We start from the raw sequence: 116,881 nt of genomic DNA, 5'->3' as shown, positions 1-116,881 counted from the left end.
ATGGTGGTCTGTCACTGTCTTGGATCCAAGGGAGTATTGCCCAAAAGAGAACAATATCTATTTGCAGAGTATGGCTTTGGGGCGCGCAGCGTTAACGTGCATTTGGGGCTGCATCCAGCAGTGAGAAAATCCTACTCCAAGGGCTGAAATCATGCCCATCTGCAGAAATGCTCTTTTGGATCGAAGCCAATGTGCACTTCTAATCCTTCTAAAGGGTTGGATCCTATGCAGGAGTAGTACAAGGCTCTGGTAGAAGCTCTTGCCTTCACTCACCAGTACCTGTAAGCACTATAGTAATAATACTAGCATATTGAGGGATATACATGGACAAAGCTGCACAATGTAGGCAGAGGAGAGAAACAAGTGAAAATGTCCCTCCTACTCCTTGAGCAAGTGTCTGAAAGTTTCTGTGAACTTTAGCAGAGTGTAAGTGGGTGGGCAGAAGGGACTGTGCCTGAGCTTGGCTCTTGTGGCCCTTTCTTGCATGGCCAGTTAAATGCTGATCGCCACTTCGGGGTCAGAAGGTGAATTTCCTCCAGATCAGACTGGCCAGGGATTCTGAGGGGTTTTTTGGAGGGGGGCATCATCTGGACATGGAATTGGGGTTACTGTGAGTGGGCTGTGAATTTCCAGCATTCTGCAGGGGGTTGGAAGAGATGACCCTGCAGGACCCTTCCAACTCTGTTTCTGTGAAAGGTGCTTCAAAAACTGATTTCTTAAACCTGTCAATGGACTCAAGAGCGGGAAAGCAAGGATCCCATCACCCAGGTCAGAATTAAGGATGTTCATCACAACAGAGAATGCTAATACATGTTGCAAAGGCATAGGAAACAAAGAGGGCAAAGATCCCTTTCCATGTTGATTGGACAGGAGCATTTTGGCTATCCATTTTCAGGCTTATTGTTATTTTGCTTTCGAGTCACAGCTGACATGATGATCCCATCTGGTTTTCAGGACAAGAGGTGGTTTGCCATAGCTTTGCTCTGCATCACAACCCTGGGAGGTCTCCCATTCAAATATCTGCCAGCGGTGATCTTGTTTAACTTCTGGGATCTGATCAGATCAGGCTAGCCTGCTCAACATTTCCAGGCTTAAATAATCCCAAATCCTATTTTAGGTTTCATATATGGAATGGCACATGAGCAGGGTCAATCCTCCACAGACTTTTGGCGATCACTGGGTGTTATTCTGTTGGCCCGAATGTTTCCATGTCTCACATTCTGATCAGATCCCATGTTGCTGGCACCTGCAGGCATTCTTGTTGGCCTTCACCAGGGCAAGTTGCAAGGAGTACTCTCTTGGGGGTGGCAGGTTACAGTGGATGAGCGATAGGGTTGTGAGTCTCCTGCATAGTGCAGGGGGTTGGACTAGATGACCCAGGAGGTCCTTTCCAAGTCTATGGGGCTTTTCGCACGCCTTCAAAATCGCACAATGGTTGCCAATTGAAAACGCTATTGATTTGCCGTTATGCACAACGTCGTTGACAATCTGCCACACACCTGAAACCGATCTGCAAAAAGCGCTTCCTTGTAGCGCTTTCAGGGAAATCCCCAAAAGTGGATTCACCCTCCGGAAAGCGATACACTCCTGCAACCAATCTGCAACACTAGCGAAAAAGACCTGTGCGTTAACATTGTTGCGGTTTCTACAAAGTCCCTCCCCCTGGCTCTCTCCTCTGATCTTCCGGCGAAGCGATCGCCATTTTTTTTTTCTCCGAGCGAGCGGGGATAAACGCACCAGCGAGCCTCTTTCTGTTTAGAGGCTTCCCCGGCTTCAGTCCCTCCCCAGAGTCACTAAGCACAAACAACACTTTGGACACAAACAACAGAGAAGCCCGTTTGCTGATGTATTTTCCCTTTATTTTTTACACGAAAATCGGGCCCGTGAGAGGGGGGGGGATTTTTTTTTTTCACTCGGAGGGAGCGTGGCAACGATCAAACGACAGCTCAAACACACCGGGCAGCTGGGCAGCTGGATGGGTCTCTCCGTTGCAACGAATCAACACAGATTCGTTGCAATGGGTGTGTTTTTTTTTTTTTTTTAAACTTTCTTAAAGGGAAAGGGGCTGTTTGGGAGCATGCTAACGGCTGCCCATTGGCTGCTTGACGGCCAGGGGCGGGACGAGCTTGGCAAGAGCGCTTCCTTTCTAGCGATTTTTGCCGAGACCGGAAGCCTGTGGGAAACGCTACAAAACGCAACTGGATTCCACTACAAAGGCAGGTATGCATAACGACGAATTTGACTATTTTAAATGGCGATTTTTCATTCAGCAACCAATTTGCTACAAAGGTCCCGGTGCGGAAAGCCCCTATGATTCTGTGATTCTATGGAACCAAATCCAGCCTGCAGCTTCAGTCCATCTCAAAAGGGTGCTGCTAATTTTGCAGGTTTCTGGGCCCTTTTTCATTGTTGGGCCAGGTCTGACTTTTTAGAACAGGAACTGTGAGGAGATGATAGTAACGTTAAAGAGGGCGGAGTTCCAGTGGGTTTACTGTGGACCAAGAGAGCTCATACAGGTCTTAATCAAGCCTGTTGGTAACTTTGGGGGACATGAGCCATTGCACTGCAGTGCAGCTGCCAGTCAGAGCAGAGTAATCTTTGTAGCAGATAATGATAGATAAGAATATTGCTCTTGATAGACCAGTTTTGACTGGGATAACCAGATTTGATCAGATCTACCTACCTATTTGCGGGCCCACTTGTCTCTTTATGCTCCCCACAGGGCCCTTCACTCTGTAGGCAAATCTGCTGGAGGACCCTGGCAACTGTAGCTGGCAACTCTCCTCAGGCTTGGCCCCAAGGAGTCCTCCCTCCAAGCTTAAGATAGGTCTGGAATTGCCCCTGCCAGCCCCCTTTACTAACAGACCCAACCTTGGAATGCTGTGGTTGCCTAGCAACAGTCACCAAGGGAATCTGTTAAAGCTACAGGTGTTTTTTTAATCATTTTGGGTTGTTTTTTTTTTGTTTGTTTTTTGAAGCCCCCATGCATTTAAAAAAAAGATTTCATATTTTTCTGCAAACCTTGGGCCCTTTTCAGGTTTGTACAAGATCTTACTTGTCCGTTCCCAGCTCTGATCACCAAATTTAAGTCTCCAACGATTTCTCCAGCTTTGCTATCAGTATATCAATGATTTGCCATGGTGTAGCAGTTTGGCAAAGTTGTGCTCATTACTCTGTGTTGGAATTCAAAAGGTGTCTGCAGGCCGATGTACTGTTACAACGCAAGAGCTGTCAAAACAAAATGGATATTGAGCTGAGTAGAGCCCAAGACCACCAATCTGCTGCCTCCTCCGCACGATCACGGCGAAAGATAAGATATGGCAGCTAATTACAATGCAGGCAAGGATTATATGAATCCTGGCAATAGGACACACCTTAAGTAGCACATAGGCTGAAGCCATCCCATTGCCTCTGCCCCTAGAAAACTATCAATACAAAAGTATGTAAGAACCCTTTGCACAGACCCAGTATAGGAAAGACATTTTGCCAACGCTGATCAGAACTCCATATAAAAACACCCGAGAAGATCCTCAGTGCCACTGGGGGATGGAAATGTCTGCCTGCTATGACCAGAATGACAGTTCTCCTGTTCTGTTGCCCTTGCAAAGCATGGTCATTTGGGAGGGAGCTGAGGTATGGACGGGCACAGGTATCACTTGCGGTCATCCTGTTTCCTGAGTGATGGCATTAGTTCATCCTGATAGTGTGCTAGAGCGTTGTGTGGGAATATGGAAGGGACTGTGTGATGTCATGGCATTCTTTCTCAGCATTGCCACTTGCTGACTGGTGCATTTCAGGATCACATTTAGATTTCTGCTGGGAAAGAAGGAGGAGGAGAAGGAAGAAAAGTTGGTTCTTATATGCCGCTTTTCTCTACCCGAAGGAGGCTCAAAGCAGCTTACAGTCGCCTTCCCTTTCCTCTCCCCACAACAGACACCCTGTGAGGTGGGTGAGGCTGAGAGAGCCCTGATATCACTGCTCAGTCAGAACAGCTTTATCAGAGCCGTGGCGAGCCCAAGGTCACCCAGCTGGCTGCATGTGGGGGAGTGCAGAATCGAACCCGGCATGCCAGATTAGAAGTCCACACTCCTAACCACTACACCAAACTGACTAGCTGAGACCTGACTAGCTGCCCCCTGGTGTACTTTGTGTGTTCCTTCTGTAGGTTTGCCATGTTCACCTGCTGTCCTAAGGCTTAATTTATCATACATCTATCATCTTTATACTTTTCCTCCCCTCCTCAGGGGTCTTCTTGCGACAGGTGAGAAGTTTTCAGCCCAGGATGTATGTTTAAATAAAACCAAGTCAGACAGGGTTTTTTCCTCCCCAAAAGCCTACTGTTGAGCTTTAAAAGTTCTGACATTTTAATGCTTAAATAACTCTGGGTTTCTATAACTTCCAACTTACCTTCAGGCTATTCAAGAAACCATTGGATTTCAAAATATGTTAAAGAATAACCTAGTTTAAATATGTGTGAGTAACTAATCAAATGTAGGTCCCTACAGTGTTCCAGAGCAGCCCTGCCCCCAAAGTTCTGCTTCTTTTCCTGTGATCAACACAAGCCCCTTCTCCCAGCCGCAAGATCCTGCAAAGCCAGCATGGTGTAGTGGTTAAGAGCAGCAACCTATAACCCCGAGAACCATATTTGATTCCCACTCCTCCTTAGACTTGTCACAGTGTGTTCTCGCAGAACTGCTCTGTCAGAGCTCTCCCAGCCTTTCCTCCCTGTGGGGAGAGGAAGGGGAGGGCAATCGTAAGCCACTTCAGGTAGTGCAAAGCAGGATATAAAAACTCTTCTTTTTGTAACAACTTTACAGACCTCATCTCCAAACTGCTCTTCTCTGGTGATTATTTGATCAGTTGGCAGTAATAAGATCCCTGGAAAAACAAAGCAAGAGTATTTGCTCAGCTGTTTGTTGCATTTATTCAGGGCTGGCTTTTCTCCTGTTGGTCACCGAAAGTGGCTGACTGGATGCACCTTTTGCTTCAGCTCTGGATGGGAATGATTTCCACCTCTGGATCATGTGCCCATGCTCTAGGAGTGTGTCTGGGGTCCTTTGGAGGGTTCTCATTCCTCTCCTTACCCTGACACTCCAAGGAGTATTTGAGAAAGACAATTAGAAAGTTTTACCACGGAGAGTAAAGGTGCTCTGAAACCCACCCATAACAAATACTTGCCACTCGATCTGTGGCCCTCCAGATGTCCATGGACTACAATTCCCATGAGCCCCTGCCAGCATTTGCTGGCAGGGGCTCATGGGAATTGTAGTCCATGGACATCTGGAGGGCCGCAGATTGACTACCTCTGGATGGAAGATTGGTCAGACTCCCCGTGATGACAGAGAGATCTGATTGAGGTCCTGAGTTCAACTCCATATGCTTCTAATACCTAAAACTTCCCTAAATAGAGAAGCATCCATTTTCTTAGTAACTTGACTGAGAACAGAATTTTGGAAAATTATAACTCACAGTTCGCAGGTATTTTTTATGATACCAATCTGAGAAGTAAGGGTTCATTGTTTGAGGTCTCTTAGACCTCTTCTGATGTCTTTGCCACTGAGGAACATATTTTGAAAATGGTTTTGACCAGATGGTGCTTTGGTGAAGACTACAAAAAAAGTTAGAAAAAAGAAAGACAAGAATCATCTTTTTTCACTTACTAGTTATATTTATTGTACATTATTCACCCCGTGTTCAGGATTCTGTGTGATTTTGAGAGGTAAGATTAGGCAGAATTCCCCCAGGTCAGTACACAAAGGTTTGCATTAACAAACAATTTAGGTTTATTAACAAAAACGGAAATAATGGGATTGTAGCCAAGAGAATAAAACGTTGCTTCTAACCTTGAAGACTTGTTCTGTTCTCAAGGCCAGATGCAATTGTTTATATTAACAAGGGAACTTTTGTAACCTTTTCCCGGTAACTTAGCATAATGGCAAGGGGTGGTCCTGTGGGATGTGCAAGGGGGTGGAGACCCCAGGGTATTGGTTTGACCCCAAAGCATCATCTTTCCCAGCCTTCAATGGAATATTATAAAGTCTCTTGCAATCCTTTGTTCTGTACACAGGCTCTTTTGCAGGTTCAGGGGTTTCCCCTCCAGGTCTTGAATGGGCATCAGAAGTACAGGAATTGTAGGAAGGGGGTACACGCACTAACCAAGGCTAAAACAGTGTCCTGATTTGAAAAGGTCCCTGGAGCCTAATCTGGAAAAAGGGAACATGGTGCATATATCCACCAAACAGCTCAAGAACAGGCACCCTATCAGGAAGCTGAGTTAAAAATCTTGGGGATATCACAACTCAGGTGTATTTACCTCCCACCTATAAGAAAATCCACCCTGGTTCCACTGCAGCCTCCTTAAGAAAGTGCTCCCCCCCCCCACCAACAAGTGACATCCCTCAGCCAGTAAACTAATACCCATCTTGGTCAACGAGGATGCCCATGCTGCGATGTCAGAGGTACTGGACTCCCAAATGCTGAAAATGAGTACGTGGATGCCATGGGTGTGCAAGCCCCAGTGTTGGTGGGAAAATTTCATGTGACTTACCCAGAAACCAAGGTCGCAGCCACCCTCGAGAAGACAGGTAAGGAGGGGAATTTGTTTTAAGGGTGGGTGAGTGTCATGCCATCCTTCTCTTGATGAACTCAAGTCCCAAGAGCCATAGGGCTTATTTCTGGCTTTCCTGTTTTTTTCCTTCTTGTCATCCCTCACTAGGATTTTGGCCCGCATGTAGCCTGGTCCCAGGAAATGAAGAGTGTTCTTAGTGATGTTATCTCAGTTGTGTCATTCTATGACTCTATTGAATAGTTCTGGCCATGCTTTGGCCACTAGGGGTAAAAAGTGTAACTGTTGCTTTGTTCTGACTGTTCTTTGAAGATAAAAGCCCATCTGCTGTGGGAAGAGCAAATGGTGAGAAACTGAAGCACTGAAGGGGACAGGGGGTATCTATATGTATCCTAGGACTGGACATGCCAGTCATTTGTAGCAATAGATTTTCTAGCATGAAGCTTGGGGATAATAAAACTCTGAACTCTTTACTAGGAAGAATGTCTCAGTTTTTTTTGTCTCCTGACTCATGGCAATATTTACCAAAGATCAGGGACAAATGGTGATCTCAGTTTTTGCTCATGTTCCCCTCCCCGGTTTGGCATGACCCTCAGCCTTCAAGGGGCTTTTATTGTGAGCAATTATTCGTGGACCCTTTTAAAATGATCAATTTGCAAAGAGCTCTAAGATGGACCAGGATTTGGGGGCAAGGAGGTGCATTGTTCTGAAGCACCAGCCAACTAGTATTCTGAATAGCAGCTGAAACCTGGCCCTGAGCAACCTCTAGGTAGAGAATTCTGTCTTCACCCTCACCTGTTCAAATAGCTCTTGTCTGTGCACATTCTTGCTGAGCATGCCAGGCTTGCTCTCAGCCTCTTGTATTTCAAAAGGCTTTGGTAGGAATAAAATAATGCTATCCTTAACTACTTCTAGAAGGACCAGACACAAAACAGGATGTGCTTTGTCCTCACAGTGAGTTCATGGTGGTCCTTTGGCTTTTCAGCACTGGTTTTCCCTGTTACCAGCAGGAAACTGGATATACAAAGTGCTGATAGGCAGGCTATTGTGCCTGTCCTGAAATCACTTCCCTCCCCAATGCAGTTTCAAGTAAGAAAAAGGCTGGGCTTGTTTTTTTTTTGTTCTTTTCTTTTTTCTTTCCCCTTTCTTTTTTCAATCTTCCTTCCTTCCTTCCTTCCTTCCTTCCTTCCTTCCTTCCTTCCTTCCTTCCTTCCTTCCTTCTTCAATCCCAGTTACCGTGTAAGGCCCATGTTTGTTTGTTTGGAATGGAAAACATTCCTGTTTCATGGCTGAGCTTGGAAACAGGTACATTTGTCCTATGGGATGAAAGAATTCATTCCAGCGCTTGTAAAGGGAAAGTCTGTAAGCATCTTCTAATTCCTGGACCTTTTAGCTGTGTCTAGAATGAATGCAGGAAAATGCCTATTTTTAAAATCATTATCTAGGATAACCACCGATTCAAAGTATTGTCCCTATCTGGAGAGCATCAAGTTCACTGGTGCACTTAACTAATCCTGGGGGAGGGAGGGCAGGCTCCAGAGATCACAATGTGCTTTTTAGGAATTCTGCGGCCAAAGCTTCTCCTTCCGCCTCCTTCTCTGGGTCTTTTGGCCCACCTCCTCCCCTCGGTGGTGGCAGCAAACAGGGCTTTCTAATTTCTCTCAACAGAGCATGAGGGGAAGGGTGGGAGAAAGGGGACCAGTATATTATTATACCTTTTGACAGAGAAACTCTTAACTTGAATAGGTGTTTCATTTCACCATAAGTGTCTTCAATAGGTGAAAAGAACACAAACATCCCTATGAAAATTAGACTAAATATTAATATCTAATAGCAGTTGAATCATAGAAGCCCGTTAAAAGATCAAAGACGACCCACTAAGAACTCATTACTGCGGATAGAAACTGTTGAAACAAGAGGGAAAGGTGAACTTTCGGGGGCAGCTTGATGTAGTGGTTAAGAGTGGCAAATTCTAACTTGGCGAACTGGTTTTGATTCCCTACTCCTGCACATGGAGCCAGCTGGGTGATCTTGGGCTAGTCACAGTCCTGGTAGTACTGTTCTCACAGAGCAGGCCTGTCAGAGCTGTCTCAGTCCCACCTACCTCACAGGGCATCTGTTGTGGGGAGAGGAAGGGAAGGCTGCTTTGAGACTCCTTTGGGCAGTGCAAAGTGTGGGGAGTAAACTGAGTCCTCCTTTTTCAGATTAACATAAAGTCTACTTTGCACTTGGTTTTAAAATGGCAAGTGTGAATGGCTCTTACAATGATTTGTTTAGAGGGGTAATTCTGCAAGCCAGCAGCTTTGCTTACGCAGCGAGCTTTGTTTATAATTTCTAGATGAATCCTTGTATCCTGCCCCCAGCCTTCTTCCCCAATACCTCAGAGGTGTAGCCACAAGAAACAATGGCTTGCATGGGATAATGAAGGAAGCTCAAACACAAGAAAGGACATGCAGACTCAGTCGCTGCACTCTCGATTGACAAGGGTTCCCAGCAGGCCGGGAGATACATGACCTTGTCCTTACTGCGAGGGGAACAGGCAGCTGAAGTGTTTCATAGCATGCAGGGAAATCACATCACCAGGTAAATAATAGCCCATGAACCCTTTGAAGAAGGACATGTCACTTTTCTCCAGGCCTGTTGACAACCCTATGCTATGCTATGCTCCAATCATGATGGCACTTTGCTTGTTTTAAATTAGGTGAGACACCAAAGTCCATAGTAGAGCATAAGCTTCACGTTCGTCTTGGCTTGGGCCGCTGTGACTCTCCAGCTAAACAAGGAACAAGCAAGACTTGCAAAAATATCCAGGAGAATTCCTGCAGCACTGGGCCAGTTCTATACCTGGTGGATTCCTACCTGACAGCCGTTGCTGCCCCATTCTTAGAAGAAAGGCTGGCTCCAAGGCTGGTGCTGGTGGAACCCTCCGGGCAAGTTCGGTTTCAAAACATATTCTGCCTTTCCCAAGTTTTTTCAAAGCAGCTAACAGTCAGCCTGCCTGGTTTGTCTCTGCCCTTTGCCTAAACCCCAAGCCTCAAACTGACCAGTGGCCAATTGGCAGTCTTTTGAGCTGCACCTCACTATTGCTGCACCTTTAACAAGCAGCTTCCCATGTGCCATTGTCTTCAGGCCTCAAAAACGTCCCCTGGCTGATTGGAGTGAGCAATTCAAACTGCTGGCTGGCCCTTTTTCTGGTGAGCTTGCAGCTCCTGACTGTCTCTGGGCTGCCCTCCCCCTTGTGTCTCTGTGTGAGAGGAAAGGCCTGAGGGCAAAACTCACCCCAGTGCAAAATGGCTGGAGTAGAAGTTCCCCTTTAAAATTTCTCCGTAGCACAGATTTGGGGGCAACACTGAGATGGCTGGGCATCATTAGAGGGAGGGGAGAAAGAGGTGGCTTGTAGCACCCAGTAGAAGTATGCAGTATCTCTTTACTGGATGTATTTTCCTGATTTGACCATGTCTTCTCCTGATTTTCTGCATTGTTTTTTCTGCATTCTTCTTATTCTTCTGTATTTAAACAAGGTCTGCCTGGGCTCATATTTGGATGGGAGACCTCCAAGGAATACCAGGCTCATGATGCAGAGGCAGGCAATGGAAAACCACCTCTGAGCACCTCTTGCCTTGAAAGCCCTACAGCAGGGGTGGCCCAGCTGTGGTTCTCAAAACGTCCATGGACTACAATTGCCATGAGCCCCTGCCCGCATGGCCATGGCAGAAGCTCCTGGTAATGTTAGACTATTAATATCTGTAGAGCCACAGTTTGGTCACCTGAAGTCATCTACAGCTTGAAGGCACTTTTCACCATCTCTCTGTGCAATCCACGTGGAGTCTCAGTGAGAAAGGGAGCCTATAGTAAATAAAGAAGGGAACAAACCTGCCCATTTCTGTCCCCCCACCTTAACAGCAATGCCAGGTGCTCATGGACAGAACTGGGGCTGCCTGGCTGTTCAAGGCATATCTTGAGCTGTGCCAGTGACCAGAATCTTCAATTGAAAGCAAAAGAGGGAATTTCACTTCTTCTCAGCCAAAATCCTTCAGCACAAACTTATTAAGAACTAGTTGGTCAGACAGCCTGTCTTGATTCCTACTGTCAAAGGTCACAGTAAAAAGAAAAAGGAAATCTGAACAGAGAAAAATAAAAGCAGAGAAATTCTCTCCTGTCCATCCACAGTCTGGTATAGTGAGGGCCCTGATCCGGATAGTCAAATGTCCACCTGATGAAAGCAGTCACCTAAAATATAATCCAAATACGATCATCATAGAACAAACCAAACCCTGATAACACCCATAGACTGAATCTCATGAGCTTATTATGTCTGGGGTGAGTCGTGAACTGATTTAATAACTACTCAAGCCAGGTTGGCATAACTGGCACAATTAGGGGGAGGGGGTGAGGAGCATTTGAGTTCATGGTGTTTCCATAACGATAAATCTGTTGCATCTTGAAAGGACAGGACACTTGGATTTGTTTTTTTTTTAATCTGTATTAGTAAATGAGCAACCAGATATTTAGTAGGAATGGTTGCAATTCACTTGTTCCTTTTAAAACAACCCATAAATTATTGCTTCATTCCCAAACTAAGCCATAGGCACTTGCAAGAGCAAAAGTACACATCCTTCCTCTGTTACCTTGTTCCTTCCCTCCTCGATTATAACCCCTGCTGTCAAAATTGAAGTAAGTTCCTTGGGCAAGGACTTGTTCCTCCCTCTTTTGGCTTATGATCATTGCCAAGTTTGTTCAGAGGTCTTCTACCCATGAGAATAGTAGGCGGACTTATAGAATCATAGAATCACAGAATCATAGAGTTGGAAGGGGCCATACAGGCCATCTAGTACAACCCCCTGCTCAATGCAGGATCAGCCCTAAGCATCCTAAAGCATCCAAGAAAAGTGTGTATCCAACCTTTGCTTGAAGACTGCCAGTGAGGGGGAGCTCGCCACCTCCTTAGGCAGCCTATTCCAGATTGCGAGTGTCACTCTGTGCTCAATGTGTTCAGTTGTGTTTTGTTTCCAGTACAATATTGATATATACACACCAAACAGTCACACAGAAATTCCCAGAGGATTTTGAGATAAAGAATCCTTTATGAAACCTGCAAACATGAAAGTTCATAGAAAGAACGGCTTTTAGCATTCTTGAATATAGATGAATCTTTTCTTCTGCTGCCTACAAATGTTACCTCTGCTACTTGTAAGTGCAGGTGTCCTGTCCCCCCCCACCACCCATTTGCTGAAAGTTCTTTTATAACCTTCTGTGAGCACAATAATAATAGTCCTAGCATCAGAATTTCAAACAGGTTTTGCTCCTTAAAAAATCTAAATGTGTTTCCAAATACTCTTGGGAGGGGGGGTTCTCTGTCTTTCTCCCCCAATCATAGTTATTGTGGGTGGAAGAGGTGGAATTATTGAAAGCAACCCCTATTAACAGAAGAATGCAACCAAGCCTTAGGCTGAATCATGCCCAAGTATTTACAAGGGGGAATATTCTCAAATTTCAGGTTCTTTTATATGTTTTGCATAAATAAAGTCACATTGCCCCACTAAAAATATTTCAAAAATATTCCACCAAGGGAAAAGAATCACTAAATATCAAACACAATAAAACCACCTCTGAAATTTTTTCTGCTACTGTCAACAAACCTCAAATTATTTTTAACCATTGATTCAACAGATGATTTTCATATTATATAATAACATTTTTAATGGAATGTAACCTCTTCCCTATGAACAAAATCTGTAGCAATCTCTGGCCTGCTAAGACATGGAAGGTTGCAATCTGAAAACAGAGGGGATTTTAGGGTTGCCAACCGCCAGTGGTAGAGAGCGAGCGTAGTGTAGTGGTTAAGAGCAGGGGATTCCAATCTAGCGAGCAGGGTTTGATTCCCCACTCCTCTTTCACATGCAGCCAGCTGGGAGACCTTGGGCTCAGCACAGCACTCATACAGCTGTTCTGACTAGGCAGGAATATCAGGGCTCTCTCAGCCCTCACCTACCTCACAGGGTGTCTGTTGTAGGAAGAGGAAAGGGAAGGCAAATGTAAGCCGCTTTGAGACTCCTTCGGGTAGAGAAAAACAGCATATAAAACCAACTCTTCTTCTTCTAGCTGAAGAACTCCTGGGTTTATGACTGATCTCCAGGGATGGGTTTGCCAGGATAACATGGCCACTTGGGAAGGTGGATTCTATGCCAATTGAAATCTCTCCCCTCTCCAAACTCCACCATCCTGAGACTCCCCCCCCCTCAAAAAAAAAATTCCAGGTCTTTCCCAACCTGGAACTGGCAGCCCTAGCCTGGGGTCTTCACACGCACCAACGTCAATGTGCCTTTCTAAAACCTATGCTCCTGGGGTCTTTGTCAGTCTTCCTTGTGAAGCAGGTTTGCTGTATGTGTGACAGCAAAGCAATGGACGGGGAAACAGGTGATTCTTCCCCACAGTCCCTGCGCAGCCCCAATTGCAGGTTTTTGTGCTTGTGCAGAAGTGGACTCAGAACAAAGCCAAATCATCGGCTCCAAAATCCCTTCTGCAAAGGGAAGAATTTAGACCCGAGGGGAGGGGAAGAAACGGGAGGAGGCAAATGGCTTCTAACTATGCTCACAGCAGCAGCAGCACCGCAAATGTTCCTGTGGCCTTGTTCTGGAAGCCGTAGCTTTTCAGAAACTTTCATAAGCTTGTTATGACTGCCTCCCTGAAAGAAACAATAACTTCTTTACGTTACCCTTTTCCCTTCATCTTGCCATGTTCACTGTTATAATAGCTAAATAGAGACTCTCTCTCCCCCTCCCCCCAGAGCTCATTTAAGCACAGAGCTGATAATTATCTTGAAAAATCCACCTTGCGCAAGAGGAAATCTTGCGTGGGCTGAAGGGTAGGTCAGGTTGGTGGAGTTTAGAACATTGAAAGTTTTTTTTTAAAAAGGAGAAAAACACACCAGCCATGTTCCTGTCCTTAAAACAAGCTCCTGTTGTTTAAAGGGAAGATCTTAGGTTGCAACCATGACTGTGGTTGGCAGGAAGGTAAGCCTAGGGTGGGACAGGGCCTTGTGTGCCCTTGGATCTCCAGGTTACAGAGGCCAGCTCTCGTGGAGAAAATGGCAGAACTGGAGGGCAGATTCTATGGTATCACATCCCCACCGGCCTCCCTTGCCTCCCCACACTCTGCCCTCCCTCGAAACAACCACCAAATCCTCAGGAAATTTTCCAAGCCAGAGTTGGCTGGCAACCCTTTCAGAATTGATGGGGCTGCACAGTGAGGAGAGCACTGACCCACTGGAGGGCTTGCTCCAAGTCAACTGCACCATGGGTGGTGTCTAGCATCAACTCTTGAACCTTGGACCTTAATGGATGGACAGATTATTGCCAGTTTATAAGATTGATCTATTACAATTATTATTTGTTTATTGTATGGCACATGTGCAGCATGGCCAGGAGATCTTCGGATCATCTGGCGACCACGCAAGGGGCGTTCAGAGGTGATTTGCCATTGTCTGACTCCGTATCATGGCCATTGGTGTTCCTTGGAGGAACTGCATCCAAATCCTTAGAGGTCTTGAAGTTAACATGGTCATCCAAATATAAGCCTTGGTTGGTCTTGCTGAGCTTCCAAGATCTAATAGGATAGGGCCTGCGTAGGCTATCCAGGTCATGGCATCTGTTACAATAACATACTAGAGTCAGCTTTCCTTTTCAAGTCTTCAGCTATTTTCCTTGTAGAATAATAAGGAGAAAGGGGCAAGATGCATATTCCTGTAACTTCTTATAATACTGTGATGAAAAGGGACTTACTGCTTTGTCGATGAAAGCTAGAAACTAACAAAAGACTTATAATGTTACTAGCAGAAAAGCCCATTGTACAAAAAATACAACAGGTTCTAGGTCCTGTGTCACCCCCCCCCCCCCCGCTCCACTGAGGCCTGGCAAGGCTGTGGCGGGATTGATTGGGGCAGGAGACAGCTTTGACGGGGGCTCCCAGCCTCCTTCCCTCCTGACCCAGCTCCGACAAGCTCTGTCAGAGATTCCCAGCCTCCTTCCCCCCACCTGGGCAGCTCTGCTGAGGCCACGGTGGGGCTGCTCAAGGTGGGGCTGCTCAGGGTGCGGTGAGCTCTGGCAAGGGCTCCCTGCCTCCTTCCTCCCCGCCTGGCAGCTCCACTGAGGACTGGCAAAGGCACAGCGGGGCTACACGGGCTGGTGGCCACCTTACCTGACTGCCAACTCTTTGTGCAGCAGGAAGGCAGAGGGGGAGACAGTTGGGGACAGGGCGTCCCCTGCCTGATTGGTGCTCTGGGGCAAGTGACTCCCCAGCAGCCCAATTAGGTACGCAATGAGTCCCAACTCCTCCCACCAGCCCAGTCAAGTTTTATTTATGTTACAGATAGCAAATGAGTGATTCCATTTTTAACAGTCCTTTGGTGGAGGGGAGATATGCTGGCCATGAAAGAATGAGTCAAGGAAAATGTGTTCACAATAACAAAAGAGCTGCCCAGAGACTTATCTCTATATGGAAGCAGCCCAACCTCTGCTCTGAGATCATTCTCTTGGGTAGCTGCTGTCAAGAGTGAACAAGATGAAGTGAAATCTTGACAGGTTAGGAGTGGAGCTGATCAGGAAAGCTGAGTTTTTGGAAGGTATTGTTTGGCTCACTTTACTGAGCATAGGGGTTATATTGGGCCCACCTCTGTTATCAGAAAAACAGGCAAATTCAGATGTGAAATGTGTTGTCATCTGTCTTTATCTGGCAGAGAAACTGGCTCCCCACCTAGCCTCATCTGACCTGGCCATGTTGATCCAGACCATGTTAACTTCAAGAAATGACTACTTTAATGTTCTCCATATGGGGTAACCCTTAAAGAAAGTTCAAGTGATGTAAAATGCATCAATTTACTTACTGTCAAGTGATATGCATGACATGTGTCACCTTTGCTTGGTGGATGAAAGCTTACTTCATATTCTATCTTGTAAGAAGAAGAAGAGTTATATGCCACTTTTCTCTACCTGAAGGAGGCTCAAAGCGGCTTACAGTCGCCTTCCCTTTCCTCTCCCCACAACAGACACCCTGTGAGGCTGAGAGTGCTCTGATATTACTGCTCAGTCAGAACAGTTTTATCAGGGCTGTGGGGAGCCTAAGGTCACCCAGCTGGCTGCATGTGGGGGAGCGCAGAATCGAACACGGCATGCCAGATTAGAAGTCCGCACTCCTAACCACTACACCAAACTGGCTCTGAGGTTGGTGACCACTCACTATAGAACATTTTCAGGGATGGCCTCCACTTGGCTTTTCCTTGCTGCCATTTCGGACACTGCTTAAAGAAGAGCTGTTTAGGTGGATGTTCTTATGAATGCTGTTCTTGCCAATGGATTTAGTTGTACTGGAGATATATTCCAGAGTTATTGTGTTGACTGTAGTTTCATTGAGTTTTCAAGTTAATGCTATAATCCATTTTGAGCCCTGTTGGGAGAAAGGTGGATTAGAAATGCCATAATATTATGAAACTAGGAAAAGAGCCCATTGTAAACGAAATACAATGGGCGCTAGAATGTGGGGGCAGAGGGAGGGACAGGGCAGCGAGCGGGAAGGAAGCGCACCTTATAGAGGAGGTGGCAGGGCGTCGCCAAGGGTGACCAATCGGCACCCTTCCTCATCCCGGACACAGCCCGCCTTCCAAGGGCTTACTGTTTTATTTAGTCCGCGGCACCCGCAGCGCCATGGGCTTGTGTTAAGATAATCAACCTCAGATGAGAAAAAATGATCCAGCCATTTGAAACATCTAAGCAAAAGGACCTGAATCATATAATAGAATAATTGAGTCAGAAGAGTCCATACAGGTCATCTACTACTCCAACTACCTGCTCAATGCAAGATCAGCCTAACGCCTTCAAGAAAAATATCTGTCCAGCCGCTGCTTGAAGACTGCCAGTGACAGGAAGCTCCCCACCTCCTTAGGCAGTCAATTCCATTGCTGAACTTCTCCGATTGTGAAAAAATATTTTCCTGATGTCTGGTCGATATCATTCTATACATAGTTTAAACCCATTTTAGTGGGTGCTGTCCTGTGTTGCCAACAGGAACCACTCCCTGCCCTCCTTTAAGCGACAACCTTTCACATACTTGAGACAGCAATCATGTCCCCTCTCAACCTCCTCTTCTCCAGGCTGAGTATTCCCAAGGCAACTTGGATTGTCTTCCAGCTCCCCTGATTTCAGATCTGACCTTTACTTGCTTCCCAGTTGCTGATCCCACATGTCTTTTGTCAGAAATACTAAGTTCAAATCCAGTAGCACCTTACAAGACCAACACATTTCCCCAGGGTAGAAGCTTTCATGAGTCGAAGCTTTCAGAAAAGCTGATATCCAGGAACGTTTGGCTGGGCTCTATGGTGCTACTGGGTTCAGATTTTGTTTTGCTGCTTCCTACCTGAAACTTACCCCCTTCAAGGATCGCTGCCTTGTTGTGGCAAGGGGGCTTGCGTAGTTCAGTGAAGCTATGAGCTATACCGTGCAGGGCCACCCAAGATGGACAGGTCATAGCTGAGAGCTCTGACAAAAGGTGATCCACTGGAGAAGGAAATGGCAAACCACTCCAGTATCTTTGCCATGAAAACTCTATGGACAGTTCCAATAGGCATAACGATATGACGCCGGAAGATGAGCCCCTCAGGTCGGAAGGTGTCCAATATGCTACTGGGGATGAGCAGACGGCTAGTACGAGTAGCACCAGAATGAATGAAGCGACTGGGCCAAAGCCGAAAGGACGCTCAGTTGTGGAAGTAACTGGTGGCGAAAAGACAGTCCAATGCTGTAAAGATTTTTATTCCATAGGAACCTGGAACGTCAGATCCATGAATCAAGGTAAGCTGGACGTGGTCAAACAAGAAATGACAAGACTGAACATCGACATTTTAGGAATCAGTGAACTAAAATGGACAGGAATGGGTGAATTCAATTCAGATGACCATCAGGTATACTACTGTGGCCAAGAATCTCACAGAAGAAATGGAGTAGCCTTCATAATCAATAAGAGAGTAGGAAAAGCAGTCTTGGGATACAATCCCCAAAATGACAGAATGATCTCAGTTCGAATCCAAGGCAAACCTTTCAACATCACAGTGATCCAGGTCTATGCCCCAACCACTGCTGCTGAAGAGGATGAAGTTGATCAGTTCTATGAAGCCCTACAACATCTTCTAGAAGCAACGCCAAAAAATGATGTGCTTATCATCATGGGGGATTGGAATGCTAAAGTAGGAAGCCAAAAGATAACCGGGATAACAGGCAAGTTTGGCCTTGGAGTACAAAATGAAGCAGGGCATAGGCTGGTAGAATTTTGTCAAGAGAATACAATGGTCATAGCAAACACTCTTTTCCAACAGCCCAAGAGACGACTCTACACATGGACATCACCAGACGGTCAACACAGAAATCAGATTGACTATGTGCTCTGCAGCCAAAGATGGAAAAGTTCTATCCAGTCAATAAAAACAAGACCAGGAGCTGATTGTGGTTCAGATCATGAGCTTCTTGTTGCAAAATTTAGGCTTAAATTGAAGAAAGTAGGGAAAAGCACTAGGCCACTCAGGTATGAACTAAATCATATCCCTGACAAATACACAGTAGAGGTGACAAATAGATTTAAGGAATTAGATCTGATAGACAGAGTGCCTGAAGAACTATGGACGGAGGTTCGCAACATTGTACAAGAGATAGCAACTAAAACCATCCCAAAGAAAAAGAAATGCAAGAAATCAAAATGGCTGTCTGAGGAAGCGTTACAAATAGCTAAGGAGAGAAGGGAAGTGAAAGGCAAAGGAGAAAGAGAAAGATACACCCAATTGAATGCAGAATTCCAGAGAAAAGCTAGAAGAGATAAGAATGCCTTCTTAAATGAACAGTGCAAACAAATAGAAGAAAACAATAGAATGGGGAGGACCAGAGATCTTTTCAAGAAAATTGGAGATATGAAGAGAACGTTTCATGCAAAGTTGGGTATGATAAGGGACCAAAATGGTAGGGACCTCACAGAAGCAGAAGAGATTAAACAAAGGTGGCAAAATTATACAGAACAACTATACAAGAGCGAGCTTAACATCCCTGATGACCACAGTGGGGTAGTTACTGACCTGGAGCCAGACATCCTGGAATGTGAAGTCAAATGGGCCTTAGGAAGTCTGAGCAACAATAAAGCTAGTGGTGGTGACAGCATACCAGTTGAACTATTCAAAATCTTAAAGACCGATGCAGTAAAAGTGCTACACTCAATATGCCAGCAAATTTGGAAAACTCAACAATGGCCACAGGATTGGAAAAGGTCAGTTTACATTCCAATCCCAAAGAAGGGCAATGCCAAAGAATGTTCAAACTACCACACCATTGCACTAATTTCTCATGCTAGCAAAGTTATGCTCAAAATCCTACAAGCTAGGCTCCAGCAATATGTGGACCGAGAACTTCCAGAAGTACAGGCAGGATTTTGAAGAGGCAGAGGAACTAGAGATCAAATTGCCAACATACGCTGGATCATGGAGAAAGCTAGGGAGTACCAGAAGAACGTCTACTTCTGCTTCATTGACTATGCTAAAGCCTTTGATTGTGTCGAGCACAACAAATTATGGCAAGTTCTTAAAGAGATGGGAATACCAGAGCATCTTATTTGTCTCTTGAGAAATTTATATGCAGGTCAAGAAGCAACAGTGAGAACTGAACATGGAATCTCTGACTGGTTCAAAATTGATAAAGGAGTTCGGCAAGGCTGTATACTGTCGCCTTGCCTATTTAACTTGGATGCAGAGCATATCATGAGAAATGCGGGATTAGAGGAGTCACAAATTGGGATCAAGATTGCAGGGAGAAATATCAACAACCTCAGATATGCAGATGATACCACTCTAATGGTAGAAAGTGAAGAGGAACTAAAGAGCCTGTTGATGCGGGTGAAGGAGGAGAGTGCAAAAGTTGGCTTGAAACTCAACATCAAGAAAACAAAGATCATGGCATCCGGCCCTCTCAATTCCTGGCAAATAGATGGGGAAGAAATGGAGATAGTGACAGATTTTATTTTCCTGGGCTCCAAGATCACTGCAGATGGGGACTGCAGCAAAGAAATTAAAAGACGCTTGCTCCTGGGGAGGAAAGCTATGGCAAATCTAGACAGCATCCTAAAAAGCAGAGACATCACCCTGCCAACAAAAGTGCGTTGTCAAGGCTATGGTCTTCCCAGTTGCAATGTATGGCTGTGAAAGTTGGACCATAAAGAAGGCCGAGCGTCAAAGAATTGAGGCTTTTGAACTCTGGTGCTGGAGAAGACTCTTGCGAGTCCCTTGGACTGCAAGGCGAACAAACCGGTCAGTCCTGGAGGAGATCAGCCCTGACTGCTCCTTAGAAGGCCAGATCCTGAAGATGAAACTCAAATACTTTGGCCACCTCATGAGAAGGAAGGACTCCCTGGAGAAGAGCCTAATGCTGGGAGCGATCGAGGGCAAAAGAAGAAGGGGACGACAGAGAATAAGGTGGCTGGATGGAGTCACTGAAGCAGTCGGTGCAAACTTAAATGGACTCCAGGGAATGGTAGAGGACAGGAAGGCCTGGAGGATCATTGTCCATGGGGTCGCGATGGGTCGGACACGACTTCGCACATAACAACAACAACAACAACAACCTGAAACTTTGTCAGAAGTCTGTCAGGTATAGAATCATAGCATCATAGAGTTGGAAGGGGCCCATACAGGCCATCTAGTCCAACCCCCTGCTCAATGCAGGATCAGCCCAAAGCATCCTAAAGCATCCAAGAAAAGTGTATATCCAACCTTTGCTTGAAGACTGCCAGTGAGGGGGAGCTCACCTCCTCCTTAGGCAGCCTATTACATTGCCAAACTACTCTGTGAAAATCTTTTTCCTGATATCTAGCCTATATCGTTGTACTTGAAGTTTAAACCCATTACTGCGTGTCCTCTCCTCTGCTGCCAACTGGAACAGCATCCTGCCCTCCTCCAAGTGACAACCTTTCAAATACTTAAAGAGGGCTATCCTAAGAGCTAGAAACATAGGTCTTTTAAAACATGAAAATCAAGGTCTTCTGGCTTCTGAGTGGAACCTGCTGAATGCACAAATATTTTAGGGACACAGGATGTTGCCTGCTTCTGCCCTAGATTATCTCAAATGTATTCCAGCTCCTTTCTTTGGTGCCATTTCTACCTTCCTAGAACATATGTTCACAGCCCATCCCACACATGCTGTGTTCAAGACAAAGGCTTCGCTTAATAGGTCGGGTGTTCACCCACACAGGAATTGGAGATGGTGCTGGAAATGAAGGCGCATAGCAAGGGAACACCCCCGACCCTGTCACTCTGTCATAGTTCGCCAAAGGGTAGGCGCAAACCTGCCTTTACAAGTATCACTTCACAAGATTCCTTAGATTGTTTTAATGCTGAGTGTGGGACCACTCAGGTCAGCTAAGATCTCGCAATCTGAAGCATTCTCCTGGGGACAATGGATTTGGTCTGAAGCAACTTTATTTGTTAGCCAGGCTAAACTGTTGATTACCTCCAAAGATGTACGATTTCCCAGTTCCGCATGAGACTGAATTTGGTATCCATTGGAGAATTCATTCTCCAAACAATATTGGTTTTCAATTATTTAAAAATGGCAACGTTTCTAGTCATGACTGAGAAAACTGTGAATTGGCAATGCCTAATAAAATCTCAGAAGGAGGGTGGCTCAATAATATTTCCAGTGGCTGGAAAGGGTGAAGATGAGCTTCAGTACCTTGATTTTCTTCCTTGCCCTTCTTCCTTGAACAGCTGAGTAACTAATATCAATAAAGTAGCTATATCCCACTCTGTTTTATTTTGTATTTTACACTGGTTGCAGAACCTGGCTTTTCTTAGTGCACAATTTGGGTCCCCTAAGGGCCTAAGTGAAGACTTTTGATTCCCCTCCTCAAGCATAAACAGCCCCAATTAATAATGCACACTCCATGATAGACCATTCCTTTACAATCAACGACCCAATGCCAGCAACAATCAAAGTGTACATATCGTTCTGTTGCAACTTGCAAGGGACAATTTGATCAGATGGGGGAGTTTAAGTTCTTCGATCTTGCACAAATAATTCCAAAACAAAAGCAAACAGAATGATCTTTTCCTTCCTTCCTTCCTCCTTCCTTCCTCCCTCCATCTCTCTTTGGGTAGCCAATGGCGTACACTCCAAAATGTCCTGCAGTGTCTCAGGGGCTCCTGGAATGCACTGTCCGTATCTGGGAGGACGGGCCCTGTCAGCTACAGTGTGAGAGCACAGAGCCAGAGGCTGCTTCTAGCATGACCATAGCCCTTTGACTTATGCTGCCTCCAGCAGGGACTTTGTCTGCCTCTACAGCTGAGACAGCTAAGAAGGCCAAATATTCTTGAGGCCGGGAGACCAGTGATTGGGTGTCTTGTGGAGGTTCTGCAAAGTAACAGGCAAAGGACCCTGAACTGGGGGGAAATGAAAGTCCGGTGGTACAAAAATGTGGACTTTTGTTTGATTTGGCTGCAACAGACTAACATGGGTACCATTTGCAACCCTTAATTTGCAGGGGGGGAGGTAAGGCTATCCCTTGTACCCTTTTCCCAACTGCAGCTATTCTTCACCCTCTGGGGGGCAGAGGGAGAGGGAGAGAAGCATATTAGGGGTACTTTATTAGCCCTCTCACCAATTTTTATGTTCTATTTTAGAAAAATTCTACTTTGCTTTTTCATATAAGAAAAATAGTGACAGAATGGAAGAATAAAACAATAATTAAATGGCAATCAACCCACAGCAAAAGCAACCTGTTTAAAATTCCAGGCACAAACCTTTTCACCATGCTTTTTCGATTCTAGAAAATGGGTAGAAACCATGGGCTTTACTTACAGGGATACAGATGCCACAGACCTGAAGCTGCCTTGTCCTAAAAAAGTGTGTGTGTGTGTGTGTGTTGGGGCAGTTGTCCCTTAGATCAGGGGTAGTCAACCTGTGGTCCTCCAGATGTCCATGAACTACAATCCCCATGAGCCCCTGCCAGTGTTTGCTGGCAGGGACTCATGGGAATTTGTAGTCCATGAACATCTGGAGGACCACAGATTGACTACCCCTGCCTTAGATCTTTCAAACTTTGATCCATCAACCTCAAGAGAATGGAAAATACACATGTAGCACTTTTGCACTGGCACACTGTGGGCTGTATGGGTAAACTGGGTGGGTCTCCATGCTGGGACTGTGGTTCCCTCCCTGTTTTGGGTGGGGAAGCACCCCTTTGAAGGAGTAAGTCCTTCAACTTCCGAGTGTGACCCAGCCCAGCTGCGGCTACGTCAGATGCTCAAGTCACAGATGTTTCTCAGGTGTTTCAGACAACTTTGGATGGGTTTGCTCACTGTCCCCTTTACTGGAAAACTGTGATACGGCTCACACTGATCCATGCCCTGGGCTCTCTCCATAAGCCCACTGGTGTACATATAGCAAATGTTCAGATTAAGAGGAATGGTGCAAAGGGAGCAAAATTTCCAGTCCATGCAACTAAGTGAGCTTCTTAAGGACAGAAATCCATGTGCTCCTATGTCATGTCTTTACCAGATTATTAATTCTGGAGTAAAAACTGTTGTGCACCCTCACTTCTTGGGAAGCTTCCCTTGTGAAGCCAAAATGCCATTTCACTCACATCTCAAATAATAAACCTCTGCACAGTTCACCTTTGAAGAATACTTTTTAAAACAGGGGTAGTCAACCTGTGGTCCTCCAGATGTTCATGAACGCTGGCAGGGGCTCATGGGAATTGTCGACTACCCCTGTTTTAAAAGGCTGTGCTAAATCCTAACTTTTCAAAGATTAATGTTAAAAGCACCAAGAATGAGTTTCAATGCTTTTTTAAAAAGAACAAATTCAATATCTAGCAGTACCGGTATTGGGTAGTATGGAAAACAAATTATAAATTCAAATTGTCATAAGTAAACTGAGCTAGGACAATTTGCTTCTCTCCCACCCAGATCATTCATTTCTAATCCCTCGCCAGGTTTGAGAGCTGTTAAGTAGATTTTCTGAGAAAGAACTCTTGGCTTCCGTCCTGAACCATTCTGGAGGGAGCGGATTGTGCTTCTCTTGTGGGACCTGTTGCTCAGATACCACCATGAAGGCTGGGTCCCTCTCTTTGTCATGCAGGAGCAGAAGCAGGTGAGGCAGTGGAGTGACACAGCTGTAGCCAGAGATGAAGAGAATATCAATGCTGCAATGTTTTGACAATGAGGTTGTTTGCATCGCTAGAGCTAGTTCACGTTTCGTGATTTGGCCTATACTTATTGCACAATCAACAATGGCAACAAAACCTGAGCAGTTCGTTTTTCACTTAAAAGCAAAGAAAATCAAGTTTCTAGCCCTCACTGTGGTTGAAAATTCTTTAACATGGCCTGAACTGTACCTTGCAATCCTGCAAGACAGGCTGCTTGCAAGTAAAACAGAGCTAGTTTGGTGTAGTGGTTAGGAGTGCGGACTTCTAATCTGGCATGCCAGGTTCGATTCCGCACTCCCCCACATGCAACCAGCTGGGTGACCTTGGGCCCACCACGGCACTGATAAAACTGTTCTGACCAAGCAGTGATAGGGTGTCTGTTGTGAGGAGAGGAAACGGAAGGAAGTAATATCAGGGCTCTCTCAGCCTCACCCACCCCACAGGGTGTCTGTTGTGGGGAGAGGGAAGGGAAGGCGACTGTAAGCCGCTTTGAGCCTCCTACGGGTAGAGAAAAGTGGCATATAAGAACCAACTCTTCTCCTCCTTCTCCTTCTCCTTCTCCTCCTTCTCCTTCTCCTTCTTCTTCTATCATATTTCCAATAGACACTTATAGTGAAAGTTGGACGATGAAAAAATCAGACAAGAGAAGAATCGATTCATTTGAACTCTGGTGTTGGGGAAGGCTTCTGTGGGTTCCATGAACAGCAAAAGTCACAAGCAAGGAAATACTACAGCGCATGAAGCCTAATATATCTTTGGGAGGCAAAATCCGGCTCACTTACTTGGGCCATATCATGCAATCCAACTCAATGGAGAAAGCAATCGTGCCAGGATTGGTCAGTGGAAAAAGGAAACCAGGCTGACAAAGGTCGCAGTGGTTGGACACGATCGGGTTGGACACTGGCCAGAACACTGTACGGCTGAGGGAGGCGGTACAGGATTGGGAATTGTGGCAACACCTGTGCCTTGGGATCGCCAAGATTTGGACATGACTGAATGGATGACAACAACAATTTCCCCTGGTCAGAAGGGGAGAGGAGGGAAGGGTGTTCTGCTTGCTCGTTTTGGTTTCCTGGCTACCGACCCTAAGATGGTGGTCAGATCATGTATAGTTCTGGGGATCTGCATCATTTGTGCATTCCTCGTCTTGGTTTCAATGCCACTGACATAAACCTTGTATCCTCAAAAATGTTCAAGTCCTGCCAAGTGCATGGCATTTGGAGAGCTACACGTTATATTCATTAAGCAAATTAAGAGTCTCCCCATTCAAGCTTCCCCTCTTGCAAAACTCACAACCTTTTGGTAAGGGAGCGGGATGCTGCATCCCCAGCGGACTCTGAAATAAAACCCTGTTAGTCGACTATCCTAGGGCTCCTGTCTATATCTCCGACGTTTGCAAACAAGACTGATCTGACCTCTGCAACTACTGGCAAGAATGGCTGTTCACGTATGCAAAGTGCTCTAAGGACTTGGGAGAACAGCGAGGTAAATAAGTATCCCTGTAAATAAGTATCCCTATATACGTCTGTTTGGAGTGCCAAGCCCCAATCTTTAAAAAATAAAATAGGCAATTACACTCCTTAGGAAATGCTTAGTTGGCAAGCCCCCATGACAACAGAAAGCATATAAAAGCGCACCTGCTCTGCACAGGCGGTGTGCTTGTTTGTAGCAGGGTGGCAAGCATCGGGATCGAGGGCCTTCTCGTCTGCACTGTATCAACAGGGGCACAATGAGACAAAGATCTTTCCTGGCATGCCCACTTTGGCCTTGGTTGGCACTGCAGCTCCCAAATGCTTCTGCCAAAGTGCTTTATTCAGGCTCATTTAAATACAGGTGTCGCCTTCGAAAAGGTTTGCTCCCCCAGCAAACGGAGGAGGTATAAGGATATAACCAGTGCCTCCGCTGAGACAAGGGGTTTTCACGCAGAGTGAAATCAACCTCCCTAACAGTGCAAAATCACAGGGGATTGTCCTGTCACAAGTTCCCCCTCCCTCAGGCAGTCCAGAACTCCAGAACCGTCCTTGCTGGGTAGAGGAGGAAGCCTTGGAAATTCCTGGGGTCTCTTGCATGGGCTGTTGGGTTGAAGAGCAGCTGGGCAGATGTTTCTGGGCTGCAGAAGAACACAGGCCAGCTGTGCTTGTTCAGAAGGAACATCCCTACCCAGAACCTTTGAATCAGGGGTGGTCAAACTGTGGCTCTCCTGATGTCCATGGACTACAATGACCATGAGCCCCTGCCAGCATGGTAATCGTAGTCCATGGACAACTGCCTCTGTGCCTCTGGTCAATCTTAACACGCTTTGGGGGGCATAGAGGAGGAGGCAATCCCAGAGATAAAGGTGTCTCCGAGGGCTTTAAAAGGAAAAGCCAAGACCTTGCACCTGTGACACATGCACCCTCCACCGGGTCCTCCAAAGCGTTTCCTGGCAGGGGCGCATGGGAATTGTAGTCCATGGACATCTGGAGGGCCACAGGTTGACTACCCCTGCTCCAGAGGACCTCAGAGGCTGCCTTCTGGCCCAGTTGGAGCAGCTTCATGGGCCGCCCTGCGACTCTTGCCTTCTGTCCAAAGCACTTTCGCCTCAGTGTGGTCACTGGAGACGGAGGGCCCGGTCTTTGGGGCCTTCCCCGGCCGCCTTCAAACTCTCCCCCGACTTTCTTCCCAGCGGCTTCCCGCCGGGGACTGCTGGGCCTGACTGCCCTAGAGCGTGGTCGCCGGGCGCCCTTTCGGGGGTCTGGGCCGCGGATCCCCCTCGGGCTGCTTCCCCAGCGCTGGCGGAGGGCGGGGCCCGTGGCCCGGGCGCCTGAGGCAGCCGGCGGCTCCTTTAAGGGAGCGCGGCCGCCGGGTGTGTCGCCGGGAGTCACTATGGCAACTTCCAAGTTGGCGCTGCGGAGCGGCGCTCGGCGGGGCGGCCAGAGGCGCCGGCTGGGCTCCCGGGCGGCCGCTGCTGGAGGCGAGGGCGAAGGCGCCGCCGACCGCCCGGGCACTATGCCCCGGGCGCCGCGGGCTGGCTGGCGATCGCGACGGCTGGCGGCTGCTGGCGGGACTGGCCGTCGGAGCCGGAGCGAGGCGCGCTTGGCGGGCGCGACGGTGGCGCTGCGGCGGGGGGCGGCCGGTTGCCGACGGGCGGGCGAGGAGGAGGCCGGGCGGGGGCCAGGCGGGAGCCCCCCCGGCTCGTCGGATGGCGGCCGGCTCTGAAGCCGGGGCGGCAGCGGGCGGCTTCTGCGCGGGGCTCGCTTCCCTCCGCTCCCGTCCCGCCGCGTCCAGGGCGCAGCCGCTCACGTCGGACTTGGCGCCCGAGGAACAGACGGCCGCCCGCCTCGGGAGCGGAGCCTCGTGCTGACCGGGTCGCGCCCGCCTTGCGCCGCCTGGCCTCCGCCGGCCTGCCGTCTGGGCGGCAGCAGCAGCAGCAGCAGGGCAGACGTGGCACGCTGCCCTCCTCCTCCTCCTCCTCGTCGTCGTCCCCCGACAGTCGTCCTGCCTTGGCCCTTGAGGAGACCCACCCCTCCCGCGGCTCCTCCGACTCGGGGCGCAGGGCTGAGGGCGCCTCTCCCCTCTCCGGGACTTCTGGGACTCCGTTTCTGCGCCCCTCGGACGATGGCGAAGTCCTGGAGCACGTCCTAAAATGCCGGTGATGAGGGGCCTCCTGGCTCCCCAAAACACCTTCCTGGATACCATAGCAACCCGCTTCGATGGCACGCGTGAGTCGGACGCCCAGGCCTCCCGCGGGCACCTGGGGGGACAGATGGGGGGGTCTGTCTGTCTGTCTGGCTGACTGGGAGCCCCCTCCAACCAGCCTCTGGGGCCAAGACATCCTCCCCCCCCACCTCTTCCCAGGGATCTGGTGTCACCCTCCGGGAAGGGGCTTCAGCTCCACCCAGCTCTGCTGGCTGCAGGGATGCTTGGGAGGTGCGAGGGTCCCTGAGTCTGGACAGGGAATAACAGGCCAAGGCACCTACAGGTCGATGTGGGAAGGGCACCTGAGCATGCCCTGGGCACATGCTGGGACCTGTGGCCTTCCCCCCCTGGCCTTTTCCCCATCCACCCAAATGCTAAGGAAAGAGGAAAGTTCTTTCTGGTATTTTACCAGGAGGGGTTGGCCTGAAAGAGCACTTGTGCTAGAGTCAGCTGAAGAGGGACATGCCCAGCCTGTGGCTTTCTCCCTCACTGGAGACCCATGTTGGACAAAAGTGGGACCTGCCTAAATTGTGGCTTCCCTGTCACTCTGAAAGCTATGCCAGAATCTTCCTCCAAAGCGGGAGGGGGAGAACCTTCTAGTGGGAAAGTTTCGGGTCTAGGTCATAATTGAAGCGGCCCAACTTTGAAGAAGCACATCATATATCATATATATCATTTTACATCCTGTTCTTTACATTTCAAATGTGACGGTGACAAAAAGGGTTTGCGTATGCGTGTTGCACATGTCCACGCCTCAGAGAGGGACTTGCAGCTCTGTGTCAAATGCACAAACATGCATTCAGTGTGTGCTGCCTGGGTTGTGTAAAGTGGACCTGAAAGACTTTGTGTGTGCTCCTCAGATGTTCCTGTGGGGCAATGTCAGGTTTGTGAAGACAAGAACCAAGCAAGCTATGCTTCCCTTTTGAGCTGAAGCAGCTGGCAAACCAGGGTGTGAAATCTATCTAAATGTGGCTTTTCATGCAATCCCTGGATGTAAGACTTGCTGGATATCTCTGGGCTTTCTTCTGAGTAAATATGCATACATCAGATTTCACTTGACTCTAGTCTCCTCAGATAAGGGGTAGAGCTTTTTCTGTAAGGAATGAAATGAACTGAGCCTTTGCAACGCTTAGGCTGAAGGATTTTGTTGTCTGTTAATGTTCAGAGGCTGAAATTGTGCTCCTTCTATTGTTTATGGGGACGGACAGGGCTACTTGCAGGGCAGGGTATTCCCAAAGAAGCCAGAGTTCCTAAAATTGTTAACTGTATCATTGAGGTGTCCTGTGGTCCTCCAGATATTCATGGACTACAATTCCCATGGACTACAATTCATGGACTACAACTGCCAGCAAATGCCAGTTTGGTGTAGTAGTTAGGAGTGCGGATTTCTAATCTGGCATGCCAGGTTCGATTGTACGCTCCCCCACATGCAGCCAGCTGGGTGACCTTGGGCTCGCCACGGCACTGATAAAGTTGTTCTGACCGAGCAGTGATATCAGGGCTCTCTCAGCCTCACCCACCTCACAGGGTGTCTGTTGTGGGGAGAGGAATGGGAAGGCGACTGTAAGCCGCTTTGAGCCTCCTTCGGGTACGGAAAAGCGGCATATAAGAACCAACTCTTCTTCTTCTTCTACCCCTGTCCTGGATTATCTGTAGGTGGCTTGAGATCTTTTCGACAGGAAGAAGTGTCTAGATATGCTATAAGGGCCTGGGATAAAAGGCTGATTTGTGAAAATTTGGGTGCGGGGAAGGGAAACATTCCCTAATCCCTACCCCTAAGCTGAGTTGGTTTAGTTTTGCTTCTGCCACTCAAGTTTGCATCAGCCTATAATGATAAGCTGTATTCACCAGTTTATCCAGGAGCTGCAATTTTTGTGGGTACGATTGTGTGTAAATGCAACACTTCATGTTGCAAAATTTGTCCATGGAGCAGCATGCAACTTGTGTGCAATGTGCTGTGATGGCACACGTGTCGCTCTTCCTGCAAAGGTGTGTGCTAGGAAGTTGTGTTTAGCCATGGTCTCCTGATGCACGAGGCTATCCAAGATGTCTCTATGGCAGTCAGCTATACGTGAGCACTATACGTGGCCATCTGCACCCAGATTACATATTGTTTCCCACATGGAAGTGCCTTCTGTCGCTGCATAGGAATTTTGGAAGGTGTGAAGTGCACCCCCCCCCCTTCCCTTCCAAAAAGGACCCAGCTGTCAGAGTAGGCAGCAAACACATTATTGATTTGTTTGGGGTTTGTCAAGGTATTGCTGCCAGCCTCAGTTCCATTTGGGTTGGTAGAAGAAAGGGGTGTGGGGGGGGAGGGGTCTTGGATTGGTGAACCCCCTCCCCCGTCAAAATCACAGGTCATGGTATTCCTCCTCATTGTGTTTAAAGTAGCTTTTTTTTCCTGGGAGGAGCAACTAGATCCCCATCAGCTATGAAACATGCTGGGTGACTTGGAACTAGTCTCTCTGTATCCCTCAGCCTTGCCTCCCCTACAGGGTTGTTGTTGGGTGACATCAGGGAAGGGAGAACCATGTACATAAGGATGGCAGCTGGTCAGGGAACAAATGTCTGGGCTCTTGAAGAAAGGGGTCTTGTGTGGGAATGGGATGCTAAAGCATTTTTGTGGCACGGAGGTAAATCACATCCCCTGCTTGGTACTTGCTGCTGGTTTGAAAGCTGACAACCCTTCCTGTATTCCCTGAACTCTTTAGAGAAAAGATGGGATCAGATGTGATGCACAGAGAGGTAGTTCCACTTCCTTGTCCTGACTAAGGTTGCCAACCGCCAGGAGAAATCTCTCTGATCTCTTTAGTAACCAGTGAAAATTAGAAACTGAAGCTTTTCATGGCATGGAGGTAAAAATAACATTGCTTGGTAAAGAACAACCCCCTATTAAGCCTCTATTCAAGAGTCAGGATAATTCTGTCCAGGCTTTCTGGGAAACCTGCATATTGTAGAAGGACTGGTAATGTTTTCTGTAAGTTTATCATAATTAGCGAGCAATACAGGAGGCAGTTCCCAGGGTGTTTTGCACTCAAGGGAAAGAACCTCGGAGCCTAGCTGCAAGAGTCATCCAGTGAATTGTCAGCTGGTGGGACCTGGCATGAAAGGGCGGCAGCAACAAGGTGGGCCACTTGTCGGTTAAATTTTAATAGTAACACCCTTGCTCCAGTGCCCCTCATCTCTTAGAACAGTGGTTCCCAACCTTTTCGACATGGTGACCTGTAAGTCCAAATTTAATTGATATGGTGACACATCTAGGGCTGTCCCATGTTTTTTCGTTTTTGTGTGTGTACCCTAGGCCAGGGGTAGTCAACCTGTGGTCCTCCAGATGTCCATGGACTACAATTCCCATGAGCCCCTGCCAGCAAATGCTGGCAGGGGCTCATGGGAATTGTAGTCCATGGACATCTGGAGGACCACAGGTTGACTACCCCTGCCCTAGGCAACCTATGACCAACCTTTTGGGTATGGTGACCCCCAAGTCCAAATTTAATTGATTTGGCAACCCACCCCGGGCTGGCCCAGGTTTTTTGGTGCCCTAGGCAACCTTTGACCCTGGCACTCATCTAGTTCAGAATTCCATCTTCTACAGTGGCTAACCACAGGTGTTTTTGAGCGACCAAGAAACATGGCACAAAGGCTGCAGCTGCCCCCACTATGAACCCCAAGCGAGTGGCATTCCAGCATGTACAGCTTTTCAGATGGGAAGTTATGTCCCAGCTGTTGACCTGGCTCTTCTTGGCCATTATTGCCACTCATCCCCTCTAAGATTTTCACTGCCTCCAGTGACCACAAGTATCAATACGTATATGCAGTAAAAAAAACACCAAGTAACTTATGACAGGGAAGAAACTGTTTCCCAGGCCAGCTATTCAAGAAAGCCATGGGAAGGGGGGGGGGCAGCCATTGGGTGGGAGGTCTGGTCCGCTACCCACTTTGGTGTCTCAACCCACTGGAAACACTGTCCTAGAGGAGGTTTGAACTCTCTCTCTCTCTCTCTCTCTCTCTCTCTCTCTGGTAAGGAGGGGAATGCAAGATCACGTTAGGGGATAACCAGACTAAACCATCAAGTGATCTGCAAAACTGTTGGCAGAACCGTATAGCTGCTGACAGAGTTCAGCATTTTGAGAAAGATGGAGGCAGACCCAAAGGGTTGCCAACCTCCAGGTGGGGACTAAAGATCTCCTGGGATCACAACTCCTCTCCAGGAGACAGAGTTCAGTTCACCTGGAGGAAATTCTCTGTCTGTCTGTCTGTCTGTCTGTCTGTCTGTCATATTTGTATACCGCCCTCCCCTAAGGCTCAGGCTGCTTTGGAAGGTGGACTCTGAGGCATTATGCCCCATTGAAGCACCTTTCCTCCCAAAATCTCCAGGTATGTCCCAAACGAGAGTTGGCCATCCTGCCCATCTACCTCGCAATGATTTTGAGGATGAGAAAAGTTCACGTGGCAGGGACTAGACCAAGCAAAAGGATTCTAGAGTAAACCAGAAGTCACCTTAGTCTGTTAGAACAACATTCACAGTGACGGTAAAACAATTCCTCTGTTAGGACCAACCAAACTTCACCATGCAGTATGTCATTTTGTAAGACTGCCCAGAACTGGTCTTGAAAACGTTGCATTTGCAGAAAGAGTTCTGTGTAACCCGAAGGTTGTCATGCCACGTTGTGAATTCGTGTCGGTACCAATGAAGGCATTATTTTACTGTCCCGAAAGAATCACAACACACCTCCAGAAGGCTTCTGTGTTTTTTCCTTTCCTCCCACTTTTCAACCACCCACACTGTATTGTGCTTCCAGTCCCAGAGAGCCTCTCTTTCTGTCAAGGGAGCTGCCACGACGCTGCAAAAGCCCCTTAGGCGATTCCTGCCATGCTGCCTGCTCTCTAGGGGATCCATTGTCTTACCTGCCTCCCACACCACATCCAAACAAAACAGGCAGATAATTAGCAGGTTGGTTAATCAAGAGTCAGGCCCAGCCTAGCTAGGACGCCTGGTAAAGCTCTGACTTCAGGAGCTGGTTGGGATGCCATCAAGGGCAGAAGAGGAGGGCGATCTGACCCGCAGGACAGAATCTGTTGGGAAGGTCTTCTGCCCAGCCCCTACTGAAATTAAGAGGAAAGATGGGAGATCTTCGGGCAGATCTGGCTTAAGGATTTGCGGAGACTTGGCAGAGCGTAACTGGCACTGTTATTTGTCCTGTGCAAGGAACTGTGGGGACCCCCTTCCGAGGGACAGCTGGGACTTCGGAAGAAACTGACAGCTTCACTTAGTGGAAAACATTTACTAACTAGAGGCAAAGCCCGTTGTATCCAAGAATACAATGGGCGCTAGAGCTTGGCAGTGGGAAGAGGAAGGGGAGGAGTGGTCCAGTCTGTAAGGGCATGGGGTTGAATGTGTGTGTTGTGTGGGAGGCTGTGGTGGCATGGTGGCAAATGAGGGCATAGGTGTGGAGATATGGGTGTCAAAAACCTGTGGTGTGGATTGTTCGTTGAGTGTGGGAGAGGACTGACTTTTGGGAATTTTGGCATAGTGGTTACAGATGAGCTTTCCAGAGCCATGTCTTCAGACATGTGAAGGGAAAATCAGACTGGAGACTCTTCTTAGGGGGTGATTACATGGCAATCAATTCCTCCCAGTTCTGTGTTCAACGTCATTTCCCTTCTTGTATGAATTAGGCCACAGACACCGAAATGTCCCCCTGCCACATGGGGTAGTCACAGTACACAGGTGTCCACCCTGTTCCTTCTGTCTCCATTTTTTTACAGTTGATAAAATGTTCAGACCAGGAATAGCCAACCTCCAGGTGGGGCATAGAGATCTCCTAGAATTCCTGCCTCATCCCCAGACTATAAAGATCAGGTCCCCAGTAAAAAATGGCTGCTTTGGAGGGGTGACTGTGTAGTATTGTATCCCACTGAGGTTTAGGGATGCCAGCCTCCAAGTGGGATCTGAGAATTCCCTGGAAGTACAGCTCATCTCCAAGCAGGCTGAAGGGAAAGCTCTCTCCCCTCATATGCATCCCTTCAAAAGGAATGCACGTGGCCCCAGACACCCCTTGGTTGCTTGGCTGGTGATGTCTGTCCTTCTGAAGTCACTTCAGTTCCCATGTGTCTCCAGCCATTTACTTGTTTACTATTTACAGTTTCAGGCTTTATTTAGATCTTCCTGCATTTTCCAGACTAGCGGGACCGATGCTGGTCTGTCTGTTTGTCTGTGCCCCAAAATACAAACAGTTGCTGATAAGGGCTGGCCAAAGCCTATAGCCCAGGAGAGACACATCTGCACCACTCCACCCCAACCTCAAAACCTTTACCATTGTCTCTAGATCGCTGCTCATCTCTAGATTGTATATATATGTTTTTTAATGCAGAAGTCCGCTAGCCAGATTATAATTATAATGATCAGCTCTGCAGGCAAAAATGGCTACTTTGAAGGCCGGACTGAGGCATTGTATGACTTGAAGTCCCACCTCCAAACCTCCAGGAATATTTCCAACCCAAGGGTAGCCAACCTCCACATGGGGCCTGGAGAGCTCCTGGAATTACAGCTCACCTGCAGAATATAAAGATCAGCTTCCTGGGCAGAAAGGGCTGCTTTGGAGTTTGGACAGGGTTGTTGTGGAGAAGAAACATTTAAGGCCTCCCTCGCAGGTTGTTGTGGAATTGAAACACTTGAGATCTACTGCAGAGGCCTATCACTTTCAACCACTTCCCTCACTTTGCCTCAGACCACTGACGGAGTGGCAGGTGGCTGGTGAGTGCCCCCCCCCCTTCAGGCCTGCTGTGAAGGAGCCTCTAACAGCCCCTGACTGAGGCAGAGGAGTCCGTGGGCATGGGTGTGCTTGCCTTCTGAGAGGGTGGGGAAGCTTACCCTTTCTGCCAAATAGCTGGCTGACAGAAAAGCCCCTTCTCACTTACAATACTGCAATGGCCGGCCTCACTGCTGGAGGGAAGAAACAGCTAAGCAACTCTCTGCAGATTTGAGGCGTATCACACAGGTTTGTTCCTTGCCAGATTGCCCCTGGCTGGGCGGGGCTGGGGGGCGGGGGGAGGCTGTGTTGTCTCCTTATTGGTCCAAAGTCCGGCAGCAGGGCCAGTGCAATCTTTGGACGCCTTCCGATTGGTCCAAAGATAGGACTGGCCCCGCCCATTCTCTGCCCACCTAGGCCTTAGCTTTTTGTATTATACAGCGAAGCTGTTCCAGATATCATTCTGAACTTAAACTTCCTAACCGTAAAAAACTTCCTTACCGCAAAACAATCATTTGAGTCATTTAAAGCCCCTAACCGTACAGCACCGCAGGGCCCCTGGGACCATAGGGTCTGTAGCACGCTCTACGTGTGCCTCTTGGATAAACTGCTTCTGTCTTCAGGTCTTTGCGCAGGGTTGTTCTGATGTTAGGGAAGAAAAGCTCTGGCTTCACTAGAAGATCCCAATAAAGTATTTGGAAAAGTTAACGGAAAACGAAACTATGCTGTCTAAAATCCACACACCCTAGGAAGCTTCTTCCCCACCTTCATTTCAGTCTTCTAGCTCTGTAGAAGCTGCTGTTTCTTATTCCCTTGGAGGGGGTTTCCATGGCACAGCGGCAGCCTCTGCAGACTTCCTTCCCCTGGGATGCTCTCGACTCTCCTTCCTACTCTACTGAGGACTCAGGTGTCTGTCCCTGATGCCTCTCTGGAAGGTGTATAGCTCTGGTCCATACTGCCTGGTAGCTGCTTTCTGTACCCTCCCCCCAACTAAACAGGAAGATGCAGAGAGCGCTCTAGAAAGAGGGAGAAAACCAGGGGAGAAATGGGGAAGGAGTTAGAAATGGAGGGAAGGAGAGACTGTTTTGTATACAAAATACCTTAGGTTCAGCTAAGGACATTTATGCATTTATTCCCCAAGGTAACTAACGAATTAATTAATTAATTTGTTTGTTTGTTTATAGCTCTCTTTTTTGTCCAGGGGGAGCCAAAGTGGTTTATCTCCTCCGTTTTATAACAACTCTGACGGGTAGGTTAGGCAAAACTGTGATAAAGTCACCCAATAAGCTTCTGTGGCAGAGAGATTGTATCTCTCAGGTCCTAATCTGACATTCTAACACAGCCCTTCTCTACACTTGAGAAACCCCAGAAACATCTTTCAAGATTTGAGAAATCCTAGAGGTGATGTGATCCTGCAGAATGTGGTTGGGAAGTGCAGCTGTGTACATTCCCACCTGGGGCCCCTCCCCTTCCCTTCCCACCCCCTCCGGGCCCATCACTGGCTACTTTGGGAGGGGCAGGCCAGTTGACTTGATCGTATATGTTCCTAAATGTGTAACAGATTGAAAAATATACACAAAATTAATTAACTCCCACCCATTCAGAAAACCCTTCCAGGGCCGTCAAGAAACCCCAGGGTTTCACGAAACCTTGGTTGAGAAAGCCTGCTCTAACTGCTAGGCTCACAATGGTATCTTTAGGTGCATAGAATTAAGCAGCATCCCGGTGCTGAAAGCCACACAATTGCCTGTGTTTTGTCTGCTGCTGACCTGAAAGTTGCCATTATACAACAAATGAGAATAAAAGAGAAAAGTGGGGTGTAAGTATCCACCTGAACCAATAGAAGCAACAGCAGGAAGAGTGTAGGGCAGAGGGTGCCTCTGAGCACATGGTCTTCAGCAGCCTTCCTGCACATACAGAGAGGGAGGGAGGGAGGAAGGAGCACAAGGTTACAGGCGTTGACACCAGATTGCTGAGCAGGTTTGCCTGTGGGCTGCAGCATGCCATTTGGTGCCTTCCCCCACCCTCCACTCCCACCCTTTCTCTTTGCTTTGCAAAAGCAACCTGGCAACACAAATCTCTCCAGAGGATCTGCTCAGAATTCATGTTCCCCTTCAATGAGTAGCACCCCACCCCTCATCCCAGTCCTTCCATGGCCTTCTGGGATCGCCAGGGTTCATTCACTCTCGCAAATGAGGGGCATCTCTAGGAAGGGTGCCACTGTAGAGAAGACCCTGCTGCACCCATTATTCTCCTCGCCTGCAGTGTCCATTTGGCAGCCTAACCATAAGGGATGCCAACAGGCCTGTGGTGGGAGGAAAGTCCTGTCTCTTTAACAGAGGCTTAATATAGGCAGCTGTAGCTTTTCATGTCATGGAGGTAAATTACATCACCTGATAAATAAATCCATCTTAAAAGGCTCATACAGGAACTGGTGGTCATGCAGATATTAAGGCCGTCAGCACCGAACATAGCCACAAATAATGGGGACTACAGGATATTTTCCCTAGATGGTGGTGATGCAGAATAGGGTTTGGCCTTGGTCAAATAATTATATAATTGGGGGTGGGGAGTGTTAGTTTTGTGTGGCCTCCGGCCCTAAGAAAGCTTGCCTCTGACTCAAAAACACTTGCCTGGGCATCCTTTTATAGCAGACACAGAAGAAATGAGGGAACAGGACAAACAACAGAGGCTAGGAAATGCCCACACAGGCCTCTGGCACGGGGAATGGGTTTCTTCCAGAGTCAGCTCCTTGCTCCAATTGAGCCATGTTGATATACCACTTCAGCCAGGCACATGGTTTCACAGGTTCAAATGCTCACTCTGCCGTGGAAGCTTTCTGGGTAACCTTGGGGGCCTGTCCCAAGCTCTCAGCCTACCTCACAGGGTTGTTGTGCAGAGAAATCAGAAAACAGCATAAGCAGCCTATGGGAAAGAAGGGTACAGGGTGTCAATGAAGAAGGCATATAAATAAATAAAAAATAGTCTAGAATTTCAGGTAAACTAGTGGTCAGTAATAAGCACTTGTTTGGTCACCTGTGGCAAATGGGAATAATCTCCTAGATGTCCCAGAGCTAAATCCATTGAATATTAGACCAGAACGTACTTGTGGTCTGACCCAGCAGGGTTTCCTTATGGATTTCCAAGGAAGTCAGATTAGACACTGTCCTTGATAGTTTTAGACTGATGGAATTATCAGCAATGATTAACTATGAAACTAAACTGAGCTTTCATGTTCAGTGGCAATGTACCTGTAAGAACCAGTTTATGGGAGGTTTAAGAAAAGTGAGTCTTCTTGCCTTTATGCCCTGGATATAACCCTCTGGAGGCATATTTGGGGCAGTTGCTGGAACAGGAGGCTGAATGAGAAGTACCACCTTACCCCACCATCTGTTTTTTCCCCCAAATGTATTTTGTACAGTTCTCCCCAGCGGGGTCCCAAATCAGCTGTTTGACATCACCATTCCCCCCTGCATCCCCCACCAACAATGCTGTGAGTTAGTTTAGGATGAAAGTGTATGACTGGCCACGGTCACCCAGCTAGCTGCCATGGAAGGGTGAGAGTTCGAGTCTGGGCCTCTCAGAGCCCCATTGGACACTCTAGCCCCCAGACTACACCAGCTCTCTGATCCAGCCGGCAGCTTATATTCTTCTGTCTTGCCGACTTTGTTCCACTGTGCTTCTCTTTCTTCCAAGCTTCTGTTTTCCTGATTGTTACTGAAGAGCAGACGTAGAGCCATGTGAATCTGCAGGTGTGACATTTCCCCAAAACATGAAGATGCAGAGCAGGAGAAAACCAAGTTGCACCTGTTGGATATGTGCCCTGCAGGGTTGCTGTTAAAGACACCAAACCCGTTTCGGGGGGGGGGGGAAGAAGGAGGAGGCGGCAACAGAACTTGCATCCTTCTGCCGAGTTAAATATCCAAGCTCTAAAAATAGCCCGCTCATTCTGTCTCTCCCCCCACAAATAATTTGAAGCAGGAGCAGTTCCTAAAATAATAAAAATAACATTCTGACTCTTATTGCGTCGAAGTATCTGAACACACCTCTGTAACATGTACAATATTTAAATCACTTTGGGCATTTTCACAGACAAGGCCTTGAGGGGAAGACGTTTGCAGAATGTCTCTAGGCTTGGGAGGGGGCGGTGGGGGAACGACGCCTGCATCAATCTAAAAATAAACGATCCCTCGGTGTAGTACTTAGTAATATCGCTGCCGTTGGGCTGCTGTGTAATTTGAGCAATAACGGAGCCAATCCGGGGCCATCTCTCTCCTGCACCCCTTCCTGTTATTTTGGGTGCAATTAGAACTGCAGCACGGTGTCACGCACACGCTGATCTGAACTCTGACGTTCTCTGCCCACTCTGAACAGGGTGGCTTGCGTTTAGAGGTCTTCCTTGCCTTTTCCTGTATTTCTTTCTAAAGAGGAGTCAACTTGAAGGAGAAGGGCTCTCGCCAACCCCGTACCTGTTGATATATTTTTAAATCTTAGGAAGATCAGAGATGGGCGAGATTCATGAACCTAAGACAGGCTTTGGTGTGCCCCTCCCCCAATCAATCCTGGAAGGGTTATTTGCAAGATGCTGAGGGATGACCCCCCCTCCCCATTAGCTGGTGTTTCAAACCTGTTTCCATTTCCAGGGGAGCTGGAATCAGTTCTATGCTTTCTTCCTGGTCACTGGATAAATTAGTCAGACTTTTGCAATGTTGATTCTTAGGACGTTGCCCTCTAGGATTAAACTGGTGCTACAGTATAAATAGGGGCCTCTTGTGGCGCAGAGTGGTAAGGCAGCAGGCATGCAGTCTGAAGCTCTGCCCATGAGGCTGGGAGTTCGATCCCAGCAGCCGGCTCAAGGTTGACTCAGCCTTCCATCCTTCCAAGGTCGGTAAAATGAGTACCCAGCTTGCTGGGGGGTAAACGGTAATGACTGGGGAAGGCACTGGCAAACCACCCCGTATTGAGTCTGCCATGAAAACGCTAGAGGGCGTCACCCCAAGGGTCAGACATGACTCGGTGCTTGCACAGGGTATACCTTTACCTTTACCTTTACCTTTACCTTTACCTTTACCTTTACCTTTACCTTTACCTTTACAGTATATTACCTTTACAGTATAAATGGGGACTGTGCTTTCATGTGTGAACAGTGCTTTATATCAAGGTAGACCCTTGGTCTGTCTACTCTGCCTGGCAGTGACTTTCCAGGATCTCTAGCAGAGGTATTTGCACCATTTACTACCTGAGCTTTCTGAGGATGCCTGAGGATGCCTGGGCTAGACCCTGTGACTTTCTGCCTGTAAAACAGACTCTCTGCCACGGAACCACAGGCCCTCCCTAACATGCACATATAGAAGTGTAGCCACCAGGGGACTGTCACAGTTGCCACTTCTTTCCACTACAATATTCTAGAATTAGGTGCAGTTCACCACTCAAGAGTCAGGGAAGGGACTGATTTCCTCTAATCTCGGAAGCTAAGCAGAGTCGGTGGTCGGAAGGAGACCTTCAAGGAAGAGTCTGCAGAGGAAAGCAGTGGCAAACTGCTTCTGCGTAATTAGTTGCCTTAAGTCACTGCTAACTTATGACAGCTATGGAGCTGTCATAAATTAGCAGTGACTTTGTAGCACTTTACATACTCATACCTCTCAGGAGTGTTTCTGCTCTGCTGGATCTCATCAATGGTCCATCTCCAATGTGCAGTCTCTCACAGTGGTTAAACAGTTGCCTTGGAGGGCCAACAAATGAAGACCTTCATCTGATACTGCTTTCCAGCATCCTAGAGGTTTGCTGCCTCCGTATATGGAGGTTCTCCTTACTCCACATGGCTGGACCTCTCCATGAATCTAACTCACTTTTAAAGTGCGTTCATTTTAAGAATATGGCACTGGGTTGCCATGAAGAACTGTTGTGCTTCAAAGCGCACCATTCGTACCACTGCTGGCACCAATAGACCCATGGCAAATGACTGTAGATGAGCATAGGAGAATGACACTGCAAGATCGACAGGTCCAACCAGCTCAATTGATCCACAAGAAACATAATAATATAGGATGCCAAAGGTACACTCTTAGAAATACATCTAAAATGCACCGGCACAGAGGACTAGCTTCCTTAAATGTGTCTGCATTGCTGGATAGGTATGAATGTCCTCCAATTATCCTCCGTTCCCTTCTGCTCATCCAGTGGGCCTGTACGGGAATAGCTTTTTAATCGCCATCATTGTGACTTAGTCATTGTTTTAATGGGGTTTTAATGGGGAATTTTAATGGTTAATATATTGTATTTGTATTAAAACATTGTGAACCGCCGCGAGCCGGTTTCCGAGAGCAGCGGTCATACAAATCAAATAAATAATAATAATAATAATAATGTTTATGCACATTCTGAAGGGCCCAAGTAGACATGATGCTGGAAAATTACATTGCAGAAGAGGGCAACCAACATTATTAAGGCAGGCTTTCTCAACCAGGGTTTTGTGAAACCCTGGGGTTTCTTGATGGCCCTGGAAAGGTTTCCCAAATGAAGAAGAAGAAGAAGAAGAGTTGGTTCTTATATGCCGCTTTTCTCTACCCGAAGGAGGCTCAAAGCGGCTTACAGTCGCCTTCCCATTCCTCTCCCCACAACAGACACCCTGTGGGGTGGGTGAGGCTGAGAGAGCCCTGATATCACTGCCCGGTCAGAACAGTTTTATCAGTGCCGGGGTGAGCCCAAGGTCACCCAGCTGGTTGCATGTGGGGGAGCACAGAATCGAACCTGGCATGCCAGATTAGAAGTCCGCACTCCTAACCACTACACCAAACTGGATGGGAGCTAGTTAATTTTTAATATATTTTTTAAATTTCTTAAACATTTTTCGGGTGATATGACCATCTATGGTCTTGTTGAACCACCCCAGGACCAATGATGAGCCTGGAAGGGAGGGGCCCCTGTGGGTGTGTACACAGCTGTGCTTCCCAGCCATATTCTGCATGAATGCGTCACTTCTGGGGTTTCCTGAAGCCTGAAGAACGTTTCAGGGGTTTCTCGATGGAAAAAAAGTTGAGAAAGGCTGGATTAAGGGGTTGGAGCACCTTTCCAATGAAGATGTCTGTTGTGGGGAGATGAAGGGAAGGTGATTGCAAGCTGCTTTGAGACTCCTTTAGTGAAAAGTGGGGTATAAAAGCCAAGTCTTTTTCTTCTGAGGGTTTAATTTAGCTTCTTGAGAAATTTGGAGCCATTTGTTCAGTACGTATCTGCTTTGTAGGGCGTGCTTTGTTTGCCAAAGAACGTCTCTATGGCTATCCAAGTGATGCGGATCATAGCGTGGCAAACCCCAACTCTTTGGTTTCTTTGCAATTTATGATCGCAGGACTGTAGGGTGACGGCTTGCGTCAGTTGTGGACCGGAAAGTTTTCTTCTGGATGCAGCTGAGTGTCAGTGCCTACGCCTACTGATTTGGCTGCCACCATTGAGAAGTGGCTCTGAGGTTTAGGGCAGTGTGTGGAAATGAGCAATGCGACAGGAAAATACTTGGGGTAATGAGCACTCCTCTCTTTGGTTTGCAGTGCGATCTGGGAAATCCATTGATTCCTCACCTGGTCTGCTTGTTAGCCAAGAACTCCTCTGCTTTGAGCAGCAAAAGAAGAAGAAAAAAATCACTGGCATCAGAAAGAGGGAAAAGTTGGCCATAATTGGTGATGCTCAAAACTTGGTAGTGAAAGACTGCTGCTGCGTGTTATTGATCCATGTATCATTGTTCGAGGAGAATTTCTGGAAGAACTGCAAGCTCTCCCAAATGGCTTGCAATTTATTTTGTTTTGGAAATGATCACTTCCAGAGAGGTTTTGCTCCAGTTTGTCACTCAAACTAGATTGGGTATTTTTGGAGCATCCAAGGAAGGATGTATATCTGTGGCAGCTTTTGCCCAGGGCACTTGGCTGCCAACCTGGTCTGGAGCCTGTCTACATCTGGGAGTATCTTCCTGCTTCTTCTGATCTGTCACAGCGGTATTGCTGTGTGTCCAGCCTCTGATAAAAGTAATGACTGCGTGGGCAGAGTGCCACAGTTTCACAGCAAGTCACTCTGTGTTCTGGAATGTATTGCTAACAGGGAGACGCTTGGCCATTTCTTTGCTGGAGTTCTGGCCCCTATGTGAAAAGGGATGCTAGGATGACCATTACTCCGTTCCAATGGGGCTTTTCTTGTACTATTTCATGTGGCAGTTTTTACAATCACCCTCTAAAGCAGGTCAGTATTCCTACTTGGTATGAGTGCCTGGCTCACCCAAGGCCATCTAGTGAGTTTTGGACAGATTCAGACTAATTCCTTTCTGATCAATCTGTTAGCCGGCTTAGAGAAGCAGACAAATCTGAAAGCTGTTTAGGTTTCTCACCGGTGCTCAGGGAGATGAGAGTTACATCCAGTACATCCTTCCTTTCCTATTCCCTTTCTGTGATTTCCTCTCCTTTGCTGCCATCTTCCCCAAACATGGCTTGAGACATTCTTTTGGGGGAGAGTGCAGACCAAGTGTGTTTGTGTGTTGTGTAGATGGGAAGGTGCCCATTTTTTTCCATGTGGGCACTCAATGAAGTTAATCAGCAGTAGGCTTAGAACTTCCAGAAGTACAGGCAGGATTTCGAAGAGGCAGAGGAACTAGAGATCAAATTGCCAACATACGCTGGATCATGGAGAAAGCTAGGGAGTACCAGAAGAATGTCTACTTCTGCTTCATCGACTATGCTAAAGCCTTTGATTGTGTGGAGCACAACAAATTGTGGCAAGTTCTTAAAGAGATGGGAATACCAGAGCATCTTATTTGTCTCTTGAGAAATTTATATGCAGGTCAAGAAGCAACAGTGAGAACTGAACATGGAATCACTGACTGGTTCAAAATTGAGAAAGGAGTTCGGCAAGGCTGTATACTGTCGCCTTGCCTATTTAACTTGTATGCAGAGCACATCATGAGAAATACGGGATTAGAGGAGTCACAAATTGGGATCAAGATTGCAGGAAGAAATATCAACAACCTCAGATATGCAGATGACACCACTCTAATGGCAGAAAGTGAAGAGGAACTAAAGAGCCTGTTGATGCGGGTGAAGGAGGAGAGTGCAAAAGTTGGCTTGAAACTCAACATCAAGAAAACAAAGATCATGGCATCCGGCCCTCTCAATTCCTGGCAAATAGATGGGGAAGAAATGGAGATAGTGACAGATTTTATTTTCCTGGGCTCCAAGATCACTGCAGATGGGGACTGCAGCAAAGAAATTAAAAGACGCTTGCTCCTGGGGAGGAAAGCTATGGCAAATCTAGACAGCATCCTAAAAAGCAGAGACATCACCCTGTCAACAAAAGTGCGTTTAGTCAAGGCTATGGTATTCCCAGTTGCAATGTATGGCTGCGAAAGTTGGACCATAAGGAAGGCCGAGCGTCAAAGAATTGAGGCTTTTGAACTCTGGTGCTGGAGAAGACTCTTGCGAGTCCCTTGGACTGCAAGGCGAACAAACCGGTCAGTCCTAGAGGAGATCAACCCTGACTGCTCTTTAGAAGGCCAGATCCTGAAGATGAAACTCAAATACTTTGGCCACCTCATGAGAAGGAAGGACTCCCTGGAGAAGAGCCTAATGCTGGGAGCGATCGAGGGCAAAAGAAGAAGGGGACGACAGAGAATGAGGTGGCTGGATGGAGTCACTGAAGCAGTCGGTGCAACCTTAAATGGACTCCGGGGAATGGTAGAGGACAGGAAGGCCTGGAGGATCATTGTCCATAGGGTCGCGATGGGTCGGACACGACTTCGCACATAACAACAACAATAACAACGCTTAGAACTGATAAAAGGAAGTACTTTTTCACCCACAGAGTAATGAGCACGTGTAATCAGAGTAATCAGGCCATTCGCCTGATCCAACATGGCTTCTTGTATGGTCCTGCCCACCCTGGTGCCATTTCTCTTCCTTCAGCCCCCACCCACCACACTGACCATTCCTCACACCAGTACTGAAAGATTCTTCTCCTTAGGCTTTTTAAAACACACACAGTAACTGTTGTATCAGTATATTGTCATAGTGATATAGCACTTGCTGGTGTTTGTCTTTTTAAAAGCATGGGAAAACCCTCTCCTGGTGTTGGAGGGGTGGGGGGAGGAGACTGAGTCAAGAAATGTGTGGGGAAAACCTCAATTGGCATGACAGATGCCTCTGCATTTGCAGCAGCAATGAGAGAGAGAGAGAGAGAGAGAGAGAGAGAGAGAGAGAGTGCATTTGATGCCAGGGGGAAGTGCCCAAACTATAGGCCACCTCTCCAGAGACTTTTCAAGCAAGTATTATGCCACTGTTTACATGTGAACAAATCCACAGGTCCATCATAAGTCTGAAAGAGAGGTGTTAACAAAAATTGCTCGTTCTCATTCTAGGTTGCCCTCTGGCCTTTGGATAGTGTTCCTTTCTGTGACATCACAGCAGCTTGGCCAAAGGCAGCCAGTGAGGTTCTTTCAAAACCCACTGACATCAGAGTCGTTCAGCTGCTTGCTGGCTGATAACAAGCCCAGTGGGCACACTTGCAATGGTTGGTTTATTTATTCCTTGGGCAGCAGTTGGATAAAAGTGTACATCTGTGTTCATCATTTATGCCTTGTATCATTTATGTTTGGAACTTAGATTCCAGTTGAACATCCAATTTATGTCTGCAGCAGGGCTAGATAGCTCTGTTCTGCTTGTTTTTTTATAACTACTGACATGGTTGTCTTTAATTGCTATGGATATTATAATTTTAGTGACCATTAGCCATTTTGAAAACCATTTAGTCAAAAGGCAACCTATATGTAGAAAAATATTACTACACCACAGACCTTATACTAAGCCTTTACTCTTGAAAAAAGGTAAAGGTATCCCCTTTCCAAGCACCGGGTCATGTCTGACCCTTGGGGTGACGTCCTCTAGCGTTTTCATGGCAGACTCAATATGGGGTGGTTTGCCAGTGCCTACCCCAGTCATTACTGTTTACCCCCCAGCAGCAAGCTGGGTACTCATTTTACCGACCTCGGAAGGATGGAAGGCTGAGTCAACCTTGAGCCGGCTGCTGGGATTGAACTCCCAGCCTCATGGGCAGAGCTTTCAGGCTGCACGTCTGCTGCCTTGCTACTCTGCGCCACAAGAGGCTCATAACCCTTTACTCTTGGGAAGGCCCTAATGAAACTACTAAGGGAGTGTGTTTGGTATTATGTGGTATCTACATAAAAGCATGTTGTAGTTTTCATTTTTACTGACAAAAGAATTATATGAATCACATTTATTAACTTACTCATTGTCTCCCTGATGGGCTTACACCATAGTTCTTTTTGACTGTGTTTTGTTTGCTGCTGATCACAAAATTGCCATCCTTCAGCAAATGAGTGCAGAAAGGAGAGTCCACTGTGAAATTTCTGAATTGGAAAGTATCAGGAAACAGCTTCTGGTCTGAATCGAGACAAAAAATTTCTCACTCACTGCATATATTGCTAAAATATTCCTGTTAGGAATGATCAGTGTGCTGCTGCTTCTTCTATTGCAAAGAATTGTCCCAGATAATACTTTTTTGCAAATCCTTGCCTCTCGACCCCACTGTTGACATTTTTAGCCCCTACAGCTTGGTATGTATCTGCCATCTGAAGACACAGTTCATATAGCAGATGAAGTGCGCTCTAGTCTGTCACATTTCTTGCCACAATAAAACTCTGTATCCTTCAGTGTTTGTTGAAGAAGACGACAGGCATCCCTCTGAAGTGTGTCTGTTAACACTAAATACTTTGACATGTTTTGTATCCTCCTTCACTTGCCTGTAGTACTGAATATGTGAAGATAAATATACAGATGTATTAGCTCCCGTTTTAGGCAGGGCACTGTTGCGGATATCAGAAACTGAAAGACCTCTCAGTTAATGCAATCGAGGTCACCTTCACCGCTGCTAACAGGGCACCAAATTTTTCTTTTAAATGTTGTTTCAAAGAACTGGAATCTGTATGAAAGAATGAATGCCTGGCACAGTGCAGCTAGAAGCCTTGGCAAAGACTGCGTTATCTGCGTCAACCCTCGGCTTCCGGCAAGGTACAGCCGTGCTCAATAGAACAAATGTATTCAGCACATTGGACAGCTCAATTCCAGCGCTGCTGAGCCCCAGAACTTGTGCAAAATAGCTGCAGTATTAGAATTTCTAAGCAAAGAGCAGCATAAAGGATTTCCCCCTGCCAGTCTTTTGCACATTTAAAGCAAGAGTTACATTGCCTTTCCAAAGATGCTGATAATTTCAGAGCACCGTTTAAGATGTTGTGTTTCATACAATAAAGGGTTGAAGAGTTCAAGTTGGGTTACACTCAAGTAGAGTGTTAATGGGTAGATGAAATCAGTTAAAGTTTTAGTTAGTCGACTGGCAAAGTCAGTTTTAGTTTTAATTGTTACATTTTAATTGTTGTAGTTAAGAGTTTGGAGCGCTGTTGTTTTTGAAACCTTTTTTGATGTATTTTATTGTAAGCGTTTCTTCTAATGATGAGCTTTCATATATGAAAGGCAAGTTCTCTCTCTGGTACTTTTTTACCCCCATCCTTCCTCCCAGGACCCTAGGACCATTCTTTCTTTTTATCCACATCACAACCCTGCGAGGTAGGCTAGGCTGACAATGAGTGAGTGGCCCAAGGGCACCCAGAGAGCTTCATGGCATGGTGAGAATTTGAACCCAGATTTCCCAGGGCCTAGTATAATAACCTTTATCCACACTGGTTTAAAGTTACTGCTTTCTTCCTTTTAAATATAAAAAAGCCCTGACATTGAGGAGTCACTAACAAAAGATATTTGCATAAAAAGCTAATTGGTTGATACCTTTGGGATCATTCGGATGGCTCTTGTCACAGGGTTTAAGGCCATGAACATTGCCAGTCTGCATGATCCAGGTGTGATACCACCTGTTGGTTTCCCATCATGCCTTCTGGCCTGCTTTGTTCACTGGGCTGCCTCCTTTAAGATCGCTTCCCGCTCTCTTGATTTGTGCAATGCAGGATGGAGCCAAGAGAGACGGCTGGGAAGGGATGGTGCAAATAACCTCTGCGCTTTCAGGACAATCAAAATTTTAGCCTGGGATAGCAAGAGATTTTGGAGGGTTGAAATCTTAGTCTGACTTCAAATATGCAATTTGCACATGGCTGTGATTTAGTCAAAACAGGTCAATCTCGACCAGATTTCTCAAGATGCCAGACAATTAAAGGTCTTCAAAAAAAGGTATTTCTCCTCCAGCTGTAAACACATAGACAATTTAAACATATGTACTAACTAGCAGAAAAGCCTGTTGTAAAAAAAATACAAAGGGTTCTAGGCTCCCCCGCCCCTGGTAGCTCCGCTAAGGCCTGGTGAGGCTGTGACGGGTCTGTTCGGGCAGGAGCTAGCCCTGGTGGGGGCTCCCAGCCTCCTTCCTGGCAAGGCTCTGGTGGTGCTGCTTGGGGCAGGGGCTACTTTACCTGACTGCTGCCTCTTCGTGTGGCAGTAAGGCAGAGGGGAAGGCAGTCGGGGACGGAGTGTCCCCTGCCTGATTGGTGCTCCAGGGTTAGTGACTTTCAAGTGGACCAATCAGGTACATGATGAGTCCCAACTCCTCCCATCATCCCAGTCGGGCTTTATTTATGTTACAGGTAATTTAAAAAAATCCTCAGTACATCAGGACTACACTGGATTGTTGCCTGTGAAAAAAATGGGGACAGAAAAGAGGGCTCAGTTTGTGTGCTGTTTACTACCTGTTTCTTCACTCAGCAGTTTTGTTGTTATTTCTGTCTGAGGGGATCTCAATGAATTAGGCCTCATTTAGGCAATATAATGCTGTCATGACACATCACGGAGCCAATCCCATTTGACTTCGTGATGACACTGCAGTGCTAAAGGACAACGTTTCCCTCCTCATTTGGAACGGACCAACATCTTAATTCTTTTTCACGGCTGCTCTCCCAATATCCAACAAGATGTTAGGGTGTATTTTTCAAAGATGAACTTGCGCACAAAATTCACTTCTAACTCAGCCCTAAGATTTGTTTTTCATATAAATATTTATATCCAGCTTTTTCCCCAAAAGGACTCAAAGGAGCACCCAGCAATAAAAATAGATACAATATAAAACCAAGCTGCCAACCACAAACAACAGCAAGCTCTCTTTGACTGTTCCTGTACTCAGGAGTATCTCAGGGATTGAGCATCAGCTTGGCACGCAGAAGGTCTCGGGTTCAGTCCCTGGCATCTCCAGTTAGATGGATCAGGTAGTAAGGGAGCCAGAGCTGAGACCCTGCTGCCATTCTGAGTAGACAGTACCGGCTTTGATGGACCACTGGTCTGGATCTGGTAGCTTAATGTGTTCATGTTTGTCTGTGAGTTGCAGGATAAGAGCCAAAGGGCCTTCCTGAAACAGGAAGGGAAAAGCCAATGCTCAGGAAGATGATACAGCTGACCCAAACGTTGTTCTCTGCCTTCACCTACCTGTAGGATCTTCTTCTCCTATCCTTCCTTGGCCTATATGGCTCCCCCTTTCTATCCTCACAGCAACAGTAGGTTAGGCTGAGGGCTAACATTTTTCCATGGGATCAGGATCCTGTTGGGTTGCCAGGTCTCCTCTGGTCATGAGTGGGGGCTGGAGGGGGGGTAAATTTGCCAGACCCAGCTTGGGAAATGCTTGGAGATCCAGGGATGGAGCTTGGGGAGCACAGGGACTTCAATGGGGCACTGTGTCATAGAGTTCCCCCCTCCAAAGCATTATTTTCTCCAGGGGAATTGATCTCTGTAGTCTGGAGATGAATGTAGTCCTGGAAGATCCTCAGGTCCTGCCTGGAGATTGGCAACCCTAAGACCATGATGCGAGAAGAAGGGGCTTCAGCTTTCCCTTCCCCTGCAGTTTCTCCACCATGCAGTGCTTCCGGGGAGTCACTATTTGCCATGTTGAGGAAACTCAAAATGTACTGATAACTGCATGTAAGTTTCCCCGTTATGGCAAACGGCAGCTCCCTGGAGATGTTTCAGGTTTAGGAAAATGGTTTAGGAAAGCTGAGGAAGACTGAAGACCTTGCTTCCTGCACATTGTGGTCCTGATCCAAGTTGGGTCCTCACATGCCTGGGTTCAGAACTGAGTTCTGAACATGAAACCCGGTGGGTGCAAAGGTGTTGTATAGTTGTTATTTATATCATTTATACCCACCTTTCCCCCCAGTGGGGACCCAAAGTGCCTTAGGTCTCTCCTCTCCTCTCCTCTCCTCTCCCCTCTCCTCTCCTCTCCTCTCCTCTCCTCTCCTCTCCTCTCCTCTCCTCTCCTCTCCTCTCCTCTCCTCTCCTCTCCTCTCCTCTCCTCTCCTCTCCTCTCCTCTCCTCTCGTCTCTTCTATTTTGTCCTCACCACACCCCTGTGAGGTAGGTTAGGCTGAGAATTTGTGGGTGGTCCCAGGCTTAGATAGGCCCTCTCTCCACCTGCCCCTGGTGGTTTTGAACACTGGAAAAATTGAGACTGAGCTCACAACACACACTGGCTTTCAAAAATAGGCTTCCCTGTGAAATAATTCCAGTTGTACTGATAAGCTACAGTCAATATCTGCCTTAATCAATAATTTTCCAAGCACTGCATTGTTTGATTATTTTGCAGGGTGGCATGGCTTCCGTATTCTTGAACTATCGCTTGTTTTGTGATATTTAATCTGACTCGCTTGTGGAGGCATCGTGTTTCCATAGAGCACCAAGAATACCATTGAGGTTAATGAAAAAGTCACAGTTTTACTTTTCACCTCTTAAAATGGACATTTGGGGAGGGGCGCACTAATTCAAACAATGCTACAAATGCTCAAGATAGTCCTTGATTTACCTACAAAGGCACATAGGTTGTATGAATTAATAACATTCGGGTGCAACTTGTCAATGGATCTGTGGGATATATTTTCATCTGTAAACCGCTCCACGGGAGCGTAAGAATAATGCCAATCAGGAGCTGCGTAGTGCGTGGCTTCCAATTGGCCCCTTGGTCCATCCCCGACTTGGAGGTGAAGGGGCCAGGGGAAGAGGCTTCGCCTCCGGGAAAGGAGCAGGGCCGCTGTTTCTTTGACGCGGCGTGCCTGCTCCTTTCGCGGCCCCGAAGCCAGGACCTCGGGGGGGGGGGGGGGAGGCTTTGGTGCGGCGAGAGGAGCAGGGCTTGCTTCTTTCACCACGCCAAAGATGGGCTCCCAGGGGGGCAGCGTAGCGGAGGGGGCCGCCAGGAGGCCTGCAAGGCCGCCGGGGCCAGCAGTGCCCATGCTAGCACCCATTGTATTCCAATATAAAATGGGCGTTAAATCTAGTTTTTATATAATTTGAAACTCATAACACAAATAATCATTTCTTTAAAACTCCTCAGGCCTGTTCTGAACATCCCAATTATCTTACCAGTTTATACAATAGATATGAGGAGCAATCCTACTTAGGTAAACAAAGTGACATCTGTATTGGATCTTAATAGCCAGCCCTCAGAATTGACCAAAATTGGGCATAGAAGTACTGATCTCGGAGTGTCAGCAGTAATGTATTTGCATGAGCACATGCGAACATGCAAGCACACTCTTACTCCGCCCCATAGAAGAGATGCACAGCTCCAACCCCAAACTCCTTACATCCCTCTCCTTGCTGCCAGCAAAGGCAGTGTCTCTTTCCCTCCCTCCCTGCTGAACTCCGTGCTCGGGCTGGTGCATTCACCTCCTGCACACCCACGCCCCAGCCCACCAAGAGCAACTCATTGCCTGAGCTGCACTTTTCAGACAGACTACTTTTCCTGAGTAGGCGAAGGGACACGGCACTAAGCGGGAGCACACGGCGTCCTGTGGTATAAATAGCTCCAGCCGAGCGTTTGTAACAATCGCGGTGCCACCTGGGCTAGGAATAAGTCGCCTGTGTTTGCGAGGGAGAATCAGAGTCAGCTCTTCCTTACCTTTTTGGCACATGAACATCCCTGGCAGTATATGTGTGATACACAAGGTGTGCTTTATATTTTGTTCCTCCGTAGAGGGAAAACTCTGTCCTTGTAAGAAACAAAATGAAACACTGTGCAACACTGTGCAACCTGTATTACTGTGCAACCTGTCTATAAAATAAAACTGAAGGCTGGATTAATGTGTATTATGATAGAGGGTCTCATCCAGGTTAGAACTAGTGATCTGTATTGCAGGGCATGCACCAATATGGACAGTGGGTTTACTTTTAGCAAATTTCTCATAATTCAGAATATTGCAATTGTTCTGTATGTCAGATTAAACGCCTCACTTGTTTTTCCGGATCCAGCCTTTGACTAGCTGACAAGGGTGTAGCCCGGGACAGATTGGGATTTTAGCCAGCAGAGACAAGTGGCTCTGTGGAGCTTGCTTGATTTTCTGGGGCCACTAAACACAGTTTGTTCCTGGCCATTAATGACCCTCCAAGTTAGTGGCCCTCTAGGGATTACCCCTAATTAAAGGTATAGTCAGCCCTGGGCAGAAGATTTGTGAAGACAGATGCAATAAAAACATTTAAAAAATGAATCAGAATCAGAAGACCTTTATTGGCATATAAAAAAAAGATGACGGAGGAAGAAAAAAAATACACTATAAAGAATTAATTGTTCCACAGTTCCAGGATCTCATAGCCAACTGTACACATTTGGCAACCGAATCAATAACTTGAGTTTTTGTTTCCCAATAGGAAAATGATCTTAGGCTCATTGTCAAGTCCTTGTTGTTTAGAGGAAAATAAATACATTTCTGTAAAAGGTACAGCTGCAAACTCGCTGTACAGATTTCTTTTCATGTGGACTTAATCTTCCCGTATCCAGAAAACAAACCTGCCATTCCCTCAGCCTGTCTACACACTCATGTTTTAAAGAGTGGGGCATCCCCCCCTCCCCTTTAGTCAGGGTGTGCCCATCAGGCCACATTTGAGGTGTGAAGAACCCAGACAGGTTTAACAAGAAACGGTTTACTAAATAACAAAGGAAGTACATAGAAAAGAGAAAAGTTATAAAAACGAGGCGGAATTGATACGGGGCAAAAGTGACACCGGAAGAAGGCAGCCACAAATCAACAAAGCTCCCCGATGCAACTGACTTCTTTAGTCCCAGCTCTGTTTCTTTAAAACTTTTATTAGTTACCTCCCTCCTTTGTGGCACTCAAGGGAGCTTACAATATAAATAATAAAGCATAATTAAAACAACAATTATAAATCCCATAAAAGTCACAATTTACTCTGTTTTAATATCTGAACCAAGCACAGTAATTTGAAGAATCGTCTCCCGCTGAAAACAACCGCACTGCTGCTCAGCTGCTGGAAGGGAGCAGCCCTCCTCCTTCTCTGGGTGGGACCTTATAGGGTGGCTGGCAGAGCTCTTCCAGCTTCACAAGGATTGGTTTCTGTCTTCCCCCAGCCCGGTCCTTAGGGTTTCCAGCCTCCCCATGGGGCCTGGAGATCTCCCAGAATTATAATTGATCTCCAGGCCACAGAGATCAGACCCATTCGATAAAATGGCTGCTTTGGAGAGTGGGCTATGGAATTATACCCTGCTGAGACCCTCCTTTCCACAAACATTACCCTTCCTAGGCGCCAACCCCCAAATCTCCAGTTGTTTCCCAATCCAGAGTTGGTAAGCCTCTGCAGTCCCATAGCTTGGAAGGTACCTGAGAAATGTTGGCCTATTAGCATTTGCAAAAGTTAGACCAGGCCTTGGGCCTTAGTGGAAGAGAAGTTTCCTTGAGGCCTACAGGCTGCTGAACTCTCTAACCCAGGGATACCCAACCATGGACCCCTGGGGGTCCCTGTGAGCTCTGGAGGGGACCCTTGGCCTTTCCCCACCTACCTTAGTGGACTTGGCCCCAAGATACCCACCATAGGGCTCGGAGGGTAGGCCGTAGGTGTAAAAACCAAAGGGGGAGGGGAGAATTGGTTGTGAGATAAGAGATCCTCATAAAACTGTACCTGTTCTAGGGCAGTGGTTCTCAGCCTTCCTAATGCCGCGGCCCTTTAATACAGTTCCTCATGTTGTGGTGACCCCCCCAACCATAAAAGTGTTCTTTCACAGAAATTAAAGCGAAACTGACCAATGGTGTGAAGATCCATGGTTCATGATTGTATATAAATTGGGTTTTTTCCAGGGTTCCTCAGTTCAGGTCTGCCGCTTGTCCCACCATGCCGATCTCGCTTTTTTCTGCTGCTCCAGACAGACGAATGCTCTATCTTGATCTATCCCGCAAGGCTGTTGTGTAGATGGCGCCCCCCCAACCAAGCTGCTTGGCCTGCCATGACCCCTGTGAAAGGGTCGTTCGACCTTCAAAGGGGTCCTGACCCCCAAGCTGAGAACCACTGCCATAAGGTATATCTCATAAAGGTAAAGGTCATGTCTGACCCTTGGGGTGACGCCCTCTAGCGTTTTCATGGCATAATACGGGGTGGTTTGCCAGTGCCTTCCCCAGCCATTACCATTTATCCGCCAGCAAGCTGGGTACTAATTTTACCAACCTCGGAAGGATGGAAGGTGGAGTCAACCTTGAGCCGGCTGCTGGGATTGAACTCTCAGCCTCATGGGCAGACAGCTTCAGACTGCATTTCTGCTGCCTTACCACCCTACGCCACAAGAGGCTCTTAAGGTATATCTCATAGATATAAGCATATGAGTTTTTAAAATAAATATTTTCAATTCAGCTTCATTTTTTCCCCATATTACAATTGGCTTACAGTCTGGGTTGAGGGGATCCCCTGCCTCTCTGGGCCCTGCTAAAGTGTACCCTATCTAATGTGTGGGTCTTTTAAAATCAGTCCTCCAAAAAGTCCATGGCTTTATTTTGGAGTTTTAGAGTGGCAGCTGTGGAACTGATTTCTGGAGGCCAACCAGAGAGGAGTTTGTTTTTGTAAGGTGGCTTTTCAATATTCCACCATGCTGTCCTGAAGAATCTAAGGGTACTTAAATTTTCAGAAGTCAGATTTTCTTCCACAGATTTTTTTCTCCCTCTGCATCCCACTTGGTTTCCCACAGCTATGTTCCTAGGGTTTGGAAGACCCTCAAGAACAGACTAGGGGGCAAAATGGGGGTCTGCAGTGGGTAGGGATATCAGCCTCCAGGTGGGACCTAGAGATTCTCTGGAATTACAGCGTTGATTGCAGAGGTCAGTTCCCTTGGAGAAAATTGATGCTTTGGGGGGTGGACACTGTGACATTGTACCCCCCCCTCCCTGTCCTCCCTAGGTTCCATCCCCAAATCTTCAGGAGTTTCACAACCTGGAACCTGGCAACCTCAGCAGTGGGAATCAGAAGTCCCAAGTTTTCAAAAAGTGTGGTCAGATACAGGCCTGCACAAGATGAAATTGTTTAAGAGGGCATTTCAGGGCATTTAAAATGACCGTGTCTATAGTTCAAGGATTTTGTGTTGTTCTTTATGGGTCAGAACTACAATTTTAGCATGTGCTGTAAGACGCTTCAGGTCTTTTGTGAAACAAAAAAGCAGGGTAGGGATTTTTTAAAAACCCCGTGGGAAGAGGATAAAAGTGGGAATGGTGTGCCATGGAAAAGGAGAAGGGCAGCACTGGGCAGGACTTCTGCCCATCGATTTCCTTGCTGGCACCAGGAAAGCTTGACATGCAATTGCTCAAGCTGAACGCAGCCCTGCAAGTGGCCCACCAGGAGCCTGCTAATTTCCACTTTTGCTGTCCGCCTGAGGACCAGGCAAGTAAATAGACTGGCGAGCAGCACCTGGTGTAGCCACAACACAGGGCGTTCAGCCAGGTGAGTTACAAGATGTGCAGGCCGATTGCAGACTCACTCAACCTTTTGCTTCCCCTTTCCAAACAGAGCCAAATGACTCCAGGAGAATCGTTGAGCATCGGCTGCTCTATAAATACCTAGCTCACCCCACATTACTAATAGTGAGTAACAACAGCAGGAAAATTACAGAGCAGGTCTCAGCGTTTTCGGCACCAGCTCAAGCAGATCTAACGTATGCACGCAGCGCCTGAAAGCTGCTGTCACCCTGGGTGTAATTAGAGGGTAGCAAGAAGCTGGGGAGTGCAGTTAAAACAGCCCGGAGAATGCGGGGGCTTCTGCCTGCCACCCCCCAGCATCTTAATTGCCTTTTAATTTCCAAGAGCTTGCTCCTGGCTTCCAGTGATGTACAACAGCACAGTGGGGAGAAGGGCACTCCAGCCCATGTTAGTGGGATGCTGACACCCAGCAAAGCCAGAGAGAGGCCTCTGGGGTGGCTTCTTGGAGAGGGGGGGGGGATCGCTCCTTGCGATCAGCAGGCTTGCCTGCCAGGGAAAGGGAAGGGAGAAAGGGCTTGGAAAGAAGATCTGTGGGATTTGCGGTCTACTTCTCCAAGTTAGATCAGCAGGATTGGAACCCGCAAGCCCAATCTTGCTGCAGCTTGGTGACAAAGAGACTTTCCCCTTAATGAGGGAATCGTCCATCCTGGTGATACTTTTTCAGTTTTTTGAAAAATGCAAAGTTAATTGTCATTTTTAAATATATAACAAGCAACGCTTAGGCTGGTTTTACACTGGCTGGATAATGTATTCTCGATGCACTTTAGCAATCGTTTGCAAGTAGAGTTTTTTTTGTTGCAAACCTGCAGTGAAAGTGCATTACAGCGCCCCTCCCCTTCCTATCCACCTCCCTACCATCCGAAGACTGATATGACACCAGTGACAGAATCCCTCTGACCTACGTGGCCAGAACTGGAGCCCTTTATTGGGGTTTTCAGCTCAAACTTTATATTGCTGAGTTGTAAATATTTTTATATCTACTTGGGATATGCTTTGTTGTTGCCAGGCACCCTGGGCCTGTTGACAGGGAGGGATGGCCAATAAATCTAAATTCACCAGCAAACAAAACTTTCCCTCCTAAATTCAACTGATAAGGAGAGGGGAAAGTGAGTGGACAGAAACACAATAAGTAAGCTGACAAATATGTGCTGTTTTGTTAAATGAACATATTTGATACAGGTTACCCAAATTCCTCTGTTCTTAGCATAGGATTTTGGTTCTTTTTGAGAAGATTGACGGCAGGAAGGCTTAGGGGGAAAGACAATTGTTCCCAGGAGCACAGTGTCTGTGGGTCAAGGACGAGTGGATTTGTTGGATCACAGGAGATCCTAGTTGAAAACTCTAAACATTGCACCTCATTGGCTGTTGTGCCGCTCACACAGAGTCACCCCTACACCAAGACCTTTGAGAGCTCATTCCAAGAATCATAGGTAGAATGGATTTTGAATTAGCTCACATTATTTAAATTGCTAATCTGGCGCCACTATGACTCCCCAAATATCAAACTATACGGGGGGTGGGGGGTAGGGAGAGAAGACCGAAGCTGAGTAATGAATGACTGAAATGTATTAGTCAATGTAAAATACTAATCTTCATAACTCTGGTTGCAAATTTCCAGGACCGAAAGTATTAGGGCATCAGGTGTGCCAGGTTCCCTGGACAGGGAAGAGCCAGGTTGGGAGTCCAGAGAGTGCTTGAAATCTGTGCAAGATGTCCGGCCATCCTTTTACTGAACCATCTCTGCGGCAGCCTAACAAATGCCCAGAACACTTCTGTGATTTGCAAAATTGTAGAACTTGCAGGGTCTAGCCTCAAACGACTGGCAGAAAAGGGCTATATTTGGTCTCCCGTGCTCTTTTGCTCTGTCCAATTGTGAAAAGGTGTGCTTAACTTTGAGTGGGCTGTATGAAATAGGTACCCGCTCAAATAATGGGCAATCTTCTCTAAAAATTACCCCCTGGTGTAGCTGCCATTCAACACCTCCAAACAGTGTTGAAATAATCAAGTCTTCAAAGCATCTTTATAGCTCAAGTGCGGCAATGAAGCTCCTTAGCCTCAGTAGGAACACAGCACAGGTGAGGTGATGCGCTCTGTTGAATTGGCTTGCCTGTGGAATGCTGAATGCAGGCTTTTGAGTTATTCCAAATGCCCGCTACATGATCACCTGTCAAAACTGAAGGAAAGAATGGGTACTTTTGGCATTTTTTAGAACTAGGGGCTAAGCACTAGATTGGAGGTGGTGGAGGAAGAATTCTGCGGATAGTCTCTCCCCTACCCACCCCCAGAACCTGGAAAGGCTGCAGGCTAGAGGCCCCCAGGAAAGGAACTCACCAGCAGGGGCAGCTCTCACGCAGCAGGGATCTGCAGCCTCTGAGCCTCAGAGTGAAGTGGAGGGAGGAGGGGGTGGTCGGGGGGGGTGGAATGGAAGGCGATTGGCTGGCTGCTGGACAGACAGGCAAGCCAGTAGGAGGAAGAAGCACTCAGGGGCAGGACAGCCGCCCTGAGTGGGTGCTAAGCGCTGAGTGGCACTTAAGCCATGGGACAGTTTGGTGCAGTGGTTAGGAGGAGTAGTTAGGAGTGCAGACTTGTAATCCGGCAAGCCAGGTTCGATTCTGCGCTCCTCCACATGCAGCCACTTGGGCTCGCCACGGCACTGATAAAACTGAGAATGAGGTGGCTGGATGGAGTCACTGAAGCAGTAGGTGCAAAATTAAATGGACTCCGGGGGAATGGTAGAGGACAGGAAGGCCTGGAGGATCATTGTCCATGGGGTCACGATGGGTCAGACCCCCATCTGAATAAACCTGTACAGCAGGGATCTGTTTTTTTTTTAACCAAGTCTCTTTTTGTTTCATTTTGTTTCATTGGCTGCCTCTGAAGTCAGATGTGGTTTTATGTCATGTTTTATTCACAACCTTATTTTGCCATTGAGAGGTTTGTGCCTCAGATTGTACTGCAGGGAATTATTTGCTGTCATAATGAATGGGACTCCCTAATGGTCTGTGATTTGTGCAGATTGGAGTAAAATCTCCATGCAGATTCAGCCCTGGGTGTAAACTGCACGGAACTTTTATTCCAATCCCAGGTCAATTCAGTCCCTGCCGTCTACACCAGGGGACCACAGGTTGACTACCCCTCGTCTACACAGAATGCAATTTCCATTTTGATTTTGGGCGATTTAAATTTTCGTTCTGCAACAAGAAGGATTAATCCTTTATTGTGCGATAGAGTTCTTTTAAACCTCAATATTTTAAGAATCGAATTGAGAAAGCAGGCTGTTTTGAATCTGGGCTTTGTTCTGTGGTAGAGAACCCCTGATTGGCCAAAGCTGCTCATGTGACAAGCTTGCCTTAAAGGAGAAGCCCCTAATTTCTCTCAACTTCTGTCGGTCTTGGATTTTTTTCTCCCTCCTCTTCCTTCTTCAATCCTCTCCCCCCTTCCTCCAAGAAAAGAAAGAGGTTCCCTGCTTGGCTCCTCTTCCCCCCTCTTCAAGAAAAGAAAGAAAGAAGCTTGGCTCCCCTCCCCTTCTGAACTACCCTAACCATGTGCAGAACACTTTTCTGTTTCAATGGGGAGGTGAGGAAGAGGAATACCCAAGTTCAAATCGATCTGAATTTAACAGGATTGACAATGGAATAAAGAAAGTAAGTGCAGACTCTGCCCTAGTTAAGGTCCTGCAGGACCATAATCTCCTTTGGCACACTGTTCCACCAGGCTGGTGCCAGGGCCGGAAAAGCCCTGGCTCTGGTCAATGCTAATTTACTTCCTTTGGGCTGGGGATCCTGGGAAGATGCTGATTTTATGATCACTTTGGTTTCTGAAGTGTACACAGTCTCTATGTTAATCTCTGTCATTAAGCATTCCAGCTCCCCCACTTTGCTTCAGATACTTGTAGGTGGTGATATTTTGTAGGAATGGATTGAGCTTGAATTGATATTCTTGTGCTAAAATAACTGCCAAGGAATTGCACTCTTTGTAAAACTTTCCTGAATCCATTTGAAGGAAATTCCTCTTTGGATATATGAAGGAGAAGAGTTGGTTCTCGTATGCCACTTTTTTTCTACCTGAAGGAGTCTCAGAGCAGCTTACAATCACCTTCCCTTCCCTCTCCCCACAACAGACACCCTGTGAGGTGGGTGAGGCTGAGAGGGCCCTGATATTACTGCTCGGTCAGAATAGCTTTATCAGTGCTGTGGTGAGCCCAAGGTCACCCAGCTGGCTGCATCTGGAAGAGGAGCAGGGAATCAAACCTGTCTCGCCAGATTAGAAGTCCTCTCTCCTGACCACTACACCATGTTGGCTCTTCTATGCCAGTTTGACTGTCATGGCTGTTACTTGCCCTGTTATAAAACAATTCTGGGAGGGAAATGTAAATATGAAGTGAAATCATAGCCAGCAGAGTGGAATGTTCATCTTATTTAATCTTATTGACTAAGTTGAGCACATGAGATAAGAAATATGGTCACTCCTGAAGAACTTTGGTGGTGGTGGTGGTTGCCAGATTCTTTGTTGAAGCAATTAGAAACAGATGCCAACACCATCTATAGCAATCTGGATGAGGAAATGCTGGTTAACTAAGGTGATGGAGAAAATTGCAGTATAGGAAGTATAAGAGAACTACAGTTCCCAGAATTCTGCAGTGTGGATATTATCTTCTGTACCACAACTGTTATTAAGGTCCTATTAAAATCCATACCCATAAGTGATTAAAATGTGGAATCCGCTGCCATGGGTAATGACCATAGGAATAAACAGCTTTAAAAGGGCATTAGATTCATGGAGGATAAACCTTTCAATTGCTGTTAAGTCATGGTGACTGAGGAGAGCCTCCACATTCAGAGGCACTAATCCTGTGAATCCCAGAGCAAGGAGCAACATGAGGGGAAGACTGCAGCCTCTATGCCCTTTTGTTGGCCATCCAGAGGAAGTGTATGACCACTGTATGAGATAGGAAGTTGTACTAGATGGACCATTGGTCCAATCCAGCATGGTTCTTTTTATGTTCTTCTGTTTTTATTCCAGACTTCCAGCTCCACAAGTGAATTACTGGAAACTGCTTAGTTGCACTTTGTCACTTCTAGTAAGACAGCTTTAACTGTCCCCTCCCTTGTGGCTCCTTGCCTTGGCATGCACACGCTGCCTCTCGGGAGGTTTCAGGTCTTGCCTTCTCCACAAGCTCTGGAGGAACAAGCCTTCCCTGCACCTTTGTGGCGTCACATCACAGGAGGAGCCCCAGCTTTTAAAATATTGTCCATCGAAAAATATATCCTATAATAGTGGAAAAGAGGGAAAGCAGGCAAGAGAAGTAGTTTGGGGCAAGACATGTTAGAGAAGGGCTGTTTTGGCAGAAAACCTTTGCTCAGGAGAGAGTCCACTGGGAAGACAGCACGACACATTACACATCTTCCTGGCTTGGCCAAATTCCATGGTGAGCTAAGCAGAGTTAGGTCAGTGGGGAATCCGGTCTTCTTCTCCTGTTGAGCCTGTACCTCTGACTGCTGTATTTTTCTCTCCAGTGAGAAATTCGCATTGTCAGTCAATACCTGCAGGTTTGGCCTGAAATAGGTTCCCAGCCTGTCCCAGGACACCTTCGGAAGAACGGGCCAGCATCTGACAGCTTGTGTTGTGATTCGCTCTAACAAACTTTGATTAGGGAACCTCTGAACTCCTATTTTACGAGCCCTGTATCCATCTGCACATTCTGGAGATTTCAGGATCCTTTAATGGCAGAAGGAGAGATATCAGTCTCCCTGTTCTCTCCTCTCACTGCATGCCTTCACTTACTATATTTATATATTTATATTTCGATTTATCCCCGCCACTCTGGCACATTGGGGTTTACAGTAAAATGATAGACTACAGTGTAACATAATGAAATGCAATATAACCCCTCAAGAACAACAATAATAACCAAGATGGCGGTAACATAGTCTAAAAACTCACCCCCTCCCCAATCCATCCCCAGTAGCCACCATCGTCCTCGGGAGAGAGACTATATAGGGAGTCACCTGATCTTCCTGGCCTGCCCTCAACCAAATGCCTGGTGGAAGAGCTCCATCTTATAGGCCCTGTGGAACCATGGCAACTTAGTCAGGGCCCTCAGCTCTTCCAGGGCTCATTCCACCAGGTCGGGGCCAGGATTGAAAAGGCCTTCACACTGGTCGAGGCAAGTGCATCTTCCCAGGGGCCAGGAACCACCAGCAGATTCATACCCACAAAGCGAAGAGCTCTACAGGGGGCATAAGGAGACAAGCAGTCCTCCAGATCGGCAGGGCCCAGGCCGCGGATGGCCTTAAATATGGTTTCATGCTGGCTCCCAGGAACAGAATTTTTAGGGAGCTCAGTGGGCTGCAGGGAGGGAGGCACTGGAGGAAATGGGCACTTCCTCTTTTGAAAATGAAGCACCCACAATGAGTCTTTGGAACTGCACGGCTGGATAAGTTTTAGACCCAGGGGGGGGGGAAACCGCATTCTGCCAGGCATGTTGTTTTTCCCTCTGCTCTAGAGCTGCTAAATGTTTCCTTGTTTAATAGGTTTTCCTCTTTTGTAACCAATGACTTTAATTACAAGTAAAATTAACTTTCCCCCCCTTGTTATGGATTTGTCATCCTGCACCCACATAAAAGTCTTAACTTGGAAAAAGAGACTAAGAGGGATGATGTGTTTCCAAAAGGGCTAAACTGGTATATCGATACCAGCCTCTGATGCTGGCAAGTCGTAAAAGGTTCTTATTTCTGTTGTTGTTGTTTTTTTGGGGGGGGGAGTGCACATATTTGTGTGGAATGAGGCTGGAGAAAGGACTGTCTCCCTAAAGGCTTATGAATGGGCCAGCTGGGTCAGTTCTACACAACCAGTGGTAGGAGGTGTCTGCAGGCCCTGTTTTGCTGCAAAATGGACACGGGGTCAGGTATTTCCCTGCGTTTGCAAGTTTAGTGGCCAGCAGAAAAGCCCATCATTAAGTAGGGCTGCCAAATTCCAGGTGGCGCCTGGAGTTCTCCTGGTAGTACGGCTCTTCTCCAGACGAGAGAGATCAGTTCTCTTGGAGGAAATGGCTGCTGTGGAAAATGGACTCTACAGTTACCAGCTCTGGGGTGGGAAATACCTGGAGACTTTGGGGGTGGAGCTGGGAGTGGACAAGATTTGGGGCAAGGAGGGGCCTCAGTGGAGTCTTATGCTATGGAGTCTCCAAAGCAGCCATTTTCTCCAGGGGAAATTATCTCTGTCGCCTGGAGATGAGCTGTAAAACCAAGGGATCCCCAGGTCTCACCTGGGGATTGGCATCCCTAGTGAACTCTGTGGCATTATCCTGCACTGAGTTCCTTCCCCTGGCCATTCTCCACCCTCAAAATCTCCAGGTATTTCTCAACCCAGAATTGGCAGCCTTATGAGCAATCTGTACAGTAGAAACAAGGGGAATTTTCTGCCAAGCAACCAAAGTTTTAAATGTGTGTGTGTGTGTGTGTCCCTATCCCCACCACCATACCATTTCTCCACTTCCCTTGGAGGCAGAGACAGAAAACAGGCAAGCACAGCCCAGAAGTGAGCAGTGAAAGCTGCTGCAAGAAGAGAGAAGGAGCAGCCAAGTGGAAGCAGCAAATATTCTTTTCCTTGCTGTTTTTTTCCATTCCGCACCTGTGTGCAGGTTTGCCAGCTCTAGTTTGGGAAATACCTGGAGACTTTGGGGGTGGAGCTGGGAGTGGGTGGGATCTGGGACAGGGAGGGACCTCAGTGGGGTATAATGCTATGGTGTCCCCCCCTTCCAAAGCAGCCATTTTCTCCAGGGGAACTGATCTCTCTGGTCTGGGAGCCGGCTTGGTGTAGGGGGTTAGGAGTGCCAACTTCTAATCTGGAGAGCCAGGTTTGATTCCCCACTCCTCCATATGCAGCCAGCTGGGTGACCTTGGGTTCGCCATAGCACCAATAGCAATAATCTCAGGGCTTTCTCAGCCTCACCTCCCTCACAGGGTGTCTGTTTTGGGGAGAGGAAAGGGAAGGCGATTGTAAGACTCCTTCGGGTAGAGAAAAGTGGCATATAAGAGCCAACTCTTCTTCTTCCTCTTTAGGCTGGAGAACGACTGGCCCCAGGTCGTCAGTGAGCCGCAGTAGCAAGCAAGGATTTGAATCCTTCAGCCTCACCCAGCATTCTGGCCACTCTGCCTCCCTGGGGTCTGGCTGTGTAGCTCTGGTCCTGCTATTAACTGGTGCTGGACTCTTGACAGATTAGTGGGAGTCCGGAGGGTCAGAAGTCCCCGTGTGGTAGGATGCAGTTTGCGTGCCATCCACACCGTACAAGAGTAATTGACAGGCAGAAGAGGGGAAGCAGAATATAGGCTTTGTCTAAGGAGGAAGTGGAAGTCAATTAAGGCAATCTTCTGGACGGGGTTGAAGCAGGAGATGCACATCAGCATGGGATGCTGCCTACGTGACAGGGGGTGCTGCCATCCGATGCAGTTCAAGAGACAGTTTAGATCCCTGGCAGCAAAGGCTGAGATGCCAGAAAAGAAACAAGCAAGATGGAGTGGGGGAGAGGCAAGGGCTGTGTTTGACCAGACGCCTGTGTTTGACCAGACGGGGGATCTCCTAGAGTTATAGCTCATCTCCAGACTAAAGAGATCAGTTCCCCTGGAGAAAATGGCTGCTTTGGAAGGGGGACTCCATAGCATGATACTCCACTGAGGTCCCTCCCTGCCCCATATCCCACCCGCTCCCAGCTCCACCCCCAAAGACCCCCAAAAGGGTCTTTTCCAACCCAGAGCTGGCAGTCCTACCTGGGAGTAAACTGAGCTGGGACCCTTGGGCAAAGAATTGGCCCTGCAATTGGCACAAGCAGACTGTCCTGGCTTCATACAGCTCAGGACGCATGCTGTGTGTGCCTTCTTTCTCAGCCAGCTGTGTTTGTCTTCTTGTTTTGGTTCAAGCCGGCTCTGCCGGTGTCATCTTTCCCTGAGGCGGGGCAGGGTTCCTGGCAGGGGCCCACTGCCTTATGTTTCCCGTATGTGTTTTGCAGTGGACTCAGTGGGTTGGGACAGTGCTGCAGAGGACGAGGGGGAGAGAGGGAACCCCCACTCACCCACCCCACACATCCCATGACTTCAGTCCAGGCTGTCTGTTGCTGACCCAAAAAAAAGTGCTGAATACCAGTTCATGGATTTCCTTATGTCTTGCATGGTAAACCTGCTGGAGTATAGTCTGTGAATTTATCACCCCTCTGACCCTCTGTGAGCCGGAGACTTTGCATGGTTCTGTGTATGATATGACATACCTTGCCATGTTTTGCCTGGACGTTTACATTTACCTTGCTTCTTGCCCTGCCATTCATTCTCTCTCTCCTGCCTCTGATCTCCCCAATATACTTGTGTACTTCTTTGGAATAAGTTTCAAGCATCCCCCCCCCCCCCCGGAGATGGTTGGAATTCGGAGGTTAAAATAGGTTTCCTGACACCACCTCAGCATCCAGTATCCCCCTTTCCATCTACTGATGCTCCTATTCAAATCTATGCAAATGAATCAGGGCTGGGGGCGGGCTCTGGCTCTCTCAGCTGGTGAGAAGTTGGGGGTTTGAGTCCAGATGCCGCAGGCGATGACTAAACTCTGCACAGAACAAAACAGGGTAAAAATAGTCAGAAACTGGAGATGCACCAGATGGTGCCAACTCCTGAGGAGATGGTGGGAAAGGGACTCAGAATCTTGTCCTTCCATCCAACTGGGCACCTGAGGGATGGGATGTAGGACAGCATCCTTTGTATTCTAATTCTGTTTTATACCTGTGACCACTTCACAGGGAACCTGCTCCACAGGGAGGTCTTCTCCATCTCCCATGCTGCTCTCCTTCCTTCCTCACCATGTCCTTATGCCTGGCCTTCTTGCATCTTTGTGTTTCCAATCTGACACCAATCTCAGGACTCACTACCTCCCTCCTATCTTTCCTGTAGTGGGTACCAGGAGTCCCTCTGGGCTGCAGTTCCTTTGTTGCCCCCATGTGATTAGTCATGAAGTGTTTATTCATCAAGCATACTTCCTTTGCATGCTCCATGTCACGTTGGATCCTGCTATCGCAGGCCTCCTAGGACCATGGATCACCTTATTCTAGCTCCATAGAGAACCAGAATGTTGAAGTCATTAGTAGCATTGTTGTTGTTGTTGTTAGGTGCGAAGTCATGTCCGACCCATCACGACCCCATGGACAATGATCCTCCAGGCCTTCCTGTCCGCTACCATTCCCCGGAGTCCATTTAAGTTTGCACCGACTGTTTCAGTGACTCCATCCAGCCACCTCATTCTCTGTCGTCCCCTTCTTCTTTTGCCCTCGATCGCTCCCAGCATTAGGCTCTTCTCCAGGGAGTCCTTCCTTCTCATGAGGTGGCCAAAGTATTTGAGTTTCATCTTCAGGATCTGGCCTTCTAAGGAGCAGTCAGGGCTGATCTCCTCTAGGACTGACTGGTTTGTTCGCCTTGCAGTCCAAGGGACTCGCAAGACTCTTCTCCAGCACCAGAGTTCAAAAGCCTCAATTCTTTGACGCTCGGCCTTCCTTATGGTCCAACTTTCACAGCCATGCATTGCAACTGGGACAGTTCCCAATGGACAGTTCCAAAAGTATCAGCGTAGAAATGGGAAAATCAAATCCCCAGTTAGGTATGAAGCTGGTTGGACCTTTTTCTCTCTCCTAGTGTACTCTATCTTAGAGGGTTGTTGTGATGGTTAAAAAGGGAGGGCCTGTATGTATAGAGGTGCACTCGTAGGTGACCTCCACCCAGAGGGAACACTTGATAGTCTTCTTGTAGGTGCTGCAGATGCAGTGTACTGTCTGTGGGCCTTCCACATGGCAGATTTCCTTGCCCCAGTCTCCCGGAAAAGTCTGTCTCCCACTTTGCCATGTTTTTTTTAATTAATAATTATTTATGGGATTTATTGCTGTCCTGATACAATGCAGTAGTGATAAATGGATTATTGACTTAAAGATAAACCTGAAAGACATTTCCTTAGTGCAGGAGGAATGGCCAGTTTTGGGGAATTGGGACCAGGGAAAGTGGAACACAAAAGATTGTAGTAAAAAAGATTTGAGAAAGATCAGAGGAAAGGCAGAAGATCCACAAGAACTCCACAATGCTGTGCTAAGTGAAGCGGAATACCTGTTTCTCATCAGCGCCAAAGTCAGACCAAAGATGGAAGCGGCTGTAGACTCTAATCCAGGCTTTCTCAACCAGGGTTTCGTAAAACCCTGGGGTTTCTTGATGGCCCTGAAAGGGTTTTCTGAATGGGTGGGAGTTAATTTTTTAAATATTTTTAAAATTAACAAATTGTATTTGTTAACACTTATTTGTTAACACAAAATTAATACTTATCAGGTGGTATGACCATGGATGCATTAAGTTGATCCGGCCCCCCTCCCAAAATGGCCGATGTTGGGCCAGGAGAAGGTGGGAAGGGGAGGAGCCCAGGATAGGCATGTACACAGCTATGCTTCCCAACCACCTACCGCACTATGACTCCTCTTCTGGGGTTTCTCAAAGCCTGAAGAATGTTTCAGGGGTTTCTCAATGGTACAGATGTCGAGAAAGGCTACTCTCATGCTCAGCATGTTTCTCTAGATGCCAGCCCTGCTGATTTTAACAGGACTTCCTTCCAGCCAAGTAACTTTAGGCTCTTCACCCGAGTTATTGGTATCAGTAGAATATCATGACCAATTTGTAGGCATTTAGATGGCATGAACGAGCCACAAGGAATCATGACTTGCAACTGGAAAGTGACTCCCCCCACCCCCATCCCTTAGGTAAATCAAACCCAGGGGTTCTTGGCGGCTCCCACGCCCGGCAAGCCACCCACTTGGTGTCTCTTTCTCTCTTGCAGATAGTAACTTTGTACTTGGTAATGCCCAGGTGCGTGGTGCTTTCCCCGTGGTTTACTGTTCTGACGGCTTCTGTGAATTGACTGGCTTTTCCCGGGCTGAGGTCATGCAGCGTTGTTGTGCCTGCAGCTTTCTCTATGGGACTGACACCAGCGAACTCGTCCGCACCCAGATCCGCAAGGCCCTGGATGAGCGCAAGGAGTTTAAAGCCGAACTCATCCTCTATAGGAAAAGCGGTGAGTTGTCATCATCATCTGCCCCGCCCCGCCCCGTGGGGCACAGTGGCAAGGGATCCTGGGTCTGATGGAGCCTTTTGCATGACCAGGATGGAAGACGGAAGTCTGGCCATCATTGCTAAGGAAAAAGGAAGGGAGGCTGGCTGGGATGAAGGCTGGCTGGGAGCTGTGCAGAGTCTGAGGCTGGGTCAGGCGACCCTTGATCCTGTGAGCCCACCTGTGAGCCCAGTAGAGGCAGAGGCTCAGTTGGAATAGCAAGGCTACATGTATATTGGTTAAGCCATGGCCTGGATGGCCCAGGCTAACCTGATCTTGGAAGATTTTGGAAGCTAAGCAGGGTTGGTCATGGTTGGAGTTTGGATGGGAGACCACCAAAGAAGTCAGCGGTTGGAGCCAGGCAATGGCAAACCAAACCACCTCTGAATGTCTCTTGCCCTGAAAACCCTGCTTGGTCTCCATAAGTCAGTTGCAACAGTGACACCACGTTGGTTAAATAAAAAAGAGGCAAAGTATTAAAGTGGCAGTGGTGGATCTGGTTGGGGTGTGTGAGGAGTCTCTTCCAGAGCCAGGAGGAACTCTCCCATTCAAGGTTACCCGGGGAGACAATACTTTTTGCTTAGGTCTCTGCCATCTTTTCAACAAATCACTTCAGCTGGGCTTCTTCATTCATTTCTCGATCTCTGGTGAGAATTGAATTTGGTGTGTTAGAGGAGGAGGAGGAGTAGGAGGAGGAGGAGGAGGAGGAGGAAGGTCAGAAAGGGGTATATAAGTATCTGTATGGGAGACGACTGGCCCCCCCCAAGACCAACACTTCACATGCTTTTTCTCTTCCAGGTGTCCCCTTCTGGTGTCTGCTGGACGTGGTGCCTATCAAAAATGAAAAGGGGGAAGTGGCTTTGTTCCTGGTCTCCCACAAGGACATCACAGAGACCAAGAGCCGAGCGTCTGCAGAAAGCTGGAAGGAAGGAGGTGAGGGAGGTGAGGACTGATGGGGTAATGGGAGAGAAGTAATTGCCCCAAGGAGTGGCTGAGTGAGAGGGACAGGCCTTTGATTGGGTAGGTGGGAGCCTTCCTTTCAGCCGCTGATTCTCCCATGAGATAATTATAGTCTCGGTATTTTTATTTCCTGATGGCTCCCAGAAGTTTGCGGATGTTTTTAGCCCACACCTCTCAAAATGAGAGGCAGCTATTCCTTGAACAGATGTTAGGGGAGGTATGAAAGAGGACAGGTAAGAAAGAACAAAGCTGGTAACTTTCCCAGTACAACCTTCTTCCAGTAAAGAGGGGAATGTATTCTACCCTCCTATCCCAAGCAGGGCTTATCTGCCTTTAATGGCTACCTCATAGGCAGAAATTCAGCACGTGAAGTTCCTCACATCCTTATTATCTTCTGGCTGGGGAGACTTGTTAAAGATTAGGGAGTTCTATCAGAATCTAAAATGGCAACCCTGTTGTTTGGAGGATTGCTAAAGGTGAACTTGCATCCAGTTTTAACTTTTATTTTCTGGCCAATCTTTTCAGTGCTTCAAAAGCAAGTCTTCTGCAGCTGGTTTTCATTGCCGTTTCTCCTCCCTTCCGTTCCCTATAGCTCCTCATTTGGAAAGAAAGGAAGCCTAGCAGAATCAGTGTTTTCTGTTGGTTCTGCCCCTTGACCTCACATGTCTCCTCCTGGGCAACTGGGCCTATTCCTTTGACCTGACTGAGCCCTACTGTTCCTGTTCTCAACCAGGGTTACTAGTCAGTCCAGGGTTACTCCGGAGCCCCAGAGGAGTTACTCCAGTTGAGGGGGGCGGATTTTAACTAATCCATTGATGAGTCAGGATGACAGAGTGACTTTCTGTTCATCTGTCTGGTCTGTGGTGGCCTTGTTGAATTCATACACAATGGAAAAGAAGAACAGTTGGTTTTTATATGCTTACAGTCGCTTTTCCTTTCCTCTCCCCATAACCGACACCCTGTGGGGTAGGTGAGGCTGAGAGAGCCCTGATATTCCTGCCCGGTCAGAACAGCTTTATCAGTGCCATGGTGAGCCCAAGGTCACCCAGCTGGCTGCATGTGGGGGAGTGCAGAATCGAACCCAGCATGCCAGATTAGAAGTCCATGCTCCTAACCACTACACCAAGCTGGGACTCCTAACCACTACACCAAAAGGAATGGGAGGGAAGAGGTGAATCTGCTGCACTCCCTCATTGGCTCCTCCCATTTCCTCCATCTCAGAATTTCTTCTCGGAGCCCCATCAGCAGAAAATGGCTGGAGGAAGGCAGTTGCAAGCAAAGGGATTCAGCTATTAAAGCAGGAGAGGACTGTGTCCACTGCCAGAGTCCATACTCCAAAGCAGCCATGTTCCCCAGGGAGACAGATCTCTGTAATCTGGAGATGAGCTGTAATTCCAGGAGACCCTCAGGGAGGCATGAAGCCTGAAGACTATTTCAGGGGATTACTGTATGCTCAGAAGGTTGAAAAAGGGTGGGCTAAAACTTTGGCCAGAGACGAAAGTAGATCCGGGTTCAAGTCTTTACTTTGAAAACCCCGAGGCGCCATCAGCTCATCCGGTGACACACTGAGTGTTGCCCGAAATATTGACATTGCTACTCCTTGCCATGCCCCCGAAGCTCCCACAGGCGTGAGGTGTCAGCCTGGCGACCCTACTGTAGTCTGGAATTCAGCTGCAATCCCAGGAGAATGCCAGGCCCCCCGTTGAGGTTGGTAGGCCTATTAGCACCTCATGCTGAACTGTTTCTGAGAGCCAGTTTGGTGTAGTGGTTAGGAGTGCGGACTTCTGATCTGGCATGCCAGGTTCGATTCTGCACTCCCCCACATGGAGCCAGTTGAGTGGCCTTGGGCTCGCCATGGCACTGATAAAACTGTTCTGACCGAGCAGTGATATCAGGGCTCTCTCAGCCTCACCCACCCCACAGGGTGTCTGTTGTGGGGAGAGGAAAGGGAAGGCAACTGTAAGCCGCTTTGAGCCTCCTTCGGGTAGGGAAAAGCAGCATATAAGAACCAGCTCTTCTTCTTCTCTTCTTCTTTCTTGGCCTCTATGACATGAATGGCAAGAGCAATAGGAAGGCAGCAGGAAAGTTCCTATTGACTCAGCAGAAGCCTCATCACAGAATTAACATACTTTGTTGTATTATAGGGGGAACAGTTCTTTCGTGGCCCAGGGGAAAGCACTGCTTATCATGAGCATTCTCTACTGCCTTATATCTGAATACAGCCGTGAACTTCAGTGGTACCCAAGAGAGCTTTCTTCTCTGCATTACATCCCCCTAGGCATTTGGTGTGGAAGAAGGGGTGCTCTTTCCCCCTCCTCACCATATGGTGATGTATGTGTAGATAGGATTCCTCTGAGTGGTAATGCCACAAACATAGAAGATGGAAATTCAGCCAATTAGTTCTGCTAGCTGGCAGTGCTGCTTGGGTAACTGAAGCCGCTGACAACCCTTTGTGTGTGTGTGTTTGGGTAAGATTCATGTTGTTGCCTGTGGATAACGGGCAAAGAGAAGCATATGCACAACCGCACGGGAGAAGGAGAGTGCGAAACACGGATGCACGGGTGTTGGCATTGACACACGTGGCACACAGTCAAAATATGGCAATTAGAGTTTTCCTCCCAATTGTGAATTCAGTCATTGTAAGAAATATGCAACCATGTTGAAAATTGAACATGTACACATACTGTAATTTCTTATTGGGAATAAAGGCATATCCAAAAAAAATGTCTCTTGGGAATGTGACATTTCGAAGCAAATAAACATGGTGTCTGGATCTCAAGTACTTTGGGAGGTCCCGAAAGAGGGTGCCCCCATTCTATCCAATGGGATGGATTCCCCATCGGAACCCCTGGACGTGGACCCCGTGGTTCAATCAGTGTGAAATTCAGAGGGGGGTCAGGGAAGAGGTTCCCGGAGCTACCCTGAAAGTTTGGAGGCTGTAATTGGAACCCCCCCCCCCACAGGCTCCAGGAAAGGTGGGAATGCTGGAATTCCCATTAAAGTCAATGGCACCATTTACTTTAATAGGCATCAAAGCTGAATCGGGCCGGATCAGACCCCTGGTGCATAAGCCTAGTATGGACAAAAGCCACTTGGATTGTAGAGACAAATTTGGTGTATTTATTTTATCTGTTGACTTGATTTATATCCTGCATTTGTACCATAGTGGCTTACATTGTTCTCCCGTCTTATGTTTTAACCATGCAACAACCCTGTGAGAAAGGTTAGGTTGGGCATGTGTGGCTCCCTTAAGGTCACCCAGAAAGTTTCCATGGTAGAAAAGGGGGAGTTGAACCTGAGTCTCCCAGATCTAGTTTGACAGTCTGACCACTACACCACACCTAGCTGGATCTGACCCATCAGATATGTACAGCTTCACAAGAATAAGAAATACACTCCAAAAATGCCTTACAAAAATGCAGAACTCAAGCCCGCTCTCGACCCACAGCATAAATGTTATGAGTTTGAAAATTGAGATTGTGGGTGCTGTCCTGATGCAAGTCTGTGGGAACTGAAGCTTCCCTAAAACTGCCAGTCTTCTTGGGTCAATTGAGGCCGCCAACCTCCCTTGTTCTTGCCAGGTGGACGCCGACGCTACAGCCGAGCTGGAGCAAAAGGGTTTAATGCCAACCGTCGACGGAGCCGGGCTGTACTATATCACCTGTCTGGGCATCTCCAGAAACAAGGCAAAGGGAAGCGCAAACTCCACAAGGTATATGGGGTGAGCCAGGTCCAGAGGTGCAAAACTGGAGGTGAAGTTTCCCAAGGGTGAGTGGGCTCCATGGTTCCAGTGGGAGCCTCGTTGCTGTAGCTGGTGGTGAGAGACAACAGATGCCAGTTTCCCCCTCTTTTCTTTCCCTCTTTCCTAATGTCGATTAGGCTGCAGCAGTCTGATGTCTGCATGGTATGAAGGCTGCAGGCAGAAGGATCTTTTGTCCCCTTCCCCCAGATGCTAAAAAGTACACTTTAATTAATGGGCAGGAGGACGTTAATGGGAAGGAAGGTGGCATGATATAATCCAATCTCATTGGATCTCATAAACTAAGCTAGGCTGGTACTTGGATGAAAGACGGCCAAGGAAAACTCTGCTGAGGAAGGCAGCGGCAAACCACCTCTGCTTCTCACTTACCCTGGAAGTCTCTTTTGGGCAGGGGTAGTCAAACTGCGGCCCTCCAGATGTCCATGGACTACAATTCCCAGGAGCCCCCTGCCAGCGAATGCTGGCAGGGGGCTCCTGGGAATTGTAGTCCATGGACATCTGGAGGGCCGCAGTTTGACTACCCCTGCTTTTGGGGGTCAGCATAAGGTGGTTGCAGCTTGACAACACTTACATAGAAAATCAGTGTGCAATAGATTCAGGACAGCTAAAAGAAAATACTTCTGATCTCAGTGCACCATTACCTTGTGCCACACGGGTAGCCAAGCTATGACTCTCCAGATGTTCACAGACTACAATTCCCATGAGCCCGTAGCAGCATGGCCACTTAGCTGGGGCTCATGGGAATTGTAGTATGTGAACATCTGGAGAGCCACAGTTTAACCCCTTCACTGGAGTACTTTATTGGTGACTGCTAGATTACTTAATTTTTATTTTTATTTATTTATTTTGATTTAGATTTATATATGGCCACTCTCAATACTGTCTTACAGCAGTTTACAATAAAACAATAAAATACAATATAACCCCCCTATAAAAAACCCTTAACATATGAATCAGATGGCCATACTATCAGAGTTCCAGTCTCCCACCCCCTGTTCAGATGAGCTCTCTCACTGAGAGTGAGGGTTGTGATCTAAGACAAGCATTGAGGGATCCCCTGTTGGGATTTACAAAGGGATGAGACGAATTTGTGGAGAATACACTCAATGAAGCCTCCATGTTCAGAGGCAGTCTACTTCTGAGTGTGAGTTGCTGGGGAGGCTTTGGCTTTGTGCCCCAGTGGAGAGCTTCACTTGGTTGGCCACAGAAAGCAACAGGCTGCTGAACTAGATGAGCCTTTGGGGTGATCCCGCAGAGCTTTGTTGACATGCTGCGGTGCTCTCTGAAAACTTAAAAATATATATTTAATACTTGGAAGGAGAATATTGCCCTGCATCGAGGGGAGGAGACTTATGTGCAGAAAGAGGTTCCTGCTCTGGACTGGGTGCCATAAAGGTCTAAGAAGAATGCTCCTTTGAACGTGAATGTTACCTACTTGTGTTGCTTTTAATGAAATGCATGAAGAAGAGTTGGTTTCTATACCCCCCCCCTTTTCACTGTCCGAAGGAGTCTCAAAGCAGCTTACAATCGCCTTCTCTTCCTCTCCCCACAACAGACACCTTGTGAGGTCAGCGGAGCTGAGAGAGCTCTGAGAGAACTGTGACTGGCCCAAGGTCACCCAGCTGGCTGCATGTGGAAGAGCAGGGAATCCAACCCGGCTCTTCAGATTAGAGGCTGCAGCTCTTAACCCCTATACCACGCTGGCTCTCCCATCTCCTCCACAAACCCATCTACATTTTGGCATCGTGAGGATTTTATTTTTAATCCATATGTTTTTACATTTCCGTCACATCTCTATTAAAAAAAACCCCTTAACTCTCCCTACAAATTAAGCAAACACAAAAAGTAAAAATATCCGTTCTTTTAAACGAAAGGCAAAACAAGAAAGCAGCGGCGCTGTTTTTTTAATAAAAAGAAACCCTCATTAAAACTCTTTAAAATGTCAAAGCTCTGGCACTTAGCTCCAGCTCTAGTCACACATCGTTAACCATGGCTTGCTGTGCCAGAATGGAGATGGGCTTGTGCATCTTATTAAAAACAAGGCAAGGGAACTGGGTGATGTCCCCATTTAAGTGCTCGCCCGAGTTTTGACCTGAGGTTCCAAACCTGGGCACGTGAACCTGCTTCTACCTATAGGCAGAGGTGGTGTATCCTTGTAGCTCATAACCACCAGGTGGGGGCCAGGATGGAGAAAGCTCTGGCCCTGGTTGAGGTCAAGCGGGCTTCCTTGGGGCAAGGGATCACCAGGAAGTTGGAACTGGTGGAACGTAAGGCTCTTTGAGGGGTGTAGGCAGAGAGGTATCCTGGGCCCAGACCACGTATGGCCTTAAAGGTGATAACCAGAACCTTAAGCCTGATCCAGAATTCAACCAGAAGCCAGCGCAGCTGCTGGAGGATGGGCTAGATGTGGGACCTCCTAGGGGTTGCTACAAGGCCCCTGGCAGCTGCATTCTGGACCAGCTGCAGTTTCCGGGTCAAGGATAAGGGCAGGCCAGCATAGAGCGATTTGCAAAAGTCCAATCTAGGGGTGACCGTCTCATGGATCACTGTGGCTAGTTGTTCTGGGGCCAAGTAAGGCGCTAGTAGTTTGGCTTTGTGGAGGCTATAGTTATTTGTATTGTTCCTGTTTGATGTAAACCACCCTGAGCCTTCGGGGAGGGCGGTATATAAATATATAATAAATAAATTAATTAAATAAATGTAGTGCATGCAACAAGCCTCGCAGTACCAGGGGCCCTAAAGTGCTGCACAGTTAAGGGGCCTTTGCACTGTGATTCTTAGGGGGTCTTCATATTTATGCTGCTTGTGGGCTGCAAGAACAACCACAACAAAAGAAGCTGTCAGTTGCTTCCGGATTTCCAACTGCCCCTGGGAAAGGTGCCCTGCTGTTACAGCACAAGTAACAGCGCCAGCTGTATTCTGCTAAGGCCCTGCAAATCTGTAAACTGTCTCTGATCCTACGGATCCTGTGAGTCCATAAACCGGGGCTGCCTACAGGTGTCCTGTTCAGGGCAACAGTCTCCTTCCGTGAATTTCATGCTTCAAAACATTACCGTATTTTCAGTCATTCTTGGAAGTGATGCAGTGAGTTCTTCAAAATGTAGGAGGGGGTAGCTGGCAGGATTTGGAGTGGCACAGAGGTGGTTGCTAGGTAGAGGAACACACGATGACCACTCCTTTCTTGTGCTAGGGACAAGCAAGAGAGCCAACCTATAAACTCCCAGCGGATCTTTGACTGGATAGTATAAACTCACTAGAATAAAATAGTCTGCTAATACATTGCTGTTAATAATACATCCCAGTGGCACTGTATAAATGATAAAATAACCGTGATGCCAAACTGACCAGTGAGATTCAAAATATTATTTCATTATTTTTGATTTCTGCTCTTGTGGCATATGGCTTGGCTCATTAGCTTGAGCCACCTAAAAGGTCCCACTTGTGAACCACTTTCCCTGTCCACCAGGGGTGTGCCAGATGCTGATCTATGGGCAACTGATAAGAGGCCTGGAGCTGATGGGTTTCCAGCCCTTGTGAGTCTAAATGGCCCCCTGCTCTCTTGCGTTCCCTTAGGGTGTCTTCGGGGAGAAGCCAGCCCTGCCTGAATACAAAGTTGCTGCAGCACGCAAATCTCCATTTATCCTGTTGCATTATGGGACTTTCAAGGCCGGCTGGGACGGGCTGATTCTTTTGGCTACGCTATATGTGGCCGTGACGGTCCCCTACAGCGTCTGCTTCAGCGGCACCAAGGATGAAGGGCTTCCGGAAGCTGTTCGCGCACCCCCCAGCGTCTGTGATCTTTCCGTGGAGATCCTCTTCATATTAGGTAAGGTGACAAAGGCAAGACACCCATCTGCTTTGGAACTGTCTCTCGCAGGGAAAGGGTACACCAGGAGTAGTCAAACTGCGGCCCTCCAGATGTCCATGGACTACAATTCCCATGAATGGATGCTGGCAGGGGCTCCTGGGAATTGTAGTCTATGGACATCTGGAGGGCCGCAGTTTGACTACCCCTGGTGTACACGATAAAGCCTTTGTTTATCTGTGAGGTTTGGTGGCTGCGACTCAGACCTGACTTTCCCTGACGAGCAAGAAGCTTTTGGGTAGTCATTTTAAAAAATCACCTCTTTTCGGTGGAGACCGTATTGCAGATTTGTGAAAATCTAGCTTATGTCTTCCAAAGCCTGCTAGGAAGTTAATAGGGAAACTGCATTCCAGAGAAGTCAGTGACAGTCCCCACGAAGAACTGATGCAAGTTCTTGGTCCTCTCCAGCTACTTGGAGCATCCCAAGCGTTTCCAGGCAATCCTGTGCCCTAATGTCCCTTCTAGACAGTTCAAAATGATTCCACTCCACTCCTCCAAAAATTGCCAACTGTCGGGAGGAAAAAAGGTCACATCCCTTGAACAGAGGCCTAAGGAGATGTTACAGGCCAGGTGATGACATGGGCCTCCATGCCATGAAAGGTTTGATGGTTCATTTTTACACCTTAAGCCTTTATTAAAGGGACGGGACAGCTTATCGGCAGCCTGTTTGTTGGCAACCGTAGACATTCATCTGTGGGCCACCAAGTCATGAGGCACAGAGTGGTGGCTGCACACAGGGGAGCCAGCCATTATTGTTGTTGTTATTGTTGTGTTGTTATTATTAATAATTATTGTTTATTTATTACATTTCTATATCACCCTCCCATAATAGCTCAGGGTGGTTTACATACCATTAAATTTAACAATAATTAATTAAAGCCAACATAACAATAACAATATAAAACAAAGTAAAAAAAAAACATAAGTAGTTCAGCAGCAATTCAGTCATAACAGCCCCCAGATTATCCACAACATGCAAATCTCCATCTAGATGTCCCTCTATGGAGGTGTTTTTGTAAGTGTTTAATGTGCACACATGCCCAGCACCCAGTTATCCGATGGAGCAACAGAGGTCGAGTCCCTTTCCTTGCTAACCACAATGACGTCTCTCAACCTGCAGCTCTCTCTCCTCTCCCAGCATTTGGGCTTCAAGAATGCGGCTCAGTTGTTGTCTTCCCCCTCTCCCCAGACCCTAAATCTTTCTTCTTTCTCTTTTCAGACATCGTGTTGAATTTCCGCACCACCTTTGTCAGCAAGTCAGGGCAGGTGGTGTTTGACCCTCACGCCATTTTCTTGCACTACCTGACCCGCTGGTTTGTCCTGGACCTCTTGGCCGCTCTGCCCTTTGACCTCCTCTATGCCTTCAAGGTCAATGTGGTGAGTTGTATCCAGATGTTTTCTAATCTGCACTAGTCTCTGGAGGAAAATTCCCAGGGTACCCAGGAAGACTATGAATAGTCTTAACAGGAAGGCTGATCAGGATCCTCATCGGCTTGGTCTTGCTCTTGCATCATGTCCCGAATATTTCTGTGTCTGAACATTATATACTAAGATGCTGGCTCAGAGTTCCAGCTCAAAGACAGACCTTTCCCCTTGAACCTCAGAGTTCTGGGTGCTGCTGCTCTGGGGCTATGAGAATTGTGGGGAAGCAGAGTGACATATCCCATGCTTTGCACAGGGAAGGTTCAAAGCTTCATTTCTGGCTAAATGCAGGAGAACTGGAAGATGCTCCCTCCACAGACACACATCCTTGTGTTCTCTAAGAGTCATTGCCGGACCAAGTCGACAGTTCTGGGTTAGACAGACCAAAGGCCTAACCCAGCCAATTAAAGCTGATTCATGCATGGTCTTTTCTGTAGGAAACGTTAATGTCATGATTGTTAGCCACTGTGAAGGCCTCTCTGGGCCTCATGTTAAATTAAAAACGGGAACAAAAATAAGTGGCTCCATGGTTTCTAGGCTTGACCCTTGCCCTTGCAGAAAGTCCATGCAGCTAAGTGACCCAGGAAGGGGGAAATCTGTCTGTATTAATCTGTATGTGTCTCCGCAGTGTTACCAGGTTTCTAGCTTCAGCGGAAGGTTCCTTGTGCTCCCCATTCCCGACAGTGCCCAGCTGAGCTGCGGGAGAATTGGAGGAGGGTACAGCCATTAGCAATTAGCATAGCTGGGGATGCTGTGGTGAAACCATAGAGTTTGGGCTGAATGCTAGAGCATTCCCAGTAATGCCATGGCAGTGCAACCGGAAGTGAACTCAGTTATAATCCATACTGTCCGCATAATATACATGTGCCAAGTAATTCTGTTGTCACATTCAGTACATGTACAGCTGACTGCTTCCTTGGGCAAGTTCTAGGGATGCCCGTCCCCAGGTGGGACCTGACATTCCCTGGTTTCCCAGCTCATCTCCAGGCATCAATTCCCCTGGAGAAAATGTCTGCTTTGGAAGGTGGATTCCATAACATTATTCTCCCTTGAGGTTCCTCCCCACCCCAGATCCCACCCACTCCTGACTCCACCCCTAAAGTCCCCAGGTATTTCCCAATCCAGATTTGGCAACCCTATGGGCAACTTGTGGGAAGGTTGGGGGCAGGGCTGTGGGCGGGTGTGGCAACAGCTGCACCGCTATGTTACTTGCATGAAAAATCCAAAAGTGACATGGAATCACTGGAAACTCTATTGTAAAACCACAACGTTTCTGGTGATTCCTAGAGCTACACTATGTCACTTCCGGGTTTTTCCCAAAAGGGACAGAGCACCATAATGATGTTGCTGGGTACTTTTAAAATTCTCCCACTACTTCATCTGCCAGCAGAAGTCCTCCCTCTGAGGGCTAGCTTCGTTGGCCTAGCTCTATGCCTTTGCATGTCCTCTTTTAGTGCAGTAACTTCCTGCTTCTGCCCACACGGCCATTCCTCTTCCCTTGCCTCACTCACATGCTCCCTTCCTAGCTTTCTGCAGTCCCCCTGTGTGCCACTGGGAGCAGCGCAACCCGACTTAACCCGTCTTTCCCATCTGTCTTTCTCCCAACCTAGTATTTTGGGGCCCATCTCCTGAAGACCGTGAGGCTCTTGCGGCTGCTGCGCCTGCTGCCTAACCTGGACCGCTACTCCCAGTACAGTGCGGTGGTGTTAACCCTCCTCATGACCGTCTTTGCACTGCTGGCTCACTGGGTGGCCTGCATCTGGTACTTCATCGGACAGCGCGAGGTGGAGAGCAGCCCCTCCCAACTGCCAGGGATAGGTGCGTGCGCCCACCGAGTCCCTCTTCATGTGCAAGTCCCGCAGAGGGACCCAAATGCAAAGAGATGCTGCGGCACGGCTGCAGACGGAAGCGGAGACGTCTACACCACCGCCGCCGTTCCGATAAATAAATAAATCCCCGCCCACACACTTTCGTTTGGGGGCGATCCGTTCTTCTATAATTACTGTTGTCTAGCAGGCTCCAGGGACAGCATGGAGACAAGCTAACAAGCAACTGTTGCATTTACCTCTCGGTAGGGTTGCTAAGACTTGTGAGGCTTTTTCAGACTTGCCGCTTGAGAGGCAGGGTCGGGGGGGGGGGGGGGCTCAAGGGTGGCATCCGGGCATCTGAAGGTTTGGGGATGAAATACCTGGTTGCCTGGGAGAACGTGCCACCTGCTCTTCCACAGCAGGGAGGTTTGTGATCAAGGCAGAGAGGCCAAGTCTCGTCTCATGGAATCGCAGTGCAGAACGTTGCCATCTTGTGAGTTTTTCCAAATCTATTTATCAACGTCCCATTTGACTGCTAGCTCCCAAAGAAGGAAAGATACTGAAAGCTGAAGAATGGAAACTAGAAGGGATGTCATAAACCAAAAGAAAATACGTTTTCTTGGGATCAAACAGTATATCACTAAACAGTGTGCAGTCCTTCAGATTCTTCAGGATTCTTCATCGGGCAGGCTTTAAAATGTAAAAATGGCAGAGGAGTAAGAACAGGCTTTGTAGACTGCGGGGACATTAAGGCTGTGCTGCAGATTAGAGTAGGCAGTGGGTAGCGATCAGTTCACCTGGACAAAATGGCTGCTTCAGAAAGTAGACGAACTCCCTTGCTGAGGCCCCTCCCCCCTCCAGCCCCGCCCTCCTCAGGCTCCACCCCCAAAATCTCCACATATTTCCCAACCTGGAGCTGGCAACCATAGTTGAAGAAAGAAAAATGACAACTTCTAAATTAAAATGAGATGTGAAAACCAGTAGCTGACCAAATGTTTCTCTTCCTTTACTGTGCTTAAATCCCCCACCTGATTAAGAGTTCTGGAGGCCTCAAATGGCTACAAGCCGCTTTGTGATATTTTGTCTTGTATATTACTTTGGACTAGCACAGCTACCCGCAACGTTTGTCTAGATGCTGGCCATGAACCCTGTGCCTTTGAGTTTCACGAGCCACCAGGTGGCCAGAGTTGAAGATTGGGAAGTCCCGTGTTCAATTCATCAGGCACTCTCTAGCCTACCTCAAAAGGTTGTTGTGAAGAAAATCAGAGGAACGGATGAGCATGTATGCTGCCCTGACTTCTTGGCGAGAAGGAGAAGATAAAAAGAGCACTAGGCAGATAGAATTCTTTTGATCGGATCCTGCAACGCTTGTCTTAAATTCTTGTGCCAAAAGCCAGGACTGGGCAGCTTTGGGGTCTCAAACTTGACTGGGAACATCTTGAGATCTGTACATGAGGGGGCGAGGCTGCTGGAATGAAGGGAAGGGGCGTTGGCACCAGGGGTCTGACCTGCCCCCTCTTTTCCTTTCCAGGTTGGCTGCAAGAGCTGGCTCGACGCTTAGAGACTCCTTATTACTTGGTGCAGAGAAACAGCAGTGGTGAAGAGGACTCTGCCAACAGGACGGGGCCCCCCATAAACGGCAGCTCATGGGAGCTGGTGGGGGGGCCCTCGCTGCGAAGTGCCTACATCACCTCGCTCTACTTTGCTCTCAGCAGCCTGACCAGCGTGGGCTTTGGCAACGTGTCAGCAAACACGGACTCCGAGAAGATCTTCTCCATCTGCACGATGCTTGTGGGGGGTGAGTGGGGCCCCGAGTAAAAGGGGCAAGGAGCCTGTCAGCTGGGAAGGAGGAGCCTCCGCACGGGCTGCTCTTCCCTCTTCCTTTCCCCCTTTGCCTTCTTAGACTTGGGTTTTGCGGTCTTGGGCAATGCCGTTCACATGACAACAGGGCAAAACACCTTCTATTATTATGGTTTTTATTGGGGCGCAATGCTCAGTGGTGCAAACTAGCTGGTGGAGAACAAAAGTCGCTCATTTAGTTGGGTAAATCTAATCATTAGACAAGAGGAATAATAACACTTAGCATTTCTACGGTACGTTCTACAAAATGCTTTCTGTGTATTATCTGGACATAATCTTTACAACAGCCCTGTGCAGTAGTCCACTCTTGCCATCTGCATATTGTTGATGGAGGGGCTGAGAAAAGAACAGCTTGCCTAAAGCCACCAAAGTCTTTGTGGTTCATAGCTCAGTCTTTTCGCTCTCTTTGTTAAGCAAAGGGCTGTCATTTGCCCACTGCTGGTAGGGAATTCCTTCAGCACTCCCCCTTTCCCCACCGTACCCGAAACTATGGTTTTTATCATAGAGCTCAGGGTGAATCCTAGAGTATCCCATAATGTGATGACATCACTTTTGGTTATGCAGCTGGAGGTGATGTAATGTCATGGGACAGAACTGGAAAATTCCTGCTCATGACAGTATCCTCAGAAGGGCTGCCAGTTCTCTCACTCTGCTGGGAGACCTCCCTTTTGGCAGCCTCAGGAGGACAGCAGAGGAAAAATAGACATGAACTAGGAGTTGTGCCAACGCCATGCTGCCACTTCCTGCAGGGACCCGGAAATGATGTTGCTCTGGGATACCCCCAAAACTCTGTGTAAAATCATAACGTTTTTGGGGAGTCCTAGAGTGTCACACCAACTTGGTGATGTCGCTTCCACTTTTCTATTGGAAGTGATGTCACAAAATCAGCACAATGCATATTTGCCTGTCTCTGTCCCTAAAGTTCTGTCGGGGGTTACCAGTCAACTTAGATAAGAGTCAACAGGTAAAAATAAGTGGGGGGGGGGGGTGGCAAGGGAGAAAAAGGTCTAATATGCCTTCAGTATTCCTAACATTATGGATGAAAGGATGCAAGAAGTGGCCCAAGAATGGGAGTTCATGACAAACCGATGCAGGAGGGCAGCTCAATTAAGGCCTAGACTGAGGCCTCTACTTTTGCCTATTTCTGTCTTACAAAACTAAAAAAAAACTGGGATGCTGAACTCAGTCCCCAGGGCCAGTTTCAGTTCTTGACACGGTGATCACAGTGTCATGGACATGACTACAAATATGGCCAGAGGTCATTGAACGGAGGTAAGCGAGAAGCCAGTCCTTCCAGGAGATCACGCCTTGAGAAAAGAGGACAGGGCAGGATTGGTTTGCAAGGCAGAAGGCCCCACTGCTGTTCTTCCACAGGGCTGTTGTTAATATTATTAATTATTGTGGACAACTTCATGCTTGATTGGGAATACCCTAGGGATGCCAGGCTCCAGGTAGGGCCTGGGGATACTCCGGTTTCACAGCTCATCTCCAGATATAGAGATCAGTTTCCCTGGAGAAAAGAAATGCTTTGGAGTGAGGTCCATGCCATCCCCAGCTCTCCAGGGGTTTTCCAACCTGGATCTGGCAGTCCTACTCCCAACATCTTCTGCTAGCCCAGGAGGGACCCGAATGTGTTTGGCATGGCTTGCGGAGTTTGCCTCATTCTGCCTACATAAGTTGCTTGTGAGGACAAATTTGCCTTTGAGTCACTGCCAATTCCTAATGGAGACCCAACCATGGGGTGTTCAAGGAAAGATAGAAGTAGAGGGGATTTCCAGTTGCCTTCCTTTGCATAGTCCCCCACTCCCATCCATCTGAGAACTAATCAGGGCTCACCCTGGCAGCTACAAGGCTCTGACGAGCTTGACCAAAGCTGGGCTGTTCCAGTTCAGTCACTTATGCATAGGGTTGCCAGTTCTGGGTTGGGAAATGCCCGGAGACTTTGGGGGTGGAGCCAGGAGTGGGCGGGATTTGGGGGCAGGGCTGCCCTCCAAAGCAGCCATTTTCTCCAGTAGATCTCTGTTGCCTGGAGATGCATTGTAGAGCCAGGGGATCCTCAGGTCCCACCTGGGGACTAGCATCTCTCCTTATACAACCTGTTGGAACAGACAATGTCCGTGTACAGAGAAGAAGACCCTGCAGGGGGCAGCAAGAAGACTAAGAAGACTATTAGGTAGGATAGTGAGGTCAGGACCTTCTCTCCTGTTAAGTGTCCTTCCTTGTCTGTCTCCTCATTGCTGCCCTTAGGGGCAATTTCCTGCTTCTTCTCGGAAGACGTTCCAGCCTCTCTCTCTCTCTCAGTTAGGCCTGTAGTCAGCTCCTATCCCTGCCTCTCTTCTGCACTATCAAGTATGGCAATTCCTGAATAAACCTTTACCTACTCTTGAATCAGGGTGTGCAGCCTCACTGCCTTGTGTACTCTGCTAACAGCCCATTGTGTACAGCATCCTTCTCAGCACTGGCCTCGTTTCCACAACTAGCGCTGGTCCTGTCCGTTCTCTTTCTCCCTCCCCAGCCTTGATGCATGCTGTTGTCTTTGGCAACGTGACGGCCATCATCCAGCGCATGTATGCCCGCCGCTTCCTCTACCACAGCCGCACGCGCGACCTGCGTGACTACATCCGCATCCACCGCATCCCCCCGCCACTGAAGCAGCGCATGCTGGAGTACTTCCAGGCCACCTGGAGCGCTAGCAATGGCATTGATACCCATGAGGTGAGCCTGCACCCCATGAAAGGGCCCGAGGGCGTGCATGTTGAGTGGGATTCCTTCCTGGCTCTCCACCAAGGGGATTGGGGGAGAGTAGCTGGGGAGGAAGCTGAAGGTGACCCCCTGGTCCCTGACACTGCAAGAACAATGGTGAGGAAGTTCTGCACAATGTTGATCTGCCATTAGACTTGCAGGTAGCGGTACCGTCCTCTATAAGAGTGGTAAATCCCTAGTGTAGAGGGATAAATCCAGAATAGTGGAGGGAAAGGTAGTGAGGAGATCTGTATATTAAGGTGACCAGATTGTCCCACTTTTGGAGGGACATCTGGGGGCACCTAGCAAATTCTACTTATGTTGCAAGTAAAATATATATATTACAATACTATTTTTGCATTCTATGCATTCTATGAACATTTTTGTTGCTCCGCATAGACCAAGTTTTTAATCAAGAACTCCCCCCCACCCCTGGTCAGTGGTGGTCCCACTTTACCAATGTTGAAATCTGGTCACCTTAACGTATATAGTAGTGTTGACTGGCAGTGAAAGGGTAGGTAAGGTGAAGCTACTTAGTAAAATGGAATGGTTTATTTACCCAAATGCTAGCTGCTTCCTTATTGAAAATTTTAGCAGGGGTGGCCAAACTTTGGCTCTCCAGATGTCCATGGACATGATATTAGAATTCATGGGAATTATAGTCCATGGGCATCTGGAGAACCACAGTTTGGCCACCCCTCTCCTATAGCATGGTGTTTCCATGTTAACCTTTCCGTCCATTTGGCATCTTCCTTTCCCCTGCCTTTCATTAGTCTTCACTGTGTTGTTCAATCGGAACTGAATCTTCCTGCCCAAGCCAAGAGAGGGTGTGCAGATATGCCCTAAATTCTCCTGTGAGGGTGACAACTAACGGGGAGGGGGGGGGGTCGAAACTGTGCACCAAGAGCTGAATCCAAATGCAGACCACCTGCCTATGTTTGCCTGGCTGGCCTGATTTTATTCTGTCCTCCCATTATTTTAGCAAGGGACAAGGAATTTCATCTCCTGTTCAGCCTCCCTTCTGGGATTTCACAAGGTTTCCCATGTGCATTCGAGCCTATCGCTCCAGCCCTAAGGACTAGTAACTTGATTGGAAATAAAACACATTTGATTCTCGGGCATCTGATTTGCCCACCCAGTGTCAAAATTCCACCTCATTTCTGTCCTTTTGGGGGAAACCCAGAATGCATGTAGCCCTGCAAGTAGGATGCAAGAGAGAATGAAAAGTCCATGGTGGTTATTAGATCCCATTTTTGTTCCATGGATCCTTCAAGAAGGCCCATATTCGATGGGGTTATCCTCCCCCCCACAATCCCGGGAGGTAGGTAACTTGACCGAGATCATAACAATGTCCTTGGCTGAACTCAGAGATCCCCCCCCCTTCAACCCCATCTCCATTAAAACAGTCATCTTCAGCCCAAGGTGAGGTCACTCAAGAGAGTTTGTAAGGATTGCTGGTTTCTGGTGCTCCAGCGTCAGGGGCGAGGGCCCTATGCCTCCTGCCTCTTTTTGCAAGGTAACTCAGTGGGAGATGGATTCTGATCAGCACAGGATGTTTCAGAGATTCCTCCTTTCCCACAGAAACTCTCAATTTGGAACTGCAAGTCAAAAACGGGTAAACATTTCAGTGGGAATGCTTTCTGTCTTTCCCACTGGCTCAGCCAGTTCTATCACTCAGGAGCACAGAGTGTCTGTCCCTCTAGTAAGGTCATACCTTTGGCTCCTCCTGCCCTATCAAATCCCCATTCTGTTGCCTGGTGTTAAAGGTGGGTCTCCACTATGGGCAAGTCCCCCTGTTCTACTTTCTCTTGCTTCTTCCATATTTATGCTGGTCCTTTCTGACCTGGAGCTATTTGTCCATCCCAGGACATGCAGCCTCTTTCCAAAATGCTGGGTCGTAGGAATAAACGAAGTCATCCAGTTGGGCAGGGAAGCGTGGTCATCTGAATAGGAGCCAGAAACTCAGGACCGTAGGATCCCCTCTAGATTTTTTCACCAGTGTCCCTTGAGATGTGGCTTTGGGTTTACTGTGGCTGGAAGTTGTGCAGGTGGGCCCATTTAGAATCTCTTCTCTGAATCCAGACAGCCCTTGAGGTTCCCCAGAGGGTGACCATTGTGTGGCTCCTACTTCACCTGCTCTTTCTCTTCTCTAGTTGCTGCAGAGCCTCCCCGACGAACTGCGAGCCGACATAGCCCTCCACCTGCACAAGGAACTGCTACAGCTGCCGCTCTTTGAAGGGGCGAGCCGGGGCTGCCGGCGCTCCCTCTCCCTCAGCGTCCGGACCTCCTTCTGCACACCTGGGGAATACCTGATTCGGCAGGGGGATGCGCTCCAGGCCCTCTACCTGGTCTGCTCAGGCTCCATGGAGGTGCTGAAAGATGGCACAGTGCTTGCCATCCTAGGTACGGTGCCCTCTTTGTGCCAGGCCTCACAGCACCTCCCACCCATCCCTCCCCCTCAAAGTGACTTACGATCGCCTACCCTCCACATTCGTATCGGAAATGTGTCCCTTTTATAAACAGTGACTTGGGACCTGGGAATAGAGCACCTTGATTGATTATATCCCACCTGTTTTGCACAATGGATCCCCAGCCAGCCTTTTTGGTAGGCACCAGCCTAGCTGCTGCCCAGACGGTGCTTCCTGTGCACTTCCACTGCACCCCAAGTGTTACTGGAGCTGGGCTGAGGCTTAGCAAATCCTGACTCCTGGAAGTATCCGCTGATTCTTGCATTAGAGGTTTTGGTCAGGCATGTAGAAAACTAATAAAAAACGAAATCCAAATCCTCTTACAAGGCAACCACGATTCTGTAAATGTGCATGTTTTCATTACTGTCAAATCATTTTTCATATTTTATCCTGACAAATAGAAATTCCGTGTAATCCGCACCATCTATTTCAGGGTTATTTTCACAGCTTTAATGGCTGTCTTTAATGGTTGTCAAAGGCCCCCGTGGGGAGGGAAGGCAGCATGGTATAGCCTGCTACAAATTGGTGGTGACTTAGCAGCACTTATGTAATGATGCAGCCCCCCTCACCCCCCCCCCGTCACTCTGAGTTCCATGACAGAGTTAAGCAACCTAAGGAGGGGGTGAGCTCCCCCTCACTGGCAGTCTTCAAGCAAAGGTTGGATGCACACTTTTCTTGGATGCTTTAGGATGCTTAGGGCTGATCCTGCGTAGAGCAGGGGGTTGGACTAGATGGCCTGTATGGCCCCTTCCAACTCTATGATTCTATGATTCTAACCACCTGAATCCCTCCTGATGAGCCATCAAAAGGGATAAATATTTGCTGGATCCTGTTCTGGCTTTCGGTTTCCTTCCATAAGAGAGTTTGTCAGGCTGTTGAATTCTGCACCAAATCAACAAAGGCTTGCACAGACACATGGAGGAGAAATTAACAAAAATACACACAGCCCCCACCCCAAAAAAAAACAGGGGGAAGGGGCTTTGTATTGCCATGGGTTACTTCTTCTTCTTCTTCCGTTTCATCTAGGTAAGGGAGATCTGATAGGCTGCCACATCATGACCAAGGATCAGGTGGTTCAAGCCAATGCCGATGTGCGGGGCCTCACCTACTGTGACCTGCAGTGCCTGGCCCTGGCTGGCCTCCTTGCCAGCCTGGAGCTCTACCCAGAATTCGCCAGCAAATTCCGCCGGGAACTTCCCTGTGAGCTGAGCTACAATCTGGGCGGGGCCAGCGTCTTTCAAGTAAGTGGGTGAAGAGTGTAGATGTCGTGACTCTCAGTTGCAATATCGGAAAGTGCTGAAATTGTGTTGTATCTTGCTTTACTGACCCTTATCCACCTGCCCTTCTGATCAAATACAGAAAGTGACTGCTTGGACGTAGCCCAAGATAAGGATGGGCAAGCTCTTCAGAATCCGGAACTAATACAGAGAAAACACATTCACTGAGTGGTCACTGGAAGTCTAGAACAATGATTTGGATTAGGCCTTTGGGCCATGCTACAGCATCTAAAGAACCTGGAAACTAGGAGCTCCTGACTAGGAGCTTTCAGTGCACCCTACGTGTGGCAGTGGCCATCAACTTAGACACCCAAGGTGCCTCCCGTCCCCTGAACAGACAGGGATCTGTCACAGTGCCCAAGTAACTTGAAATACAGGACAGGGAAGAACTGCCAGATTCATGGCACGAGTCTGGCCAAAAGGCCTGAAAACATGAGTACTGATTATGAGATGGGGGCTGGCATTGCTGTGATTGCATTTGTGTGTACAAAGACATTTTAAAATTTGTTGGCTCAACATTTTTTTTGCGGCTTGTTCTAGCTGATTTTAATGGTGCTCTTTTCCATTTTTACTCTTTTTGTGTTTTATACGGTTTTATTGCAATGCTTCTGTGGCTTTTTTGGATCTCCTAAACAGATCCAGTCAGTGGAATCCTTTGATCGCTCTGGGACAAGTTGGTATGCATTGTGAACCAGACTGAGACTCCTTTATGTATTTATTTTTTTATAGTCCAGCTTCCTTGATGACACCTAGGACAGATTATACAATATAATATACATAATATAATAAGACAGCATACTACATCCAATAGACAATGTAGTGGGAGTAGGATTGTAATAAAGGTAGAAAAATAATCAAATGATGTCCATCCCAGGACATGCAGCCTCTTTCCAAAATGCTGGGTCATAGGAATAAAAGAAGTCATCCAGTTGGGCAGGGAAGCGTGGTCATCTGAATAGGAGCCAGAAACTCAGGACGGCAGAAAATGAATTACAAGAGTAGAATACACTAAGAGGAGGATAAAATGCATAGTAAACATGAGTAGAGTCCAATTTCTGCGCCGTATGTAAAGCTTCCTCCTGAGCCATGATCTGGAAGAAATCTGAGGAGATGGGTTCCACAAAATTGGTCAGAGATGAGGAGAGGACAACTGTAGCATGCCTTTGAGGATGATGGTCGTTGAAGATCAGAGTTCATTAAGCTGCTACGGTTTCTTAAATTTTATATTTTTCAAAGAGTGATACTGAGGATATTTTCAGTGCTTTTGGACACCAGAGGTCCCTACACGTTAATACAATGCAAAATCACTCCTTACCTACATATTGCTTATAATGAATTGTAACCCACAGCAGAAATGGAGGTTGGTTAACAGAACTATTTCAAAAAGAAGTCCACCAGAATTTGGGCATTGCCTCTTTTTTCTGCTCCTGAGATGTTGGGAAAGTTTTGGGAAGCCCATAGGGTGGGCTTCTGAAGAGGAGGGATGGACTTGCAGCCAGCTGGGTGACTTTAGGCTAGTCACAGTCCTGTTAGAACTGTTCTCACAGAACAGTTCTGTCAGGGCTCCCTCAGCCTCACCCACCTCACGACGTGTCTGCTGTGGGAGAAGCAATTGTCAGAGAGTCCTTTGGGTAAAGAAACGCAGGGTATTAAAACCACCTCTTCGTCTTTGTAGATGAAAAGTTGTCAGGTTACCACTGTGATACGCCCGCATTTAGTTTCTTTGCGGGCAATGCTTTAACTAAACAAACCCCAAATATGGATATTACAACAAAATGCAAAAAGTCAACAGAAGCCAGTAAAATACTATACAAATCATCGTAAAATACAATAGAGATCAGTTTCCTCCATCGAGCAGTTTCTTCGTTTCTGTCCCTGCAGGCTGAGCTGTCCTCCCTGAGCAGCAGAGAGCCCACCACCTTGCTCTCTGCAGTGGAAGAGAAAGGCACAGAGGCCGCTTTCCCTTCCCGCCGCCGGACTCCTCACCTCCCCCCAGAGGCTGGGGACGAACCTTCTAGTCCTTTGCTGCCCTCTGCCTCGGCGTGCCAGGGCCATCACCCCCCTCGCACGGGATTCCTGCGCCACCCGGAATCTGATGCCTCCTCCCGTCCCACAGCCTTGCGGCTGCACAGCATCCCATGCATTGGCCCCCCAGACCTCAGCCCCAGGTAAGCTGCAGGCAGAGAGAAAAGGTGTGAGAGAAAGAGGGGGGGGGAATACTGCAAGACAGCTTGGGTCCCCTCTTCCCATCCCAGCTTAAGATCTCTTGCTCCTGCGGGGGGGGGGGGGGGGGGGCTTGCTTAGAGCTCTTTGATTCATATTTTTGAATGTTGTCGAATTCCTGGTTGGAGTTCTGGCCAGAAGGGGGGAAGGGGGAGAGATTCTTGGCTACTGGACAGCAGTCACTCCCCGTTTTAATCTGGAAAGCTGAACTTGGTGGCCCGTATCAAGTTGGCCCCAGGAAGCCACCCTAAACCTTTCCAAATCTCCTATTATTGTACGGTCTGTGGTTGTACGTAAGCCATTTTGCCTTCTTTGCCAGTGGCAAACTTTGGGGTCTGAAGCTTAAGAGTTCCAGCCTCACAGCCGTGAGATCCTCTTGGTTTCTCCTCTGTCTGTCTAAAGGGTTGTGGATGGCATTGAAGATGGGTCTGGTTCCGACAAGCCCATTTTTAGTTTCCGCATTGGCACCTCCGGCCCCGACTTCAGCAGCCCTTCACCTGGCACAGGTAAATATTTGGCACAGCTTTTCTCACATGGGTCAGCGGGAGGAGGGAGCACCATCTGAGCGGCGGTGGTGTTCCCATCTGCAAGCTGCAATCCAGCCCGTCTCTCTTCTTGCAGACAGCGGCCTGCTCACCATCCCCACAGAGTTGTCGGGGGCCGACACCATTGAGAAGCTGCGCCAGGCGGTAAGATCTTGGGCCATCCTCCAGTGCAGGGGTAGTCAACCTGTGGTCCTCCAGATGTCCATGGACTACAATTCCCATGAGCCCCTGCCAGCAATAGCTGGCAGGGGCTCCTGGGAATTGTAGTCCATGGACATCTGGAGGACCACAGGTTGACTATCCCTGCTCCAGTGTATATACGCTGCCCCAGATGGCAAAGCTTGTCCTAGACTCTAGATCAGATTGCAGATGAAGGTCTGCAGGAGCTGAACGTCCTGTAGTGTGAGAAGCAATGTAGTGGGAGAAGGCTGGGGAAAGTACTTCTCACCTTTCCTTCCCTGTGGAGGAATCCAAACATCTCTAATCAACGTCCTACCTATAGTCGAAAAGGGTAAGGGTTCAAGGGAACATTTCAGCATCACAGTTGAGTGGATGTATAAACCAATTCCCAGAGCATTCTATCTTAACCACTGTTAATAATCCTGCCCAGTGAAGCCCAATGGGTAGTTAAAACGGATAAGGAAATATACCTCTACTAGCTTCAAAGCCTGTTCCTAAGAACAGGCCTTGAAAGGGTCCCCTCCCCTAGCCAGGCAGCTTAAGGTGGCTTTGGACTGCAGCTCGCAGCCAGATCAAGTGGGATGGGTGGGGGCTAGGTAGCTCGTTAGCAGGGCCATGACAGAGCTCCTTAGCAGTCCTTAAGGGGCAGTCAGCAGGCCAGGAGGGCCTTGTCAGCAAGCCCAGCCTAGCAGGCCAAGAGGCCCTCGTTAGGAAGCCCTCCACCATGACCCTTTGCCCACGGCCCTCTCCTCTTACCTGCTGCTGGCTGCAGGCACTGAGGCGTCAGAGAGCAAAGAGGCTAGAGTCCAGGGGCAGAGGGCAGGAGCTGCAGGGGCAGGAGCTGCAGGGGCAGGGCCAATCAGGGCAAAACTGGCTTCACCTTGATTGGCCCTATTCCAACTTGGACAGCCAGACACATCCCACCCCCTAGGCTGTTTCAGAAATATATAGAGGAACAACAATGGATAAGGATGGCAGGCTGTCTCAACCAGGGTTTTCTGAAACCCTGGGGTCTCTTGAAGGGCCTGGAAGGGTTTCCCAAATGGGTGGGAGTTAATGTTTAATGTATTTTTATAATTCGTTAAACATTTATCAGGTGATAGGACTATATATGTTCACACTGACCTGCCCTTGATGGTGGGCCTGGAGGGGGTGGGAAGGGGCCCCAGGTGGACGTGGGTCCAGCTATGCTTCCCAACCATATTCAGCATGATCTCTCCACTTCTGGGGGTTCTCAAAGCCTGAAGGATGTTTCAGGGGTTTCCCAACAGTAAGAACATTGAGGAAGGCTGCTGTACAGGGAGGGAAGACGGCATGGTGTAGCCTGATCTCAGCCTACTGCAGAAACTAAACAAGGCTGGTCCTTAGTTGGGAGACCACTGAGGATGAGTCTACAGAGGAAGGCCACGGCAAACAGCCTCTGCTCCATCACTTGCCTTGAAAGCTGCCTGACTTGAGGTTGCCAGGAGTTAGTTGCAACTTGAAAACACTAACATACGTAATGCATTTGTGAGTGAATGGGGGTGGGTGAAAACAAACCGTACCAGAACCAGAGGCAAGGGGCTTTCTCCTTGCTGGTCTACCAGGGCGACGCCTGGCTGGTCCTGCCCTCCTCCCCCTGGGTTTTGCCCATTTGCACAGCCACAGGCAGAGGTTCCCAGTGCCTGGCGGTGGGGCCAGGAGAGAGCGTCAGGGGCAGCCACAAGGCAAAAAGCAAAGTGCTGCCGAAAGCTGGGAGGGGAGAGCGACAGGAAACACTGCTTACCCTGTTCTCTTTGTATCCTTCCTCTCAATCGCTGTGGCAGGTGGCGGAGCTCTCTGGGCAGGTTCAGCAAATGCGCGAAGGCCTCCACTCTCTGCGCCAGACCGTGCAGTTGTTTCTTCTCTCCCAGACGCCAACCCACCCTTGCGCCGACCCTTCAGCCTACGGTCCCTTTCCCCACACAGACACTCCTGCGGCTCCTCTACTGAGTCCGCTCCGGGTAGATACGGGACTCTCACCCACCTTCTGTTCTCACAACGCCCCCTCGGCACCCTGTACTAGCGGGGCCTGCAGCAGGGTCCCCTGGGTGTGGGCCCCACCAGTCGGACAGAGCTCCCCCTGGCCTGAAACACTGTGGACGCTGGGACCAAGAAAGGACTGGGAGGTTGCCGAAACATCGGACCATCAGGCCAAGGACCAGGGGAGCCACACAAAGCTGCCAAGCTCCAGCCAAAGAGAAAGCGCCCCTCCCCAGACTGCCTCCCCCGTGGACCCAGCATCCCAGCCAGACCTTGCAGAAACAAAACCTTCCAGGACTCCAGCCTGCGACTCCACAAGCCTCGAGATGGTGCTGATTGGTGCTGGGGAGGATGGCTCCACAAACAGTACCCCCTGCTGGCCACAGGAGGAAGGGACAGGAGTATGAGCCAGTACTGCTGGCCTGCTTCTGTAAAGATTAAACACTGGGATTTTTCTGGTCTGGAACCATCAGGGAAAGTCCCTCGCCTTGCAGCCCGAGGCACAGATGCCTTTTGCAGAAGGCAAACCAGAGGAAGCCAGGAGGCCCGTATGGAGCTGCAGTGGCCATCACGGACCGGAGGAAAGGGCAGGAAGTTGGGTTGAAAAGCCGTGTAACCTTGTCCTCGCCCAGGAAGGGAAGACATGTTTTCATGGGATGTAAGTCGGCATACGGGAATCACTGCCACAGTCCTTGCTGCCAAAAGCTGGACCCTTCCTGTATGGACGACTGTATGAGTTAGGGGATAAAACTGCAAACTCAGATGCTTGAAATATGCAAAAGGTATATTTATATATGTATATATATAAATCCACACCAACTGTAACTTCCTTCAGGCAGCTTGATTGTTAGGCAGTGGCTTGGCATGGAGTGGGAGGTCCACTATGCATGTAGTCCCCCTGCTGGGAGGCGGGGTGGAAAAAGACTTCTGCTAGTCCCCCGTGGCTATGCGGCTGGGCAAAGAGGGGCACCCTTTTTACAAAATAAAAGGTACACTTTGGTCGAATCTCTTGGGTTATGAACGGATTAGTACGGTTGGAGGGGCAATGTCACTGGCCAGAAAGCAGACAGGGAAGCAGGAGTCACAAAAGAGAAAACTATTGCTGATATACAATTCTTTGGGGATACAACAACATGTTCTCCATGCATTTCCTATAAGAAACAGCACCAACAGCTCCTCTTGAATTAGCATAGGCTGGACCCACATTATATCCACTTCTATGAAAACTCATGAAATTCTGCAAATTTTCTTGGTTACTTGATCATCATTATATAGATGTGTGTGTGTGGAGGGGAGAATCTGTTGCAGGGCTGAGTGGAAATGCCTGCTCTTGTCACTCTATCACTGGGGCTGCCTTGAGGACTTAAAGAATCATAGAGTTGAAAGGGACTATACAGGCCATCCAGTCCAGTTCTTTGCTCAATGCAGGATCAGCCTAACCTTGTTAAATTTAGAAATATTAAATGGTTTCTTGATGTCCTGAGAAAGTTTAATGCCCGTTTAAGGGGGTAAGTATCAGGAAAGTGCTGGAGTCCCATTCTTTTTGGGTCACCTACATGTTGTTACTCTTTCAGGCTAGAAATATGCTAAATGGCACAAATGCAAATGCCTGAATAGCAGAGATCAGTGTCTAGCAATGGGAAATGTCACTCCAGGTTGTCAGATTCTCTTCCTGACTACAGCCCACATCCCTCACAGCTTCTGTCAAAGCCATCCCTTGATCAGTCAAAAGCGGCCCCTTCCTTACTTCCTTTTTCACCAGTGGATCTAACTCAGCAGGTCAAAACAGGCAGTAGAAGACTGGTCTGTCCAAGTCTCTTTGGCCATATAAGAGTCTGACCAAAAGAACGAGAGTGTAAATGTTCGTGCTTGGATTACTTTCTAGTTTAAACGTGACACAATTTAGACCAGACCTATACACAATATAAAACAAGAGCTGTAAGACATTGTCAGTGTCAAGGGAGAGTAAAATATGAATCTGTAAAGGTGAAAGATATAAACCCTTGACCGAAGAATCATAAACTCCTCCTATCTGGGGTGGTGGTCGTCTTCCACTGAGTGTGCAGGTTCAGGAGGGACGCATACAGAGCGGTGAGGGCAGTAGGGGGGCACCTGCCTACCCAGCTGGATCAGCCAAGCCAACCCTGACAACCAATGGGGTGGCAGGTACTGTAGCCAGATCGCCTTCATCCTCATAAGACCTTCTGCTTCAAGTTAGAGCACAAGATTTTCAATGAAAGTTCGTTTTGGCAGGAGCTGGAAAGTGGCAGAGGCCACAATGCATCACAGGGCAGGTGAGACAGACAACTGTTTTATTAGCTGACTGGACACTTACGCTCCCCCATTTTGTTCCCTCCATGGAATCTCCTTTGCTCTTACAGCCAATGGTGTTCAAGCACAGCTGCTGCTTTTGCTGAGCCAGCCAGAGCAGAAGGCCCTTCCCACACAGTCAACGGAGCTTTGGCTGACCAAAAGACTCTTCTCTTTTCTTCACTCCTTTCCCAAAGAAAAAGGCCCCTGAGAGGATTCAGTCCCAGTTTAGGGGTAAGGACAGGCTGCGTGAAATTGCGCGGGCAGCGCAGGGCGTGGTGGGCTCCTGCAGGCAACAAGCAGTGAGGTCGAGGACCCACTCACAGTTCCAGGTTGGTGTCTTTGGTTCTGAGCCGTGCCTCAGGGCTGGGCGATTTTGGCCGCCTCGGCCTTGATCAGCGCAATCAGGTCCTGGTTGATGAGGAAGACAAAGCGCAGGCTGGCAATCTAGAAGAAGAAGAAGAAGAGTTGGTTCTTATATGCTGCTTTTCTGTACCCGGAGGAGTCTTAAAGCGGCTTACAGTCGCCTTCCCTTTCCTCTCCCCACAACAGATACCCTGTGAGGGAGGTGAGACTGAGAGAGCCCTGATATTACTGCCTTCCCTTTCCTCTCCCCACAACAGACACCCTGTGAGGGAGGGGAGGCTGAGAGAGCCCTGATATTACTGCCTTCCCTTTCCTCTCCTCACAACAGACACCCTGTGAGGTGGGTGAGGCTGAGAGAGCCCTGATATTACTGCCTTCCCTTTCCTCTCCCCACAACAGACACCCTGTGAGGGAGGGGAGGCTGAGAGAGCCCTGATATTACTGCCTTCCCTTTCCTCTCCTCACAACAGACACCCTGTGAGGTGGGTGAGGCTGAGAGAGCCCTGATATTACTGCCTTCCCTTTCCTCTCCTCACAACAGACACCCTGGGAGGTGGGTGAGGCTGAGAGAGCCCTGATATTACTGCCTTCCCTTTCCTCTCCCCACAACAGACACCCTGTGAGGGAGGTGAGGCTGAGAGAGCCCTGATATTACTGCCTTCCCTTTCCTCTCCCCACAACAGACACCCTGTGAGGGAGGGGAGGCTGAGAGAGCCCTGATATTACTGCCTTCCCTTTCCTCTCCTCACAACAGACACCCTGTGAGGTGGGTGAGGCTGAGAGAGCCCTGATATTACTGCCTTCCCTTTCCTCTCCTCACAACAGACACCCTGGGAGGTGGGTGAGGCTGAGAGAGCCCTGATATTACTGCCTTCCCTTTCCTCTCCTCACAACAGACACCCTGTGAGGTGGGTGAGGCTGAGAGAGCCCTGATATTACTGCCTTCCCTTTCCTCTCCCCACAACAGACACCCTGTGAGGTGGGTGAGGCTGAGAGAGCCCTGATATTACTGCCTTCCCTTTCCTCACAACAGACACCCTGTGAGGTGGGTGAGGCTGAGAGAGCCCTGATATTACTGCCTTCCCTTTCCTCTCCTCACAACAGACACCCTGGGAGGTGGGTGAGGCTGAGAGAGCCCTGATATTACTGCCTTCCCTTTCCTCTCCTCACAACAGACACCCTGTGAGGTGGGTGAGGCTGAGAGAGCCCTGATATTACTGCCTTCCCTTTCCTCTCCCCACAACAGACACCCTGTGAGGTGGGTGAGGCTGAGAGAGCCCTGAGATTACTGCTCAGTCAGAACAGCTTTCAGTGCTGTGGCGAGCCCAAGGTCACCCATCTGGCTGCATGTGGGGGAGGAGCACGGAATGGAACCCGTCTTGCCAGATTAGAAGTCCGCACTCCTAACCACTACACCAAGCTGGCTCTAGGGAGACAAGGGCAAAGCTGGAGGGGAAAGGAAGGCCTTCGATGGTTGCTGCCCAAACGTATCTACTCTGAACCACTTTTCTGCCTCCTCTCAAGTCTAACCTGCCACGTTAAGGCTAGACGGGGTCGTTACAACCAGCTCCAAACACGGTCACCCTGAAATGACCTGAAGCTTCTCAGCACAAGGTTTATTGATTTATTTTATTCATTCATTTATTATATACTGCCCTTCACTGCCCCTCACTCTCAGGACGCTGAACAGAGAACAAGAAAACACATGAAACATTTGCAACCATTTGGAACAAAGAAATATAACAGTCCTAGCTAACTAATGCATAGCATATAACAGATGACAAAAACGGCTTAACAGGTGAGTGGGACTATCGGGCGTCAGTGTTACGGTGTCCTGGCGATACAGTAAAATGAGTTGCACAGCGCCTTTGCCCGCCTGCCCTTATTTCAGGCTCGAGAGCCCTGGGACAACATTGAAAGCAGGCACTGCCGGAACTGGGGCCATCTGGCATCAGACGCTCTCCAGGTTCTGTTACTTGGCTCAATAAGTCCCCCCTCCCTTCCCAACTCCAGGGCTCACCTCCACTACCGAGTTGTTGCTCAGCTTCCACTTGCTGCCGCACAGGACGGGGCGCCCATCGACATATATAGGCCGTCGGCCTTCGTTGGCCAGGAAGAAGTCTCCGTTGTTCTTCAGCTTGATGACTCCTGAAAATGCCGCAAGGCAAGGACAGACCCGACTTCAGAAGGGAGGGATGGGAAGATGCCGCAGCAACTGCTTGGAGAAATACCTCCTATATTGCAGCCAAAGCCAGTTTGCATATTGGGGGGGAGAGGAAGTCAGCAAAATAGTTATATTCTAAAAGTTAAAGGCTTTTTTAAAAGGCTGCCTGGGTTTAAGAGCTGTGCAAGCTGAAAAATACCAAATAATTTACATTTTTACAATTTTGTTTCTTAATGCTAAAAAGCTGACTGCGTTCCCCAGAACTGTAATAAGCAAACTGAAGACTTCACAGAGAGCCGTGAGAAGCTACTAGTGCCTTACCTGGCCCTGGAAGACCTTGCCACTTTCAGGCTAGATTACTGTAACTCACTCTACTCAGGGCTACCCCTGACCCAGAAATTACAGTCAGTCCAGAGTGTGGCTGCTTGGATCCTGAAGACCCCCAGAGAGCACATATTTGACTGGTCCTCCAAACAGTTGCACTGGCTCACAGTAGAGCTCCAGGTCAGGTTCTCCTAAACAGTCTGAGGGACTGTCTCTCCCAGTATGTCTCCCAGAGAGCACTTAGGTCAGCTGTTGCAAGCCTGTTAGTCCCTGGCCCCCAAAGACATCTGCTGCCTAAGACTAAGGCCCTGGTGGAGTCATTACAGTTTTTCAGGGCCTGCAAGGTGGCACTCTTCCACCAGGCCTACGGTTGAGGCCAGGCAACTACTGAAAAGGCCTCTCTTTCACCCATACGGTCCCCCTCCCCCATTCTTCATTCATGCCACTAAGGGACCTGCCATACCCGAGAGGCAGAATATGAAATGACAGCAGGGGCATGCGGTCATGGGTAAACAGTCAATTCGTAATTAGTTGCCAGGAAGAAGGGCACATTTTTTATGGATATGAATTTCTTAAATGTATATGAAACTAATAACATTTGTACATATTTTAACAAGTTGTAAACCACCTCAAGCCCCAAGGGAGAAGAGGTGGTCAAGAAATCACAAAATAGTAATAATAATGCAGACTGCTTGCTTTATTTTTATTTATTTATTATATATTTATATACCACCCTCCCCGAAGGCTTAGGACAAGGCATGGCATCTGCAGGCCCTCGGGTCCCCCCCCCCAAAGGTCTCTGGCTGTAAACTCAAAGCACTTGGCATCCGGCAGCGTCCCATCCCAGCACCAAGCAGCTTCCCATCCCTCCTCAGGCATGCCAAGGCTGCTTCCTCTTTCAGCCCCACCCTGCCCCGCCTGTCCTGCAGAGCTCTTCTTCCCAGCCACTCAGGCAGCAACCCCACCGCCAGTACCTTGCTTGCGGGAGATCTTCCAGGCCGGTCCCTCCAGCGCTAGATCCACATCGATCTGATTGTCTTTGGTGGCTCTCCCAAGAGTGATCTGGAAGAACGTTCGCAGCATTCACAAAGGGAACCAGAACTCTGCCCTGACAAAATGGCTCTAGCAGTTTGATTTGCCAAATAAGAAAGAGAAGGATTATCTTGCTATTACATGGGGAGAAGGAAGCTGTGGCTGAAGATGGACAAGGTGAGTTAGGGGGAGGAAAGGAAAAGGAGATGTGGCTAGGCCGGGGAATCTGCTTTAGTGTCAGGAATATGCACACTTCGCTCTCTAACATCAACCATGACCAGCAGGGTTTTGACCTATGCAGAGATAGTCAGTAAAGTTACCATCACAGCATGAATCAAAACCTGCTCCTTTACAGCTGAGATCTCTCTTGGATTCCTAAGGAGTACACAGGAAGTATTTCTCATTCAGAGAGATTCTTAAAAGTGTAGAATTCTTACATCCTTGGCAATGCACATATGCATTCTGGGCCCTCAAAGCATATATTCTTAGACTACTGGCCCACAGAAATGAGCTTAGACTTCCAGTTAATGCTAGAAAAGCTTTTGGTCACTGCCGAACACTGAGAATTGAGTCAGTGTTATTGGGGAAAAAACGATTAAAGATCCTCCAAGGGCACAATGGAAAAGTTTGCAAGGCCTGAAAACGCCGGAGACAGGCAAAGGGATGGACTCACCTCCCTGGAGCGCATCAGGTAGCGCACCATCCTCCCACGCAGCACAGCCAATGTCTGGTTGTCAAAGTCAGGGGAACTCATTCCTGGCAGAAGAGAAGAATGGATTAGACTAGGCACAGGTGGCCTTTGGAAACGGGAGGCAGCCAAGAGCAGGTGTACCTGTACAAAGCATGCTGGGATTTCTGATCACTGCCTGCCTCCAATGTGAGCCTTCATGCAGTGCCTCCAGCCCCAGAGCCAGCTGCCTGTTCCACAGCCCCATCTTACTTGGCTGCTTCCACCCAGAGGAGGCAGGGATGGGGCTGCCTTACCTGTTATGCTGTCCACCAGCACCTGCCACTTGTGCAGCTCTTGCTCCAGCTGCCGGATTTCACGTTTCTGTCTCCGGTCCGCCACGGTCAGTTCTGCAGGAAGGAGGAGTGTGTGTGTGAGATCAACAATGACATGGAGGAGCCACCATGAAATAAAAGGTCAGGGGTCCTGAGGCTGGGGTGTTGCACCCTTGTTTTTGTTGAGGCCCAGCAAACCAAAATGTATCTGCTTTGGAGAATTTGCTACTGAGAGTGTGATTCCCCAAAAGTGAAGGATCAGTACAGGAGTGTCTTCCACCAGCTTTGACTGGCAATGGATTGTTGGGATTGTGTCACTCTAGTTTGTTCCCTCTGCGTTGGCTTCCAGTTTACTTCCAGACCCAATTCAAGGGGCTGGTGCGGACTTTAAAAGCCCGATACAGCTTGGGATCTGCATAACTTAAGGACTACCAACTCCCACAGAGTTGAAGACAGCTGACTGCCATCCTCTTCAAGGGCCCTGCCTCACCTGTCCCAAGCCAACTGATGCCATGACAGGGCCTCCTCTGTCATGGCACCAAAACTCTGGAACCCTCTCCCCAGGAGGCCTGTCTGTCTCACTCTATCATGGTCTCCTGCCATCATGCAAAGATGTTGCCGTTTCCCTGCTGTCTCTCCTTCACATTTAACTGCTGTTTTAAAACATGTACTTTTATAATATTGATTTTTTAAACTGCCTTTTTAACCATTCACTGCATTGAGGGCCGTAAGTGGGTAGAAATGCAGGATATCGTTGCTTTAAATAAATACATAAATAAAATACAGGGAGCCTGGAACTGGCAGAAGATGCGAAGCTCAGACCTGCAGCTCTTCGACAGCCGTCCAACAAGGATTCCGGCTCCTGTTTGCAACCCTGCTTGGGGTTTTAAGGGCAAAAATTGGGTTCCTCTACATTCCCAGACCTGGCCCTATTGGACAGGCAGGAGATCGCTCAGATCCTAAGAAGCCTGTCACACCACTTACACAGGGAGGCATTGAGCAGAAGGTTACTCACCATGCTCCAGCACTTCGTCGCGTACGTCCCTACAGGAAAGTGGGGGGGGGGAGACACAGGAGGTTAGACAGATCTTGAATGGCTAAAAGAGCCTTTCCAGCATCAGCAATGATTCTGCATTTTCATTGCCTGCTGGGTTCTGAAGATAATTTTCAGGTTTATCAGTCCCGCTTTGGTCGGGATGCTGCAGTGTTTCTGGCACGAGAGCTGCAACAGCACCCAACAAGGCAAAACATGAGACAATCAGGTCATCACGACGCGCCATATCCAGGCTACTGGGACGCAAAACCAAGGAGAAGGACAACTCAGCACAGAGGCCAGCAAATGCCCAAGAGGGCCACATTCAGATCTCTACTCTGCCATTGACCCGCCACAGGGTAATCTTGGGCATGAACTTGCTCCTTGGCCCAGTTTCCTTATGTGAAAAACGGAGGCAGTAGTGACCGCTCTCATACTAATTCTACGAGTCTTAAGGAACAAACTTGCTAGGCGGGCTCACCAGCCACCAAGACCATACAGGTGTGCAGATGAAATTGCCAATGCTACAGTCTGTGAGGAGGCAAGCAGTCCTCCCTGCATCCCTTTCACTTACTTCAGTTTGCTGTCATCAATCATGTCTTCAGCATCAGAAAAGTTCAACACCTGGTCCCCTTTGGGCAGTGGCTGCACTGAATGGGGCAGAAAGGACAAAGGGCTGTTCAGAATTCTGGCCAGCACTCAGCCTCAAACCCTAATGTAGAGCAGAGACAGGTGTCTTACCTGTCTGATCGTCCAGGAGGTAGTACTGCTTCATGAGTTGCCAGTGTGTCTGCAGGGCTTTGGCAGTGCGCGAAGGGTAGAAAACCTCTGGGTGTTTGTGCAGCAGGTCCTGGAACGTATCTAAAGTGGGCTGGCTGGTCTGGAAAAAAAGAGCAATTGCGTAAAGTAAAAAGGGGGAACCATTCAGATCACTTCTCAAGGTGCTCTTGTAAGGGCGATTGAGCCAGGGGTCAGAATAGTGCTGGAGTGAAACAGCAACTTCAGGCCTTCCCGAAGGCCGTGGGAGTGAAATTTCTATTTCAATGAAGTGGCAAAGAAATCAGTATTGATCAGGGCAGTTATCAAATGAGCTACGGCAAGGGCTACAGAGGGAAACAAAACCGCATCAGGGCCTCACGCCGATGGGAATTGGAGCAGAGGCCAGCAGGGTTGCTCAGTTTGAAGACTGGGGTTCCAGAACGATTCCTTACCGATCCCACTTTGCTTAGCAGCTGCTCCTCTGCTTTGCTGAACAGCACCTTGCTCTGGGTAGAAGCGATGGCTTCGGGATGCAGCTGCCGCATGGCCTGGCAGGACAGTCTGGTGAAGCAGAGAGAGAAGACGAATGAAGGACACGGACCAAGTAGGAGCGATGAGAGCAAACAGTCATACCTGAGCCCTTCTTTCTCCTGATATACCTGGCAGTAAATCCCACCGCCCAGGCCTGGCTCACACCTTTCTCCTTGAGACCCACATCCGCGTGCAGATGGGACTTACTTGGAAATCACGGGGTCGTACAGCAGTGCATACCACCTCTCCTGGATTTCCCGCAGGTTAAAACGGCAGCTGAACTTCACTCCCAAGTGCACAGAGGTCAGGTCGTTGGTCTGCAGGGAAAGAAAGAGACTGCATCAAAACTAGAGCCTGCATTCTGTGGACTAGATCCACTTCCTCCCCAGCCAAGCGACACTGGGATTGTCAATCCAGAAACCCCTTACAACACCTGCAGACTGTCATCTCTGAGGGTGTGGCAGCATCAGACTAAGACTTGGAGTTAACGCGGGCAGGATGCTGAACAAGAACTAGAATACATGCTATGCTTCCACAGGAGAATAGGAGGGCACCCTGCGCTCATAGCTTTTGTAGAAAGGAAGTGTGTGTGGAGGGAGAAAGACATCGAACACTGAAACCTAGAGGGAGACTGCCTGGGACCCCTGTAAAAGTCACTCTGAGCTTCTTGAAAGAGAACTGGAATAGAACCCATCAATCCTTGCTCAAACATGGATGTGTTATAGGTGCCCCCAAGCCTGCCCTTGCTCTGCTACCTGAAGCACGGCGTTGATCAACAGCAGGTCATCAGTGGCTTTCCATCGCCCCAAGTCCTTGGTCACCTGCAAGGGCTGCTTGCTCTTCTTCATCCGCTTGGCAAGGCTGGGGTTTGGAGCCGGGCTTGGAGTGGCGGGTGCAGAGATGGATTTGGACACCTGGGATGGCAGCAAGGTTGAAATGCAGAACCAAAATGCAACAACAGTTGTAAAAAGAGACATATGGTACCCTTGCTAATCACCTCCTGACAAGTTTTCTTTCTATTAGAAAAGCAAGAGAAACTGGCATCAGTGAACTATTAGACTGCCTAGATCTCCTTCCACCAATCACACAAGCCAGCATAGGGTTGCAAAATTTGGAAGCAAGGGACAGGATCCTCACTGCACCTGAATCAACAGCAGGGTGACTGCATCAGGTGCCAAGCATACCCATGTTTACACCAGTGGCACTTGATGTTTAGAGCACCAGCATGGTGGTGTGGTTAAGAGCGCCGACTTCTAATCTGGTGTGCTGGGTTTGATTCCTCGCTCCCCCACATGCAGCCAGCTGGGTGACCTTGGGCTCACCACAGCACTGATAAAGCTGTTCTGACCGAGTAGTAATATCAGGGCTCTCTCAGCCTCCTCCACCTCACAGGGGGAGAGGGGAAGGGGAAGGTGATTGTAAGCTGCCTTGAGACTCCTTCTGGTAGAGAAAAGCAGCATATAAGAACCAACTCGTTGTCGTCTTCTAGATACATTTACACACACGTGAACCATGCCAAACAACTGGGGGGAGGGGGGGGCTGCAAGGAGAGCACTAACGTGCAGGGGACTTTGCACTGATCCTGGGAGCTAATTATCCAGGTGACGCTTTAACGGAAACCTCCCAATTGTAGTTTTTTAAAGTTGCGTCGCTGTCGTAAACAAAACACTGGCCAAGGAATATTATGAACGGTGCATTAGGCAGAATCACCAGCCACAGCAATATGGGCATGAGAGGTTCTGATCTGGCAGACTGTGGCATCGCATCCCGCCTCTGCCACAGTTTCCATGCTGGGTCAGTCACTCAATGTCCCTCCACTGCAGTTCTTTCCCTGCACGTGCAAACCGCTATGATAATGCACGTAATACGCAGGGCCATAGTTTAATTTTATTCAATTGCCTCGTTTTATTCTCTCTGTTTACGCCCAAAGCTCACCTCATTCTCCCCTCCTCCATTTTAGGCACATGACATGCCTGTGAGGCAGGCGAGACCGAGTTGTTGACTGGCCCAGCAGGCTTCCATGCTAGAGCGGGAATCTGAAGGTGGCTCTTTCCAGATCAGAGTCCAACGTTCTAACCACTATTAGTTAGAGTGGCCAACCACCACACCATGGTAGCTCCCTAGTATCTAGCCCTCAGAACTACAGAGAGAGTTGGCACAAACACAGGCAAGATCTTTAGCTCAGAAACAGAAGGGACGGGTCACATGCAATGTCTCTGCCCACCTCAGCCTCCCAGGACTTTATCCATTGTTTGCAATATCCATGGACTTTTCCATCCCTTCTGCTCGTTCTTTGAAAGAACTGGGGGGGGGGAGTCTAAAGATGCTAAAAATTAGAGCTCCAGACATAAAACAAACTGCAGAATCAGAATTATGGACATTAAATTAAATACACAGCCATAAATGCACATCGAGTTTGGCAAGGGATCCGTCATAGCAGCTCTTGACCGTCGTGGCACACCTGTCGGCCCTTCCCTGTGCCCCGCTCACCTTCTTCTTCTCACTGGAAGAGGGCTCGCTGCCGGAACAACGCCCCGGATCCACCCCACTGGGGCCCTTGGCCCGGCTGGACGATTTGGCAAGGCTGCTCTCTACCAGTTCATCATCAAACTTCTTCCTCTTGATGAACCTAGAAGGATGAGCAAAATGAGATTGTCTAATGCCCCTATTGCAAGAGACTTCTTCCTCCACTACCCACACTGGCACTGCAGCAACAATGAAGCCCAGATATTTCCAGGAGTTGGGGCCTCCAAAGAGATTCAGAATTAATACTATCTCACCTGGAAGAGTTTGTCCTCAGCTCCAGTGAGAAAAGGATGCATTGCCTGAGAAATGTAATCAGGTCCCTGGCCACATCTCTTAGTAGGGCATATTTGGTTTTCAAATCAGATAACACCACACACACTGTTTTAGCTTATGAGGTGGTGGGTGAAGTTGCACAGAGTGCAGCTTTTACCTTCACAGTAATGGCCAGTGCTAGGCAGGGCTTATGCGTGGCGAGTGTTTCTTTTAACCCAATGAGTGCCTTGGTGGTGAACACCACAGTTCCGCAGGGCCTGCAAAGGGAGCTCCTCCACTAGGCATGTGCCTGAGACCGACCACAGGTCCCCCCACCTCTGACATCCCCTCCATGGCCTGAAGCAGCCTGACCTCTTTAGGGAGTTTAGCTTGTTATGTTGTTAGTGTTGAGACCACTGAAGTTGTTGTTTAGAACCTCTGTTATGTTGTTATTGTTGTATATTGACTGTTGTATGTTGATTTGTTCCATATATCCCCAATGATGTTGTATGTAAACTGCCCTGAGCCATAGGGAAGGGCGGTATAGAATCAAATCAAATCAATAATAAAAATAAAATAAACACAGAGGGACAGGAGCTCGTCTTCTCCCTTACACTGGGCTTTGAAGCCATTCAGGAAGAGCATGTTTCCTTGCTGCTTTTCCACATCCCAGACCACACTTCTGGCCTGAGGGTTACTCCAAGGCTGGAATGACCACAAGTTCTGGCAGGCTTCTGAAGCTAGCCAAAAGTCATAGATCGGGCTTAAACTACTTGGCCCTAGTGCCTCATGAAGGAAATCATTTTTATCATTGCTTCTGATGTTCACAAGGCCCCAAGTTTGGAACAGTTGGAAATGTCCTAAAGAAGGAAGAATATAAACAGTCTAGATCTATCACTAAGAAAACAGCCTGCTTCGTCACAGACACCTCCTGCCCCATCTTGCCCAGCACAGTACCTGGATGAACTGCGCCGTTTGGGGATGGCACCCGACACCTGTGAAGAGCTTCTTTTCTGCCCTGCCAGGGACTCTTCGTCTTCGGAGCGGCTCGCCGTGCCCGACGCCATCAGTCTGGAATCCAGCACGTCTGCCATGGAAGGAGGATCGAAGAATCAGTGGCCTGTGCTACACCTTCTGATCCCACACTGAACCATTATGGGGCTAGCATCAGAGGAAAGCACAAGAAGCCAATCAGTGATTATGTCATGGATCCTGGCGGATTCAGAGGTGCAGAGATCACCCAAGTCTGAGAATCCTTCCAGCCTTTTTCTGATTTTCAAACATACACTCCGGTCCTCAGTACCTTTTCCTGGAAATCAGCCTCCCTGATAGCAGCAGAATCTCCTTCTGTACCAAGGAGTTTAGGACTGTAGGCACTGCTGCCATCTGACACATGACACCCTCCAGGAGAGTGACTTCCACAGATTAGCTGCAGGAAGCAACTGATTCATTTTGGAACAGTGGTTAGAAGATGGGAATCCGGAAGGAAAAGTGAAACATATCCAGTCTATTCCTCCTTTATTAATATACTTCTTTTAATGTGTAACAGCATATAAAATGGCACTGTTTGGTATATTTTGAAATGTGAAAGTACAAATGCCATAGTTGTATTAAAATTATAATAGCACATACACCCAGCAGTAATCAGATAAGAACTGGAATCTACTCTACCCTTGATTTTGCCTGCTGGGGGAAAGGGGATGGGGGCTGAAAATAGAAACTATCAGCATTTTAACAAGGAAAGTTTTATTATCTGGGCTTGAAGACAACACAGTATTATCACGCACATGCACACCTGAAGAACTTGAAAAGGCCCAGAAAATATTTCATACGCTTTGTAATACTGAAGAGTTCAATATCATACAAGGAACAGAAATATACAAGCACAACAAAGCTGCCAAAAACCAAGGCTGCAAAACTAAGGCAATTTTCCTAGGTGTAACCCCCACTGAATAATGCTGGGCTTGCTTAGGACTGTGCCATCATCATCATCATCATTATTATTATTATGTTTATACCCCGCCTCCCCCCCAAAGGCTCGAGGCGGCTTACATAACCCCGTCCCCTAAAAAACATAAAATAACAATAAGATCCAATAAATTTACAATAGTGGCAACAATGATGGCTTAATCTTACTCATTTAGTCTCCGCATCCTCAACTACAGGGGGGGTGTTACACTCTCTACCGCCATCTGATTACTATCTGAATCTTATGCAGGGGTTTTCAAAGATAAACACAATTATGTTCCAGCACAAGCTTTCATGATCCACTCCTTAAAACATAATGAAATCTTATGCCGGGAGGAAATTGTTACTTTCAAATGCCACAAGACTACAGATTTCAGCACCAGTAAGCAAAAATGGCTATCCATCAGGAATGGTCTAAATTTGGGATCATCAAGATTTGCACTAGTGTGAATTGGTTATGTAACATTATTCTTTTAAAACATTGCTTCAACAAGTTTTCACGCAGACTGAGAAAGATAAAATGTTTCACAAGGATATTTATACCCCAGTTCAGAGCAAGGGGAAAAGCCAGCAGAAATATCATGTGGTTATGTTTGGATGCTGTGACACAGTTTAATAATGTAACAGGATTAACTTTTGCTTATATATTCCTTCTGTTATGATGATCAGTTCTTAGTCTGACAAAGAGTGCTTGCACTCGAAAGCTCACGCCTTGAATAAATCTTGGTTGGTCTTAAAGGTGCTACTGGACTCTGATTTTATTGTTCTAAATTCCTGTTTATCATACTGTGAATGTCATCACAATACTAATTGCTGAAGCCATTCCCATTTTGTTGGCGGGCCACAAGGAGACAGTGCTCAAAGTACCTCCTTTTCCTTGTTTTAATTAATCTTTACAGCTTGTTGCTTTAAAAGGTAGATGAGTCTTGTTCATCACCACAGATATGGGAACTGAGACTCAGAGGAGACCTTGAATAAGGACATATAGTGAGAGTTCTTGATAGAAAATTGTTTTGCTTGTGCTCTTGGCTATTATACTAAAATACTGAACTGGGTAAAGAAGCAAAAACTATGAAACAAAAACAAGGGAGGGAAATAACAAAGCCGTCCCGAATGTATTTTTGTAATTAACATATTTTTAAATACAGTTTTACTCTCTCAAAATGTACTATGTACTATGATTTTTATGAAACGCAATTGATAGTGTTAAATAATTCCTACATTTACTGTACATTTATACACATTTTAGGTTATTTTTATTTATATATGATTAATTTTATCCATAATTAGTAAGGAAAATTAATCTGATAATCTTAAAACCAATGATTGTATGAAATCTGGAAGTTCAAATAACAACATATTTCCACCTTTCATTTCCCCCCCCCCCCATTTCCCCAAGGGCAAAGAGTAAGATATATGTGCTTAGGTAGCATGGTATGCGTTTATTTGCAGTGCTTTTTTTTTCTCGCATCAGGCATATTTGCAGATTTATCTAAACAAAGCTAAGACATCCATACTTCCAAAATGCCCAATAAATCAACTTTATATGGTAAAAATGTAATGAATGCTGCACTTAATGTTAAAATGGGACACAATGTTATTGCGTGTATTTAAAAAATTACTGCATGACTTAAATGTCTGCGGAGACAAGTGCTCAAACCCTTATTCTGCATCGCAGTTTACTGGGTGACGTAATTCAGACTGAAAGAGACACTAGTCTATCTCTCAGGGTTCTTGCCAGGCTAAATAAAAAGGAGGAAAATATGTTCCCTGTCCTTGAGGAACCGCAGCCCAGAAAGAATCCAAGACTGGAGTCCCTCAAGCACGCCTCCACTTTCTGTTGCGAAGCAAAACAATCTCAGCTCCTCACTCGACAAAGGAGGGTTGCCAGGTGCCCCCCCCCCGGCAGTGAATGGGGAGGGCGAGTACGGTTGCCAGATCCAGGCTTGATAACTCCTGGAGATTCCGGGATGGTGCCTGGGGAGGGCAGGGACCTCAGTGGGGTACAGTACCAAGGAGTCCGCCCTCCAAATCATCCCTTTTCTCCAGGGGAACTGATGTCTGTAGTCTGTGACGCCAGGGGATCGGCAGGTCCCACCTGGAGGTTGACATCACTATGGCAAAGCGGGAAAAGCTCCTTAAGACACTAACACTATACGAACCCTGCCAAAGCGCGCAAGCGCACTAGAACACCACAGCCTTTCCTATAGAATTACCGCGCCGAGGGGGGAGGGGGGAATGAAAGATCCCTTGCTGCACGCATGCGAGTTTCTACCCCCCCCTTTGTTGGGCATGCGTGTTTCTACCCCACAGCCCTGTCCAGTGTGGCGCATGCGCCTACCACCCCGTCCGTCCAATTTGGCTTCCCGAGTCGAAATTGCCCCTCAGCGCCTTTAATCCTTACCCTTCTTTGAGGTCGCTAGGAAGGCATCGGGGATAATAACTTACCATTCCCGAGCGTTACGGTGAGTCCTGCCTCCCTTCTGCGTCCACCGCGGAGGCTCGAGAGAAAGCAGAATCATTTCCGGAGACAACAGGGGGGAAAATGTGAGCGACTTCCGGTTTCTGATGGAGACGCCGAGTATCCTGTGGGCGTTTTTGTGGGTATTTGTGTCGGGCAGCCATCTTTGTTGAGGGCAAAAGTTCAGTCATTTGGCCTTTACCCAAATTTATAAGCTGACTTGCCATGGTGGTTATATCTCTGCATCGGGCTCCGACGGCATTATACAACATTTGTCTGTCTAGCTTTGTTTTTATTAACTATCTTGCCCTAACAACATTTTATTTAGTTAGTGCTGTGATTTACTATTTGTAATGGGTTTTTTTTGTGAAACAAACAAACAAACAAAACAACTTATGCTATTTTTATTGGGTCTTTTCTCCAAAGAGCTCAAAACGGTGCATGTAATTCTCCCTTCTTATCCCCAATAACTTTGTGGTGATTGGCTAGGGTCAGAGAAGGGTCTGAGTCCAGTGGCACTTTTAAGCCCAATAAAGGTTTATTCTGGGTATAAGCTTTCATCTGCATGCCCACTTCTTCAGATACATTGAAACAGAAGTCGCCAACTTTTATATAGGAGGTGGAGAGGGTGTTGCCAGGAAGGGCTATTTAGATGTATATTAACTGAACAATAAATATAGCTAAAATAGGATTAAGGGAACTGCTAAAATCTATTCCTGGCAAATAGATGGGGAAGATGGGGAAGAAATGGAGATAGTGACAGATTTTATTTTCCTGGGCTCCAAGATCACTGCAGATGGGGACTGCAGCAAAGAAATTAAAAGACGCTTGCTCCTGGGGAGGAAAGCTATGGCAAATCTAGACAGCATCCTAAAAAGCAGAGGCATCACCCTGCCAACCAAAGTGCGTTTAGTCAAGGCTATGGTCTTCCCAGTTGCAATGTATGGCTGCGAAAGTTGGACCATAAGGAAGGCCGAGCATCAAAGAATTGAGGCTTTTGAACTCTGGTGCTGGAGAAGACTCTTGCGAGTCCCTTGGACTGCAAGGCGAACAAACCGGTCAGTCCTAGAGGAGATCAACCCTGACTGCTCTTTAGAAGGCCAGATCCTGAAGATGAAACTCAAATACTTTGGCCACCTCATGAGAAGGAAGGACTCCCTGGAGAAGAGCCTAATGCTGGGAGCGATCGAGGGCAAAAGAAGAAGGGGACGACAGAGAATGAGGTGGCTGGATGGAGTACTGAAGCAGTAGGTGCAAACTTAAATGGACTCCGGGGAATGGTAGAGGACAGGAAGGCCTGGAGGATCATTGTCCATGGGGTCGCGATGGGTCGGACACGACTTCGCACATAACAACAACAACAATGACCAGCAAATTAGCATTCAGCATATTAAAAGTTTACAAACACACGTGCGAACTGAATGATATTAGCATGTGTAGTGAGACAAGAAACCCATATCTCTGTTAAGCCCTGGAGTTTTCATTGGCCAGAATGTTGTAATAACGTGTAACTCAAAATCCATATGTTCATTCAGGCTCTTTTTTCTGGAGGCAAGCAGGGAGGAAGTATGCTTAAAAGAGCAAGAAATCTTCAAGTGAGCCAATCAGAAGGAAATTATTTGAAAAATGTCAGGAAGTTCCTAATCTAAATATACTATCTATACATCTCTCCTGAAGCCCCCTGTAAGAATTCTTCATATCCTCTTGAATCATGCACACTACAAATCATACATACGCCAACAGCAGCACACACCTTGGAGGCTGTAATAAGGATGAGCCCCTGGTATGTAGAATCAGTTCACAATAGCCAAATCAAGCAGGCTGGGATGGTAGAGCCTCTTCATTGGGTATACAGAATCCCAGGTTCAATCCCAGACAGTAAGTGATATGAAGGATCTCTGCCTAAGAACCTCGGGAGCTGCTGCCAGTCAGAGCAGACAAGTTTGGCCTTTATGGAATGATGGTCAGATTTAGTATAAGATAGCTTCAAAAGTAACTTGCCATTAGGGTTGAAAGATAGTAGAAACTGGGGTTGAAAGGCAGAATGTATCTGAAAACCATGGGGAGGAGGGACCCATCATGTCCCAGATGAAATTGAACCTGCCAGACTGCTGCAGTCTTCAACAATATGCTGACTAAAATGTTAGCTTTATCATTACACAGGCTAGGTTGCTGTGTGCCCATCGTCACCAGCCCCCAAAACTGGCTTGGTGTCCTTGGCTAGCGGTCTCAAAGACACACCTTTCTCATTGAGCTCCCTTTTCTTAAGGATCTTAAGGATATTATTACATATTGTATTAATGTTGAACTGTTATGTTTTATTGAAGGTCGCTCAATGTTGCAGACTATGTAATGTTCCATGTCAGAGTTATTCAGGGTTCAATGTAAACTGCCCAGAGCTGCAAGGAATGGGCGGAATAGAAATCCAAATAAATAAAATAAATAAATCTTAAAGTGATGCTCTGCTCAGATTTCAATATACTCACCCAAAACTTGTTATAGGGTTGCTGCACACGCTCAGGTTTTGGGTGTGTGTATGATACCTTAACTGTATGCTTTTTAAAAATAACAGGAAAGCGGGGGTATGGATCTAGTAAAATATTTTCCAGAAATTATCGTAACTCTCCCTCTCTCTTCCAATCAACAAGGCTATACTTCCAAGTCTGTATGTTGCTATGAACTATCATACAAGAGTATTAGAAGGACGGTCTAATAATTAAACCAAACAAACAGACCTATCCAAGGGCAATACAATAAATATATTCATAAAAGAAAGAAAAGTGTCCTTTTTTGTAGTTTTCCTTATTTCTTTATTCTGTAGGACTTCTGTCATAAACGGAATCCAGGTAATATCCGTTTTCAGTGAGATTCTTTCATCAGTGACAAGTCCTCTGAGACTTCAGTATACGGGGGAACGTGTCAATACAGACCGGTATCCCCATACATATGTGAGCCTGTGGCTGTATTGTACTATTATTATATATTAGGAATAAAGCCCATTGTAGACAAAATACAATGGGCGCTAGCAGGGGGCGCGGGGGTGCAGGCAGGGATTTTGGAAGGGGCCCTGGCAGAAGTGCCACATCGGCAGCGGCGGGCAGTATTGCAGGGGTTCCGGGGGAGAGCGAAGAAGAGGCGAGGGCAGCGCGAGGCAGGGGAACTCACGGTCATTGTGGAGGGCGGGCGGTGGCTCAGCGGCATCCTCGGCGTGGCGGCGGACAGCAGGATGATGTGGTAAGGGAGGCAGTGGCGTCCTTGCGCGGCTTGGCGGCAGACTCCTCGTGCCAGCGGCGACGTCGCAGCGAGGGCCGCGGCGCGTTGGCGGGCCCGTAGTGGGCGCGGCTATCGCAGAGTGCAGGCCGCTCCTTCGGCGGCTGGTCGGCGGGCTCCTGTTGTCGGCCTTGTAGTTGGAGCACGGCCAGCGGGTCGCCTGGCCAGTCGTGGAGTCGGCAGCGATGGACCAAGGCGGGCCAGAGAGGCTGCGACGAACGTGCGGGAGAGGTGAGGAAGCGGGGAAGCGGCCTTCCGAGGTCGGGGCGTGTTGGCAGTGTCGGCAGGAAAGGGCGGGAAACAGGCGAGGTGCAAGTCGGGTGGGGGAAGTGTGCGGGCGGCGGCAGCCGTAGCTTGACGGTGGGGATCAGGGGTGGCGGGCAGGGAGGGGCGGCGGCGGAGTGGGTGGGAAGGATTCAGTTGTCGTCGGGCTGGCAGGCGTGTGAGGATGCAGGGCCATAGGAAGGCCATTAGCTGGGTGGAGGGGAAGCGTTTTTCCCTGAGCCCACCGAAGTAGGGTGAGCCTCCTCCCTGGCGGCCATCCGGGCAGGATGGCGGCTCGGGAGGAATGGAGTCTGTGGTGCGGCGTTCGGGAGACGGGCCAAGTGTCCAATAGGGAGGCGCATTTTGCGTGCCTCCCAATTGGACACTTGGCCCTGGAGTGCCACTCGGAGGAGCTCCTCCAAGTTTGCTCCTCCAAGTTTTTATCCCGGACAGAGCCCACCCTAACTCCTCCCCAACAGCCCTTACTCGTTTATTTAATCTGCTCCGCAGGAGCAGATTAAAGATAAGGTTTAAATTCTCGATACTTATAAAATTGATAAAAATACTGAAGACTCAGAGGACTTGTCACTGATGAAAGAATCTCACTGATAACGGATGTTACCTGGATTCCGTTTATGACAGAAGTCCTACAGAATAAAGAGATAAGGAAAACTACAAAAAAAGGACACTTTTCTTTCTTTTGTGAATATAGTTATTGTATTGCCCTTGGATAGGTCTGTTTCTCACTGTTTTGTTGCTGTGAACTAACCTGTACCATCTTTGCAGCTTCCTGCAGGCTTGCTGCCATGAAGCCTCCCACTGCTTTTATTAAATTATTATTACAGTCTCTGTTTGTTGGGCTAAAGTTTCCTCGGTGTTTTAAAAATGTATTCACGAAAGCAGAGCCATGGAATAAGCAAGTCACATTTCCTTTTCTGGACAGGCTTTATTACAGATCTGGAACATTTATGAGAGCAACTCCCAGGCTTCCTGATATCCCCATAAAGGTGTATGGGTCTCAGTGATGCACATAACAACATTGTGTTGGTCTTTAAGGTGCTACTGGACTCTAGCTGTCCTCCTGCAGACTAACACAGCTACATTCTGTAGGCGGAGTCTGATGCTAATAGAACACAGTACACTCATTTCTACAGGTGGGACTTTTGAACCATTATGTCCGGAAATGAAGGTGTGAAGGTTTAGACTAGAGTAAGACAAGGGACAGGTTGGCGACACAAAAAACCAGCTGCCTGATTGGGCTTGAGACAATGGCATGGAGAAAGGAAGCACTTGTGCTTTCTGCCCCATACCATCCTGCCAAGGCCAGTTCAGGAATCTGGACCCAAGAGATCAAAAATGTGGAAGGCAGCAGTGAACAGAATTCCAGGGCAACTGAAAGAGCTGCTCAAAGACCCTGTAAGGCAAGCCAGGTTTTCCTGCCTCTGTTCTGGGCAATATCTGCTGCAGTGCCAAAAAAACCCTATTTCATAAATAGGGAAGAGGAAATGAATTCACACCTCTCTGCGTACGCATGAGAATGGTTATTTATGCCGACGTTTTGTGAAACACTGCGAACGGTACAGGTTGGAAATGAGCCAGCGAGGGCCTGGAAGAGAAAGTGGAAACGTTGAAGTAATAGCTATCCCTTACAAAGGAAACTCTCAGCTGCCAGGGTAAATGAAGACTTTGAGTCTCTTCCTTTTGAGTCATAAACCTAGTTTCTGGATCCAGATAGGTCTACCTGGAGTCTGTCCCCTCATGCACCCTGCCTCAAGTCACTGTGGGCAGTATCTGTCTTCTCACCATCCTCCGCTTTCTGCTGTGTGCCGTGCTGTGTAATTGTGATGTTACTATGGCGATGACTTTATTTATGGCTGAAAGACTAAGTGCAGGTACTCAAGAAGAGTACACATGGTTGACTTTGGTAGCATTCACTGTTTTGAAATGGGTGTTGAACGTGGGTGGGGGAGTATTCATACCCACTCCCCTGTGCATACTAGAGCAATGCTAAACTCTTACATAACAGCCTGGAATATATATATTTTGAATAATTTGCAAAAGTGTGAGTTGTCTCCTGGGCTCAGGCTCCCTGGGATAAGGCTGTCAGAAGACTGGATGAGGGGACGCTTCCAATCTCTGGTCTCATAGACGCTGAAATCCTAGAATCACAGAGTTGGAAGGGGCCATCTGGGCCATCTAATCCAACCCCCTGCTCAATGCAGGACCTAAAGCATCCAGGATAAGTATCTGTCCAGTTGTTGCTTGAAGATTACCAGGGAGGGGGAGCAAGATTCTGGAAGCCAGAAAGGATCTATCAAACTGCTTCCTCACTGAATGTTATCTCCACTGATGGGGCCGTGTGCTTTCTCCGAAACCTACAGTACAGGTTGGAGCATATTACTCTCTGCTATTGGTGCAAATGACAGCCATTTCACCTCTGGGTAGGGTTGTTAGGTCCCCACTGGACACTGACAGAGGCTGGGAAACCCTTGGTGAATTGGAGATAGACCCTGGGGAGGACAGGGGTGTTAGTGGGGAACAATGCCACAGAGTCTACCCTACAGCATCCATTTTCTCTAGGGGAACTGATCTATGTAGACGAGATGAGCTGTAGTTCTGGGGGATCCCTAGGTCCCACCTGGAGGCTGGCATCTTCCAAGCCAGGATTAGATGAAAAGGAGATCACGTGAATATTTTCTGCATTGTTAACGCTATGAACAATTCTGACCCCTTTAATAAAACTTTATCCTTTAGAGCAGGGGTCTGTGGGAGCTCCAGAGGGGGTCCACGGCCTTTTCTGCTTAGATGGACTTGGCCACATGCTAGGGAACTGGCCACCTCCGACCAGAGGGCTCAGAGTAGGCCGTGGGTATAAAAATCAAATGAAGGGAGTCAGTTGTGGCATGGAATAGGGCAGGGGTAGTCAAACTGCGGCCCATTACAATTCCCATGGGAATTGTAATCCATGGTCATCTGGAGGGCCGCAGTTTGACTACCCCTGGTATAGGGGGTCCAGGCTGTCTTCTCAGCTCCTACCCTTTTTTCCAGCCTACGTAAGGCAGAGCCACCGTACTAGTGGTAAAGGCAGGGGGAGGAAACGAGAGAGGGGATAGTTCTGCCACTGCTAGGGGACATGGCAAGGAGGTGTAGCCAGGTGACCACTTCTGAGAGTCCTCGAAGCCTGAAAATTTATATTAGGGGTTCCTCCACAGTCAAAAGATTGAAAAAGGCTTCTTTAGAATGATGGTGCATTCAAGGCCTTGTTCCCTTTAAGCAGTGGATTGAGCTGCCTCACTGAGACAAGCTGTTGTGTTCTGTCCTTCTGGAATTCACTATTTATGATCTTTGGGTTCCATGTTGGAAAGCTCCCTTGCACGACATTGCTTTTTCTGTCCCTTCACGTACCAGGTTTGATTTGGCCGCAGGGAAAGTTTGTGTGTGATGCAGACATTTCCAGCCTCCATGCTTCCTTCCTTAAGCTGGGGGGGGGGGCTTATAGTAAGTGTGAAATGTAGATTGGAAAGCAGTGATTATCTGCAAATACTTACACTGCAGAGGTGTCGAACTCGTTTGTTACAAGGTCTGGATCTGAGGTAAATGTCGCTTTGTTGAGCCAGGCCATTTGTGCCATAAAATGTAATGCCAGGTATGGGATATATGAACTTTATAAAGTAGGGGTAGCCAAACTGTGGCTCTAACCATGCTGGCAGGGGCTCATGGGAATTGTAGTCCATGGACCTCTCGAGAACCATAGTTTGGCCGCCCCTGTTATAAAGGATACAGGCAAACCCAATTAACGACAGAATAGAGCAAGATATCTGAAGAAGTGAGCCATGAATCACAAAAGCTCATGCCCTGCCACAAATTTCATTAAGTCTTTAAGGTGCAACTGGATTCTTGCCCTTTTCTACTGCTAAAAGGTAAAGGTATCCCCTGTGCAAGCACTGATTCATGTCTGACCCTTGGGGTGACGCCCTCTAGCGTTTTCATGGCAGACTCAATACGGGGTGGTTTGCCAGTGTCTTCCCCAGTCATTACCGTTTACCCCCAGCAAGCTGGGTACTCATTTTACCGACCTCGGAAGGATGGAAGGCTCAGTAAACCTTGAGCCAGCTGCTGGGATCGAACTCCCAACTTCATGGGCAGACAGCTTTAGACAGCATTTCTGCTGCTTACCACTCTGCGCCACAAGAGGCGCAGACCAACTAATACCCATCTTGGTTCATCCCCATCTTGGTCCATCCCCAATTAATATTATATTGTACTCAAAATGCAGATATGCTTTAAACATTAACACTCGTACAATATTTCCTCAAAGTACCTCCCAGCTTCTCAGCCTCCTATTACCACCTCCCATTACTCATTAGCACTGGGACCGTATACAGGAACATAATGCGCAGCCTCTATCAT

General features: G+C 48.0%; 2 protein-coding genes across 4 annotated transcripts; one reads left to right on the top strand and one right to left on the bottom strand.

Annotated features, from left to right (window-relative positions):
• The first annotated feature begins 26,685 nt into the window (after positions 1 to 26,685).
• KCNH3 (potassium voltage-gated channel subfamily H member 3) lies at positions 26,686 to 93,550 on the top strand. Of its 2 annotated transcripts, none has more exons than XM_077328773.1 (15): positions 26,686 to 27,489; positions 66,829 to 67,062; positions 67,897 to 68,031; positions 71,640 to 71,770; positions 75,392 to 75,644; positions 76,903 to 77,060; positions 78,716 to 78,923; positions 80,445 to 80,711; positions 83,289 to 83,488; positions 85,669 to 85,918; positions 87,010 to 87,224; positions 89,142 to 89,428; positions 89,886 to 89,989; positions 90,105 to 90,172; positions 92,014 to 93,550. In XM_077328773.1, exons 1-15 carry the CDS (start codon positions 27,414 to 27,416, stop codon positions 92,614 to 92,616), a joined length of 3,189 nt encoding a protein of 1,062 aa, XP_077184888.1. In that variant the 5' UTR covers positions 26,686 to 27,413; the 3' UTR covers positions 92,617 to 93,550. The 2 variants fall into 2 exon arrangements, with proteins under 2 accessions (XP_077184888.1, XP_077184887.1); XM_077328772.1 differs by having other exon boundaries at positions 67,897 to 68,040.
• A 954-nt stretch (positions 93,551 to 94,504) lies between these two features.
• On the bottom strand, positions 94,505 to 109,066 carry MCRS1 (microspherule protein 1). 2 transcript variants are annotated; one of them, XM_077328775.1, is made up of 14 exons: positions 108,925 to 109,066; positions 105,466 to 105,595; positions 104,221 to 104,359; positions 102,486 to 102,644; positions 101,938 to 102,047; positions 101,652 to 101,760; positions 101,182 to 101,320; positions 101,015 to 101,090; positions 100,423 to 100,451; positions 99,390 to 99,482; positions 99,079 to 99,161; positions 98,348 to 98,435; positions 96,906 to 97,033; positions 94,505 to 94,966 (listed from the first exon to the last, which is right to left on the bottom strand). In XM_077328775.1, exons 2-14 carry the CDS (start codon positions 105,573 to 105,575, stop codon positions 94,880 to 94,882), a joined length of 1,350 nt encoding a protein of 449 aa, XP_077184890.1. In that variant the 5' UTR covers positions 105,576 to 105,595; positions 108,925 to 109,066; the 3' UTR covers positions 94,505 to 94,879. The 2 variants fall into 2 exon arrangements, with proteins under 2 accessions (XP_077184890.1, XP_077184889.1); XM_077328774.1 differs by having other exon boundaries at positions 105,466 to 105,669; positions 108,925 to 109,054.
• Between the last annotated feature and the right edge of the window lie 7,815 nt (positions 109,067 to 116,881).

The sequence above is a fragment of the Paroedura picta genome, chromosome 3, assembly GCF_049243985.1.
Source record: "Paroedura picta isolate Pp20150507F chromosome 3, Ppicta_v3.0, whole genome shotgun sequence".
NCBI classification, from domain to species: domain Eukaryota; kingdom Metazoa; phylum Chordata; class Lepidosauria; order Squamata; family Gekkonidae; genus Paroedura; species Paroedura picta.
This window is presented reverse-complemented; position numbering and strand designations above follow the sequence as displayed.

Coding starts and splice junctions, on each gene's coding strand:
- KCNH3 (XM_077328772.1), top strand. CDS start 27,414: ATGCCGGTGATGAGGGGCCTCCTGGCTCCCCAAAACACCTTCCTGGAT. Junction 78,924..80,444: donor CTCCCAACTGCCAGGGATAG/GTGCGTGCGCCC, acceptor TTTCCTTTCCAG/GTTGGCTGCAAGAGCTGGCT. Junction 85,919..87,009: donor CACAGTGCTTGCCATCCTAG/GTACGGTGCCCT, acceptor CGTTTCATCTAG/GTAAGGGAGATCTGATAGGC.
- MCRS1 (XM_077328774.1), bottom strand. CDS start 105,602: ATGGCAGACGTGCTGGATTCCAGACTGATGGCGTCGGGCACGGCGAGC. Junction 101,761..101,937: donor TACGACCCCGTGATTTCCAA/GTAAGTCCCATC, acceptor CTGCTTCACCAG/ACTGTCCTGCCAGGCCATGC. Junction 100,452..101,014: donor ATTGATGACAGCAAACTGAA/GTAAGTGAAAGG, acceptor ACTTTCCTGTAG/GGACGTACGCGACGAAGTGC.